This window comes from Zootoca vivipara, chromosome 4 (assembly GCF_965207765.1).
Source record: "Zootoca vivipara chromosome 4, rZooViv2.hap1.1, whole genome shotgun sequence".
In the NCBI taxonomy this organism is placed as follows: domain Eukaryota; kingdom Metazoa; phylum Chordata; class Lepidosauria; order Squamata; family Lacertidae; genus Zootoca; species Zootoca vivipara.
Window position 1 is genome coordinate 90,701,001 of NC_142587.1, and position 143,515 is coordinate 90,844,515.

At 47.0% G+C, this 143,515-nt stretch overlaps 2 protein-coding genes and 1 long non-coding RNA gene across 4 annotated transcripts; 2 read left to right on the forward strand and 1 right to left on the reverse strand.

Annotated features, from left to right (window-relative positions):
* The first annotated feature begins 15,979 nt into the window (after positions 1-15,979).
* CTSC (cathepsin C) lies at positions 15,980-48,523 on the forward strand. Its single transcript, XM_035116035.3, has 7 exons — positions 15,980-16,226; positions 20,026-20,171; positions 26,827-26,990; positions 28,961-29,116; positions 31,912-32,027; positions 44,773-44,904; positions 46,690-48,523. Exons 1-7 carry the CDS (start codon positions 16,049-16,051, stop codon positions 47,190-47,192), a joined length of 1,395 nt encoding a protein of 464 aa, XP_034971926.2. The 5' UTR covers positions 15,980-16,048; the 3' UTR covers positions 47,193-48,523.
* On the reverse strand, positions 33,932-35,877 carry LOC148686043 (uncharacterized). Its single transcript, XR_015949734.1, has 2 exons — positions 35,751-35,877; positions 33,932-33,992 (listed from the first exon to the last, which is right to left on the reverse strand). It is a non-coding gene; the product is annotated as an uncharacterized LOC148686043 (long non-coding RNA).
* Positions 48,524-75,545: 27,022 nt separating the features above from the next.
* On the forward strand, positions 75,546-105,529 carry RAB38 (RAB38, member RAS oncogene family). 2 transcript variants are annotated; one of them, XM_035116112.3, is made up of 3 exons: positions 75,546-75,893; positions 89,078-89,358; positions 105,221-105,529. In XM_035116112.3, the coding sequence occupies exons 1-3, from the start codon at positions 75,686-75,688 to the stop codon at positions 105,371-105,373; spliced, it is 642 nt and encodes a 213-aa protein (XP_034972003.1). In that variant the 5' UTR covers positions 75,546-75,685; the 3' UTR covers positions 105,374-105,529. The 2 variants fall into 2 exon arrangements, with proteins under 2 accessions (XP_034972003.1, XP_088524547.1); XM_088668421.1 differs by lacking the exon at positions 105,221-105,529 and adding an exon at positions 104,143-104,202 and having other exon boundaries at positions 75,565-75,893.
* The last annotated feature ends 37,986 nt before the right edge of the window (positions 105,530-143,515 follow it).

The following is a 143,515-nucleotide window of genomic DNA, read 5'->3' on the forward strand; positions in this document are numbered from 1 at the left end:
GCACTGCTTACAGGTTCCTTCACCTTAATAGTGCTGGGTTGCTGAGACAAATCCCATTTTTTCTTAACCGGACTACGAGGAGTTGGTTGTATCCAGTGCTTTTTTTCTTAAAAAATGTTTAGGGGTACTCTCCTTTTCCTACTCATATTGAAATACTGCCCCTCAATGAGGCCCTTGGCCCTCAATGAGGCCAAACTTATAGTCACAAAATGTTTAGGGGCATGCGTACCCCTGCGTACCCCCAGGGGGAAAAAAGCCCTGGTTGTATCTGCTCCCAACTCATTGTTGTTCCTTTGATTTCATTTCATCCGTATTTGGTATCTGACGTGGTGTAAGCTACCTTCTGAGGGCGCTTACCCGGAAAGGCAGCTGAAAAGCTACTTGAAGAAATGAATAATAATATAAAAAAACTCAAGGAACTTCTGCGCTGAGGTACTCTTTGCAGCCCTTTGCGGCTTACTAATCAAAGAATGTTGTGTTCCTGTTGCTGTTGTTGTCAAGTTCAACGCCGTTTCCCTAAAACTGCAGTCCAACAATCAGTGCTGATTAGCCATCTCAGCAGAGCATCCGTTATGTACAATGGACAGGAATTAACAGCTTGTGCATTCCTGTTGCTTAAACCCAGTAGGGAGGAAGGAGGGGGCAAGGAAGAATAGTGACAATTACCAAATCAGCATTGCCGTGAGCCTGCGGAACAGGAGAGCAGCCAACTCTGGCCTCTGCCATCCACCACGGGGACTAAGGGTCACCAAATGGTTGCAACATCATGTGCCTCTAGTCTGGATATAGGCCTGTCAGTCTCCCTATTTGGTAATGGCTAGCTTTATGACAGGGGGACCCACGTGGCGCTGTGGGCTAAACCACTGAGCCTAGGGCTTGCTGATCAGAAGGTCGGCGGTTCGAATCCCTGTGACGGGGTGAGCTCCCTTTGCTTGGTCCCAGCTCCTGCCAACCTAGCAGTTCGAAAGCACATCAAAATGCAAGTAGATAAATAGGAACCGCTATAGCGGGAAGGTAAACGGCGTTTCCATGTGCTGCTCTGGTTTGCCAGAAGCGGCTTTGTCATGCTGGCCACATGACCTGGAAGCTATACGCCGGCTCCCTCGGCCAATAATGCAAGATGAGCGCGCAACCCCAGAGTCGGTCACGACTGGACCTAATGGTCAGGGGTCCCTTTACCTTTACCTTTTAGCTTTATGACATCGGGGAGGGGGGTTACGATAGTTCTGCTGTATGCCCCCTGACATTTTTCCAAATAAAAATGGGAATACTTGCTGTATTTCAGGCACGCAGTGTTAACTTATCATGATGATGGCCTGGGCAAGAAAGCGAGAACATGTTTTTACACTGACATAACCAAATTCAGAAACACTGGCCATCTGAATTGAAAGATGGAATCACAGAATTATAGAGTTGGAAGGGACCCCAAGAGTCATCTAGTTCAACCCCCTGCAATGCAGGAATCACAGCTAAAGAATCTCAGACAGATGGCCATCCAACCTCTGTTTAAAATCTCCAAGGAAGCAGAGCCCATCACCTTCTGAGGCTGTCCGTTCCACTGTTGAATAGCTCAGGAAGTTCCCCCTAATGCTTAGTCAGAAATTCCTTTCTTGAAATACAAATCCATTGGTTCGGGTCCAACCTTCTGGAGCAGTACCAAACATGGTTGAAGACACCCATGATATCATCTCTCGGTCTTCTCTTCTCCAGGCTAAATGTGGTCCATCTAGCTCAGTATTGTCCACACGGACTGGCATCAGCTCTCCGGGGTTTCAAGCAAGAGTCTCTCCCAACATTACCCAGAAAAGCTGGAGAATCAACTTGCGACCTTCTGCGTGAAAGACAGGTGTTCTTATGTTCGGTACATTGCTCTGCTGGGTCCCCATGTCCACCAGCTCCTTCCAGTCACCGAAGTTGCTTTTTCAGTTCACGCCCCGCATTTCCTCATTGCAGTACTAGCAGTTTCTGCCTCCCCCTCCTTATCCTGAACCTAAAAACTCATTTTCTCCAATTATCTCCTGGAGACCGCCTTTGATTGAACGCCCCCGTTGAGATTTGCTCTGCAACGAGGACGGAGGGAAGTTTTGTACAAAGCAAATTGAGAGGTTTTGAGAAATAATAATGTTTTGGACTCCCACCCCCACCCCCGTTCTCCCCATCCCCTTGCAAAACGTACAATGAAGGTCGGAAAAAAGCCATCGAAATTAATCTGGCTCTTAGCTAGCTTGCCGCTGCATAGCAATAATGAAAAGATCCATAGCTCGCCATGTGACCACCCACACATGCAGAAAATACTCACTTAATAGAACTATGTCCCGGCTGACTGCTGAGCATTAATGTCAACTTCTTTCAGGCCGGTGACTTCTGAGAGGGTTCCTAAGGAGCGGTGGGCGTTGTGGGGCTAAATTGCAGTTCCGTTCCTCTTGCCAACCATTCCCTCTGCAGCCGGCAAGTTCTGCCTCAAAACCCACCAGGGCCTCCTTTTGCCCAGTGGTTCTTGGCAGCTGAAAATTCGTGCAGATGTCGAATGCCAACTCCTCCCTCGTGTGCGTGGGAAAGACGAGGATGGCAAAAAGTAGAGCTGGAAAGAGAACAGGTATTTCTGGAGGAGGTTGTGAGCATCTTGCAGTCCAGGAAACCCAATGTAGCCTCATACATGGCAGTCTAGGGCCAGCCCTACCATGAGGCAGAGCGAGTCAGTTGCCTCAAAATGGAAACAGCAGCATCTGCCCCCTGATAGATTGCAAAATCAATCAATCAAAAAGATAAAAGAGGAGGGATGTGTCAAACCTGTGGCTGTCGACAAATCATGGATGGGGAGCTGCTTTCAGTTTGGTGGGTCACAAATTATCGAAGCCTGTTCCAACAACTGGGAAACACAGGCCTGCGAGCGCTCCAGTTGGAGAACAGCCTTTACCAAAAAGAGTCACGGGCTTTGAAACAAAATTAAAAAATTCTTTCTAGTAGCACCTTAGAGACCAACTAAGTTTGTCATTGGTATGAGCTTTCGTGTGCATGCACACTTCTTCAGATACACTGAAACAGAAGTCACCAGACCCTTATGTATAGTCAGAGGGTGGGGAGGGGTATTACTAGGAAGGGTGGTGGGAATGGGTGATTGGCTGATAGGTGTGGTGGTAAACCTGTTGATGACCGTTAATGACTGATTGGTCTTACAGGAAAAAGCAAGGGGTGAGATGGCTAAAAATAGCTTTATCATGTATAATGAGATAAGAATCCAATGTCTCTATTCAGACCAGGTCTCTCCATGGTTTTAAGTTTGGTAATAAGTTGCAATTCAGCAACTTCTCTGTCCAGTCTATTTCTGAAATTCTTTTGTAGTAAGACAGCTACCTTGAGATCTTGTATAGAATGTCCTGGGAGATGGAAGTGTTCTCCTACTGATTTCTCTGTCTTCTGGTTCCTGATGTCAGATTTATGTCCATTTATCCTTTGGCATAGGGTTTGGCCTGTTTGTCCAATACAGAGAGCTGAGGGGCACTGTTGGCATTTGATGGCATACACCATGTTAGAAGATGAACAATTAAATAGTCCTGAGATGGTATGTTTGATGTTCTTGGGGCCAGTAATGGTGTTGTCCGGGTGTATGTGGCAGCAAAGTTGGCTTCTGGGTTTATTGCAGGCTCTGGTACCAGTGTCCATGTTGAGTCTGGTGGTTGTATTATTGTGGGTGAGGAGTTGTTTAAGATTGGGTGGCTGTCTGTAGGCAATAAAAGGTCTTCCTCTCAGAGCTTGAGAAAGAGAGCTGTCATTGTCTAGGAGAGGCTGTAGATCTCTGGTGATGCATTGTACTATTTTAATTTGGGAGCTGTATGTGATTACTAAATAATGTGATTATTTTCTTTTTTGGGTCTGTTTTGCTGAAAGTTCTCTCTGGGCATCAGTCTGGCTCTGTTGATCTGTTGTTTAACTTCATCAGGCGGATATTTTAGTTCTAAAAAGGTTTGCTGTAGATCTCTTAGGTGAGAGTCTCTGTAGAGCTGGAACAGATGTGGCTGTAATGTAGGGCCTGGCTATATACAATGGATTGTTTGGTATGTTTGGGATAGTAGCTAGAAGCATGTAGATATGTTGGACGCTCGAACTCAGGTTGAAAGGGAGAAATGCACTAAGAGGAAAGCACGCAAACCCTCACCATGATCAACTCTGATCTACACACATAAAACAAATTCACGCACAGGTGTCTTCCAAAAACCCACCCCAAAGCAAAAAATTGTGAAACACTGGCCTGCAAGTGCTCCAACTGGAGAATATCCTTTAAGGTGTCATGGGTTTTGAAGACACTCGAACTCAGGATGAAAGGGAGAAATGCACTAAGAGGAAGACACACTTGGCAAACCCTCACCATGATCAACTCCTATGTTGATCAACCTATGTCCCCACTGTGGAAGGACGTGTGGATCCAGAATTGGCCCCTACAGTCACTTACGGACCCACTGTTAAAACTGTGTTTATGAAAGACAATCTTACTCGGCTATGAGTGATTGCCGAAGAAGCCTGTTCCAGAAACAGATGCTGTCAATCACTGGATGCCAGATGTTCAAGATAGGTGAATGCAAACCTCCACCCTCAACCTCTCACACCTGATTGGTTTGGAAATGCCACCCACCGCATTCCAGGGGGGAGGTGACGTTTGTGGTTCCTCGTGCTCTGGCCCTGATCCCCACTGCTCGGCTTTGCATGCTTCTCAGCTGTTGCAGGGAATCCCCCTGCAGCCTCAGAGTTGTGGGGAGGATTCCCAACAAAAGGGACCGTTCAGACCGACCAATCGGTGGCAGTGGCATGAAGGTGTTGCCTTGCTGGCTGGCTGGGCAATGACTGCTGCCTGGCCAGCCGCCAACAATGCCTTAAAAGGCCGACCGCGTAGAATCTTAGGACCATCTTCCATCCCTCACATCTGATTGGTTTGGAAAGCTTAGCCCTTCACACACGGAGAGAGTTCATAGCAAAGGTGAGATTAAAACCAAGGACTAAGTGGTTCATAGCTTTTAGCCACTACATTACAACAGCTCTTTCATGTCAACTTTGAATGCTATTTGCATCTGCATGGAATTCCTTGCCAGATCAGCTGCTTGCAAGTGTCTGGGGAATGCGGATAGAACCTCTGACACATCCTAGTTGTGTGAAATACATTTTCAGCGGTTTGTGTTGTAGTTTTTTCCTAAAATTCCTACTGACCCAGTACCGTATACCTGAAAATCCAGACATTTAACAACTTTCTCTTTCTCACACACACATTGCCTAATTTAGCTGTGTTTCTCCTAATTACTATAATTGCTTCACTGTGGGATTTGCAAGAAATGACAACCTCTGATACCACCTAATTGCACCTGTTACATCAATTCATTAATTGCCCACAATTGCAGGCTCCTCTTATTCTACTGAAGGAAATTCTATTGCAGCTATTTAACCCCCACCCACCCCGCCCCAGTCGAGCTCATTCCGAAATTATCGTCAGCATAGTAGAATTTTAAAATTTGACAATTCAAAACCCAAAGCGACAGACTGTTTTTCACACATACTAACAGAGAGAGAGAGAGCGGTCTCCTTTGACCTTTGAGGGTGGGTGAGGGTTATAGGTTTGTTTCCTTTGCTTTGTGTTTTTATTGTGCATTTGGTCTTTTTATCTTTTATTTTTATGCTGTGAAGTGCCCTGAGATCTACAGATGAGGGGTGGTACACAAATTTAATAAATCAATAAATCATTTGTTACGGCGGAAACATCCTCAGTTATCCACGCTCTGCTTACATCCAGACAAGACGGCTGTAACATCAACAAGATTTACAGGCGATCCTGAAATCACTGTTCTCTCCACAGTTGCATTTCATTAAAGTAACACATGGTTTTGAGAATTGTCTATATGATTTACCAGCTGATTTAGGAAAGCATTCTTGGCGGAGGCGTAGCTAGCTGCTCCCGGCACCTGGGGGCGGGGCCTTGGGGGTGGGGCAAGCATCCCAGAGGGGTGGGGCGAGTGTCCCAGGGGGGTGCCACCCGCAGCGAGCATCCAAGGGGGCGAGACACCCGGGAGGGCAGAGCAAGCCGCCCATGGTGGCCTGCTTCCTGGAGGGGGGAAGGGAGTCGCGCAACTTTACCAGCAGCCTTCCTCCCTTCCCTTTTCCTTTTGACAGCTCGGGGGAGGCTCCCCCCGCAGGAAGCAACCCGGGAGCAGCGGGCAATGGCAGGCCACCCGCCCATGACTCCCAAGCCTCCCCTGAGCTATCAAAATGAAGGGGGAAGGGAGGGAAGGCCGGCACCAAAGTGGCACAGTTCGCCCCTTCCCCTGAAGGCTCAGGGTAGGCTTGGGAGTCGTGGGCGGGTGGCACGCCGAATGTCACCCCCCCTCAGCAATGACACCCAGGGCGGTCCACCCCCACTGCCCCCCTTCCTCTGCCCCTGATTCTTGGCTCTGCGTTTTCAGACTATGCCCTTAAGAGTATTTAGAGGGCCGCTACAGGAAAATTGAGACTGCCTTTAAAGACAGCTCAGAAAATTCAACTGATACACAGAACACAGATGCTATGATGAACTTGGCCTCAGGGCGACTGTCATTAAGCTGAGCTTGGACCAACATTAATTGCACGAAATCACCTTGGCTTTCATGCTTGGGTGTTAAATATTTTCTTGTTTTTGTTGTTGTTTAGTCGTTTAGTCGTGTCCGACTCTTCGTGACCCCATGGACCATAGCACGCCAGGCACTCCTGTCTTGCACTGCCTCCCGCAGTTTGGTCAAACTCATGTTCGTAGCTTCGAGAACACTGTCCAACCATCTTGTCCTCTGTCGTCCCCTTCTCCTAGTGCCCTCAATCTTTCCCAACATCAGGGTCTTTTCCAAGGATTCTTCTCTTCTCATGAGGTGGCCAAAGTATTGCTGTAGTATCCCACCTTTTCACCTCCAAGGAGCTTAAAGTAGTCCACTTGTTCCCTGCCCATCTCATTTAATCCCCAGAACAACCCTGAGAGGCAGCGACTGGCCCAAGATTACTCAGAGAGCTTCAGGTGGCTAAGTGAGAATTTGAACCCAGAGGTGTGGTGGTAACGATGGGAACTTATTTCATATGTGGTGGACTTGTGAAACCATTAAGAAATTTTGGAATAAAATTCATGATGAGATACAAAAAATTCTAGGGAAAAACATTCCAAAAAAACCAGAGATTTTCCTATTAAGTATAACATTTCAAAAAGATATACCATCACAAACAAAAGAAATTTTATTATATGCTCTAGCAGCGGCTCGTCTGGTTATTGCCAAAAACTGGAAAGAAAGAGAGGCCCCAAAAATCATAGATTGGCAGGAAAAGCTACAGGAAATGGCCGAAATGGCACAGCTAACAAATAGTTTGAGAGGGAAAGATAAGGAAGAATTTGTTAAAAGATGGGATAGATACAAGAAATATGTTAGAAAATATACTGAAGATAAAATTAAAATGATAGCGTTTGAGTGAAAGGGTAAGGAGATTTATTGAATTTGTAGAAACTTAAAGAAATAGAATGTGAAAACATATTGAAAGTAGAAATAGTACTGATTGTATATACATTCGATAATGGAAGAACAAAAACTAAGCCGTCGGTGGTAACAGGAAGCCCAGAGTGTTTTCTTTTTTCCTGTTTTTTTATTATTATCATTTCATTTTTTTATTTTTATTCATTTTTTATTTTTAACTTTTTTTCTTTTTTTCTGTTTTTTCGGGTTTTTTTTTTTTTTCCTTTAGACAATTGATTACAAATGTTCTGTGAGGAATAACTGTTATTAAGAGCTTAACCTTTCTTTGTTAAGCTCCCAGATATGTTTTATTTTATTCCTTAATCTTATTTGTTATATGGAAAATGTATATAATATTGTTCTTGAAGTGGAAAAATAAATAAATATTATTCTAAAAAAAAAGAGAATTTGAACCCTGGTCTCCTTGTGCAGTGGGGGAGCTTAATGCTCTGGCACCAGGGGGGCAGAGAGCAGGTAGGGGGGCTGGTGTGCATCCTGGGGGCGTGGCACACTGCCCACAAGGACATGGCGCCCAGCATGGGCAGGGGGGCAGCTGCCGGGGGCAGTGTGCTCCCCCCCCACACTCCTCTTCCTCCGCCAGTGGGTCCAACACTCTAGCCTCTATGCTTCTATGTGGATCAGGGGTCAGCAAACTTTTTCAGAAGGGGGCCAGTCCACTGTTCCTCAGACCTTGTGGGGGCCCGGAATATATTTTGGAGGGGGGGAAATGAATGAATTATTATGCCCCACAAATAACCCAGAGGTGCATTTTAAATAAAAGCACACATTCTACTCATGTAAAAACACCAGGCAGGCCCCACAAATAACCCAGAGATGCATTTTAGATAAAAGGACACATTCTACTCATGTAAAAACACCACTGATTCCTGGACCGTCCACGGGCCGGATTTAGAAGGTGATTGTGCTGGATCCGGCCCCCAGGCCTTAGTTTGCCTACCCATGCTCTAGCCCAGGCATCCTCAAACTGCGGCCCTCCAGATGTTTTGGCCTACAACTCCCATGATCCCTAGCTAAAAGGACTAGTGGTCAGGGAAGATGGGAATCGTGGTCCAAAACATCTGGAGGGCCAAAGTTTGAGGATGCCTGCTCTAGCCACTATAACACACAACATCTAAGTTTTCTCTCTTTTTGCAGAGCAATGATGTTTTTGTAGAATATAAATAAGCAAAGTGGGGCCAGGAAGATGTCTAGGGTACCCCCTTTTTTATATAGCTCTGATCAGAATATTGCTGCAATCCTGCATTTCTTTGCCTGTGAGCATTCCCCACTGAATGGAACTCAATGAGGCTGACTTCTGAGCAGGCAGGCATAGATAGGACTGCACACAGGATGAAAAGCAATCAGGTTACTTGTGGTGATTAAAAAGACAGGCGAGTAGAGGAAAATACGAAAAATGACAGTGTTGTTCCTCCTCCCCCCCCTTTCCCAGCCTTTCGAATCTGATTGCAAAATGGTATGTTAGGCCTGACAAGATTTAAGATAAATAATTGACAAGTGCTTGATGTATTTAAAACGGTATCATTTCTCTAAAGCTCAGCTGACAAGATTGTGGCAAGTGGGTAAAAAAGGGAAGGATAAAATAGGAAACGGAATAATAGTAGTTTTGCACCCTAATGAAAGGAATGGATCAGCAAACTGAAAACTTAATTTAGGGGGAGGGACACCATGTCATGGAGTTGCTGTTTTGCTTAGGACCATCTAAGCAAACAGCAGATTGCAGAATCTTAGAGTTGGAAGGGACCCAAGGGTCATCTAGTCCAACCCCCTGCAATGCAGGAATCTCAGCTAAAGCATCCGTGACAGATGCCTACCCGACCTCTGCTTAAAAGCTCCAAGGAAGGAGAGTCCGCCACCTATTGTGGGAGGTGCTCTTGCTGTCAGAAGGTTTTGCCAGATATTTAGTCGGAATCTCCTTCGCTGTAACTTGAATCCATTGGTTCGAGTCCTACCCTCCAGAGCAGGAGAAAACAAGCTTGTTCCCTCTTCCATCTGACAGCCCTTGAGATATTTGAAGGTGGCTATCATATCTCCTCTCAGTCTCCTCTTTTCCAGGCTGAACATACCCAGCTCCTTCAAGAGCTCCCTTGCTCATAAAAGCATACCAAAAAAAAAATCTAAATGTGATATGCTATAACAGAAAGGGTAAGTTAGATGAAAGATCAGGGACCCATTTGCCCTAAACATTTAAAGCATCATCATAGCATGATGCTTTTGAGCATATTACACCAATCCTAGTCCGGCTGCACTGGCTACCAATTACAGTAGTTTCCAGGCCCAATTCAAGGTGCTGCTTTTAACCTTAAAAGCCTTAAACGGCTCAGGACCGCAATACCTCAAGGACCACTCTTTCCATATGAACCTACCCAGACCCTGAGATCATTTTCTGAGGACTTCCTTCATGTGCCTCCTCCTCGAGAGGTTCGGAGGGCAGCAGCATGAGAACGGGGCCTTCTCTGCAGTGGTTCCCAGTCTGTGGAATGCTCTTCCCAGGGAGTCTTGCCTGGCGCCTTCATTATACACCTTTAGGCGTCAGGCAAAAACGTTCCTTTTTAACCAGGCCTTTGGTTGATCTGTTTGACATCCTATACCAGGCATCCTCAAACTTCGGCCCTCCAGATGTTTTGGACTACAATTCCCATCACCCCCGACCACTGGTCCTGTTAGCTAGGGATCATGGGAGTTGTAGGCCAAAAATCTGAAGGGCCCCAGTTTGGGGATGCCTGTATACCCTTATAAAATGTGGTTCTTCTCTCTCTCTCTCTCTCTCTCTCTCTCTCTCTCTCTCTCTCTCTGTGTGTGTGTGTGTGTGTGTGTGTTATTGGGTTGTTGTTTTTATGATGATTATATGTGTTGTGATCTTTTCTGTGAACTGCCCTGAGCCCTCTGGGTATAGGACGGTATATAAACTCAAATAATAATAATAATAATAATAATAATAATAATAATAAATATAGCACTTTAAACAGTAGTGGTTCCCCCCCCCCAAAGTATCGTGGGATCTGTTAAAGGTGCAGAAAGATGTCTGAAAGCCCTGTTTTCCCTCACAGAGCTACAATGCCCAGAGTGCTTTATCAACCAATCCCTCTTCACAGGAAACCAGTGTCATAGCTACAAGGGGGGTGCTAGCTGGTGTTTTTGCCCAGAGGGGCGTCATCAAAGCTCCCAGCCTCTGTATGTGTGTACGCAATTGCACATTGGGGACTGCCAAACTGGGTCTTTGACCTGGGTGAAATAAAGCCTGGTATTAACCCTGCAGGGAACTATGGGAATTGTAGTTCTGTTCTGTGAGTGGAATATGGGTTTCCCAACAACTCTTAGCACCCTTAATGAACTACAGGTCCCGGCCTTCCATATCTTCCTGTCGTTTCTGTTGTTCCTCGATGCGCTTGTTCTTTTCTTTGGAGTGCAGAATACATCACTTTCCTATGAAGTCAATGTAAGATTCCAGGGAATCCTACAGTGCAAAACTACAGGAAAACAGCATGCCCGTTATTCCATTGAGCCATGGAAGTTGGGGTCAATCACTGTCTCCCGGGAGGGCAGGTTCCATAATTTAACTATGCACTGTGTTTTGTTTTGGGGTGGGGGTGGGGAGAAGTTGGTAACTTGTGCAGGCCTGCTAGAAAAGGCACTGTCCCACCCCCTTTTAATCAGAAAGGTGAATGTGCAATTGCCACCTGCTTCAATATTAGTCCTCACCATCTGCAAGCTTGTTTCTTTTCACGTTGTTGCCTGTCGGAACACCTGTACAGCAAAGCTACTGAAAGGCTCTGTTCTCCTCCTCAGCTCCTCCGCATAAAAGCATAGTTGAGCTCCAAGCAGTTTCCAGGGTAATGGGATTTTGCACGTCAGTTTTAATTACTTTTTTTTAATTATTAAAAAAAAAGAGTTGGTTGTTTGCTTGTCTGGCTGTTTTTGCTCTAGCTGGAAATCTGAAATTTCCAATCAGCATTCAGCGCTCACATTATCATTTTGCAGCCCTCAGCAATCAGCAAATTTACAAGTAAGAACTCTGGTTCCCACTGAAGTCGTGTCAAATGGATGCATTGAGGGAGAAAGAGAGAGAGAAAGAAATTCATTAGCGATGCAGACAAGGTACAGAGGGAAGGGATGAGACTGGGCTACTGAGGGGAGTTGATCAAGGATGCAAGAACTTAAATCAGGTCCAAATGTGTATGTTGGGGGCCACCTTGAATGCAGTGCAAGAGTGAGAAACCTGGATCAGACCACTAGTCTATCTAGCTCAGAACTGTCTACACCAGGAATCCCCAAACTGTGGCCCTCCAGATGTTTTGGCCTACAACTCCCATGATCCCTAGCTAAGAGGACCAGTAATCAGGGATGATGGAAATTGTAGTCCAAAACAACTGGAGGGCCGAAGTTTGGGGATGCCTGGTCTACACTGACTGTCAGTGGCTCTTCCAGGTTTCAGGCAGGGAATCTCTTCCAACCATACCTGGAGATGTCAGGCATTGAACCTGGGATTTTCTGCACGCAAATGAATGTTCTGCTACAGAGCTAAAGCCCATGGCAAGTGGTGATGGGTGTATACTCTTATGCAGAGTCATTTTGGACTCACAGCTGTCCGTTGAGGCGCAGGTCAATTCTGTGTCCAGGGCAGCTGTTTACCAGCTCCATCTGGTACACAGGCTGAGACCCTACCTGCCCACGGACTGTCTCTCCAGAGTGGTGCATGCTCTAGTTATCTCCCGCTCCACACAGGGCTTTCAGCCAACTCCCGTAATCTGCATCCCTATCATGGAACTGGGCAGAGAGGATTATTTGAGGGGATGATCAACAAGTCTTCAGATGACACAAAACTGGAAAGGGTAGCGAATGCTGCAGAAGGAAAAAAATCTGGGATTCAAGATAGCCTTAAAAGATTGGAGAACTGGGCCCAAGCTAACAAAATAGATTTCAATAGGGACAAAGGTAATGTTTAGTACTTAGGCAGGAAGAACCGGATGCACCAAAATAAGATGGGGGGAGGGGGGACACCTGGCTTGCCAACAGGACATGTGAAAAGGATACTGGAGTAGACCACAAGCGTAACATGAATTAACATGTGATGCAGCAGCTAAAAAAAGCTCGTGCTATTTTAGGCTGCATCAACAGTAGTGTCCAGATCAAGGGAAGTAATAGCAACACTATATTCTGCCTTGTCCAGACCCCACCTGGAATAGTGTGTCCAGTACTGGGGGCCACAATTTAAGGAGGATATTGACAAGCTGGAATGTGTGCAAAGGAGGGCAACCAAAATGATCACAGGTCTGGAATCCAAATCTTATGAGGAACGCTTGAAGGAGTTGGATATGTTTAGCCTACGTAAGAGGAGACCGAGAGGAGATATGATGGTCACATGGGCGTAGCCAGGATTTTTGTTAGGGGGGGCAGGATTTTGGGGAGGGTAAAATTTGTTTGCTATATATTTTTATTGATTTAGCAGGGGCAGCTGCCCCTCCCTGCCTCCCCCTTGGCTACACCCATGGATGGTCATCTTCAAATATCTAAAAGGAAGATGGAACATGGAGGATGCATCAAGCTTGTCTTCTCCTGTTCCAGAGGCTAGAACCCAAACCAATGGATTCGAGTTACAAGAAAGGAGATTCCTGACTAAACATCAGGAAGAACTTTCTGACAATAAGAGCTGTTTGACACTGGAATGGTCTCCCTCGAGAGGCTGTGGACTCTCCTTCCTTGGAGGTTTTTAAGGCTAAGCAGAGGTTGGATGGCTATCTGTGTTGGAAATGTTGATTGATATTCCTGCATTGCAGGGAGTTGGACTAGTGAGCCTTGGCGTCCCTTTCAACTCTACAGTTCTATGATTCTATATTGCTCACTCAACACGTTGTCTGATTTATTCTTTTCTTTTTCATTTTTAACATTTCTTCCAAAATCAGTGAGGTCTTGGGAGGTGGCAAAAGAATCTGCAGATGAGACTCCAGAGAAGCGGACACGGAGCAATGGATTCAAACGACAAGAAAGAAGATTCCACCTAAACATTAGGAAGAACTTCCTGACAGTAAGAGCTGTTCGGCAGTGGAATTTGCTGCCAAGGAGTGTGGTGGAGTCTCCTTCTTTGGAGGTCTTTAAGCAGAGGCTTGACAGGCATATGTCAAGAATGCTTTGATGGTGTTTCCTGCTCGGCAGGGGGTTGGACTGGATGGCCCTCGTGGTCTCTTCCAACTCTATGATTCTATGAGTAACCTGGAGTAGGAGTTAGCCTATCAAGTGCTTTAGCCCTGTGTGCACTGGTAATTTCAATCCTTGGTTGCTGCACCACGCTATATGTGTGGCTTGAACTGGGTCTGGTCACATCAGTTCCAGAATCCAGCCTCAAATACTCTTCCTCGTGATGCAAAGTGCACACACAGTTCCATTCGAAACGAATCAATAAGCGTTATGAGCAGAATAGTTCCCGAGTCAGCTCCTTCACATTAAATGCTGATAAAACCAAGGACATGCTTAAGCAGGAACAAATGGCAGCAGTTCTCCGTTATTGGCACAATGGCAACACACACGCATTTTGTAGGTTTTTCCAAGCATGTCTTTCACTGTATGCTCCTTCACAAGTGAGTTACTTAAAGAACACCTTGGATATCAGGCATTGCATAACACAAACCTATGATGGTGCCACTGTAGTGAGTGGGAAACTAAATGAAGTGAAGGCATAAGGCTTCAACCACAGGCTGAGCTTAGTTACTATTGATGTAAGAGTATAGATGTTGTTCGAAACTGCTCTGGTTATCTTTAACAACTGTACCTGTTCTTACGTGTATCCATATTTCAACTGAATTTTTTCTTCCTTCTTCTTCTTCTTCGCCAAGCCTTTATTAGGCATTACAAGTACAGGCCATCATAAAACATCCATATATAAAATTTTAAAATATATACAAATAAGCAGCCATGTAAATATACATAACTGCAAACACAGACAAGAAATAGGATGACTGAATTAAAAAGCCACTCACTGGGTGTGTCAGATCGCATTGCATTTTAGCTATTACCGGTATGTCAAAACTTCCTGTAATTTTACTGCTTCTGAATATAATAAGTAATGAATTCAATCCTTTAAAATGTGTTGAGGCTTGTGGCATTCTAAACCAAAGAGATTTTGGCTTTGTGTTTCGCCACTAAAAGTGGGGTGAAGTTTTTTTTGTTTGTTTTCGCAAAAATCAGATACTGTAGTAGTGGCGTGGCTCTTGCATCTCGAGTGGGGCTTGATCCATGTGTCTTTGGTTGTTTCCTTAACCACACTTACCTGAGAGTATTCCCCCTTGAATTCAATAGGACATCTGAGCAGACAATGGCTCCTAAAGTTTGACCAAGTTAAAAATGTGCTGTGAACTCCTGGTGAATGTAGGGGGCTGAAAAGCCCCAGATCCCCAAATACACTAACCAAAAAGGAAAGCAGCAGGAGAGCAAAGAGAATGGAGGAGGAGGAGGCACTCACTGCAAGGGCTTGGAGTTGGACCAAATGCCCTTCGTGGTCCCTTCCAACGGGGCAATGCTATCTAAATCAGTGTTTCTCAACCTTTTTGGGGCCAAGGCACACTTGTTCCATGAAAAAAATCACGAGGCACACCACCATTAAAAAAGTTAAAAAATTTAACTCTGTGCCGCCCTATATTGACTATATTATTATGACTGTAAGAAACACTTGCCAATTGCTGTGTTGGTTGCAATCTCCTGTAATAAGGCTTCACAAGCCGCTGATTTCTCTGCCAGCACAATCCTTTGCTCAGCAAGTTTCAGGTTGAGCTCATCCAGCCAGCTTCTTTAAGTTTGTCTAAAACCACCCTCCCGTGGTGGTGGCTGTTGAGAGCTGTGCTCGCCCCGCGTCGTGACCCGGCCAGCTTCCTTTCCGGCAGGTCAGTGTTGTGTATTGGCGGCCGCCAGGCACGTGACAATGCAAATTGCCCTTCTCGTCGCCGCACGTCGCGGCACACCAGCCAGCGTCTCGCGGCACACTACGTAGTGTGCCGCGGAACAGCGGTTGAGAAACGCTGATCTAAATCAAGCACTACTAGGAGTGGTTTCATTTTTGTTTTCCTACTTATTTCTTACCAATTAAAAATTCGGTGTGGCGCAAGCAAATACCTGACCCGGAGGGGGGGGGGAGTTCTGAGAACACGAGACTCTTAATCTCAGGCTCGAGTGCCCACGTGAAGCAAATGATTCCTGCATTGCATGGGGGTTGGGCTAGATGACCCTCCTGGTCCCTTCCCAATTTTACGTGGAGCCAAGCCTTCTGCGCGGCCAACGCTGAGCAAGGTGGAATAAATGGCTCTGCGTTTAGGAGGCCGTTTTCTGCGCTCGGCTGCTGAGCCGGAGAGGAGGAAGCGGCTGGCCCCCTTTCACACGTGACGCCCGGGGGGCGGACCTAGCAGGGCCCCGCCGTTCCGGGGACAGATTTAAGCCCAGCGGGGAAGGGGGCGGCCGCTTCTTTTTTTTCCCATTGCTCCCCTCGGCGATACCCCGCGCGCGCTCCTCCTCCGTGCCAAGAACCTCGGGGCGCAACTATGGCACATTTGGCGCGGCGCCTGGCTTTCCTCCTCCTCTTCTTCCTCGTCCAGCTGCAGCCGAGCTGGGCCGACACGCCGGCCAACTGCACCTTCGAGGACCTAGTGGGCACCTGGGTTTTCCAGGTGGGCAGGGGGCACGGATCCCCGAGCCGGCGCATAAACTGCTCCGAAGTGGGTAAGTGACAGCGCGCAGGGCAGGGCGCTCCCCTCTCCAACTTCCTCTGCCTCCAGGAGCGATCCCCGTTTCTTGTTCCCGTTACTGCCCTCCATTCTGACCTCTTTTTCTTCCCCCGATAAAACAACGCCAACAAATGGGAAGGCAAGTTTGGAAAACATCCGGCGAATCAGCCCAGCGGCGCGGTTTGGGAGATTTCGTTTCGTTGACTTCGGAAGTAAATCTCACTGTATTCCTGGAGGGTTTAGTTCCTACCTAGGAAATCTGCTAGGATCGTTTTCAGGAAACCCCCTCCTTCCTTCCTTGTTGGAGGCAAAGCTGAACTTTGCATTCGGTTTTTAAACTCTGCTCGGTACGGGTTATTTCATTTTATTTTATTTCGCAAGTTCAGAGCGGAGAAAGGGGTCTGGATTTCACAGCGGCAGAAAGTAGAACGCAATGCAAATAAAATGGAATAGAAAGCAAAAGTAAGCAAGTTTTAGAAGGGTCATAGATTGAACAATTGTTCAAACGCCCCTAAAAAAAAACATTGGGGCTTTTCTAAAACTGGACATTTCTCTCCCTCCCACAACCTTGGACAGCCAGGTGTCTCTGGGAAGCTCGCTATTGGGGCTGAAAACAGGTGGTTGTGGTTGTCCCCATGTCTGGTATTTAGAGATATACTGCTGCTCTGTATGGAGGCTCCATCTTGGCCTCAAGCTTAACAAGTTAGCATATCTCTTTAACTCAGTTGCAGTGTAATCAACTAGTATGAGCTAGTTATCTCTGCATATCACATGTGACCCAGCTCTTCACACATGGAAAACCTCCAGTTCTGTTAATGAGTCACATCTTCTACCGCAGAAGCAAAACAGTCTTTGCTGTTGTTTTTATCTAAACCCTCTTGAGCAAGAGGTCGTTGGTGGACCCTCCCATCCTTGTTTCTTCTCCAGACATGGAGGGAAGGGAGGAGAATCGTAGGAAATGTAGAGTTGGAAAGGGACCACGAGGGTTATCTAGACCGACCCCTGCAATGCAGGAATCTTTTGCTCAAAGTGACCCTTCAACAAACTCTCTGGGAGCATGTATCTTCCATGCTGGGAAAATGGACACTTTTTGTCTGTGTTGAAGTTACTTCCCTTTCCCAGTCTGTCTTATGGTCTACTGTTGGGGTTGGGCTATCCAGCCCTAGCATACTAACAACTCATTTTTTAGCAGGGTCTCTCTGTGTGCACTGGGCAGAGAATGTATCCTGCCCACCTGATAGCTCAGTCAGCAGAGGATCTCATAGAATCATAGAGTTGGAAGGGACCCTGACGATCATCTAGTCCAACCCCCTGCAATGCAGGATTATGGCAGCTGTCTCTAATAATAATAACAATAATAACAACAACAACAACAACAACAACAATAATAATAATTTATTATTTATACCCCGCCCATCTGGCTGGGTTTCCCCAGCCACTCTGGATGGCTTCCAACAGAAATATTAAGATACACTAATTTCTTAAAGATTAAAAGCTTCCCTAAACAGGGCTGCCTTATGGGGATCGAACCTGCAACCTTGCCGTTGCCAGCACCACAGGATGAGACTCTTAATCTCAGGGTCATGGGTTTGAATCGCCCCACATTGGGCAAAAAAATATATCCTGCATTGCAGGGGGTTAGAGTTGTTAACAGAGAAATCTGAGGGCTCCCTTGGACAAAAAACAAGGGCACCAGCCAGGAATACCAGAGCAAAACAGCAGCCAGTAGGCTTGGCCTTTATTGAAGATTGTCACAACAGGACTCCCACCTGCCACCAGGTGAAACAAGATGGAAGCTCCGTACAAAAGAGAACTCAAATTTTTATTAGCTGCTAATCCCCATGTTACACCCTCCCCCAAACTACATCACTAATACATCATGGTTACATCATGAAAGGGGAGGTCTGGTGGCAGTAATTGAACATCCTAGACCCTGCCCCATGCCTCCCCTTGCCCTCCACCAAACATCCATCAAGTGTAACAAAAGGGATATTTACATTTCCCTGTTTCCCAGCCAAGCTAATCACACCCTTTATCTGGGTTTGTTATTTCTGGAATGGCTACCTTGGGGCAGGAAGAAGCAGAGTGCGCTACGGAGCAGGTTGCCCTGGGCGCAACATCGGGGCGTCTCCGTGATGGAGGCCGCGCCGCGGCAGCCATCGTCGGTGGAGGTTGGGGAGCAGCTGGGGGTGCTGCCCCCGCCAGAGTGCTGCTTGGGGTGCCCCGCTCCCCCATCTGCCTTGCTACACGCCTGCTGCAATTTGGGTCAAATTTGGTTTTATTGGGAGTGCTTGTCTTAATAACACCAGTGGTGATTGGAGAACATGGTTCACCCCTCTCAGGATGTTGGCCACTTCGTCTGAAATGCAAAGGAGGAAGTACAGATGGAAAATGGTCAAAAGGGGAATGGGGATTTGCTGAAGGGAACTGTGCTTTTTCTTTATTTATTTTTTACATCAGTACTTCTCTACATTAGTCATGGTCACAAGTTCATAAAGTTTATGCCTGAAAGAGAGAACAATGCAGTTTCCTCCTGACCCTCACATGATTGCAGACAGCATTTTAAAAAAATTAGGTTTTATGTCTTACAACTTTAAGCAGCAGAAATGGAAATATTTATTGGGCCTGAATTCTACATTTTTTAATTATATGTTATAAAGAAAATACTGACATACCGCAATCTCATTAAAAAAAAATCAAAAAATCAAGGTGGTGTGCACAACAATTTATATATGCGCAAAGACATGTTGGAAATTAAAATCACAAATTCCCAGCCAACAATTAGATGCCTGCTGCATCTATATTGGAAGAGCATGAAACTGGATGATGCAATAATCATGTCCAAAGTCCTGAATCGCTTTTCTTTTTTTAAAAAAAAAAATTGGTTTGCTTCACACAGCCGTTTGAATATATTTATTTTCTTAAATTTATACATGACTTTTCTTCCATCATGGAACTGAATGCCATTTGATCAGTTCTGCTGCGGCAGGCCCACTCCTTCAGGAACCTTTTTTAGCGTGGTATAAATGCCCCCAATCAGTCAGTCAATCCCATCCAGGTATTGGCCAGACCCAGAGCTGCTTATCTTGGATGCTCTCGCATGGATGCTTTAGCTGAGATTCCTGCTTTGCAGGGGGGGTTGGGCTAGATGACCCTTGGGTCCCTTCCAACACTTCTATGATCTTTAGCAAAATAGATGCATTATGGGCCTTCAGGCTATGCCTTGAGAATGTATGCATCTAAGCCCATTCATAAAGGTGAGCATGTCAGACCAGAGCAAAGGACATGGATTCAAATCCCTGCCCTGGCTTTGAACCTCATGGGATCCAGACCTAATAATCCTCACAGGGTGGTTGTATGAATAAAATGAGGGTGGAGTTTGGATCTATCTGTGTTGTCCTGAATGATTTGGAGGAAGATCAGCCAATAAATGTGATGTTTATTTCTTTCGTAAAATTTATTCACGGCTTGATTTCCTATTTTAAACTTCAAAGTGGTTTACAAAGCATTGATGGAAATAAAGATTGTTACCACCTCTAGCAGTTTGCTTGGTTCCTATGCTGGGCACAGAGAAAGGACATGACTGTTCATCCCTCTTCTGGTACCCCTGTTCACTAACCTTGCCTACAGTGCCTGGTCCCTTGTGCCTACCGGGCCAGTGTATAATTGCAGGGCTCTGTTACCATTGCATTTGTGCATTGGCCAGCTTGCTTCTTCAGCCTGGTTCCACCCCCCCCCCCAAAAAATTTTTTTTAAAAAAATTGGTGAAAATTATCTTTGCTGCTTCTCTCCAGGGGCTGTGGAGAAAAAAGTTGTCGTTAACCTTCAGAAACTTGATGTTGCTCAGGACGATCAAGGGAACTTTGGCTTCTTCACAATAATTTACAACCAAGGCTTCGAGGTTGTGCTGAACAACTACAAGTGGTTTGCATTTTTTAAGGTAATGTAGCTTCCAAATAATAATAATAATAATCTCTTCACCATTTTCCTCCAGAATATGTTGGAATTAAAAGGCTCTTCCAAACTTGGAAATTCTTGTTGGCAAAATAATTTGGAAGGAGTATAATCGGTTCTTCTGTTTCTGGGGTACTCAAGAGTACGCAATATCAGCAACTTTTTCTAGAAGAAAAGCACTGAGTATAATATATGATGTCTCCATAAGGTAAAACATAAATGCCCCCTGGACGGTTCGGTCCAGTCAAAGGCGATCATGGGGTGCAGCGCTCATCTCGCTTTTCAGGCCAAGGAAGCCGGCGTTTATCCACAGACAGCTTTCTGGGTCATGTGGCCAGCATGACTAAACTGCTTCTGGCGCACGGAACACTGTGTTGGAAACCAGAGCGCACAGAAATGCTGTTTGCCTTCCCGTCACAGCGGTACCTATTTATCTACTTGCACTGGTGTGCTTTCGAACTCCTAGATAGGCAGGAGCAGAGACAGAGCAATGGGAGCTCAACCCGTCACACGGATTCAAACCACTGACCTTCCGTTCGGCAAGCCCAAGAGGCTCGGTGGTTTAGACCATGGTGCCACCCGCATCTCTTTACAGCCTATTTGAAGAGAGAGCAGAGGAGCAGTTCTGGATTGGACAAAGCTCTCCCATTGAACACATGCTTAGATTCTGAAACACTCATATTTTTCACTAAGCTTTGTTGGTCTGTCTTTGGAAGCCAAGAAAGCTGGCAATTGGCTGCAGACATTCAACTCTGTCGAAATGCCTGTTCACTCCTTGCTATTTCATAGAATCATAGATTTGGAAGAGACCACAAGGGACATCCAGTCCAACCCCTTGCCAAGCAGGAAACACCATCAAAGCATTCTTGACATATGCCTGTCAAGCCTCTGCTTAAAGACCTCCAAAGAAGGAGGCTCCACCACACTCCTTGGTAGCAAATTCCACTGCCGAACAGCTCTTACTGTCAGGAAGTTCTTCCTAATGTTTAGGTGGAATCTTCTTTCTTGAAGTTTGAATCCATTGCTCCGTGTCCGCTTCTCTGGAGCAGCAGAAAACAATCTTTCTCCCTCCTCTATATGCCATCCTTTCATATATTTGAACATGGCTATCATATCACCCCTTAACCTTCTCTTCTCCAGGCTAAACATATGCAGCTCCCTAAGCCGTTCCAGGAGCCGTTCCATTTCCAGGAGCCGTTCCATTTCCAGGAGAACTTTAAAACAGGCTTCTGAGTGAGCAATCCCCTGGTGCAAAGTCTTGTTTACAGGCCTGCCTGTGCCTGCTGCAGAAGCTTTTGGATGGGTCTGGAATTCAATTTCATCAGAATCGCTCACTAACAGTGGGAAAGGTGGTTGCAGGCGTGAAGGTCAAGCTGGTCCAAAACACAGCCTTGACTCTTCCGGGCAAAGGTTGTCATTGCCTCATGATGTCGCAGGACAATGGGCATTTATGAGGAACGGTTGAAGGAGCTGGGTATGTTTAGCCTGGAAAAGAGGAGACTCAGAGGAGATATGATGTTGTTGTTTAGTCGTGTCCGACTCTTCGTGACCCCATGGACCAGAGCACGGCAGGCACTCCTGTCTTGCACTGCCTCCCGCAGTTTGGTCAAACTCATGTTCGTAGCTTCGAGAACACTGTCCAACCATCTCGTCCTCTGTCGTCCCCTTCTCCTAGTGCCCTCAATCTTTCCCAACATCAGGGTCTTTTCCAGGGAGTCTTCTCGTCTCATGAGGTGGCCCAAGTATTGGAGCCTCAGCTTCAGGATCTGTCCTTCCGGTGAGCACTCAGAGCTGATTTCCTTCAGAATGGATAGGTTTGACACACAAATTCGTAAAGAATGGATAGGTTTGATCTTCTTGCAGTCCATGGGACTCTCTAAGAGTCTCCTCTAGCACCATAATTCAAAAGCATCAATTCTTCGGCGATCAGCCTTCTTTATGGTCCAGCTCTCACTTCCATACATCACTACTGGGAAAACCATAGCTTTAACTAGACGGACCTTGGTCGGCAAGGTGATGTCTCTGCTTTTTAAGATGCTGTCTAGGTTTGACTTTGCTTTTTTCCCCAAGAAGCAGGCATCTTTTAATTTTGTGATTGCTGTCACCATCTGCAGTGATCAAGGAGCCCAAGAAAGTAAAATCTCTCACTGCCTCCATTTCTTCCCCTTCTATTTGCCAGGAGGTGATGGGACCAGTGGCCATGATCTTGCTTTTTTTGATGTTGAGCTTCAGACCATATTTTGCGCTCTCCTCTTTCACCTTCATTAAAGGTTCTTTAATTCCTCCTCACTTTCTGCCATCAAGGTTGTGTCATCTGCATATCTGAGGTTGTTGATATTTCTTCCAGCAATCTTAATTCCGGTTTGGGATTCATCCAGTCCAGCCTTTCGCATGATGAATTCTGCATATTGGTTAAATAAGCAGGGAGACAATATACAGCCTTATGATAGCCATCTTCAAATATCTCAAGGGCTGTCACATAGAAGAGGGAACAAGCTTGTTTCCTCTTACTTCAGATGGTAGGACCCAAACCAATGGCTTCAAGTTACCAGAAAGGAGATTCCGACTAAATATTGGGAAGAACTTTCTGACAGTAAGAGCTGTTGAACTCCCATGAGAGGTGGTCGACTCTCCTTCCTTGGAGGTTTTTAAGCAGAGGTTGGAGGCCATCTGTCCTGGATGCTTTAGCTGAGATTCCTGCATTGCAGGGGGTTAGACTAGATGAGCCTTGGGGTCCCTTCCAACTCTGCCATTCTATGCTAAGGGCCGGATCAACGTGGCTGAGAAGCAAGCCACAAATTCTCCTACACCCCTTCTAAACACACACAAACACCAGGTGCCCTTCCTGGCTTTTTCTTTTTTAAGAAGCAGCCACTGCATGACGTTTTCACACTTCAGGTTATCAGGGGGGAAAGGCCGCTTAAAACCGCCAAGGCTCATCGTTTCATGACGCCTGGGACCAGCAGGCAAGGAAAAGAGCCAGCGGCAAAAGAAGAAAGAAGCCGTTGTGTTTTGTGTTATTGCTTTGGAGGTACACGAAGTTTCCGGGATGCCATTCCAAATTCATCAAGATCAACGCCAGGCAGCTCAGCGGAGCTTCGGGGCAAAGGAACTTAGAACGTTTTTGCACCGCAGAGCCTACAGTCAATGCCGGCATTGCGCCGAGGAAGCAAATTTCACCCTTTCTGTAAAGCATAAAAGCAACAGAGTCTAAAGGGCGTCCCTCGTGTCAAGGAAACAAAGCTGCGGGCAAAACTAAAAATGTAGGAAGCATTTGGTGGCGGGGAGGGGTGGGCGTATCTAAACCTGGGCAAATGCATCTTCCCTGAGCAGCAAAACTTGGCTTGCTTCACAGCCAGGTTGATCCAGCCGTTATCACAAAATTGTAGTGTAGTCCAACCCCCTGCAATGTAGGCATCACAGCTATACCCTAGTCCAGAGGGTCGCTGTCCTTTTGGGGCCAGTGGACACATTCGTAAGCAAGAAAATGTTATGGGCAAAACCCCTCTACAGTGGTGCCTCGCTAGACGAAATTAATTCGTTCCACGGGTCAATTCGTGTAACGAATTCTTCGTCTAGCGACTCCTGGTTTCCCATAGGAATGCATTGAAAATTAATCAATGCGTTCCTATGGGCTCCGGGGCACTGGTGGCGGGGAAGGCAGGCAGGCAGGCGCTTGCTCTCATGCCTGCCTGCCTGCCTTCCCCACCGCCTGTCACACGAAGATGGGGGGCGCTGCTTGCCGGGGCTTGTCAACCCCGGCAAACAGCGCCCACCGATCTTCGGATCTGTCCCCCGATGCGCTACAGCTCGGAGAAGCAGGCAGGGAGACGGCAACAGCCCGCAGCTTCCCAGACTGTTGTCATCTCCCTGCCTGCTTCCCCGAGCCGAAGCGCATCGGGGGAGGGAGCCAAATTCCTCCCCTTCTTCCCGCTGCCGCCAAGCCAGTCCCTGAGCCGAAGTGCAGTGCGGGAGGGGGCTTTTCGTCGTTTGCCTCCCCCTTGGGGGAATGCAAACGGTGAAAAGCCCCCGCTGCTGACTGCCTTCGGCTGGGGGACTGGCTGGGCGACAGCGGGAAGAAGGGGAGGAATTTGGCTCCGCTTTCCCACACACACACTGCCCGGAGATCGGACGAGGCTTGAGAAGCCTCATCCCATCCCCGTAGTGTCGGGCGGTGGGGGGGGAAGCGGGATGTCAAGCCCTCTACGATCCCTGCTGTGTGACAGGCGGGATGGGGGGGGAGACAGGAAAGATCCTGCCTTTCCCCCCCACCCCGCCCGACACACAGCGGGGATCGTAGAGGGCAGCCCCCTACGATCCCCCGCTGTGTGTCGGGCGGGTTGGTAGTCCGAAAACTCTGCCCTTCACTGGCAGAGACCAGCGGAACACAAAGGGGAACAAACTGCAGCACAGGAAGAAGGCAAAGGAAGATCAGCTGAGAGGCGGTGACAGCTGTCAGCGCCTATCAGCTGATCTTCCTTTGCCTTCTTCCTGTGCTGCAGCTCATTCCCCTTTGCTAGACGAATGCCCCTAGGTTTTGCAATCAGGTGTTTTTATGACCACATTTCACAAGACAAAGCAGTGGCCATAAAAAACCTCATCGTCTTGCGAGGCAACCTCCGATCGCAAAACCTATTCGTATAGCGGAAAATTCGTCTTACAGGGCATTCGTCTAGCGAGGCGCCACTGTATTTTATTGCTTAGAACAGAATGGAATCAATACTGCTACTTCTCTTAATCTGGACACAAGACCTCTGTTGATGAAGCCTAGAATAGTCTTTATTGCTGCTGTCTCCCATTGTTGAGTCATGTTCAGGTTGTGGTCCAGTAAGACCCCTAGATATTTTTTGCATGTACTACTTCTTTCAAACTTAATTTCCATGGAAAGTTGAACTACAGGGAGGAGATGTTTCTTTAAAGACTTTTCACCCCGCCTTTCCTCCAAGGAGTTTTTTTTATGGCCACCGCTTCGTCTTGCGAAGTGTGGCCATAAAAACCTCCGATTGCAAAACCTAAAGGGGCATTCGTCTAGCAAAGGGGAACGAGCTGCAGCACAGGAAGAAGGCAAAGGAAGATCAGCTGAGAAGCGCTGACAGCTGTCACCGCCTCTCAGCTGATCTTCCTTTGCCTTCTTCCTGCGCTGCGGTTCGTTCCCCTTTGTGTTCCGCTGGTCTCTGCCAGTGAGGGGCAACCGGCAGAGACCAGCGGAACACAAAGGGCTGTAGCGAGGGAAGAAGGGGGGGAGAAGTGGAGGAACTGATCAGTTTCCCCACTACTCCTCCCACCACCACGCCATGGACACCAGGGAGCATCGGACGGGGCTTCGGAGAAGCGCTGCGCCTCTCTGAAGCCCCGTCCAATGTAGGCTTTGTGCCAGGCGGCAGTGGGAGAAGCGGAGGAGCCGCTTCTCCTGCGCCGCCTGGCACACAGCTGCTTGCCTCGGCAGCCGCTGTCTGGGTTCAGGCGGCAGCTGCCGAGGCAAGCCGGCTTTGTGCCGGGCGGCGGCGGGAGAAGCGGCTTCTCTGCTTCTCCCGCAGCAGCCTGGCACACAGCTGCTTCCCTCGGCAGCCGCCGTCTGAAGCCAGGCGGCGGCTGCCGAGGGAAGCGAAACCCCCGCTGCTAACTGCCTTTGGCTGGGGTCTGGTGGCGATAGCGGCAAGAAGGGGTCCTCACAGCGCAAAGCCGGCATGGAGTGCAGTTTCGGAGGCTTCCGAAGCTGCACCCCACACCGGAGAAGGCAGGCGAGAGGCGGCGGCGGGAGAAGCTTCCCCCGCCGAAGCTTCTCGCCGTGTAAAGCCGGCATGGGGTGCAGTTTCAGAGGCTTCCGAAGCTGCACTCCATGTCGGGGGAGTCAGGCAAGGCGGTGGCTGGGAGAAGAGAGCTTCTCCCCCAGCCGCCTCGCACACAGCCGGCATCGGACGGGGCTTCGGAGACCTTCTCCGAAGCCCCGTCGCATGCCGCCACCAGTCCCCCAGAGCCTATAGGAATGCATTGATTAAGTTTCAGTGCATTCCTATGGGAAACTGGGACTCGCTAGACGAAAAATTCATTACACGAATTGACCCGTGGAACGAATTAATTTCGTCTAGCGAGGCACCACTGTACGGTAATTGCCATAATCATCCCCATAGCAAAAAAGAGAAAAAAAGGTACCTGGGCATGACATTGTGGCAACCACAACCTAGGTTTACGGTGCCATTTAGGGATGAGCTTATATACCTGCGTGTCTAACACTGGCCAAAGGTCCCCCGGTTATAAGAACGGGGCCTGAGATAAATTCAGCCAATAATGTATTCTACTGCTTAAGTGTTGTAGCACGGGATAGGTGGGTGTGTCTTAATCCGGAGTCACACCGTTGCCCCATTTGGCTCATAGTACTGTCTATGCCAGAGACGGGTAATATGGATGTCAACAGGCTATAAATCCCACCGACGCAAGTCAGCATATCCCATGGGAGTTGTAGTTCAGCTACATCTGAACAGCGTCATGTTAGCTATTCGTGTCAACACATCTCTCCAGGGTTTCAAATGGGGATCTGTACCGGCCATGCCTGGAAATCAAACCTAGGATCTTTTGCCTGTTGTCAACTACATGTGTTCTGTGCAGAATCTGACCAGCATCCCTTTCTCTTCCCTTCCCAGTATAAAAAGGACGGCTTAAACGTAACCAGTTACTGCCATGAGACCTTACCTGGTTGGGTCCATGATGTGTTGGGCCGGAACTGGGCATGCTTCACGGCGCAAAAGATCTCCCCTTCAGCCTCCGGTGTTCGTGTAAATCAGCTGCCTTTGAAATCCGCTGGAAGGTGAGTGGAAACAAATGCCATTTTGGGGGGGTTAATTGTATGCTCTGATACAGGGTCTGCCATAGAGCCAGACTGAGAGAAGTGAAGCAAGGCCCCCTGAAATGTTTCTATCCCAGATGATCATTCTAACATCTCTTGATGGTGCCTGAGCCTTTTTGTGGTTACCTCCTCCCTCCCCATACATTTTCCTTTTGTGTCTTGTCAAGGCAAGGGCTGTCTTTCAACTGGTCTTGAAAACAAATAAGTACTGAAGGCCAGTTGATTCAAAAGACTGCAGGCTCATCCTGCTGGCTCTCCTTCAGACTGGTAGTGTTTATTTTTGCACTGACATGGGAGAGAGCACTGGTCCTGGTAGCTAGGGATGATGGGAGTTGTAGTCCCAAAACAGCTGGAGGGCTAAGTTTGGCCATCACTGCCTTAGCCTTTTCTTCTCCTGAAGATGTACCCACAAGGCAATGGAGGTTTAGGATCAGTTTTCTTTCTCTCAGATGGGCTACTTTCCCAAGCCGACGAGCCCCACCTGCCCCTTTAAGTCTGAATACTGACTGGGTTTTAAGCATGAATAGCAGAATTCTAGCTCCCTATGATCAGAGTATCCAGTGGTCAGAGATAATGGGAATTGTAGTCCCAAAACAGCTGGAGGGCCAGGCTCTGTTTACTTCTTATATGTTGTGTTTTATTGCATTAAAGGTAAAGGGACCCCTGACCATTAGGTCCAGTCGTGACCGACTCTGGGGTTGCACGCTCATCTCGCATTATTGGCCGAGGGAGCCGGCGTAGAGCTTCCAGGTCATGTGGCCAGCATGACAAAGCCGCTTCTGGCAAACCAGAGCAGCACATGGAAACGCCGTTTACCTTCCCGCTGTAGCGGTTCCTATCTACTTGCATTTTGACGTGCTTTCAAACTGCTAGGTTGGCAGGAGCTGGGACCAAGCAACGGGAGCTCACCCCGTCACAGGGATTCGAACCGCCGACCTTCTGATCAGCAAGCCCTAGGCTCAGTGGTTTAACCACAGCGCCACCTGGGTCCCTAATACAATACAATAAATAAACAATACAATAAATAAAAGCACAATTAAAATCAATGTAAATTGTTAATGAAATAGCTGTGCTGTCTCCCATCTTCAACCAGAAAGCCTCAGACCTGCCAGGGATCACCTGAATGATTTGGAAAAACTTGGCTTGGAGAGTTCTTTGATTAAGTGCTTTATAAATCTTTAAATAAAATTAGCATAAACAAGTTAATTCTTGCTCCTTGTTGCCATTAAAAAGTAGGCTTTGAGGCAACTTTAAATGCCCATCAACTTTAAATGCCCATCTGTAAACACTGTTACTGTTGTTGTTATTGTTGGTGGCATTGTCTTAATCAGGGCCGGATTTGGGTTTGATGAGGCCCTAAGCTACTGAAGGTAATGGGGTCCTTTATATGTCCAGCTGTCCTTTGTCAACAACAAATTGTCGCTGTTTTTTGTGTTGAATATATGCTATATGGTAATTTATGGACCTAATAGGTATCTAAAGCCATTTGCACATGTTGCCATGCAACCCGTCCATGCAGAATGTAGGCACCCTATATATAGAAATGAGCAAAGCAGTGATATTTTAGGGAGCAGGCTAGGAGACAGGGCCCATGACTTACATCATAGGAGCCTACACAACACAAAACACTGTTGCTGTAGGTAGTTTTTCATTTATTTGTTTTTATCTTATATTTTGGAAATGTACATCCAGTAGTTTCTTCCTTTAAATTCTTTTGGGGGGCCCTAAGAGAGTGGGGCCCTAAGCTGTAACTTGTTTAGCTTATACGTAAATTCGGCACTGGTCTTAATAATAAATGGTTTCTTGTCTTGTGGAAGCGTTTCATGAGGGGTTGTGTCTGGCTGTTTTCTTAATAAACTCCTGGGACTTAAGCAGATTCTAGCCTTTGCAAGGTTCCCTCGCCTAAGGCTTCGTTTGTGTCTCAAGTGCAGATCTCTGCAGAAGTTCTACGTGAACAATGTCGACTTCGTAGGAGCAATCAACACAGTTCAGAAATCGTGGAAAGCGGTAGCTTACAAGGAATACGAAGGCCTCACCCTGGAAGATTTGGCTCGGAGAGCGGGCGGGTTAAATCCCAGAATTCCAAGGTAAAGGGGTCGTGACATTCTGACCTAGTCGTCCCCAAGGGACCATAAACCTGTGGCTGGCTTGTGCCGCTTAAAAGGGTTGGTGGTGCTAAACACACCTCTGTTCATCATCCTGTGTGTGTCTGTGGCGTTCACACAGAGCCCCGGTCGTTCCACGGACTATTGACCCTGTGCCACCACGTCTATTGTCTTCCACTGCCACAAACCAGGTTTCCCCGGTAATATATTCAGACTTAGTCAGGTTGTAACGTATTAACAAAGATTCCAGTTTATTGTGAACACAAACAAGTTTTAAATACTTTGAAACACTGTAATCCGATTCACTCTCTCTGTCTCCCCTCTGTGTCTAACTCACTCTGACTCCTATGCCTCCCACCCACAAGAAACCAACCGAACTAACTGTCTCTCTATTTCCAACTGTCTTCCCAACTCAGGGGTCCCCATACTAAGGCCCGGGGGCCGGATGTTGCCTTCTAAATCCGGCCCGCGGATGGGCCGGCAATCGGCATGTTTTTACATGAGTAGAATGCATCTCTGGGTTATTTGTGGGGCATAGGAATCCGTTCATATTTTTTTTTCAAAATATAGTCCGGCCCCCCACAAGGTCTGAGGGACAGTGGACTGGCCCCCTGTTGAAAAAGTTTGCTGACCCCTGGTTCTAAACCTCTCGCTAAGCCTTTTGAAAGCAGGTAGGCTCTGCCTCTGGGCTTTTCTATTGGTCTACCTATTAACCCTTTCTCTCTGCCTGTACAGACATTTCCAAAAGAACGGGCAAACGCCACAGCATCTGTGTGCTCGCATGTATAGAGAGCGAAAAGGAGAGCGTTTTAGAGCTCTGTCTCCAGCTCCTACTGCTTTCCCAAGCAGGGTGCAAAGGCAGTGGTCCTTCCACGGGAAAGCTGTACTACCTTTGAATGAGAATCATTCTTCACACAGCACATAGTTTAAACTACGGGATTCTCTGCCATAAGAGGCAGGGGTGGCTGCGAGCACGGGTGACTTTCTTTTCTTTTTTTAATAATAATAATTTTTATTGATTTTATACAAACAAAACAAACATACAATATAAAACTGTCCCTTAGTTTTCCCTCCACCCACCGGTCCACCTCTGCCACCAGTGGTACCCGTGAGCTTTAAGAATCAAAGGGGTCCTTTGTAAGTTGGGTTTGGCCTCCCCCCTCCCTCCTCCCCCCACATCCCCCCCCTGCCACTGAAAGGACAGGAATGGAGGAGCTCTGAGGATTGGTTTCCCCCAGCTCTTTCATAAACATGCATAAACAAATATAAACATAACAACAATAGGGAAGAGTTTTAACTCCCCAATTCTTATTATCTTAACATTGTAATTGTGACTTCCTCGATACTCTTCCTCCTGGTTTTCCTAACAAACTCTAATTGCTTATGGCGGGTTTTCTATTCCAAATTAAAATCCTTTTCTTATAATATTAACTCAATCCTCCTCCTTTTCCATGCTGCCCTCCCACAGGCCCCCTCCTGCCACAAGAGGAACCTGTAGGGCACAGCATTTCCAAGGTTCCATTAAATCCCCTCCTCACCCCTCTGAGTACCCCCTGCCACTGAGTATCTCAGAGTAAGGAGAGGAGAGTAGGCAGCTTTCTGCCTAAACACCTATCTTAACTTACAAAAATTTGCATCAACCTAAAAATTCTTCCCTAGGCCATTCTTATAACTCCCTCAAGAAAACACAGCTTTTTTTTCTTTCTTTTTTACACTCCATCTCCTCTCCCTAAGTCTTTTCCCCCAATTGGATCAGCATTTCCGTTAACAAGCCAAGATTTCGAAAACCGTCTTTCAAAAGCCAAGACAAAACCTTTTAACTAAAATTTTCACCCCACACCCATTCTTTCCCAAATCCATCTCCAGGCCTTTGCCCCCCCCCCGTCCCTGTCCTTCCCATCCCACAAAAACACCACCCCACATTTTAACCCCTCCAGGATCTTCAATTCCATTGATCTTTAAATTCCTTTGCTTCTCAATTTCTTGCTCTGCTTGTTTTTCTTCCTTTTGAAATCCATGCTTTGCTTCATCCCAAACATATTTGTTATAGTCCAAGTCCTCTTTAATACTTTCATCAAGTTGTTTCTCCTCACACACAGTCTCAGACTCAGCAGTCTCCAAATCCAAATTATCCTCTAAGTCCTGAACTTGGACTTCAACCTCAACTGATGGTAAATTGGGATGTTGCCGTTCCTTGTAAATGTCCTCCCATGTTTGTAGATAGTTCAGCACAGCCTCCTGGAAGGCTCGAGAGTACTTTGTTTTCATACTTCTCTTAACCGCAGACAAACAGGAGGTAGGGAACAAAGGGTGCTGGAAAATTCCTTCCTCAGACGATCGACTCCATTTTGGCTGTTCTTTCCCTTTGTTCTTTAACTCAATCACAAATCCATTCTTAATTCCAATTTAAATAGTTCTACCACGTTTTCAATCAATTTTTACTGTTCACAGCAATGCAATAAATCCACCCGGTCTTTTAACAGTTTGACAGCTTTTGACAGCTGTCAAAGTGCTCTTCCCCTTAATAATGCTGTACCTCAAGGGGTGCCGGACTCGGGAGCTGAGATGGTTCGAAAAGATCTTTTTTTTCGGGTCCACAGTCCCAAATACTTTTTCGTCGTTCGGCTTAGGTTTATTTAAAGCGCCTCCCAGTTTTCCATTAGGAAGAGACCGACTTCTGTATGGACATTGCAGCTCTCGGATGGTGTTCCAATTCTTCCTTTTGTCAAATAATAGGGATTCCAATATGAAGTCTATATGGTTTTATTTCTTTATAGGCCCAAACCTGCTCCTCTGACTGCTGAACTAATGAAACAAGTTTCCAACCTGCCTGAATCTTGGGACTGGAGGAACGTGAACGGTGTTAACTATGTCAGCCCCGTGCGAAACCAGGGTAGGATACGTTCCTTTCATACCTTTGGTTGCTGAAATAATCAACAAGGGGTTCTAGAAAAGTCAAAGACAGAACTTGGATGTGCACACCCTGCAGCCGGTTCTTTTGAGAGAGGTGGGTGCAAATCAGGGACATTGCAACGTGAGGTGCCGTCATCCATCGTGAGAAGAACATTCTGCACGGACACTGAGGTCCAGCACCGAGGGCCTTCTGGCAGTTCCCTCATTGCGAGAAGCCAAGTTGCAGGGAACTAGGTAGAGGGCCTTCTCGGTGGTGGTGCCTGCCCTGTGGAACGCCCTCCCAACAGATGTCAAAGAGGAAAACAACTACCAGACTTTTAGAAGACATCTGAAGGCAGCCCTGTTCAGGGAGGCTTTTAATGTTTAATAGACTACTGTGTTTTATTTTTCTGTTGAAAGCCGCCCAGAGTGGCTGGGGAAACCCAGCCAGATGGGCGGGGTATAAATAATAAATTATTATTATTATAACTAAAGAGCTGAGCCCATTCACATCATAAAGTGTATTAGCCACTTGACTGCTGCATCGCCCAGAAACCCTGCCTCAGCCTTTGCCATGACCATAGATCAGATGAGGGGAACATAAGTGTTTTCTGCTCCCATTTGGGTTTTCGACAGCCTCCAGGTTGAGGCCAGAAGGCTGGAGTTTGCTCTTGTGGGTCCCCCACCCCACCCCCATCCCAGTTTCAGTCTTGGGCAGGCATCCCCAAACCGTGGCCCTCCAGATGTTTTGGCCTACAACTCCCATGATCCCTAGCTAACAGGACCAGTGGTCGGGGAAGATGGGAATTGTAGTCCAAAACATCTGGAGGGCCGAAGTTTCGGGATGCCTGGTCTTGGGTTATGAATTGGCCCGGTCTGACATGCCGGCAGCTTCTGGTTTTCACTCAACTTAATAATTGGATGCTTGGTAACAGTGGAACTGAAACTCATTAACAGATTACTTTCCTAATTGTTTCTGACAGCAAATTATCATTCCGCTTTTAACCAGTGATCCCTTGAATTGTCTTACGCCAGTTTCAAGTCTTATTGTTGATCAAAGTCCTAGTCCTAGGTGTTTTTGTTTTGTTTTTTTGGTGATGATAATTACACCACCGGATAGGTATGTCATAAATCCCTCCCTTCTTCCATCTTGAAGGTGGCTAAATACAGCTGGCTTGAGCCTAATCGCTTCAGCTAAGTGCTCGAAGCAGGCCCAAGAACGTGATAGAAATGAAAACGATGAGGAAAAGCGTTCTGTAGGTTTCTGGGTGTGGACGGGAATTACATCACTTTCCTGGGCAGTGAGAAGTAGTGTTACGTGCCTCTTTGCTACAAGAAACCCAAGACTGTGTGCTGGAAGAATTAACTTTCAGCTTCTTTCTGGAAACCTCGAACTCTGAATTCCCACTGACTCCTTTTTGCTTGCTTTCTCACTTATTTAGAGCAGGGATGGGGAAACTCTGATCCAGGCCTCCCTTCTTGCCTCTCCCACTGCATTTTGGCCAAACCATGTGCAATTGGTCAGTGTGCTTGGCTCTCAACCAGAAGGTTGGTGGTTCGAGTCTGCCCAGGGAAGGCTGTGGGCAGAGTTCCTGCATTGCAGGGGGTTGAACTAGATGACCCACAGAGTCCCTTCAAACTCTACAATTCTACTTGATGTCATATGACATGAGGCATGGGCGGGGGAAGGGGGTGGCTGAGCCAAAAGGACTTTCTGGAGCACTGAATACCTGCTGATCAGTGAGACATGGAAGCGCACTTGTGTCCCAAAGATCAGCTTGCTGTCGGTGCATCAGAAGATGAGTCTTGGGGTTGCATCACTTGTAATCTTTGTGGTGTCAGATGATTGACAGAAGGGCAATCCCACCCACCTGTCCTATTTTTTTCTTTTGTTTTTTACAGTAATATTTATTAGCATTTTCATTTTCAAAAAACACCGTACAGTTTTTACATTCCTTATCATCACCTATGTCCATGGAGTTTTCTTGGCAGGGATACTGGAGTGGCTTGCCAGTTCCTTCTCCAGGTGGATCACGTTTAGTCAAAACTCTCCACTATGACCTGTCCATCTTGGGTGGCCCTGCATGGGATAGCTCATAGCTTCTCTGAGTTATTCAAGCCCCTTCGCCACGACAAGGCATTGATCCATGAAGGGGATCTCGTACACCCCAGGTAGTGTGGTTGCTGACCTTGAGCCAGACATCTTGGAGAGTGAAGTCAAATGGGCCTTAGAAAGCACTGCTAATAACAAAGCCAGTGGAAGTGATGATATTCCAGCTGAACTATTTAAAATTTTAAAAGATGATGCTGTTAAGGTGCTACACCCAATATGCCAGCAAGTTTGGAAAACTCAGCAATGGCCAGAGGATTGGAGAAGATCAGTCTACATCCCAATTCCAAAGAAGGGCAGTGCCAAAGAATGCTCCAACTACCGCACAATTGCGCTCATTTCACACGCTAGCAAGGTTATGCTTAAAATTCTACAAGGCAGGCTTAGGCAGTATGTGGACCGAGAACTCCCAGAAGTGCAAGCTGGATTTCGAAAGGGCAGAGGAACCAGAGACCAAATAGCAAACATGCGCTGGATTATGGAGAAAGCTAGAGAGTTCCAGAAAAACGTCTACTTCTGCTTCATTGACTATGCAAAAGCCTTTGACTGTGTCGACCACAGCAAACTATGGCAAGTTCTTAAAGAAATGGGAGTGCCTGATCACCTCATCTGTCTCCTGAGAAATCTCTATGTGGGACAAGAAGCTACAGTTAGAACTGGATATGGAACAACTGAGTGGTTCAAAATTGGGAAAGGAGTACGACAAGGTTGTATATTGTCTCCCTGCTTATTTAACTTATATGCAGAATTCATCATGCGAAAGGCTGGACTAGATGAATCCCAAGCAGGAATTAAGATTGCCGGAAGAAATATCAACAACCTCAGATATGCAGATGACACAACCTTGATGGCAGAAAGCGAGGAGGAATTAAAGAACCTTTTAATGAGGGTGAAAGAGGAGAGCGCAAAATATGGTCTGAAGCTCAACATCAAAAAAACCAAGATCATGGCCACTGGTCCCATCACCTCCTGGCAAATAGAAGGGGAAGAAATGGAGGCAGTGAGAGATTTTACTTTCTTGGGCTCCTTGATCACTGCAGATGGTGACAGCAGTCACGAAATTAAAAGACGCCTGCTTCTTGGGAGAAAAGCAATGACAAACCTAGACAGCATCTTAAAAAGCAGAGACATCACCTTGCCGACAAAGGTCCGTATAGTTAAAGCTATGGTTTTCCCAGTAGTGATGTATGGAAGTGAGAGCTGGACCATAAAGAAGGCTGATCGCCGAAGAATTGATGCTTTTGAATTATGGTGCTGGAGGAGACTCTTGAGAGTCCCATGGACTGCTAGAAGATCAAACCTATCCATTCTTAAGGAAATCAGCCCTGGGTGCTCCCTGGAAGGACAGATCGTGAAGCTGAGGCTCCAATACTTTGGCCACCTCATGAGAAGAGAAGAATCCTTGGAAAAGACCCTGATGTTGGGAAAGATTGAGGGCACTAGGAGAAGGGGACGACAGAGGACAAGATGGTTGGACAGTGTTCTCGAAGCTACGAACATGAGTTTGACCAAACTACGGGAGGCAGTGCAAGACAGGAGTGCCTGGCGTGCTATGGTCCATGGGGTCACGAAGAGTCGGACACGACTAAACGACTAAACAACAACAATCATCACCTATATTTTGACTCTTTCGAGTCGTCGAGTTCCCCCCAACCCTCCAAACTGACTTTCTAACTTCCACTCATAATTTCATCTGCATTTCCCATTCCCCCTATCTACCTTTCTTTTTACTTTCATATTCCTTATGATTGTAAATAAGCTTCTACTTTTAACTTCTTGTTGTTTAGTCGTTTAGTCGTGTCTGACTCTTCGTGACCCCATGGACCATAGCACGCCAGGCACTCCTGTCTTGCACTGCCTCCCGCAGTTTGGTCAGACTCATGTTGGTGGCTTTGAGAACACTATCCAACCATCTCGTCCTCTGTCGTCCCCTTCTCCTTGTGCCCTCAATCTTTCCCAACATCTTTCCCAAGTATCCTTCTTGAACTGTGGTGCCCAGAACTGGACACAGTACTCCAGGTGAGGTCTGACCAGAGCAGAATACAGTGGTACTATTACTTCCCTTGATCTAGATGCTATTCTCCTATGGATGCAGCCCAGAATTGCATTGGCTTTTTTAGCTGCTGCTTCACATTGTTGACTCATGTCAAGTTTGTGGTTGCAGCCTCTCATTGGCCACAAGATCCCCTCACAGAGGCCAGAGCATGCTTCTTTTCATCCCTGCAATCCCTTCTATGAGCAGAACTTGCAGTCAGAGCCAGACAATACTTGGGAACGGTTGGCTGTGTTGCTTTTGGAAACTGCTTCCCCTAAATGGATATTCAGGCCTGGAGGATCTGCTGACCGTGAAACTGGTTAGAAAGAGAATAGACTTCCTGAACCATCAGTTTCCAAAAGAGTTCTTTCTGCCTTTTAACGAGTCTTTAATGGCTTTTAGTGATTTTTATTTGGCTGCAGAGTGAGTGGCCTCTAATGCAATTTAAACCGGGTTGCGATTTAATTTGTGGGGAACGGCGAAAACCGGTGCTTTTAGAAAATTAACTTAAGGTTGCCGCTGCTAACTCTTGCTGTTGTTGTTGTTTATACTCCTAACTGTCAATATTGCCTAGTTGGTAAATGAATGTGCCACCGTCCTGAATAACTAATTTATCTTGCTGCTAATGAGGAAAAATCCCCTGTTGAAGGTTTGTGTGTTTCTGCAAGATGGGCTCTTGCAACTTGACCTGCATTCACACGGCAGTTCATTTTCCATTTATTTCTGCATTATATTTTACAATGTCAAAGCCGTTGTAAAACTAATGGAATATTGTGTGTGTTTAGTGCTCATTTACGTGTTTGCAGCCCTTTTAACCCAGGAAATTTGCAGCCCTTTTAACCCAGGAAATTTGAGGGTATAACAGCATGCAGTTCTTTCCTGCTATTTTCATGTGGGAATCTTGCTGGAACACAAGTGCACCTATGTGGGAAGGATGAGGGAGTAACGACATTATCCAGTGTTCAATTTTGTGCCACACCACACCCACTGGTGTGCATGAAATTTAGCATGACATGCTTGTATATTGCTAAATCAACTAACCCCTTGTGTTGCGAACTCCAGACTAAAGACAACAGCGGCAACACGTGGACCCATGAAAAATGAGGGCATAAATGTATAATAGAAATATATATATTTTTGTAGTTGAACACTGAGGAAGACCACGTCGAAACAGTGTCATTATCCGGATCAGTGTCTATGATTTGCTATTATTTGCATTGACAGATATCGCTAAGCATTCAAATTATATCACTGGATGAATTTTATTTTGATACTATATGGACTGTACTCTTGAATATCGCTTCGCTGCAACTTATAAAGATATACATTTATGCCCTCATTTTTCATCGGTCCACGTGTTGCCGCTGTTGTCTTTATGATTGTATATCGGGCAGAAAGCCACAGTTCTGTAATGCAGCAGGTAAAAGGTAAAGGTAAAGGGACCCCCGACCATTAGGTCCAGTCGTGACCGACTCTGGGGTTGCGCGCTCATCTCGCATTATTGGCCGACGGAGCCGGCGAATAGCTTCCAGGTCATGTGGCCAGCATGACTAAGCCGCTTCTGGCAAACCAGAGCAGCACATGGAAACGCCGTTTACCTTTCCGCTGTAGCGGTTCCTATTTATCTACTTGCATTTTGACGTGCTTTCGAACTGCTAGGTTGGCAGGAGCTGGGACCAAGCAACGGGAGCTCACCCCGTCACAGGGATTCGAACCGCCGACCTTCTGATCAGCAAGCCCTAGCAAGTGCTACTGAAGGAATTTTTTTATTTAGCATTCCTTGTGTTGCAAAAACAGATAAACTTTAAGCAAAAACAGGCAACACGTGGCTAATAGTGTTCTAACAAAACATATATAACCTGTATTATTTCAATTCTTAAACAGACAACATATGATAGAGATACAAAATAAATCAATATTGCATGAACAAAATGAAGAAGGTAGTCAGTCAATATCACTTGAGGCCAAACAGGCCTTTCAATGGACCCAGTCCTGTAATCATGCCATAATAGAAGCTCCAAGCACAGGAGTTCTTAACAGAGAATATGTAATTGAATCACAGAAAATAAAAGTCTCTCACTGATGCAGGAATAAAATTAGACAATATAGTCCATCAGTACTTGTCACAGTGGCCTAGGTGGGCTACTTCAGAGTAACGACTCCACACAGCTCTGCATTTTATCTTTTTATTGGTGCTGCGTATTTACAGTGCTAAAGGCAGTGCTATTTACAGGGACACATCTTATCCGCTTGAGTCAGAACCACCGAATGGGGTTTGGCGCGTCTTTCTCCAACATAACAACTTGGGGAGACCCAGCCTCTTCCCCCGACGCTTCCTGCGCAATTCTGGAGTTGGGGGAATCGGCCTGCCCCCCTTGCTTCCCCCTTCCTGTCCCACCTTGGGCGGTGGCTCCGCTACCTTGACTGAGCCTCGGACACCACTTCCTGCTTCTCCACTTGAGTCGGAACTCTCCCTGCTTTCCCCTGCGCTTGGCGATGGGCTGGACCTCAAGATGGGAGGGACCTCCCGATATCCCTTGTCCCTCACATCCACCCCCCTCCCAAGCCCTCCCTTTCCCCTCCCGAGGGTTTCCGAGGGTGCCGGGGGCGACTGAAAACCTAAAAAGTCTGTGCTGTCGGAGCCCGTGGGTGTGAACACCTCCCCCCAATCCAGCGAGCTTCCTCCTTCCCCCTGAGAAGACGGAAAGCCCAAAAATTCCATGGCATCAGAGCTGGTGGGAGTAAAAATATGCTGCCAGTCCTCCCCTGCCTTTGACGTGGTGGACCTCGGAGAAACCCAGACCTCGTCCTCAGGATCCTCAAACTCCGCTTCCCACCTCCATGGCAAACTGCTCTCTGCGACCTCTTCTTCCGGCCCCTCCCCCTCTCCATCCCTTTCCATGTGACAGGGCTTGGGGCTGTGGGGGAAGAGGGCGTGGAATTCTTCCACTAAGAATTCCTCCTGTATTTCCGTGGCTGGTACCCATTCATTCTGGGACGGCGGGGCATCCTCCCACGCCATGAGGTACTCCAGGCCCCTCACCCCTCTTCGTGAATCAAGGATGGCCGTGGCTTCATTGAGTTGCTCCCTGCCTCCCCTCTCCCCCCCTCCCTCGGGGGGCTGTTCGCTGCCCTGGAACCGGCTGCTTTCCCTGTACGGCGACAGCAGCGATCTATGAAACACTGGGTGCACCCTCATGTCTCCCGGCAGGTCCAGCCTGAAGGCTACCGGGTTGACCTGTTGCGTGACCGTGAAGGGGCCCAACCTTCTGGGCGCCAACTTTTTGCACCGCCCTCTGGTGGGAAGGCCCTCAGAGGACAACCACACCTTGTCCCCCACCCTGATGACCTCCCCCTGTCGCCTGTGGCGATCTGCCCCCTTCTTGTACGCTTCCTTGGCCCTCTCCAAGTTTTCTCTGAGTTGCTGGTGCACCGTCTCCAGTTACTCTGCCCAATCCTCTGCCTGTGGGCCCTCCTCCTCCTCCTCCCCCTCCCTCTCTGGGAAAGATCTGAGGTCGCGCCCGTAGTTGGCCTTAAAGGGCGACACCCCTGTGGAGACGTGCACTGCATTGTTGTAGGCAAATTCTGCCAGTGGCAGGCGATCCACCCAGTCCGTTTGCCTCTGGCTGACGTAGCATCTCAGGTACTGCTGCAAAATGGCGTTGACCCTCTCCGCCTGTCCATTGGTCTGCGGGTGCCGAGCCGTCGACAAGCTGACCTCCACCTACAGGAGGTTCTTGAGCCGCCGCCAGAACCGGGAAACAAATTGGCGGCCTCGGTCCGAAATAACCCTTAAGGGTAATCCATGCAGTCTGAAGACGTGGTCAACGAACAGTTTGGCCGTCTCTTCTGCAGAGACCGCCCTGGCACACGGTATAAAATGGCACATTTTGGACATGAGGTCCACCACCACCAACACTGCGGTCTTGCCCCTGGAAGAAGGCAGGTCGGTGATGAAGTCCATGGACACTACTTCCCACGGCCTGTGCGGTGTGGCTAAGGGCTCCAGTAACCCAGCTGGTGCTGCTCTGACTACCTTTGCTCGCTGGCAGGTGTCACAGCCCCTTACATAGTCCCGAACATCCTCCCGCACCCCTGGCCACCAGAAGTGTCTCATGACTAAGTGTGTGGTCTTGTCCCTTCCAAAATGACCCGCCGTTGGGTTGTCGTGCATCTGCTTGAGGACCTTACCTCTGAGCTGGGTGGTGGGCAGGTACAAGGCTCCCCTGTAAAAAAGCAACCCCTTGCGTTCTGCAAAGTCTTTTGCTTGCTCCCTCCCCCCTCGCAGATCTCTGAAGATGCGGGTAGCGAACTCATCTGCTGCCGTCAGTGCTGTGAGTTCTGCCTCGCTCACCACTGCTGCTCCGCAGGACCATGCCGACGGGGGAAACACGTGTCGGGGTGCTGGCGGCAACTCCTCCTCCATGTACTCCGGCTTGCGGGAGAGGGCATCCGCCCTGACATTCTGCTCTCCCGGTATGTAGTGGATGGAGAAGTTGAAGTGCGAGAAGAACTCTGCCCACCGTATCTGCCGCTGGTTGAGCACCCTGGCCGTTCTCCAGAACTCCAGGTTCTTGTGGTCCGTGCACACCTGAATGAGGTGCTTGGTGCCCACCAGGAAGTGTCTCCAGTGCCGAAACGCAGAATGGATCGCCAAAAGTTCTTTATCAAACACCGTGTAGTTGCGCTCTGGCTGAGTCAGTTTTCTGGAGAAAAAGGCGCAGGGTCTCCACTCTCTGTTGGCATCCAGTTGCAGCAAAATGGCGCCCACCACTCGGTCCGAAGCATCAGTCTCGACGCGTAGGGGCGCGTCCTGTACCATGTGGAACAGGTTCTGGTCTGAGGCGAACACCCTCTTGAGGCCTTCGAACGCTGCTTGCGCCTCCGGTGTCCACCTGAACTTCTGCTTGCCTCTCAGGCAGTCAGTGATGGGAGCCGTAACGCGAGAGAAGTTCTTGATGAACTTCCTGTAGAAGTTGGCGAAGCCTAGTAGGCGTTGGGCATCTTTGCGCGTCCTGGGGCTGTGCCAGTCCAGGATGGCCTGCACCTTGTCCTTGTCCATCGCTAGCCCCTTGTCTGACAGCTTGTAGCTCAGGAAGTCCACCTCCTTGGTGTGAAACTTGCACTTCTCCAGCTTCACATACAGGTGGTGTTCTTTCAGGCGCTGCAACACCTCCCTGACATCCTTCACATGCTGCACTGGGTCATTGGAGTAAATAAGGATGTCATCTAAAAAGACCAAGCAGTTCTTGAAGAGGAGGGACCCCAGTACGTGATGCATGAAGGCCTGGAAGCATGCTGAGCCCCCTTGCAAACCGAAGGGCATCACCAGATATTCAAAAGAGCCCAGAGGCGTGAACATCGTGGTCTTCCACTCATCGCCTTCCCTGATCCTGATCAAGTTGTACGCCCCCCTCAGGTCGAGCTTGGTGAAGATCTTGCCCCTGCGTGCCGCTGTCAGCAGATCGTCCACTCTGGGCATTGGGAAAGCCACCGGTTCCGTCATGCTGTTCAGGCGCCTAAAGTCCACCACCAGACGGCGCTGTTGCGTGTCTTTCTTGTCCACCCAGAAGACCGGGCTGCCCCCTGCTGCCTTGCTTTCTCTGATGAACCCCCTCTTGAGGTTCTTGTCGATAAACGCCCGCAGATCCTCCAGTTCCTGGTCTAACTTGGAGTACAGCTTGGCTGGGGGTAGCGTGGCCCCTGGCACCAGGTTGATCTGACAGTCAAAGGACCTGTGCGGGGGTAGGTGGTCGGACTCCGCTTCGCTAAAGACCTCCTGCAGGTCCCAATATGGTTTGGGTATCGCCTCTCCCCCCTTGACGTGCATGGTGGCCACCGTGGCTATCGGTGGCCCCTCCCCTGGTTGGCGCTGCATGCAATGTTCCAGACAAAAGTCCGATCCAAACGTGATGCACCTCTGGTGCCAACTGATGGAGGGGTCATGGCGCGCCAGCCAGCTCATGCCCAATACGATGGGGGGGGGGTCTGAGATGGTGGTGACGTTGAATGCCAGTGTCTCTGAGTGCCGTCCCACCGTCATTCTCATGGGGGGGGGGGTCTGATGGGTGATGGCCCCTCCCAGCAACTCCCTGCTGTCAATGGTGGAGACGTGGAGGGGAAAGTCCAGCTGCAGAAGTTGGATCTGGTGCGCTTCTGCAAAGTTTCTTGAAAAAAAATTCGCCGAGGCCCCCGAGTCGATTAAGGCTAAGACCGTCAGGGGGTACCCATTTGGGAGCATTAGCATCACTTCTAGAACCACCCCTGCTCTGGGGGGGGCTGGTGCTGCTCCTCGCTGTGCGGGTGGGTGGGCTGGGGCTGTTGTCTGCCGATTGCGCCTGGCTGCTGCCCTTTGTCTCCTGCAGCCAGGCTGTCTCGTTTCCCTGCTGTGGTGCTGCGTCAGTGAGGGAGGGCACAACCGTTCCCGCCTTTCCTTGCCATTCCCTGCGGTGGGGGCAGTTTCTGACGAGGTGAAGAGGGGAGTTGCAGAGGAAGCAGTTCCCGCCCCTTCCCTCCTTGCGTCTTGGCGCCGCTGGGGTTTGAAAAGCCCCCGCGCGTGCGCTATCAATTTGCATGGGTTCCTGGTCTGCCCCGGCCCCAGGCGTGGCCTGGGATGGCTGTTGGGGGAGTGGCTTCTCCTGCGACCGTGGGAACCAAGGCTGTGTTGTGCGCGTTGTCTGCTTGTCATTCCACCGAGATTCCTGCCTCACCCCCACCGCCAGAGCTGCTTTACTCAACTCATCCATATTGTTGGGCTTCGGACCTCTCGAGAGCTCATCCTTCACATCAGCATGCAATCCCAAATAGAACGCAGCTTCCATCGGAGGCGAGTGAAGCTCCCACCCCAGCTTGTGCACCAGCATGGTGAATTTAGCCCAATATTCGCGAACTGTCATTTTTCCCTGGCGTAAATTATGAAGTTCCTCTTTGGTATGGTCCATATGGCTATCAGACGCATACATTACTTTTAAAGCTTCTAAAAATAGTTTGACATTCTTCATGCAAGGGTTTTTTGCCGCGATTAACGGTCTAAGCCACTCCCTTGCTGCTCCGGTAAGATGTTCCACTATAAACGCTACTCTGTGTGCATCATCAGGGAACTCATCATTGTGCAGCTCAAGGGCATACAATATCTCAATCTCAAAGCCCTGATATTCCCTCGGGTCTCCTTTGAACTTGCTTACTAGGGTCCCCGCTCTCCTTCCCGGCAGTACTTGGAGTTGCCCCCCCCCGCCGCCCTTGTTTTTCTCTGCATCCAACTTGTTTTGGAGCTCCACTGCTAGCGTTCTTAACTGCTGCTCTTTCTCCTGTAGCGATCTCACCTGGTCAAGGAGATTCTGCCTCTCCTCCTGGCTTTTCCACGTTTCCTCTTTGGCCGCTTTTAATTCTCCCTGTGCCTGCACCGCCAGTTGCTGTAGCCCTTGCTGGGCTTGCTCCGCGAGCTGCCGCCATTTCTCCGCTTCTTGCGCGCTCATCCCGGCAATTCCAAAGTAGCCCAAAAAAAGATTCGGAGGTTGCTGTCACAGTGGCCTAGGTGGGCTACTTCAGAGTAACGACTCCACACAGCTCTGCATTTTATCTTTTTATTGGTGCTGCGTATTTACAGTGCTAAAGGCAGTGCTATTTACAGGGACACATCTTATCCGCTTGAGTCAGAACCACCGAATGGGGTTTGGCGCGTCTTTCTCCAACATAACAACTTGGGGAGACCCAGCCTCTTCCCCCGACGCTTCCTGCGCAATTCTGGAGTTGGGGGAATCGGCCTACCCCCCTTGCTTCCCCCTTCCTGTCCCACCTTGGGCGGTGGCTCCGCTACCTTGACTGAGCCTCGGACACCACTTCCTGCTTCTCCACTTGAGTCGGAACTCTCCCTGCTTTCCCCTGCGCTTGGCGATGGGCTGGACCTCAAGATGGGAGGGACCTCCCGATATCCCTTGTCCCTCACAGTACTGAAAGAGGCAAACAAGCCTTTCAGCAGTCACAATCCTGTACCCATGCGATGAGGGATGATCCAGACACGTGGTTCAGTTTTTCTGGATGACAAACTTTCAATAGTAATTCTTCATCAGCATATGAATGGTCCTAACAGGTACCTCAAGTAGCGTAAGATCAGCACTCACTAAGAAGTGTAGAAAGCTGTTCCTTTTCTAAATAAATACAGGGGGGGGGAATAGAAAAAACAAAACGCCAAAACATGTCCACAAACTCTGTAAATGCCTTTTTGCTTCCTTGAATGGAGGATAGAGAGTTGGGGTTGGTTTTTGGTTGTTGGTTTTTTGTAGAACTGGCCTGCTGTGCAGATGTGACTTTTTGGGCTCCACCTTCTTTTTGCCTCTGGCCCCGCTAGCATGTGGCCCCCAGAAGCTTGCCCAAGAGGGAACGTGGCCCTCTGGCTGCAGAAGTTCCCCGCTCCCTGATTGAGGTCCATTGGTCCATTTAGGCTAGGGTGGAGGTGATGGATCCCCTTCATCTCTGGGATGTGTGAGAAATTAAATGATGGTGTCCCGTCCGTTGTCAGCTGAACTGAGTGATATCATTGTGGAGTCCTGGGAATATGAGGTTGAAAGACTTGGCTCTAACTGGCTCTCTCGTTCTCCTCAGCATCCTGCGGCAGTTGCTATGCCTTTGCTTCCATGGGCATGCTTGAATCCAGGATTCGTATCCTCACCAACAATTCGCAGACTCCGATGCTCAGTCCCCAGCAGGTTGTATCCTGCAGCCAGTACTCTCAAGGTAAACGACATGGCAGCACTGTATCCTTTCACTGTAAGCCTAGCAATATTGGCTTTCCCCATTTGTGCTGAAGAACATCTTCCTCACCATCTAACCCAGCAGCAGGCGCTCTGTGGGACTTCTCCCCTCTGTGGCTCAGGGGAAGGGTTGTAGCTCAGCGGTAGAGCAGCTCCCTTGCATGCAGAAAGTTCGATCCCTGGCATCTCCAGGTAGGACTAGGAATGTTGCCTGCTCTAAAACCCTAGAGAGCTGCTGCCAAAAGCCAGCACAGGCATAGAAATGAATTGCATCCATTTCAGCCAGAGGTTTTGGCAGAAGCTGAACTGCAGCAGAATGGAGATAGCACTGATTGTGACGAACCCAGAGTGGGATGGAAACCGCTGCCTCCCTTATATCCCTTAGGATATTTGTGCGTATTTGCAGGATAAGAGATTTGCACACTGTTGGCTTCTAGAAATGAAGGGCATAAACCGGGCAGTGCCCAACTATGGCATGGCAGCTTTGAGTTATTTGGGCAAGGAGCTTGCAGTGGGGTGGGGGGGCAGGAGAATGAGCGATGAGAACAGTGCATGGAAATTGGAGCGAACAGTAAGGCTGGGAGGTATATTGATATATCATCCAAAACCGGTTTGAAGTCCATATCATGATATTGGTTTTGTAATTTTTTACCTAGCAAAGTATTGTAAATCATCATGTGTGTGTGTGCGTGCTATGCAGAAATCTCAATGTGAGGGAAATTGTGAAGCCAACCGATGTCTCTGCATAGTTCCATCCTTACTTCAGACATTGTGATACATCAGTATATTGTGGTGTTTACCGGTAATAATAGTAAGAATAAGAATATTTCATTTATACCCCGCCTATCTGACTGGGTTGCCCAAGCCACTCTGGGCGCCTTCCAAGACATAAAAACATAATAAAACATCAAACATTAACACAGTGGTACCTCGGTTTACAAACACAATTGGTTCCAGAAGTCTGTACTTAAACTGAAGCGTACTTAACCTGAAGCGAACTTTCCCATTGAAAGTAATGGAAAGTGGATTAATCTGTTCCAGACAGGTCCGCAGAGTACTTAAACTGAAAATACTCAAACCGAGGCATACTTAAACCGAGGTATGACTGTAGTAACAATCTGATCCAATATAAAAATCACAATAACTTTAAAATAAACAACTTATATCAATCAAAGCAACATTCAACAGTCCATCAGAATCTAATAGTAAACAGTGAAATTAAACACCAGCAAATAATATTAAATAGTTCAGCCACAATCTATAATCAATAAAAGTAACAGCAAATCACAATGCATAAAATACCACAAAACAGACAAAATCATGTAAAAGGATCAAGTTGAGACACAAAGAAGCGCAACTTATAAAACTATTTTAAGAAAAATATCCCTGAACTCCTCTCTTCCCAGCTGCTGCTGTTGCTGCTGCTGTTTTCAAAGTCATAGTCTGGGAAAGGCTGGGTGGGGCCAGGCAGGTGGAAAAGCCAGTGCTGGATGCAGAACAGAAAGTCTCTCTCTTTAACTGGCGATATACCGCAATGTTGAAAACCAGAGATCGCCCAGCCCTAGCAAACACATATTCTCAAAGCTTGGTTGGCAATGCTCCTGTGTTCCTAAATCTTCCCAAGACTACAGCCCCTTTGGAATGGGAAGGAGGGGACAAGATGAAAAGATGGATAAGTGCTCGTTGCATGAAGGAGACCCCCCCCCCCCCGCCCCTCGACTTCAAATTGTGTGATTAACCATCTGGGTTATTTCCTTGTTTCTTTCAGGCTGCGATGGAGGATTTCCGTACCTCATTGCTGGCAAATACGCTCAGGATTTTGGTGTGGTTGAGGAGGACTGTTTCCCTTACACAGCCAGAGATTCGCCCTGCACTTTTAAGAGCAAATGCTACCACTACTATGCCACCAACTACCACTATGTCGGCGGCTTTTACGGAGGGTGCAATGAAGCGCTGATGGAACTTGAACTTCTTGCACACGGGCCTATGGCTGTTGCCTTTGAAGTGTACAGTGACTTCCTGCATTACCAAGGGGGGATCTACCACCACACGGGCCTGATGGATCCTTTCAACCCTTTCGAGCTGACCAACCATGCGGTCTTGCTCGTCGGCTACGGCAGCGACCCAGCCACCGGCGAGAAGTTCTGGATAGTGAAGAACAGCTGGGGAGAGAGCTGGGGCGAGCGGGGTTATTTCAGGATCCGTAGAGGCACTGACGAATGTGCGATAGAGAGCATCGCCGTGGCCGCCATGCCTATCCCCAAAATGTAGCCCCGGTACTTTTCGCCCAATACCTTCCCAGGAAGCAATGGTGTCCGTCCTCAAAAAAAAAAAAATTAACAAATCACAGTGTGCTTCAAGGCAGTTTGCTTTGGCAGCTTAAGAAAATGAGCTTTAATGAAAAACATTCAGGCGTGGGGAGTTGAAATAGAGCTTGCATCCCTCAAAGGATGCTAAATGAGGGCCATTGCAAGCTGGTGCCTTCCAGATGTTTTGGACTACAATTCCCATCATCCCTGGTCATGGATCATGCCAGCTGGGTGTTGTAGTGCAAAATATCTGGAGGGCACCAGCTTGGGCAAAACTAGACCCAAGAGACCAGGTGGGATTCAAGTAGCTGATCAGTCGCGAAGTTTGATTGGTGGCCTTTGTGAACCACTGTCTCAATTTTGCATTTATCACTAAAACTCAGCAGCCGTTTTGTGTGCTTGGCTGGATAGCAAGGATTGGGAACAATGGTTTAGAGCAGGCTTGCAAACCCATGGTTTGGCATGATGGCGGCGCCCGGGGGATGGGGGAGAACTGCTATTAAAGTGCTCTACCTTTGGAAGCCACTATATCATGAACGAGAAGTGCTGAGCACATGGGAAATGGAAAGCAGACATCCAGAATGATTACTTAGTGGTATGTTTGGAAGATTAAATCATGGTTTGAATGGAGCCTAACTTTTAGCCCCTGGATTGGCCCTCCAGATATTGTTCGACTTCTATCAGCCCTAGCCAGTATGGTCAATGGTCAGAGATTATAGGAATTTAATATCAGGAGAGATTCCCATCTCTCGCTTACCCTTACTTTAACCAAGTTGTTTTGGGTAAAATGGGATGATTCCCTGTATCTCGCCATCGAGGAAAGATAGGATACAAAGAAGAACAAGTCTGAGGTTTACAATCTCCAATAAGTGCAATATGCAATAGCTGAAGACGTTTGACACATTATTTCCCATCATTTTCTCCTCTGAATTGGACAATCTTTCTGTACTTGCCCTCTGCCGGAAATACTTTTTTACCTCTAATTTTATTTTGTGTTTTAAATTACTGTGCCTTACGGGGGAAATGAAGAAATGAGTAAGTAGAAGATGCGATTTGTACTACATTTGCAATATGATTGCACTGTGATTTTTATTCTTTTTTGAAAAAGGGAATCTCTCCATCTGTTCTTTGTATAGCAAAGAAGACGAACCTGGTGCACGACCTCTCCTGAATGTCAGTGTTCACCTGACATTGATTTTTAATGATGCCTTTTTATTCTGCATGTGGCTTGCTTCGTTTTATGGTTCTCAGTTTTGTACGTGATTCTGAAATAAAGGGAAACCCTCCTCCTGTCGCTGTGGCAGTTATTTTGGCCCAAGCTGTCTTGCTACCTCTCACGAATCCTAATGGGAAGTGGAAGAGACCCAAGTCCTCCATCAGGTTTTAGTGAAGTCCACTGCAGGCCCGTGTATACGAGAATGGCCTTGCTAGATCAGACCAGAGTTACATCTAAGACTCTAGCACTCTCCCGCCCCGGCCCTGCTCCCACGGTGGAGTCTACCTCTTTTCGAATCTGAGCGACCTTATATGCAAAAAAGTTTGCAAAACCATTGCAGGAGATCTGGGGGCCTTATCAGGCCCCGGTGGTGCAGGTGGTTCTGTAAAATCACGAACCACCTGAAAGAGTCTCCTGCTGATGTTTTCTGCAGATGCAATAGAGGCAGTGAAGAAAGTTTATTATATTGTATAATCCTTGCATAGGGTGGACCAATGGTCTGATTTGGTTATAAGACAGTTTCATTTGTCCCTAATATGACCGGGCCACTGGTTACGTTTCATAGTATCCTGTACGCTTTTCTGGAAGCTTTCGATAAGCTTTCGATAAGTCCAAAGCTAGTTCGTGGCTATGCAGTTTAAATAACGGATTTGTTGCTTCACATTTGTGTGTTCCTGAGATTATCACATGCCTCCCCAAGCAAGTTGAGAGCCTCAGCGTTCTGGCCACCCTTGGAGAACATATTCAAATGTGCAAATTACAGGATCATCCTTCAAAGTTAACATCAACTCCTGCTACATCGCTTGAATTGGATAATTAGAACATGGCAAACCAGCCTAAAGGATAAACAATAAATTCATGAGCGGCTCTGAAAAGCAAGCGGGGCGGGGTTGCTAAAATAAATCCCTTTCTGCTGCATGAACTACTATAGGGAGGGGGGTTTAAGTAGCTGATTGGGGCAGATCTATCTCTGCAGTCACCACCAGCTTTCCAGAAGCACCAGGGACTTCTAGAGCACAGGGGAAGAGACTGACAGCCACACCGGCTTGTGTGCCTCGATTGCTGGTGGTGATGCCTTTTAAGAGCTGCACCAAAGTGAAAGAGTGGGGCATGGGAGAGAGGGTCAAGAGCAGGGAAGCAGAGTGGTCTTTAGCAGCTGGGAGAGCAGAAGATCTGGGATAGACTTTGCACCATGTCTAGGCCCAATGGTGGGCAACTTGTGGCTTTCCAGATGATGCTGGAATCCAAAACTCATCAGCCCCAGCCAGCATACAGAAGTTTGCTTGTTGACCTTACAGCTCTTGCTAATCTCTTACTACCTTGTTGTACAGCAGGAGGACACAGGTGGCGCTGTGGTCTAAAACCACCGAGCCTCTTGGGCTTGCCGAACGGAAGGCCAGCAGTCCGAATCCGCTCAACGGTGGTGAGCTCCCATTGCTCTGTCCCAGCTTCTGCAAACCTAGCAGCTTGAGAGCATACCAGCGCAAGTAGATAAATAAGTACCGCTGTGGTGGGAAGGTAAATGGCATTTCCGTTTGCTCTGGCACTCATCACAGTCCTCTGTGTGCCAGTAGCAGTTTTAGTGATGCTAGCCACATGGCTCGGAAAGCTGCCTGTGGAAAAACGCTGGCTCCCTTGGCCTGAGCGCCGCACCTTTGACTGGACTTAACCGTCCAGGGGTCCTTTACCTTTACCAATATAGCAAGGGGACTGTATTTTTTGGGGCTTCAGTTATTCTGAAAAACAGCAAACAAAGAAGAAGACATATTAACAGGACAAAATGCCAGTGAACTTTTAGCTTTCTTACCATCTGTTCCCCTGCAATTTACTTGGAAGTAGGAATGGGGGATAAATAGGGACAGGTTAGGCTTTCAATGCAAAATCTCCCTCATTTGCTATCCTACAAAAGCCACACTGCTCCGGATTCTGTGATGCAATTCTCGAACCCAATATTGTGCCACTAAAATGTGAGGCAGTATACATAAAAAGGCATTATATTAGTTGGAAATATACAGAAATGCTTTACATTACGGGAACTTCCTTGCAAGAATGTGTATATCAGGCAAAATCACACACACCCACACCCCAAAAAGTACATATGCATATACTGGTATTAGGAGAAGTTTGCACTCAGATGTTGGTTTTATGAGGGCTTTAAAAGAAATTGCAACCTGGTGCAGAAATGTGGATAACTGGACTGGGAAAATGATAAACTGAAAGAAACTGGAACTGATAAATTTGTCCATCTCTAACTTCCAGGGATTCCACTGTGCTCCTGGGGCCCCCAAGGAAACATGCATTGAATTGCAGTACTGCTTTAGGTAGTTCTAGTTCAGGCATCCCCAAACTTCGCCCCTCCAGATGTTTTGGACTACAATTCCCATCTTCCCCGACCACTGGTCCTGTTAGCTAGGGATCATGGGAGTTGTAGGCCAAAACTTCTGGAGGGCCGTAGTTTGGAGATGCCTGTTCTAGTTGCTATGGTTTCTGCAAGATGATGCAATACAATATGTGTGGGTAGGGAAGTCAAATATTGGCTGGGAAGTTCTGCAAGGGGGTTTCCTGGTTTCTTTTGGAGGGCTGGAAAATAACCCTTGGTTATTTTAACCATCGGAGAGCCAGGAATTCCACTGAGAGTTTTCATCTCCATGTGCGAGAAATAGCTGCCAGTGATCTAAGGACCAAAATTTCCCTTTCGTATGGGAAAAGGGACAATAACATGATAATATTCTGCCAAGACTCTCTTCCAAATCCCTTCAGTAGGGTCAATTGCTTTGATCTGCTGATGAAATTAAGCATCACTCACTCTCTCGCACACAGTCAACTACTCATTCCCCTAGTAGCAGTTTGGGTGTTTTTTTCTGGACTGTAGCTTAACTCTTTGCTCAACTGTCTGCAAAGGTGCAAGTTTCCTGCAAAGGGTTTGGCATGATGTCCATTAGCACAAATAGAAAAGTATGCCCAACAGTGCCACCTGGCGAGGCACGGCCTGTTGAACAAGTTGGGAGAGGCATCTAAGCAGAGCACTATGATACTGTGATTCGACAATCCCCGTCGCAGCAGTCGCTCACAAAAAGAGCGTTCCTATGCAGAAGAAGCTGGCAGAAAGGAAGCCGGGGTAAATTAAGTTGGCATGAAGTTGGATCAGATCCAAACTGCATTGAGCAGCGGGGCTACTTCTGGCTGGTCTGGCCTAAACCTGGCACAAGGGGAAACAAGCTTTTGAAATAGTGTTTAAATTACACCACCCTTTTTTCTGGCTTAATTTATCTTGCCAGATCATATGATCCAGCTTATGTCCCCCTTCTCTGGTCCCACTTCTGCCATGTAGCAGGAAGCCCCAACTGAGCTGGATGAAGGAGTTAATCCAGTATAGCCTAGCTACCCTGGGGACTGCCCAACTCAGGCGGGAGATCTGCTGGATCCTAACCTGCTCATCGCAGTGGGTCTTCCTATAGGATTTCTCCCCAAGAGTCATTGCTAGTTGTAAAATTCTGAACTCTCTATTAGAGCAATGCCTTTATTTGACCAGGCTAGATTAAGTGTGGCAAGCCTTTTTCAGCTCAAGATTTTCAGCTTCAGTGCAAAGGGCCACATTGAAAGGTGTGAGGGACCACATTTGGCCCCCTGGGTTGAGGTTCATCACCCCTGGTCTAGCAGGTGAACAGAAATCGTTGGTGGGAAGGGGGAGATGGAAGCATCTGCAATGTTCATCGGATGCTCACACCTGCTGTTTCATGAGAATCAATGTACAGTAGCTAATCTGACACCCAGCCAAATTTCTTTGTGATTGGAGGGGGGAATATAGCAGGGGAAACTGCAGGTCTAGAATTGATTGTGTGCTATTCTTCCTTCTGAGAAAGGTCCATACAATTTGCAGCCCGGCAAAAGAATTGGAGCCCACCAGATCTGGGAATCACAGTTTGAACCGGGCTTCCAGTTCTGGCTTGAAGACAAGCTGTGTTTTCAGCTAGAAAAATTGCAATAAGCATTTCTGGAAAGTTACCAGAAGGCCTAAATCAATTGGGATCTAATTTTGCATGTTTGAATTATATTTAGTAAATAAATCTAAAACAAAAACAATGCCTAGTTAATTTTACATGCTGGGGGGTGGGAGAGCAGCCCCTCCCATAATATTTGATTGATTATTGTTGTTGTTGTTTAGTCGTGTCCGACTCTTCGTGACCCCATGGACCATAGCACGCCAGGCACTCCTGTCTTGCACTGCCTCCCGCAGTTTGGTCAGACTCATGTTGGTAGCTTCGAGAACACTGTCCAGCCATCTCGTCCTCAGTCGTCCCCTTCTCCTTGTGCCCTCCATCTTTCCCAATATCAGGGTCTTTTCCAGGGAGTCTTCTCTTCTCATGAGGTGGCCAAAGTATTGCAGACTCAGCTTCAGGATCTGTCCTTCCAGTGAGCACTCATGGCTGATTTCCTTCAGAATGGATAGGTTTGATCTTCTTGCAGTCCATGGGACTCTCAAGAGTCTCCTCCAGCACCATAATTCAAAAGCATCAATTCTTCGGCGATCAGTTCCCTGTAACCTGCCTGGTTCCCTGTAACCTCACTTCTCGCAGTGAGGGAACCACCAGAAGGCCCTTGGCACTGGATCTCAGTGTCTGGGCTGAACGATGGGGGTGGAGACGCTCCTTCAGGTAAACAGAAGCAGTCTTCTTGACCACTGGACCCACAATTGGTCTCTTCCCATCAGTCTGCCAGAGCCTTCTTTCACATGCAGGGGAAGTCCCTAACTCACAGAGGGTTTGAGACCCATCAATTACCCTCACCTGGTTTAGCCAGCCAGTCTAAGCCATTCCTGGGATGTGGCCACTGTTGCATGCTGACAGCTTCTAGAAGCCACAGGTGAGAGCTGAGTGTAGGCTGGGACCAAAGGTGGACAAACTGCCCCAGCAGGAGTGTGATGTCCCCCCCCCACCAGAGGTACTACCCCCCCTCCCCCCAACAGGCCACATTGGGGCAGGACACATTAGAGAGGCCACATGGTGGTGGCTTTCTCATGTTGAGAGTAATTACAGATTCCTTTGGCTGTTATAACCTGCTCCCTTCTCCACACCTCCCTCCCTCACTCATAATAAACAGGGACTGAGATATTTCATTTCCAATTGTCATGTCTATGCCTCTCCATTGACCTAAAATTCCCAGGATAGCTCACAGTAATAATAAAAATACACAATATAAATGGCAAGGCAGGATCAATAATGAAATCTGCTTAGCAGTTGAAAGCACCGTGAAATAAAGCAATAGCAGTAGCTGAATGTTTCTAAAAAGCCTGAGAAAATGTAAAAAAGAAAAAAGTTGTCGCAAGACCTGGCACAAAGAAACACATCAGAATGTAGGGTTGCCATGTGTCCTCTTTTTCATGATGAAAGTAGCCATGGAGATCCATGGTTAAAAGTAGAAGTCAGCAAAGGTGTCCTTTTTTTTGCTCTCCAATATATGGCAACCCTACCAGACTCAGTATCATGGAATTGCAGAATTGGAAGGGAGCCCAAGGGCTGCTAGGGATGCAGGTGGCGCTGTGGGTTAAACTACAGAGCCTAGGGCTTGCCGATCAGAAGCTCAGTGGTTCGAATTCCTGCGATGGGGTGAGCTCCCGTTGCTCGGTCCCAGTTCCTGCCAACCTAGCAGTTCGAAAGCATGTCAAAGTGCAAGTAGATAAATAGGTACCACTCCAGCGGGAAGGTAAACAGCGTTTCCGTGTGCTGCTCTGGTTCACCAGAAGCGGCTTTGTCATGCTGGCTACATGACCTGGAAGCTGTATGCCGGCTCCCTCGGCCAATAACGTGAGATGAGCGCCGCAACCCCAGAGCCGGTCACGACTGGACCTAATGGTCAGGGGTACCTTTACAGTGTGCATGCACACGAAAGCTCATACCAAAATAAAAACTTAGTTGGTCTTTAAGGTGCTACTGAAGGAATTTTTTTTATCTTACCCAATGATTGCTATCACTGACAAGTCACATCAGATGCTCCTCGGGAGCAATCCTATAGCAAGATCTGCCAGGATGAGTGGATTGGGATCCAACAGAACTCTGACTGAGCTGGGAAGTGTGTGGTGCAACCAGACTATGGCAGCTAAACTCCCACATCCAAAGCTAAACCAACATATCTCCCTGAGCTGGATCTGAAGCCAATGTAAGCCCTAAAAAAAGGGGGGGGGATGTACAGGGGTGTGATGGAGACAGGACCAGAGATGTGGGAGTCAGTCTGAATCCTAAGCCCATTCAGCTTGATTGTGTGACCCAGCAACCTGACGCAAGTTGAGCCATCCAAAAGGGTAGTATAACTCAAATGCAGATGGGGAGCCACCACTAAAAAGCCCGTTATTGCGTATTGAAACCATTTCCCTATTGAGTAGCAGTCTAAAGCTAGGCATATATTTAAATCACACTTCCACCCCCAAGAATCCGGGGAACTGTAGTTCACAGAACTGCAATTCCCTGCAACCTGAGCAAGTTGCAGTTCCTAGAATTTGGGGGGTAGCAGGATGTGCTTCAAAAGTATGGTGAATATGGAGCCTTAGGCCGGCCATTTTCTGCAGTTCTGCAGATGTGCGTTTTTCTCAACTTGCCTCCATCTTTCAAAATAGATTAACAGCCATAATTAAGTCTTACCCAACTGTGGGGATTGGTACTATTTTGCACTTTTATTTTCCTTACCTGGGACAAAGCACAAGTTCCGATATGGCTCCCGATACCTGCCACAGACACACATGGCACTCAGCTTCCCCAAGGCTAGAGGTGTACGTTTCCTTTGTGTGGCAGTTTCATTTGGCTAAGTCTTCTAAATGCAGCAGCTGCTGCTCCTGCTGCAACAGTTTTTGCAGACAATCAGTTACAATTTCTTGCTCTGTTCCTTGGGGCCCATGCGCAAAGCTTGGGATTTGGATGCTCGTGTTTAAATTTCATGTTCAAATTTCCAGCCAAAGAGTAACAGCAAGGAAGGGCATCCAGTTGTAGAAAGAAAACAATTAACAACAAATTGACTAGAAGGCTAAATCAAACATGTTAAAAATTCGGCAGCGGGAGGGTGAAATGTGAAAAATATGGCACTTGCTTTCCTACAACGTTTTCATTCTTTTGCCTGATCATGCGTGCACGAGCCTTGGGGAAGAAGGCTGATTAAGGATTTGCAAAATGTCTGGCTCTGTAGGCATCAAATGGAGAGAATAATTTGATTCTTTAAAGACAGGGGTGGGAAAAAAAATCAGCCTGAGGGACGCATTCCTTTGGGGGGCAAGGAGCTAGTGCTGGGTGGGGGCAGAGCCATGAGTACAAATGTTACCTTTATCCCCACGTGCCCTCCTTTGTATGATAGGCTAGTTTCTGTTAAAGTATAGTTATTTAATTTACTGAAATTGGGAATGCATAAATGCATTGCTGTGTGTTTAATTCTGGAATGTTCCCCGGTAACTTTTGTGTGATTGGTTAACTTTGATCGCGTCATCTTCTCCATTTTGTTTTGTGTGTGCATGACTTGACTGTGATGACTGCATCTCCATGAACACAGAAGAAGAGACCGAAGACTCAGCCAAAAGGTAAAGTTTTCCCTGACCATTAGGTCCAGTCGCGGACGACTCTGGGGTTGTGGCACTCATCTCGCTCTATAGGCTGAGGGAGCAGGCATTTGTCTGCAGACAGCTTCCAGGTCATGTGGCCAGCATGACTAAGCCGCTTCTGGCGAAACCAGAGCAGCACACAGAAATGGTGTTTACCTTCCTGCCGGAGCGGTACCTATTTATCTACTTGCACTTGACGTGCTTTTGAACTGCTAGGTGGGCAGGAGCAGGGACCAAGCAACGGGAGCTCACCCCATCGTGGGGATTTGAACCGGCAACCTTCTGATTAGCAAGCCCTAGGCTCTGTGGTTTAGACCACAGCACCACCCGCGTCCCCAAGGACTCAGCTAGACAGCTGCAAATAAAACGTTTTAAATGTCTTATAAAGTGCATTATACAAATGTGACACTAGATGGCGTCAGTGAGCTATGCAAAATTAAATGTATTTTTCAAAACGTTTTTTTAAAAGATTTTCACCGTGTATTTTTATATGTGTGTAGATAACTCTAAATGCAAATAGAGGAGAGGAATGTTAATGTTTCTGTGTGAGTGCATGTGACAAAAAGAAGTACAGAAGTTGATGTTCTCCCATAGAAGCAGGAAGAAGTCTGCTGGAAGGAGAAAATGGAAACCTCCCAGAAGGAGCTGCATGGCCTAGCTGAGTGTAAGTACTGGAAAGAGAGAAAAACGCTGTTTGTTTGAATGTTTAAGAAAGAAGCTGTCATATTCAACTGAGGGGGGGGAGTCCATGCTTGGATAAGAATGTCAAAGTAAATACTTTGGACCCAGTAAAAGATTTTGAAGGGTTTGGACATTGTTTAAATTTCAAGAAAAGAATCAGCATTGCACACGACGTTGGCTTCTTAGCTGCAGTTTAGCTACTCTGCTAACAAAATAAATAAAAAATTCCTTCCAGCAGCACCTTAGAGACCAACTAAGTTTCTACACCAGAGCTTTCCAAACTTTGGGCAACACACTTTTTTGTTGTTGTTGTTTAGTCGTTTAGTCGTGTCCGACTCTTCGTGACCCCATGGACCATAGCACGCCAGGCACTCCTGTCTTGCACTGCCTCCCGCAGTTTGGTCAAACTCATGTTCGTAGCTTCGAGAACACTGTCCAACCATCTTGTCCTCTGTCGTCCCCTTCTCCTAGTGCCCTCAATCTTTCCCAACATCAGGGTCTTTTCCAAGAATTCTTCTCTTCTCATGAGGTGGCCAAAGTATTGGAGCCTCAGCTTCACGATCTGTCCTTCCAGTGAGCACTCAGGGCTGATTTCCTTAAGAATGGATAGGTTTGATCTTCTTGCAGTCCATGGGACTCTCAAGAGTCTCCTCCAGCACCATAATTCAAAAGCATCAATTCTTCGGTGATCAGCCTTCTTTATGGTCCAACTCTCACTTCCATACATCACTACTGGGAAAACCATAGCTTTAACTATACGGACTTTTGTCGGCAAGGTGATGTCTCTGCTTTTTAAGATGCTGTCTAGGTTTGTCATTGCTTTTCTCCCAAGAAGCAGGCGTCTTTTAATTTCGTGACTGCTGTCACCATCTGCAGTGACCAAGGAGCCCAAGAAAGTAAAATCTCTCACTGCCTCCATTTCTTCCCCTTCTATTTGCCATGAGGTGATGGGACCAGTGGCCATGATCTTGGTTTTTTTGATGTTGAGCTTCAGACCATATTTTGCGCTCTCCTCTTTCACCCTCATTAAAAGGTTCTTTAATTCCTCCTCGCTTTCTGCCATCAAGGTTGTGTCATCTGCATATCTGAGGTTGTTGATATTTCTTCCAGCAATCTTAATTCCGGCTTGGGATTCATCTAGTCCAGCCTTTCGCATGATGAATTCTGCATATAAGTTAAATAAGCAGGGAGACAATATACAACCTTGTCGTACTCCTTTCCCAATTTTGAACCAATCAGTTGTTCCATATCCAGTTCTAACTGTAGCTTCTTGTCCCACAAAGAGATTTCTCAGGAGACAGATGAGGTGATCAGGCACTCCCATTTCTTTAAGAACTTGCCATAGTTTGCTGTGGTCGACACAGTCAAAGGCTTTTGCATAGTCAGTGAAGCAGAAGTAGACGTTTTTCTGGAACTCTCTAGCTTTCTCCATAATCCAGCGCATGTTTGCTATTTGGTCTCTGGTTCCTCTGCCCTTTCGAAATCCAGCTTGCACTTCTGGGAGTTCTCGGTCCACATACTGCCTAAGCCTGCCTTGTAGAATTTTAAGCATAACCTTGCTAGCGTGTGAAATGAGCGCAATTGTGCGGTAGTTGCAGCATTCTTTGGCACTGCCCTTCTTTGGAATTGGGATGTAGACTGATCTTCTCCAATCCTCTGGCCATTGCTGAGTTTTCCAAACTTGCTGGCATATTGGGTGTAGCACCTTAACAGCATCATCTTTTAAAATTTTAAACAGTTCAGCTGGAATATCATCACTTCCACTGGCCTTGTTATTAGCAATGCTTTCTAAGGCCCATTTGACTTCACTCTCCAAGATGTCTGGCTCAAGGTCAGCAACCACACTACCTGAGGTGTACGAGACCTCCATATCTTTCTGGTATAATTCCTCTGTGTATTCTTGCCACCTCTTCTTGATGTCTTCTGCTTCTGTTAGGTCCTTACCACTTTTGTCCTTGATTATGGTAATCTTTGTACGAAATGTTCCTTTCATATCTCCAATTTTCTTGAACAGATCTCTGGTTTTCCCCATTCTATTGTTTTCCTCTATTTCTTTGCATTGCTCATTTAAGAAGACCCTCTTGTCTCTCCTTGCTGTTTTTTGGAAATCTGCATTCAGTTTCCTGTATCTTTCCCTATCTCCCTTGCATTTTGCTTGCCTCCTCTCCTCCGCTATTTGTAAGGCCTCGTTGGACAGCCATTTTGCTTTCTTGCATTTCCTTTTCCTTGGGATGGTTTTCATTGCTGCCTCCTGTATAATGTTACGAGCCTCCATCCATAGTTCTTCAGGCACTCTGTCCACCAAATCTAAATCCTTAAACCTGTTCCTCACTTCCACTGTGTATTCATAAGGGATTTGATTCAGATTGTATCTTACTGGCCCAGTGGTTTTTCCTACTTTCTTCAGTTTAAGCTGGAATTTTGCTATAAGAAGCTGATGATCTGAGTTACAGTCAGCTCCAGGTCTTGTTTTTGCTGACTGTATGGAGCTTCTCCATCTTTGGCTGCAGAGAATATAATCAATCTGATTTCGATGCTGTCCATTTGGTGATATCCATGTGTAGAGTCGTCTCTTGTGTTGTTGGAATAGAGTGTTTGTGATGACCAGCTTGTTCTCTTGACAGAACTCTATTAGCCTTTGCCCTGCTTCATTTTGAACTCCAAGGCCAAACTTGCCAGTTGTTCCTTTTATCTCTTGATTCCCTACTTTAGCATTCCAGTCCCCTGTAATGAGAAGAACATCCTTCTTTGGTGTCATTTCTAGAAGGTGTTGTAGGTCTTCATAGAATTGGTCAATTTCACTTTCTTCAGCACCGGTAGTTGGTGCATAAACTTGGATTACTGTGATGTTAAAAGGTCTGCCTTGGATTCGTATTGAGATCATTCTGTCATTTTTGAGATTGCATCCCATTACAGCTTTTGCCACTCTTTTGTTGACTATGAGGGCCACTCCATTTCGGCTACAGGATTCTTGCCCACAGTAGTAGATATGATAGTCATCCGAACTGAATTCGCCCATTCCCTTCCATTTTAGTTCACTGATGCCCAGGATGTCGATATTTATTCTTGTCATCTCATTTTTGACCACATCCAGCTTACCTCCACTCATGGTTCTTACATTCCAGGTTCCTATGCAATATTTTTCTTTACAGCATCGGACTTTCCTTTCACTTCCAGGCATATCCGCAACTGAGCGTCCTTTCGGCTTTGGCCCAGCCGCTTCATCAGCTCTGAATCTACTTGTACTTGTCCTCCGCTCTTCCTCAGTAGCATGTTGGACGCCTTCCGACCTGAGGGGCTCATCTTCCAGCGTCATAACTTTTATATGCCTGTTGTCTTTGTCCATGGAGTTTTCTTGGCAGGGATACTGGAGTGGCTTGCCAGTTCCTTCTCCAGGTGGATCACGTTTAGTCAAAACTCTCCACTATGACCTGTCCATCTTGGGTGGCCCTGCATGGCATAGCTCATAGCTTCTCTGAGTTATTCAAGCCCCTTCGCCACGACAAGGCATGCATAATTTCGTGACAGAGCAATTCAGTTTTACTAGCATACTGGAAGTTAAACTAACCCCTTTCCAGCACCAGGACGAGCATGGGGAGTGTTTGCGTGACACACCTACACACTAATATGTTGTGGCACTTTTGGAAAGCTCTGTTCTACACACACAACCCTCCCCACCCGGGCAAGCAAGAGGTACTGGAGTCCAATGGCATATTCTGGTCAGGCAAAGTACACCTGTGACAGGTGTGAAGCAAAGCCAGTGAGGGGCATGGCTGGGGATGGTGTACGTCAGTGTTTCCCAACCTTGTGCCTACAGATGTTTTGGGACTACAACTCCCATCATTCCTGACCACTGGCCTTGCTAGCTAGGGATGATGGGAGTTGTAGTCCCAAAACATCTGGAGGCACAAGGTTGGGAAACACTGGTGTATGTGGTCTGCGGAGAATCTTGAGGGCCAGGCAAAGAAATCTGGATGACTCTAATTGGCCAGTGGGGCTGAGATTGTCCACCCATGTAAACACTTTGTCCATAATCTCATGCGCTACAACATTTCTCCAACAGGGACATCCTATTCTATATCAGAAAGCTTCTACCACATTTGATCTCATTGCACAAATAGACACCGTAGGTACCTAACCTACCTCACAGGACTGTTGTAAAGAAAAAATGTGTGAGGGAAGGGATATTGTATAACACTTTCCACAGATAAATGGAAGAAAGTAAAATTGTAGCTGTAATCTGCCTTGAGTCCCGTCCCCCAAATCAGAGGGAAAGGCAGTTAATAATAATAATAATAATAAACTGCGAGAATGATCTGGAGCATACCAGAAATAAAATCCTATTGAACTCAGTGGGACATAGTTCTGAGTAAAAATGTTTCGGATTGCCGTGTATAGCTGCCCAGCCTTTACCCACTGACCTGGGAGTAAGCGTCATTGACTACAGTGGGGTCTACTTCTGAGTAGACCATGCAAGGCTCCATCTACAATAAAGGAATAAACACTCCCTGTGTTTCCTAAGACTCCCTGTGTTTGCCATAAGAAACAGGACTCCGTTTTTGCACCTTCACGTCCCCCACTTTTAATTGTTCTTCAAGATGTGGAGGGGAGGAAAAAGGAAAATCGGGACATTCTGGGATCAAATCAGAAACCGGGGCACTTGGAGGGTATGTAATCTGTAGGCCGCCACCTTTGAATTGGTTCTTCTGGTTGCTTACAGAAGCAGGACATATAAGAGGCCTTTCAGAATTGTACTTCAGCCAGAAGTCATGTGGGCTGCATTCTAAAATTTCAGAAATCCACTCAGGCATGATTAATGTTGCATAAATGAGGTGGATGATGGACCCCTGGCCTCAAACCCTCACTTACTCATTCTGATAAGGACTTATTGGGCCAGCCAAGCTTTAAAACAAAAATGCAATTATCTTCCAAAGGTCATGATCCAATGTTCTTTGTACATCAACAAAATCTTACAGAAAAGACGTTTTTCGGGGGCTGGGGTTCGCGCTTTTTTCTTGTTTCCTTCTTCTCCGTGCAGGATTGTCTCTGCTAACGGCCGCAAATCTTTGTGTTGAATTATTTATAAAAATTACCGCATGCCTGCTATTTATTACTTCCTTTTAAAAGCCGTCTCTGAATTTCTTGCTGAGCAAACATTACGCAAGAGTCTTCGGACTCGAAGTGAGCGGCGTAAAGATTTGGGCTGGGCTAGGCTGGGTGGAGATTTGACTTCTTCGGTCTACAAAAATTCTCGAGGATATATGTGTATTTATTTGCTTTTCTAATTGATATCCTGTCCTTCGCCCCAAAAAGTACAATTTAAAATAAAATTGAAACATTTTTAAAAAAACAAAATAAAAACAATTTTAAAAATACAGATTTGCAAATGGATTTGTTTCTGGAAAAAAGACAATACAGAAAGAAGAGCTAAACTTATGCTATATTCCACTATATTTCTGGAAGTAGTTTTTGTGTCCTAGGGAAGCTCTAGTGCAATATGGAATTTAACTGTTAGGGAAACGTCGAGAAAACGGAACAAGCTGTCATGTTTATGCAGTCCTCATTGGCTCTGCCTATCATTGGCTCTGGGGCCATCTACTGTTTGTCTTCCAGCCTTTGACCCTACGAGTCTCAATGGGTAATAATAATAATAATAATTTATTTATACCCCGCCCACTTTGGGCAGCTTCCAACAAAAGATTAAAAATACATTACAACATCAGTCATTAAAAACTTCCCTAAATAAGGCTGCCTTCAGATGTCTTCCAAACGTCATATAGTTGTTAAAAAAAAATTGACATCTGATGGGAGGGTGTTCCACAGGGCGGGTGCCGCTACCGAGAAGGCCCTTTGGGAGGGTCTTCCCAGTAGCCCATTGGGAGGATCTTTTTGAGCTAGAAACTGACCAGATGGGAAATAGTTCTGCGAGATGCTGTTCTTCTGCTGATATATCACAATCTGCCCATGGCTGGTTTGGTTATTAAAGGAGGGAAGAAAACCTACAGGGGAAATAACCCTGGAAATCTACATACTAGTGCCACTGGAGGGCACAACCACCATTCTTTCTTGTTTCCTGTAACGGTGGGGAAATGTTTCGAGGAAGCTAGCGGGCTATCGGCAGGCTCCCCACGCAGGTAGCCTTAGTAAGCTTTTGAGGCACCCCAGGTTAAAAATGAGGGCTGGGGAAGGGAAGGAAGTTCCTCAACTGGAAATAAATGAAACAGATTGAACTGCGGGCTGCCACCACAAAGGCCTCCCTCCATACTGTTGCATATAACCATGGTGCATGGATGATGCAGTCAAAGAAAGCACAAACAGGTGAGCATAAACCTCGCAACAGAACAAAGGAGAGACGGTGGCAGACGTATTGTTTAGGCACCTACTTAGGAGAAACACCAATCATGTCAAAGGTGCCGCTGACCCCACTGCCGAATAGCAGCGCAGCTCAATACAATACATAACATTATATTTTGATGTAAGAGTTAATTTTGTGTGCAAGGCGCCATTGAGAATGACAAGCGCCGCTGCTGGCCCAGCGCATCTTTGGTAAATGAGCGCACAAAGTCAAAAGTCCTTTAGTGAAACAGTAGGTATACATTTTGGTAATACCTAGGTGTATATTTATTTTGTTTTTCTTCTTCTTGTTGTTGTTTAGTCGTGTCCGACTCTTCGTGACCCCATGGACCATAACACACCAGGCACTCCTGTCTTCCACTGCCTCCCGCAGTTTGGTCAAACTCATGTTCGTAGCTTGACCACATCCAGCTTACCATTATCCATGGTTCTTACATTCTAGGTTCCTATGCAATATTTTTCTTTACAGCATCGGACTTTCCTTTCGCTTCCAGGCATATCCCCACGTGAAGACGGCCCTGCTGCAGCCTTCTGCGATGTCGCACTGAGCGCCTTCAACAGTGAGGGGGCCGAAGACACCTTCACCCGCTAGAGTTGGCACATCTGGACAGCGCTCTCTGAGGTGTCGCGATTTGAAATCATTTCTTGTTAAATGCAGCACAACAGAGTTCACCTTGCGATGTTAAAAGGGGGGGGGCTGATCTGGAGCAGGAACGAAGAGAGTCATGGATTTGTTGGGAGGCTGTTTCCTCCCTTGCCCACCCTTCGGTCTCTTTCTTCCCTTGTTCAACTTTCGCCCACGGAGAGGGAGAGAAGAAACTGCAAGAAAAGACTCAGCTGGAAGAAACAGCGCGAGATGGTTCGGGTCATTGCAGGACCTGTATCCAGTGGCCCGCTTCTATAGGATACGGTTGAATTGGTTCATGCAGCTTTGTCAACACAATGCTCTTTGCCTCAGTTGCCCCTGTTGCTGCCGCCTCGAATGGCCATTGTCAGATCTCGGAAGAGGTACACATTGGATCCATAGCTGCCAAGTTTTCACTTTTCTCGCGAGGAAGCCTATTCAGCATAAGGGAAAATCCCTGTAAAAAAGGGATAACTTGGCAGCTATGATTGGATCCTTACGGGGCATTATATCATATTTAGCCCAACAAACTGCTATCCCCAAGAGGCCTAATCCTGGGGAGCAGGAAGCGTTTCATGATGTATACGAAGCATTTCTGGTTGCAGCGAAATTGGGAGATCTGTCACTCCTCTGAGGCCTGCCCTGACGCATCGGTGACGTCAAAGCAATTCACGTGTCTCTTTGCTTCGTAGTTCTCCTGCCGCAGATCTCCTCCGATATGGTAGAGGGGCGGCTGGACACAATTCACCTCACACGCGCCAAAGCCAGGCGAATGTATTCAGTTGGGGGACTTCATATTCCATTCTGGGCAAACTTGGGGGGGGGGCACACATGCCCTCCAAGTGTCCCAACCATAGCTGCCAAGTCTCCCGTATTCCCCGGGAAACCCCCATTTTTCCAGCTGCCCCCAGCCGAAAAAACAGATTTTTTTTGTTTGTTTTTCCCTGGTCTATTCTGGCGCGGTGGCCATTTTGGAACTGGGCGGAGCATGCTCAGAAGTGACTTTTGATGCTGCTTTGCCCAGTTCCAAAGTGGCTGCAGCACAACTTCTGGTGTGGCGGCCATTTTAGAACAGGGCAAAGCAGCATCAAAAGTCGCTTCTGAGCATGCTCCGCCCAGTTCCAAAATGGCGGCAGCGCTACTTCTGGTCTGCTACTTCCGGTCCAGTCCCTTATTTCTCAGGCCGGAACTTGGCAGGTATGGTCCCGACTTTCCCGGGACAGTCCCAGAATTACCAAAGCCATCCTAGCTTCTGATTTGATCCCAAAATGTCCCTGTTTCCCCTCTTTGTGCATCCGCAACTAATCTTTCCCCTTTCTAAAATTGATTTTTTGGGGGGTTGTGTGTTTTTGTTGTTGTTGTAAATCTACCAAAGAATAAAATAAAATCAGGATCGAGGGGTTTTCTCAGGACCGTGTGCTGTGTTCCGTTGGTGGTGGCGCTTTGCGGGGGGGGCAAGGGGAACGAATAAAAGTGGGGTGGAGGGTCAAGGAGGGTCAGTTGCTGGGGAGTGAGAAATGTCTCTATTTTGATCTGAGGAATGTTGGAGGGTATAGTCACATGCCAGTGGCAGGCAGTTCCAAAAGCAAAAATGGGCAAAGCAAAGAATGTAGAGTTTGTATCCACAAACAACCGCTGAATTTGTGGTGTGTTTTATTGCCATTTGAAGGAGTCAGATCAGTTTCGCCATATAACATCTCCAAAAGCAGACTGTAATACCTGCAAATCATTAATCAGCTTCCCTCGCCCCAGGGTCTCACACAGATGCTCAGGCAATGAAATAAACATTTCATAGGAAGGAAAGCACCACATTTCTTCTTTCTAATCTCCCCTGCTGTAGAGTTTTAACATCTTTGATTTAGCCTTCGAGCCAACAGTGCTGTGATTGTTTTCTCTCCACAACTGGCTGCCCTTTCTGGCTATTACCGTTTGCTTTGAAATTTTTTAAAAAATGAGCGTTTAAATCCCAAGGTTAGTGCATGTGCCCCGAGGAACGGAGCAAGGAATTGTAACTGATCACCTGCAAAATCCGCAACATCAGCAGCCATGTTTGGGAGACTTAGCCAAATGAAATATCCGTGCAACAGATAAGAAATATGTTGACCTAGTATTCCACGCTCTGTGTGTCTGTCGCAGCTATCAGAATTCTTATTCTTATTGCTGGGGGATGTGATTTCCCTAAACAAGGGTACTCAAACTGCAAAAATGCATCAACGCTGACACTTTCGCAATGCATTCTTATAAATTAGGAACGGGTATCATGTGAAACCTGTAGCAGTATCAGTTCTACAGACTGAAATGCTCCAGTGGGTATTTATGGGGTAAATCGTTATATACTCAGTAACCCCTTGAACTAGACCCCATAGCAAATCAGCAGCCTGGGCAGATCTCTGAGCCCAGGTGTTATATGATGGCAAGGCCTCACTCCTGTCAGCAATCGTGCTGCAGCATTCTTAGGGTTGCCAGACTCAATAGAGGACAGGACTTCTGTGCCTTTAATTGCCCTGCTCTCTTTTGAGTCTGGAAGCCTTAAAGAGAAAGCAGCAGACCCTTTGCTTGGAAATTAAACAAAGGGTCTGCTGGTTTCTCTTTAAGGCTTCCAGACTCAAAAGAGAGCAGGGAAATTAAAGGCGCAGAAGTCCTGTCCTCTATTGAGTCTGGCAACCCTAAGCATTCTACACTCACTGCAGATTCTGGATCAAGTGCAAGGGATGCCCCACATTGCAGTAATCCAGCCCTGAAGTAACCAATGCATGAAATACTGTGGCCAAGCTTTCCTGGGCCAAAAATGGTTTAATAAAGATGATAACGGCAGGTTTGGGTGTTAACCAACTGAGCCACACAGTGAGACCTCTGGCTAACTCAGGCTTCTTCAACCTCAGCCCTCCAGGTGTTTTTGGCCTACAACTCCCATGATCCCTACCTAGCAGGACCAGTGGTCAGGGATGATGGGAATTGTAGTCTCAAAACATCTGGAGGGCCGAGGTTGAGGAAGCCTGGCCTAACCTAATGAAGCCATCCAAGGAATATCCTAATTTAGGAAAATCCGACCCTCAGCCTCTGCTGGTTTGTGGCTATACCCATTCCTGAGGAATAAGCCTCAGGAATAAACCCTGAGGAAAATTCCATACCTGCTGCCTTGTGGGACATCTTTGGGAGAAGGAAAGGAAAGGAGTAAACCCTACACAATTCCAGAGTGAAGTCCCTTTGTTGTTTAGTTGTTTAGTCGTGTCCGACTCTTCGTGACCCCATGGACCATAGCACGCCAGGCACTCCTGTCTTGCACTGCCTTAGAAAGTTGAAAAGCCTCTTGTATGCCTCCTTCCAGCAACTCTTGCAGCCAGGGCCAGTGCGTCAATTAAGGTGAACTAGGCCATTGCCTAGAGCACTGAAATTGAGGGGGCGCGCTAGCCAGCCTGCCCCCTCACCGCCGCCCGGTGCCAGCTGCAGCCTTATCTGCCGCTCGCTTCTGAGGCGCCACCATCCCGCCATGGGTCTCCTCCAGGGGCGTCTTAGCCATAGAGGCTGGCGGCGCGGTGAACCACAGCGCCAAGTTCTGGAGGACGCCACGGAAGAAGCGGAGGCTGGACGCAGCGCCTCCCTTCAGCTTGGCGCCCTCATCCGCCTCCGCCATGCTGCGCTGCGCTCGAAGGGCTGCCTCTTGCCTTTCCCATCTCCCCCACGGCGAAGGCGCCCTCAGGGCACGGCAGTGGGAGCCACCGAAGCGCACCACAACGCGCGCACTTCCTTCGCGAGACCCTCGCAGCGTGCGAGGGCTGCCAGGAGGGTGAGGTCCAGAGCTGCTCCCTCTTCCTTGCAGCCAGGAGCCCGTGCGGCGGGCCAAGGCGCAAAGCACTCCTCTAGATCTCCAATTCCCGCCACGCCGGCTTGGCTCCAGGGATCGTGCCGGCAGGGGGCCCGCCTCGGGATCTCCAAACTTGGAAGGGGCGATGGGCTCTCTCCAGTGGCCAGGCGCAGCCCGTCCCGCGAGGAGGACCCACCCCGGTGGAGGCGAGAAACCGCGCTCGCGGTTGCCCTTGGGGCGCCTTCTGGCGTGAAGCCTCTTTGGCTGCGCGCCATGAAGGTCGAGTTTCGGCCATCGTGTTTCAATGAGTCTTCTCGTTCCTGCTGCTAGGTAAGCGCTCTCTGCCGCTAGGGTTAGGCGCCGATCCTCGTCGAGTTCGCTTGGACTTTGCAGTAACGAACGTGTTCGCGCTTGAGTAAGCCTGGTTGAAGCTGGGAATTGTAGAGTTGGAAGGGGTCACGAGGGTCATCCCCCTATAATGAAGGAATCTCTTTGCTCAAGTGGGACTCGAACCCACGACCCTGAGATTAAGACTGTACTGACTGAGATACCCTAGCAGTCGAAGGGTATGCATATACGATCGGGCTATAATGGAATTTTATGCAGGCAGCTCAGTAAGTTTTACTTCTGAGTAAACATGCATAGGATGGGGCAGGATTTGATCTCGGGCACGGTGCAAGTTGACTCGCAAGTAAGTCTCACCGAGCTGAGGCTCAGGCCCAAGCAGCTGTGCTATAAACCTGCTGGCTTACTCTAAGGCACGGGTGTCAGAGACAAGGCCCGGGGGCCTAATCCGGCCCGCCAGACCTCGTGCTGTGGCCCGCCGCTCGCCGCTGGGCGGCCGCTCGCCCGCGCGGTCACATGGGCGGCCTGGGCGCCGCTTCCGGAGGAAAGGGTGGGACACAAAGTTGAATCCGAGGCCCCATTGTCTAGTGGCGCTGCTAATCTGCTGTTAGCAAGCGCGCCCGGCTCTGAGCCGGCTCTGAGCCTTGCTCTGAGGCAGCGGGAGGTGAGTGCCATGAGGAAGCCGCTCGGAGTGCGGGGCGGCGGCGGCACTAAGGGAAGGGCAGAGAGAGGAACTGGAACTGTTTGCCTCAAGAAGGAAGCGGCAAAGGGTGGGCGAGGTCCTCTCGGTTGGCTTTGGGGCTCACGACAGAGAAGGCACAGCCTCTCACCCCCTTTATTTGTCCCGTGGCAGAGCTCGGCGCTGCCAACTTGTGCAGGGACAATGCTCAGGAAGCCCCATGTCCTCAGGACAAGCAAGCACGTGCAGGAGGAGGGCGACTTCCGAGTAATTTCTGTGAAGTGCCTGTGCAGTTGATCGGGCGTGCCTGCCGTTCGCTTTCCCCGCTGGCTAACAGTTCCCTCCCTCCCTCCCTCTCGCTAGCTAGTTCCCTCTCACCCCCTCCCTCCCTCCCTCCCTCCCTCCCTCCCTCCCTCTCTCTCTCTCTCTCTCTCTATTTCCCTCTCAGCCCCTCCTCTCCCCTGCACCTTTGAAGGGTCACCTTTGCAAGGAAACACTTGCCCCACCACCCCAGCCCCTAACAGGACCCCCAAGGCTCCTGCTTCAGCTCTTCAGCCCCCCAAGGAGCCCTTCAGCCCCTACCTGGCTGGGAGCCCAGGGAGGCGATCCAGAGCGCCACAGGCAGGCTCTAGGTGTCAGCTGGCCAGAGAGGACATGCCATGTCTGTTCCCAAAGATGAGGCACAGAGGACCCTGCCAGATCCTGGGACAGTCCATCTCCCTCAGTGCAGCCAACACTGGTTGGCAGCAACAGCTCTCCAGCTTTCAGCCCTGCCTGGAGTTGCTGCCAGGGAAAAGCTGCCAGGATTCCTGCATTGCAGGGGGTTGGGTTAGATGACCGATGCAGCTGTGTGTGTGTGTGTGCGTGTGCGTGTGTGTGCACCTTGTGGGTCTTTCATCCCCTGCAAGAGAAAGCCCTCCCCATCAAGCCAAAGGGCAACCCTTTTGCTGGGGGCACCTGCTGGAGCTCTGAAACCTGCTGTCCAAATACATCCCCTCTCTCCAAGCCTCCCTCTTGAGCAGCCACAGACAGACCCCCGTGAAGAGGAGCCTCCTTCCATGGCTGCCCCAACCCAACCTCTTCCCCAACCCCAGACGCTGAGCTTTCATTTTTTTAAAAAGGTCTCTAGTCCTCCCAGAGAACTTTGGAACTCCCTGCCTAGGGAAGCTAGATGGGCTCCCTCCCTGCTGGCAGATGGGAACTGACTGTGTTTTGAGGAAAGGGCTAGCGCTGTGGTATTTTTATTGTTGCTATTATCTGTATTTCTAATAGATCTTTTCAATACATAAATACATAAATTGTACAATAATTGTACATTTGAATATCTACTTGCCATTATTCTGACTATATTTCTGCTTTCAGAGCTAGTTATTACTTACATTATTACAAAAAACAGTAATAATTGAATGCAGTGACAATAATTTATGATAATAAAGAGTGGACACATAGTCCTACAGATACAGCCGGCCCTTTGAGGGTGACCAAACTGCTGATGCGGCCCCCAATGAATTTGAGTTTGACACCCCTGCTCTAAGGAGTAAGTCGCATTGAAACAAAGAGGGGTTTAGGGAACCTGAGCTGAGTCTGACTGTTGGCTTGCAGTTCTAAACGCGTTTGCTAGGCAATAAGCCCCTCCTCACTTGATGTGGCTCACTCCAAAGTAAGGCAGCAAGCCAGTGCACACGTCTTTGTGACGAAATCCCCATTTAAAGCAGTGGGGCTTGCTTCAGATTAAAAGTGCTTTAAGCTCCGACTGCACCATCTAGAAACAGGCAAGATGCGTTCAGTGTCCCTCGTGGGGGATTTGGAAAACTGCCTACAGGAACTTTATACATTTGTGATGAGCTTTGCGCACTCTCGCGGAAAGGTTGTGATGATGTGATGGCTCTAGGATTCTAAGAGAGCGATCCTATGCAGCAGAAGTTGACGGAAAGCAGTGTTAAGTGCTAACCCACAAGTCACGTTCTTGCGCGAGTATAGTCAGATGCAGCTATCTGTGGGGAGAAGGAAGAAAAATAATAGTAGCGCCATGGTGAAGTGCTACAGTATAACCCATGCCCTACTCTTAAACCTGAATGATGAATAGAAATCACATTAAGAAAGGTATGTGCAAAAACATGCAAAACAAATATTTATTGTTCCTTCATTGAGAGGGTTGTGCAGGGCTTCGGTAGCCAAGCCTTCCTCCTCTCCCCTAGAAAAACATAACATAACCATAACCAGTGACTACTAATCTGCTCATTATGCATTGGAAATGACCTTCTAAGATCCTTCACCATTGCTTTTTCACTCTCTCTCTCTCCACCCCTCCCCCAAAAAACCCCTATGGGGTGTTGGGGCCTGGGGTGGTGGTCTGTATATGCTCAGAGGCACACCTTCCCTGCATGCAATTCCAGTTACAGAGCTATGAAAAGAGAAAAGGGAGCTGCATGTGGGGGGGGGAGTGTGGCCTGCACTGCAGGGCTCCTGTGAGGCCCCTATCGCCACCCCACCTCTCAAGTTACCAAGCTGCCTTAGGGACAAAATGAGAGTGGACTACACCATACGGCTGTTGTAAACTCTTCTCAGCCACGATCCTCCTCCAAACCACAATAGAGCATAATAATACAAGTGATCTACACAACAGGGTTGTCTATGTAACTCCCTCAGGCTGCCCACTGTGCAGTATAGAGAGCAGACTACATGGCAGGGCTGTTGTAGTCTACTAGTAGTCTGTCACCCTCTGCACCTTAAAAAAAAAGTTGAATAAAAAATACAAAGTAAAAGGCAAATTAGGAAGAAGGGTAGGGTTTGATTTGATTTAATATTTGTATTTCGCTCGTCCAAAAACAAATGTTGAGCTCAAAGTGTTTCAAAATAATCATAAACAGCATTATTGCAATCTCTAACATAAACGACAGCAGCATATAAATAAAAATAGGACAAACGATGACAAATTCAATAAAGTCAATGCAATAAAGTCACAATAATGTCCTCCCTTTGGTGCTGCCTTTTTTGTTTGCATTGCACACAATAAACAGCGTCTGTGCTGATGACAAATTTGTTTATGCACAGCGGGTACAATATCAAGTTACATAAAGGTGAGTCCAATTGGTCCAGGCAAAGGATTGCAGCCTTAAGGGGGGGAGGGGGAGAGCTTGAAATGGAAACATTAAAGTGACTTAAATTTCAGCATCACATTTAACATTTTTCAAAGTGATTTCGGTGCTAAAACTGTGTTCTGTTTGAGAAAATAAATCAGAAATTGTTTTATGACTTGGTTTCACAATTTTTTAAAAAATAAATTAACAATTTCAAATTCTGTGCTTTTCATTCTTCCTATAATACATCTGTGTTTGAAATATGATTGGCCGGGGTGGGGGTGGGGGTGCCAGAAGGTGATCTCGCCTAGGGCGCAAAAAACCCTAGCACCGGTCCTGCTTGCAGCCAAGCTGGTGCCAAACGTCTTGCTCTGTTTTCCTTTGGACCACATCAGTGAGGCTGGGGGGGGGGGGGGTTATTGTCGTCTGGGCAGCCCAGGACCTCCATCCACACTGTCCTGGATTGCACCCCGAGGAGGTGCACTCCATTGTCTCTTGAGACAGATAGATGCCAACAACAACACCGACAACATATCATTTTTGCCCAAAGGTGGAAAGAAGAATGCGCCCCAAAATAAAGAGCAAAAGTTACTTGAGAGTGCACAAATGGTGAAACCTACTGGAAGATTAAGAAATTGAGAAGATAGAACAAACACGTGCAGATGGTGATATTAAAATTTTGAGTGCAAGAGATTAATTATATCTAGGTTTTAATGTTGAAGATGCAGGGAAAAGAAGATACAACTTATGTAGCCGCAGAAAGGGGAGAAGGGAAGTCAATAGTACACTTAAATGCATTAAAAGATTATCTGATATGTTCTGTAAAATGAGAAAAACTGAAAATAAAATTTATTTTTAAAAAATAGACTCATAGGGTTGGAAGGGACCCTGAGGATCATCTAGTCCAACGCCCTGCAATGCAGGAATATGAAGATGTCCCCTATGGGGATCGAACCGGCAACCTTGGCCTTATCAGCACCACACTGAGAATTCGACAAAGCTGAATTGTATGCATCCCCACCCACAGGCTGCGTACACACCATGCGTTTAAAACTCGTGGTTCCAATGAATCCTGGGAACTGTAGTTTACCCTCACATCAAGACAATTCTCAGCACACTTAACAAACTACAGTTCCCACCATTCTTTGGGGAAAGTCAAGTGCTTTAGAAGTATGGGGTGTGTGTGCAGCCACAGTCTTCAAATCCACTGGGAAGTCTGAAGAAGAGCCACATTCATGTGTGAGGGTTACAACAGAAGCCTAAGGCTGGCTTGAACTAAAGCGAATGAGAGGCTGGCCACATCAATCCATGAAAAGGCATAGGACAAGGGAACCCATTATGTGCAAAGTCCATTTATTGTATAACTAAATAAGTCCCAGTGCTTTTTCAAAACTCACCAGGTTTGTGTGTGTGTGTGTGTTCCCCTTCTCCAGAAAATGAACTATGAAACAGGATAGAATTAAACCGCTCTAGTCCAACATAATCCTCTTTCCATGCAAAGACAGGCCACCCCAAGTTGGTAAAACAACAAAAACCACAACAACAACAACCACAGACTTCTAACTGACTTGCTTTGTGCTTTGATGGTTTTATTTGCTTGCTTGCTTGCTTTTTGTTTTAAGAATAATTTTAAAAATCAGTGAAATGATTAATAAAAATATAACTCCCAGGGCAGGACATAGATCTTTCCAGCCCCAACTCCCGAAGTAAACTAATTGCCTCTTGGGATTGTGCAAGAGACCTGTTGTATATTTATTTATGCAAATTCTTTGTCTCTCAGCCAATCAGTAAAGTGTGTATTTAGTGAGTCAAGAACCATCACGCTACAAGCAGGCATGTTTGATGACTCAACAGTCCTTTCACACCCGGAATGTTTTGATTGAAATAAGATGAAGCCTAACCCAAACGGATTGATTAAATCTATCTTGCTGCAGAGAGATAATGCACTTGTTTGGTTTGTTTCAGGTTGCTGAGTTGCGTAGAGCTTAGTAAGTGCCATGTGTAAAGGGGTCTTGAGTGACAACACACATACACACCCCGGCCTTGCTTGTATGTACTGTATATATGGCAGAATCAAATGTAGGCTCAATGAGACTTTCTCATTTGCTAGAAAACTAGCACTTGGTTGTGTGTTTATTACAACTACTATTACTAACGTTTGCAACAATATTCACTACAAAAGAAAATGCCTCTTTGTTGCCAGAAGAGAAAGAGAGATCTTCCGTATCACAGATCTTCCAAATGTGCAAAAACTAAACAGTAAAACAGATTTATTCCGCACGCCTAACAGAAGATACAATCGTTAGCCATTAAAAAGAGAGCCAGTTCACTAGTATATATTTCTACTGGGTACTAAGCTTTACCTAATGCTGAGAACTTTACTTTAGAATCTTCGATAAGCAGGTTCGTTTCATTAATAAAATTAACTTCCATTGTTTACAGAGCCATTTATATTTCGAAAAACTTGATTGCATGCTGGTGAGGGGCGCTGGGCGGGGGAAGCCTTGCTAAGAGGTTCCATGCCAATACTTGCCATTTTTCAGGAACGAAAAAGGTACGTTGTTGGATTTAACAGCAATTGAATATTTACCATGTAAGGAATACAGCTTCGGCTAAATTGCTATGTCCTCAACTGTGTGTAATGAAACAGAGCGTGGTACGAATATGAGGCCAGCAGCTTCTAAATATGTCCTCCTGTAAAAAGAGAGCCACAACTGAATTTTCAAGTAAATCTCCATTATGAGTTTGTTCGTATCTCCCCACCTAATCAACCTTGCAGGGGGGTTGTGAGAGGTTGTCTCCCCTTAGCAGTGTGATCCCCTGGGTGCCCTATTTGCAAGGAAACTCAATGGTACATCACCTGATTTGCCTGCAGAAGGTTCACAGAGCTACAATTCCCAGAGTGGCTTAACCACTTCACAATAAACCTCTTCACAATAAACCACAAAGGATGTACAAAGCTGCAGACTTTTTAATTTTAGAGAAGAGGTGTCATGATATATAAATGTAACATTAGGCACGGCATGGAAAAAGTGGATAGAGAAGAGTTTTTCATCCAATGAAAGTGAATCTTGAAAGATTCAGGGCAGATAAGAGTAGGCCCTTCATGCAGCACTTGGTTAAAACAATGGAACTCACTGCCACATGATTGGCAGTGATGGCCACTAGCCTAAAAGAGAATTAGACAAATTAAGGGAGGAGAAGGCTATCCGTGACATAGGAGCCAACTCCTAGGGGCTGAGATCCCTTTGCCCCCCCCATAAAATATTTGAGCACACACACATCCCAGTTGATAGGTATTGCCATGCAAATGGCGTGCATGGACAGCATCATGTGATCAAGTACGCAAGGCGAGGCTTATCTGCCCCCTCCCAAAAATATATTTTATTCAAGTTGGCTTAGCACCCCTGATGGCAGGCAGCAAATGCTTCTGAACAGCAGTTTCTGGAAACCAGAAGAAGAAGAGTTTGGATTTAATATCCCGCTTTATCACTACCCGAAGGAGCTAACATTCTCCTTTCCCTTCCTCCCCCACAACAAACACTCTGTGAGGTGAGTGGGGCTGAGAGAGCGGAGAAGCGAACCTGGTTCCCCAGATTACAAGTCTACCACACTGGCTCAGCTCCTGTTTGGAGGCTTCCCAGAAGAGGCATCTGGTCAACCCCGGTGAGCCCAGCTGGACGAGATCGAGATGGGCCATTGGGCTGATCCAGCAGGGATCGTCTCAGGTCTTTAAGGCAGTTTTCCGAGGCTGCTGCGTCTGATCCGCACGAAGCACACACAAAAAAAGTCGCGCCAAACTTTGCTAACTAAAACTTCTCGCAGCGGTTCCCTCGGTTGGGGATCCTTTGAAGCCAGCCATCTCTTGCGACGGACGACCTTGGGCCGCTCTTTCGCTCGCTTGCCAAGGGGTGTCTCCCCACCCACCTCCACTCCCCGCCCGCCCGCCTTTGGGCCCTCCCCCTCGGCCTGCCTTCTCCTTCTCCCTGGCGCGCTGGCGATCAGATCCTGGGACCGGCGCGCCAGGCAGCTCGCTGGGCAGCGCCGCGGCCGCGCCGTCGGAGGAGGAGGAGGCGGCGGCGAGGAGGGCGATGCAGAAGCCGGCCGGCCAGAAGGAGCGCCTCTACAAGCTGCTGGTCATCGGCGACCTGGGCGTGGGCAAGACCAGCATCATCAAGCGCTACGTCCACCAGAACTTCTCGCCGCACTACCGCGCCACCATCGGCGTGGACTTTGCGCTCAAGGTGCTCAGCTGGGACCCGGAGACGGTGGTGCGGCTGCAGCTGTGGGACATCGCGGGTGAGTGCCGGAGTGGGGTGGGGGAGGTGATGGGGGGGTGAGGAGCAAAGGTAGGTCCCCCTACTGACCCCCTACTGAGTGGGTGCTCCAGGCACGGGGTGTGGCATCCGATTCAGGAGTAGAGATGGAGCTCTCTACTGACCCAGGAGGGGGTGGCGAGGCCAGTACTTCCTTGCCTTCAGGGCCGGGCGTGGAATTGCGTGGAGTGATAATACGGTAGTAGACCCGCTCAGAAGCCGTTTTCTAAACTCTCTGGTTGGAGCCTGCTAAGCCCTCCTCAGAGGAGACCCATTGGGATCAATGTGCATGGCTCTACTTAAGTGCGTTGGGTCTCCGTGGGCTTTCTCCGAGGAGCCCAGCCAAAGACATGGCATGTTTGCTCTGTGATCCTGTTGCCCTCAAGGAAGTAATAATAAAATTATTAGTACAGTATGAAGTATGAAGTATGCTGCAGGGTTTGTCGGCTGGAAGCATTTTCCAACCCCCGTTCAGGAGCTGTGTTCCAAACTTATCGGCGTGATCCAGCTCGATTGAATGGGTAGTCCCACAGAGTTGAGTGTGACTCACTTCACTGTGTCAGGATTTCAGCCTTCTGCACTTTCACCTCTTGTTTATTTCAGTTAAGAAGCTGAGTTTAGACAGTTTACTCGGTTATAAGGCCCATGAGTTCCATGCACGTAGCATTGCTTGTCTTAAAACACTTTCAAGTTCAGCACATTGAAATCAGTGGGATTTAATTTGGCTGGATTGCCCCATTAATTAATTAATTAATTAATTAATTGATAGAATCTAGCAAGAGTTAAGCATTTTTAAGCCCCTGCTGGTTTTCATTGGAGAGATTTAATGTGTGTAACTCCCTGCTCGGAATCCACGAGACTTTAAAAGTGCCTTAACTGTGGGCAGTTCTATGAGACTCACTTTTGAAATATTTATTCAATAGTTATTACAAGAGCAAAACAAAACAACAAACCCTCAAACCATTATGGGTTTTTGCTTAACCTTTACTGGCATACGTTTAAACAATAAAGGCATACAAAGTCATCCAAATACATTAAGAATCCAAACACATAAAATATATATAAAAGGCTCGGTAGCCACCGCTGAATATATCAGACAACATTAGATTTAGCTTTAAAAATCTCGGCTAAGTATCCCAAAACAATATTGGTAGTTTCGGGAGTATCATCCCTCAACAAATATTGGGTTATAGATTCTTTATGTAACTGTTTAAATCACACACCCCCATCCAGTTTATGATAAATCAAATTTCCATTGATTTCAGTAGAAATCCAGATATCTAGATATCTCTAAGGTAAGGCCAATTGAGTTAAGTGGGACTTACTCCCAGATAAGTGTGTGTAACATTGCATCATCTCTTCCTTTGAAATTAGGAATGCTGAATCTTGGTTGGATCTTGCCTTTAGAATGCAAACTCTTTGATGCAAAGACCTTCCTTTTGCACCCATTATTCTAACTGTATGTCACAGTAAACAATAGTTAACAGATTACCGTGACTGCAGAGATCGCTCCCACTTTATTTCTCCCCTAGTGCAAGTAGGAGCACAAACCCTAGTTTAGTGGGATTGTGGATTGCTTTACTCCAAAGCATGGTCTCTTCCAGGCAACCTGATTTGCTTGCGGAGAGGTCCAAAAGCAACTTTTTGCTGAGCATTCACTCTCAATTTGTTTTTGGGAAAGTTAGATGACGTTACGTCAGGCAAATGTATTTTCCTGTCACTTTCCTTATCTCAAAAATCTTGGTTTTTTGGGAAGCGGGTTTGTTGCACAAGAGCTCCAAACCAACTTTAATCGTGCAACCTGAGTTTGCCTGTATCTGACTGAATCCTACCTGAAAATAACAACAGTTTGGAAGTTCCCTACAACGGGTAAGCCAGGAACAAACCTCAGCTTCACCAAGACTCCTGAGTTAGATGTAACCTAAACCATAGTTTGTTGCTTGTGCTAGGGGAGGAGCATTTGCAATTAACAATTTCCTATGGTTTTACTGTTTTACTGTGGCACACAAAAACAGCCTCTGTCAAGCATGATGCGCATTCTGTAAGAAGCAATGATAACAAGGAAACTGGTCTGCCTCCCAAGACAAACGGAAGCCAACCAACCAACCAACCATGGATCCAACATCTGGGGCTTCCACCGGAGGGAGAGAATAGACCATTTGAGATGGTTTCTACCTCCTATCCTGCTCCAAAGATGTCTCCGTAGGGATCTGCAGGAGCAAGTGGTGAATATCACTCCCCACTCTCCACCCACAGGAACATCCACAGTTAGTGGAGACCCTCTCTGGGCAACTCTGGATGCAACCCATTTATGTTTCTTAGATGCACGGCTAAGAAATGTCAGGTGTGCCCTTGAAAGTACAATTGACAAATGAGGACGAATCTGTGTTTGCAGCACTTCGTGTGGCTGCAGTCCTCAACTGCTGCTCTAGACTAGAGAGTGAGCCCCGCTGAATTCAGTTATTGGTTCTGTCTAGGCTTGCACAGCCAGGAGGCACATTTCAAAGAATGCTGAGCTTCTGCCCAGCCACCTACCCGTTCGATAGAGCTGAGGCGTAGGCTCTCTGCATGATCAGAATCTTTACAAAAGTCACATGCTTTTTAGCTGCCGCCCGCATTTTGCTCCAACCACATCCCTAGCAACCAAGGAAAAAGCACGAGCTAATGAACATTTTTATTGCAATAAAATAGCCATCAGATAAATAGATTCTTTAGCGATCATCATGTTCTAGGCCAAATCGCTGCAGTACATTGTAGAAGAAAATTAAAAACCAGTTGCCTTTGGCCCTTAAATACAGGAGTGGTTCATTTCTGCCTCCTGAACTGGCTCTGCTGCAGCTTACCTGGATGGCAGGATGGTGCTGAGGTTGCAATGGAGGGAAGTACTGGAGTGGCTCTTTGGGAAAGCCCTGAACTCACCCCTGCGCCATCCAGGGATGCTGCAGCAGCACCTGTGTTAAGAATCAGCTCCACAGCCCTGCCATACCTGCCACTCCCACTTACATAGGAAACTTCAAGCATAAAGTGTATCACAGTGGTACCTTGGTTCTCGAGCTTTATCCATTCCGGGAGTCCGTTCGACTCCTGAAACCGTTTGACAACCAAGGCACGGCTTCCATTTGTCTGCAGGAGCTTCCTGCACTCAAGCAGAAGCTGCGTCGGATGTTCGGCTTTCTAAAAATGTTTGCAAATCGGAACACTTACTTCCATCGGCGTTTGGGAGCCGATTTGTTCGGGAGCCAAGCCATTCGAGAACCAAGGTACCACTGTACTTTGTCGTTTCTGGTTTATTTCTGGTGTGTTGACTTTACTTTCCACTCCGGAAGTGTTGCCCTGTTCATGCATTCTACAGAATTCTTATGCTTAATTTCTTGTTTTAGGCCACTGATGCACAAGACTTCAGGGTCCGCATCACATATCACAATATATTGTAGTGCTTTGGCCTATTACAGAATTGTCATTGAAATATTTGTTTATCCTATAGCTGTTGTTTTTAAAACAATTTTTTTTCAAAAATGTGGTTTTCCCTTTTTGCTGTAAGGATTCTCTTTCTCTCCCAACAGCACCCCTGGTCATTCCTTCAGTACCATGCCAAGATAAATATGTTTTAGAGGCATGCATTAACTGCCTCTACAAAAACAACGACAACCTATAATCCAGTATTCCTCAGACGAGGGTTTTGCAAAAATAAAAAAAAATGTAGCTACAGCTTTAATTTCTTTAAACTCTACTCTTACTGATTTCCCCTGCCCCGTCTCTCCCTAGAATTACATAAAACGAGACCAGGGAAATAAAATTCCTAACGTTCTTTTGGAATTAAAGGATTTTAGGTGCTTGTGCTGTGCGTTTGGCAGGGCCGATATTAACAATAATTATGCAATGGTGCCTTTTGCACCTCATCCCTTTGACATTGCACACACAAACTTGGCTTGTTAAACTGCCTCTATACCTCTAGAATCCTGCACTAGCGCTAAGTCTTTAGCATTCTTCTTACATTGCACTGGCGGCTACCACGGAACTCCTTCCCATGTCACTGGGTTCCTGGGTTCCTGGCTACATAGGAGGAGTTCGCCTAGTTGCCTGTTCCTATACCACTGTTGTCCCGCCCACGGAAATTACTCACGTGGGGAGGAGCCACACTGCCGACTGTTCTAGCGGAGGCTGGTATGCAGGAAGGTGGGGAGACCAACAGTAGGCAGAGCCAAAGCCAGTGTCTCATTTTCCCATGCCTTCTTTGGATTCCTCCCGACCATCTGGGGCTCCTCCCTTGCAACCAGGTGGAAAGAAAGAGCCCCATTGCACTGTCAGCTCCCATGCCACCAGCATAACATAAAATGGGTGTCTTATCTCTGCATGCAAAAGTGCAGGATAGTAGCTTATATTTGCACTTGGTTATGGTGTTTGGAAATTGTAACTTGTAAGAAGAGCCTGCCATGGCCCATCTAGTCCAGCATCCTGTTCTTGTAGAAGCCAACCAGATGCCCGTGAGGACCTGAGCGCAAACTTACTTTCCCCTCCCCTCCTGTGGTTTCCAGCAAGTGGTATTCAGAAGCGATACTACCTCCACCCATGGAGGCAGAACATAGTCATCATGGCTACTACCAACAATTGACAGGCTTACTCTCCACGAGTTTGTCTTAAAACCATCTAAGTTGGTGGAGATCACTTGTCTCCTGTGGAAGCAAGTTCCCTAGTTTAGCTGTGTGCTGCATGAAGTATTTTCCTTCATTTGAACCTTCCAACATTCAGCTTCATATGTCCATGTCAATGATGATGATGATGACAGTGGTTATTTATTCATTTCCATGCCACTCTGGGTGGCTCCCAACAGAATATTAAAAACTGATGCTAAAACATCAAACCTTAAACACTTCCCTAAACAGAGCTGCTTTCAGATGTCTTCTAAAATTCAGATAGTTGTTTATTTCCTTGACATCTCGTGGGAGGGCGTTTCACAGGGCGGGCGCCACTACCGAGAAGGCCCTCTGCCTGGTTCCCTTTAACCTCATTTCTCGCAGGGAGGGAACCTCCAGAAGGCCCTCGGAGCTGGTCCTCAGTGGGGCTGAACAATGGGGGTGGAGACGCTCCTTCAGGTATACTGGGCCAAGGCCGTTTAGGGCTTTAAAGGTCAGCACCAACACTTTGAACTGTGCTCGGAAACGTACTGGGAGTTCTACTGTTAGCATGATTACTATTATTGGGGGAAATTGTAGCAAATGTTAATAACCCAAATGCATTAGAATGGCAGTGCTATTAAAATGCTCTCTTTTATAAGTTGGATAATATCTAAAGAGATAGAAGCATAGGAAGCTGCCTTACACTGAATCAGACCATTCTATCCAGCTCAATTTGATCCACTGACCTACAGCAGCTCAGAGGGTTGAAAATGCAGCCTTTTGAATCAAAACAGATGCTCTACCGCTGAGCTAAGGCCCTTTCCCCATGATTTTACAATCCTTCCAATTTGTGCAAGGAAGACTTTTACAACAAATCATGTGCTGGAAGATCATATGATGTAGCTTTCAGGCAGATCGCTAAAGATTTGGAAGTAATTATCAAAAATGCTCAGGATTTTAATGAGCTGCACAACCTTTGAATTATGCCACAAGGCAGAAAGAATTACTGTATTTGTAAGAGCAGAATTTTGCTAAACTAGGGGTGGGCAACGTTTTTGGCCACATGCAGAGGTGAGTGGTTGTTGGAGATTGACACTCATGTGTGTGTGTGTGTGCGCACATGCACAAATGCACAAACCTTCCCTTCTCTCTCTTCCTCTCATGCACAAACCACATGATTTGTGGAAATCATACTTTGTTATTACATCAGAGCTGGCCAACCACAGCTTACTGTTTCTGATATAATAACAAACTATGTTTTCCCACAAAAACAGAAGTAAAGCAGAATATAGAAAACAAGAAGGGACAGAGATGTGAAGTTAGAGCACACATACACAAGTCTTCTTTGCGTAACACTTAATGGACTTCACATTAGAGGTGAGCTATGTTTGAACATGGAACACCGTGGCTGGTTTTCTAAAGTATGGTAAGCACAGACCATGGTTTGATGTGCTATCTGAATTGACTTGAGTCACTGTCGCACACCAAGATCTCATTTAGTATTATTCTGCTGGTTTGCATGTGGTTCTAAACTAAACCATGGTTAGCGTGGTTCTAAACCATGGTTAGCACCATGTCTTTGAACCTCATCAAAGTATCAGACTTACACATTCCTCTGTCCTCATCCAAGCTGTGTGGGACAATGACCTCTGCTGAGCTTACTTGCAGTTACAAAGGATGCTGGCTGTGAATACAGGTTAAAATCAAGCAATGGTTAGTTGCTTAACAAGCCAACTTCAAACCATGGGTTATGAAGCTGGCTAGTTTAAGTAGCCATTGTTTCTTGCAAACCAAGATTAATCATTCTCAAAAAATGCTTAAAAGTAAACTTGCCAGAGTCTGTCCTAGTTGGCTTTCTAATAAGGCTTTCTAATGCTTGTTTACAAAATGCTGAACCTGTTCATTAAATTCTTGGCTACGATCTGATTCAGATACAATATATACATTACTTTTGTAGGGCTATAAGCTTTAATCAGTACAAACATTATATTTAGTTAATTGGCCAGTCAGCTAAATAATTGGTTAGGTCAGACAATCCAATTTTTGGTCATTTTTTGGGGTGGTTGATACGGGAAGTTGAGGTTAATTTGGTTCTGCTGTAATAGAAAACAGAAAAGAGAATATCAAAGATGTCCTTTGCATCTAAGGGGTCGCTTTTGTTAATTAAATTGCAGCTTATCTTAATCTTCCATTGATATCTCAAAAGGCAACTCTATTAAGATTCCAGTACTATGGAAATGAATTTACATTGAATTGATCCAGTACCGTGTTTCCCCTTTTTTAAGACACCGTCTTATAACATTTTTTCATCAAAAAAACACACGGTGTCTTATTTTCAGGGGATGTCTTAATTTTTTAATTATGTTTTTATGGTACCTTAAGGCCTCCTTGGCCGGGCCGGGCCGAGGGCTCGGGGTGCTGCTGGGTGCTCTGCATGGTGCTGCTGGGCGCTCTGCGCAGCAGCAGCAGGTTCCAGGCACCGAGGTGACAGGTCGCTGGCTCTTTGCTCTGCCCAGCGCTGCCGGGCGCTCGGCGCTGCGGAGCGCTCCGCCCTGCAGCCGCCGATTCCAGCGGCGGGGCGGCAGGTCTCCTTGGCCGGGCCAGGAAGAGGCCAGGCCGCTGGCTCGGCGCTCCGCCCGCTGCAAGACGCTCCGAGCGCTCGGCGCTGCAGAGCGCTCCGCCCTGCAGAGCGCTCCGCCCTGCAGCCGCCGATTCCAATGGCGGGGTGGCAGGTCTCCTCGGCCGGGCCAGGAAGAGGCCAGGCCGCTGGCTCGGCGCTCCGCCAGCTGCAGGGCGCTCCGCGCACTCGGCGCTGCGGAGCGCTCCGCGCACTCGGCGCTGCGGAGCGCTCCGCTCTGCAGCCGCCGATTCTGACGGCGGGGCGGCAGACCACCTCGGCTGGGGCAGGAAGAGGCCAGGCTGTTGGCTCGGCGCTCCGCCCGCTGCAGGACGCTCCGAGCGCTCGGCGCTGCGGAGCGCTCCGCCCTGCAGCCGCCGATTCCAGCGGCGGGGCGGCAGGTCTCCTTGGCCGGGCCAGGAAGAGGCCAGGCCGCTGGCTCGGCGCTCCGCCCGCTGCAGGACGCTCCGAGCGCTCGGCGCTGCGGAGCGCTCCGCCCTGCAGCCGCCGATTCCAATGGCGGGGCGGCAGGTCTCCTCGGCCGGGCCAGGAAGAGGCCAGGCCGCTGGCTCGGCGCTCCGCGCACTCGGCGCTGCGGAGCGCTCCGCTCTGCAGCCGCCGATTCTGACGGCGGGGCGGCAGACCACCTCGGCTGGGGCAGGAAGAGGCCAGGCTGTTGGCTCGGCGCTCCGCCCGCTGCAAGGCTCTCCCAGCGCTCGGCGCTGCGGAGCGCTCCGCCCTGCAGCCGCCGATTCCGGCGGCGGGGCTGCAGGCCTCCTCAGCTGGGCAAAAAAAGAGAAAGAGGCTAGGCCGCTGGCTCGGTGCTCCGGTCTGCAGCCGCGGCAGGCCGATCCTATGCGGAGCGAACCTTTATCTGCCCGCGCTTCAGCATGCGGGACCCGGGAGACGCTGCAGCGGGGAGAAACTAACTAAAACAACAACAGGGGGACGAAGAGCGTGCGGGGTGGCAGCAGTAGCGGAGGTGGCGATAGCGAGGCTGGCCACCCTCAGGAGCTCTATCCAGGGCCGTCTTAGGTATGGCTTATTTTCGGGGTGTGGCTTATATTTCTCAAATGCTTGAAAATCCTGCTACGTCTTATATTATGACTACGTCTTAAAAAGGGGGAAACACGGTAGTTGATTAATTGGTTAAAAGACCATGGGGAAGAGATTTTCAACTGCAATCACACGGGATGTGGGGTGGGTATTAACAGTTTAGCCATCCCACTAGCTCAGGTTGAGTGAGAATACTTAGTATTAGCATGCACAGTCTAAATATTAGTGTGTATGTTAATGACAAGTCTCTCTCTTTCTCATATTCGTCTTCTAAGCGTTTTAATCTCTGTGCCTCACATGGAAGCCAGCCTCTGTAATGAATGGATGGGTTCATTTTCCATGCCTGCCAGTTTCCCCTTCAAAAACAGAAGCCTTTGGGAACCCAGAGATACTCTTCAAGGGCTTAGAAAGGCTGTAAGGAAAATATGAGTATTACTATGCATTAGTGTGGAGAGCAATAGAGTGCACCTTTTCTGGAGCGCAAACAGTGATTGCATGCAAAAGTGAGATAGTCATGGTCGCAGTCCCCCGACAGGACCCTCTTTTTGTAAAACGGGGAGGGGTTTTCTTCCTTACCTCTCGCAACTGGGAATGATGTGCTGTGGTTCGTGAACAATGCCCTCAGTTCACAGGTTATCTGTTTTGTTTTATTTATTCGGGCACTTAAACTCTGCCTTTTCAAAGCAAAAAAGTAAAGTCTCTGCAAAGCATCTCACAGTATTAAGTGGGAATAAAATGCAATTTTTAAACAGTAAAAAATTAATATGGCAAAAACCATGCAGTAGGGTACCGGGTAGTAGGAATGGGACGCGGGTAGCGCTGTATCACTGAGCTTCTTGGGATTGTCGATCGGAAGGTCAGAGGTTCGAATCCCCATGACGGGGTGAGCTCCCATTACTCTGTCCCAGCTCCTTTCAACCTAGCAGTTTGAAAGCATGCCAGTGCAAGTAGATAAATAGGCAGGAAGATAAATGGCATTTCCATGTGCTCTGTTTTCCGTCACAGCGTTCCGTGCACCAGAAGCAGTTTAGTCATGCTGGCCACATGACCCAGAAAGCTGTCTGTGGACAAACTCCGGCTCCCTCGGCCTGAAAGCGAGATGAGCGCCGCAACCCCATAGTCGCCTTTGACTGGACTTAACCATCCAGGGGTCCTTTACCTCTTTACCTTAGGGTAGTAATATATTTAAAGCATTCTTGTGCCATTCTAACAGACATGGCTTCCCTCCGAGATTCTTGGCAGCTGTAGTTTCCTAAGGGCGAACTAGAGCTCTGTGAGGGGCAGCACCCTTAACAAACTACAGCTTCTGGGATTCTTTGGGGGAAGACTAACATGCTTGATAACAAACTACGGTAGGTGAGAGTGTTTTAAATCTATGGCCCCATTACCTTCAGTGGAACTACCCTGAATATGCGTATTGCCTAGTAATAGCCCCTGAAAATAAGTCTCTGAATCTCCTTGGCACATACAAGAAGTGCAAAACAACCGCATTTCATGTCAAGGGGCTTACTCTGGAAGATTTTCCCTGGTTTTGTTAGTGGAAGGATGGAACTATTTTGATCCTCCGTTACAGGCACCCAAAATCTCTTGAGATTGCCATGCCCTCACTCTCAAGGGGCTGAGCTAGCTGTGACAGGAGGAAACCTATGTGAAGAATCAGTTCAATTCATTCATCAGTTTGTTGCAGAGTGCGAGGGGTGGAGAAGTGAAGGATAAGAGAATCATAGAATTGTAGAGTTGGAAGGGACCCCAAGGGTCATCTAGTCCAACCCCCTGCAATGCAGGAATCTCAACTAAAGCATCCATGATGGATGGCCATCCAACCTCTGCTTAAAAACCTCCAGTGTAGGAGAGTCCAACACCTCCTGAGGGAGTCTGTTCCATCAGAAAGTTCTTCCTGATGTTGAGCCAGAATTTCCTTTCTTGAAACTTGAAGTCATTGGTTCAGGTCCTACCCTCTGGAGCAGGAGAAAACAAGCTTGCTCCATCTTCCATGTGCCACCCTTAGGAAGATAAATTGTAAGGCTTCACTGAAAGTTCACATGGTCTTTATTTCAACTGTTCAAAGGGCATAGGGGGCAAATCAAAGATGCCTCTGAAAAGGGCAGAGGGGAACATGATGATGGTGGGGTATTGGGCTTCATGAACTAAACGAGATATCTCCTTTTCGACTCACAGATGTTTAAAAATCCCATGCTCACTCACAGTAGACCAGGGCTGTTTGTGGGCAGACTTGCAGCCCAGAAGCACTTTCCGGATTGACCACATGGCACCATGTAGAGGCCTATCCACTCTGTTCTTTCCCCTTCCATATAAAAGAGGCGGGGCGGGGAGTCCACTTTTAAGGGGAATGAAATTTTTGAAGAAAAAATTGGGGTGAGGTTCAGCACAGAGCTAGTATATAGAGTCTTCACCCATTTCCTTTTGCAATTCCTCTCTTTCTTTCTTTCTTTCTTTCTTTCTTTCTTTCTTTCTTTCTTTCTTTCTTTCTTTCCCTCTCTCTCTCTCTCTCTCTCTCTCTCTCTCTCTCTCTCTCTGTGTGTGTGTGTGTGTGTGTGTGTGTCTGTCTGTCTAGCAGACCTCTGACCTCTTGGGCCCAAAGGGAAATGCTAGATTTATTTGAACTTTTTCACTTCTAAGCATCCTGCGGCTCCCTTCATTTCCCTGCAGAGGTCTTGCAAAATTCACTGCGAGAAATTCTCTTGCCGTAAGCTACAGCTCTGAAAATTAATTGAATTTTTTTAGGAGGAGGTATGCTGGCATACAAGAAAATCTTCTCAGGGGGGGGGGGATGGTTGAACAACACATGATGTAGCCACTCATCTGATCAGGCTGTGGAGAAAGATCATAAGGCGTCTTATGCAGGAAATGGTCCAAAAGAGTTGTGTGCATTTTTCTGTGTGTGCGTGACCTTCACTCCCCCCCCCCAAAGATCATGCTTCGAGTTTAGCGTCATCAATGGATAGCAGTGTTAAATAAGAGAGAAAGAATCAAAGGCAGAAGTCCACTTTTGGATTTTCTGAATCATGTGAACGAATTTGTACCCTCTTTTTTAAAAAAAGAAAGAAATGTTAGCCTATTGAACAATAGCTCAGTGTTGCAAACCTGTGATATTGTCTGTGTAATAAATGGGCTAGCTCGTGGCTGTGTGCTTTTGGCCATTGTGCATTTGGAAGAAGAGGAAGAAACACATGATGTGTGGGGGGGGGAGCAGAGGAATTGGGGTGGTGGATCTGGACTCTGAAAGTTGCTACCTTCCAACCCATCTTCCTCGGAAGAGCTCAGGCTGGTCTGCTGCTTGGCTTCAGGGATGGAAGCAGGAGTTTTCAAGCTGTGTTCCAATGGAATCTTGGGGCTCTTTGGGAGATTTCTTGAAAAGGGTACCCGTAATGGCAAATGAGCCTCTTTCTCAGAGCGAGAAAACGTTTCAGAATCTGGAGAACAGACTTCAGAACTTTTCTGTACTGAATCTGTGCCCTAATGTTGACATTTACCTTCGTCTTGACCAAGATCACATACCATGGCTGGGTATGTGAGCAGGAGATGAGCCTTTGCTTTCAGTATATGAAAGCAACTGCTCTCAGGGGAGGATGCTTGTAAGTGGAGCGGACTGCAAATAAGCAGCTCAGCCTCATCTCAGGAGCTGCATCACAGCACATACCCAGTCCAATACCAGGTATTATTATTTTTGTCTGTTTCCATAATAAAAAGCATCGGTTAATTTTCTCAGTGTCTCAATGCATCTAAGCAGTGCTTCTCCAAGCTACTCTGTTGACAGGCTTGCTTGCATTCTTTTTTAAAAAGGGGCGGGCGGGTGGATCAACCAACAGAATTGATTTTCAGATGAGTTTTGCCAAGTAATAGCTTTTCGAACGATCTGTTGTAGAGTGAATATCTGTTCACAGCATGATCTGCTTGGGCGAGCTAACCTGGCCTATTTTCTGTATATTGGATAAGGCCATCTGTATTTTTGTTGGGCTTCTTCAATGCTTTCTCTCTCCTCTCCCATCACATCTCCCATATTCCTGCCGCCAATATTCCATTACTAAATCATGACAGTGGAGTGACCAAAATCCCATCTCCAGGACTCAGGCTCTATAATAGAGCGGTTTAACAACCAATATCTTTTCCCAGGGAACTCTGGGAATTTTAGCTCTGTGCTGAAAATAGGGGGTCTCCGAACCACCCTCAGCACCCTTGACAAACCGCAGTCCAAGATTCTTTCGGAGAAGACCTGACTATTTAAAGTGGTATGATACTGATTTTAATGTATATATACCGCAAATGAGGTTCATGTCTGAATAGGCTTGCCTGAACAAAAAAGGTTTTCGGCGAGTGATGGAAAAAGCACCGTCCTGTCAATAGGCACCAGCTTACAAGGGCAATTTGGGAGTGGTGATGTTTGTGGGCATCACACTTCCCTCCTTAAGACAGACAGAAGCTTCCTGGGCTTTGGGAAGGAAGCACCAAGGAACATTTAGGTGACCAGCCTAGCCTTCCTAATCCACTGAATACCCACCACTGTTGCCAGTTCCACAGGTCGAAGGACTCAAATACTTAGCATCCCTGGTTATCAGCTGTCCTGGGCCATTTCCTTATTTCAGTGTAGGATTTTTGCAATTACAGCATCTCTGATGAATTATCAACCAGCTTCCTTTTAAATACATCCAGTGAGCTCAGCACCTCCCAAAGCAGTCTGGCCAGATGAGCCCCGGGTGACATTCATCCAGGCAATGCTTATATTCTCAGGGAGAACAAATTCTCAGGCACCCAGCCTGAATCCAGAAAACAAGCTAATCAAAAGATTTCCCCCATCTGTTCAGTATTGATCTTCCTTTGTGTGCATTCATTTAACGGTGTGTGCTTTTGTCGTTCTAGGTCAGGAAAGGTTTGGGAACATGACGCGAGTCTATTACCGAGAAGCTATGGGAGCGTTTATCGTCTTCGATGTGACGAGGCCGGCGACCTTTGAAGCGGTCACCAAATGGAAGGAGGATTTGGACACTAAGCTGAGTCTCCCCAATGGCAAACCGGTGCCGGCAGTTCTCTTGGCAAACAAATGCGACCAGGGCAAAGAGCTGCTGGTGAACAACGGCATCAAGATGGAGCAGTTCTGCAAAGAGAATGGCTTCGTGGGATGGTTCGAAACCTCAGCAAAGGTAACTTGTCCTTGCAATGTTTAAGGGGTCTGTGCATGTGGTAACATTGAAGTCAGGGTAGCAAAATCGCACCTAAGAAGCTCAAATCATATACCGTGTTTCCCCCTTTTTAATACGTAGTCAGAAAGTAAGCCATGGCAGGGTTTTTAACCATTTGAGAGCTATAAGACATACCCCGAAAATAAGCCATACTTCCGCACCAGCTAGCAGGACCCAGCATGCCGGCCGCGACAGGAGGAGGAAGCCTGCTGGGTCGGGTCAGTGCCCGGAAGCGGCGGTGGCTGCTTTAGTGCCAATAAAGCGCGCAGCAGTGCCGCACGGAGCACCAGCCAGCAGGACCCAGCGCCTGCAATGCTGGCCGCGGCAGGAGGAGGAAGCCTGCGGGGTTGGGTCGGTGCCCGGAAGCGGTGGCGGCTGCAGCGCTGGCAAAGCGTGAAGCAGCGCCGCACGGAGCACCAAGGGCACGAGCGGCAGGAGGAAAGAGAGAGAGGCTCGTTACTTGTGGCACTTTAAGAGAAGCAGCCAGAACCGATCTTCACATTCCGAGCCTCCCTTTTGCGCGTGCGGGCATGTTAAAGCCCCGATCAGTTCACTCCCCACTTCTTCCTCGCCATCCCTCCCTTTCACGCGTTGCCTTGACCCCGCAGCCCCCCTCCCTGGCCATCTTCCCCTAAGTGCAGCGCTGCTTTGTGAGCGCTGCAGCCGCACGCTCTCTGTGTGTGCGCGCGTCTCTTTCTCTCCCCGTGCGTCTCTCTCTCTGTGTGTGTTTGTGTGCGTCTCTTTCTTTCTCTCCCCGTGCATCCGTCTGTGTGTGTGTGTGTGTGCGCGCGCGTCTCTTTCTCTCTCTCCCCCGTGCGTCTCTCTGTGTGTGTGTGTGCGCGCGCGTCTCTTTCTTTCTCTCCCTGTGCGTCCGTCTCTCTCTGTGTGTGTGTGCGCGCGCGTCTCTTTCTCTCTCTCCCCCGTGCGTCTCTCTCTCTGTGTGCGCGCGTCTCTTTCTCTCCCTGTGCGTCCGTCTCTCTCTCTGTGTGTGTGTGCGCGCGCGTCTCTCTCTCTCTCCCCCGTGCGTCTCTCTGTGTGTGTGTTTGTGCGCGTCTCTTTCTTTCTCTCCCCGTGCGTCCATCTCTCTGTGTGTGTGTGTGCGCGCGTCTCTTTCTCTCTCTCCCCCGTGCGTCTCTGTGTGTGTGTGCGCGCGCGCGTCTCTTTCTTTCTCTCCCTGTGCGTGTCTCTCTCTCAGTGTGTGTGTGTGTGTGTGTTTGCGCGCGCGCGTCTCCCCCCCCCCACAGAGAAAAGGTTCCGCTTCGGCTCGTCATTCAGCCGCGCGCGCGCCAGGGGCATGGGCCCAAGCCTCGTCCCCCTCGCGCTTCCCTCACAAGCATCTCGGAGCGGGACGGGTCACGGCCTCCCTCCTCATTCCTCGGCCGGCGTGAGAGAGCCCGGGGAGCAGCCTCTATACCTCCACGCGCACACACACCCGGCCGCCTCCAAAGCCATGGAAGCAGGAGGAGAAGCACCAGAAGCTGCTGAGGGAGATGAGCAGCCTCCCGCCCAACCGCAAGTGCTTCGACTGTAACCAACGCGGTCCTACCTACACCGACATGACGGTGGGCAGCTTCGTGTGTACCTCCTGCTCCGGCATCCTACAAGGTTTAAATCCACCTCACAAAGTCCCCGCCCCTGTGTGCACATCTGTCTCCGAGGCAGGTGGCCATCCAGCCTCTGCTTAAAAGCCTCCATAGAAGGAAAGCCTTTGACTCAGGATGGGTAGGAGGGGAAAGGGAAAAAATAGAAGAGGCAGAAAATGGAAAAGACCATAACAGAGTGGCAGAGCACCCTGTGCTCTGTATGCAGAAGGATCCCAGGTTTAACCCCCAGGTACCCCCAAGTTTGAAATCCTGGAGAGCTGCTGCCAGCCTGGTTGACAGTAAAACCTGGATAGCACAGTAGGCTAGAGTGTGGTGTTTATAATGTGCGCGGAAGAGAGCACCGAGTGTCCTGAGCCAGTGGGACCCAGTTGTACCAGCACTTTAAAAAAAAAAAAAGACACCCCCTGAAAATAAGCCACCGTGTGTTTTTTTGAGGAAAAAAAGTTATAAGACGGTGTCTTAAAAAAGGGGAAACACGGTATATGACCGACACCCTTCTTTGGAAATTAAAATATTTACAGTCACATGCTTATCCAAGCATGGGCTTGCAGTCTCTTCTTCTAACTTCCAAACAACTGTATTTTCCTCTCTTTCCAGAGCTCAGCACTTTCAGCCTTCTGTATCTCAGTTAGACCCAGCCTTGCAGCTCCCATGAGAGATTTCCACTTTCATCTTCTCTCTTTGCTCTCTTTCTTCCAAGCGAAGAAGAAGCACTCTCACACTCTATTCAACTTAGCAGTTTTCACAGTGGATTCTAAAACACAGTCACCTTGCCTCGCCTAAAATGGAGTCTCTCCTTCGCTAGATACCTCCCATGTGACCAACGTTAGCCAATCCCACGAGAACTACTAGAGAACTCTCTGGAATTCACCTACCAACCAATCAAATTTAAACACATGCATATATAAGCATTTACAATTTATGTGAAATAAATTACTATATTGTAACAGCTTCTGCTACTCAGCTGTGCAATCCAGTCTACTATGGTAGTGATGGGGTCCCTTCCCACAAGTCACAGTGATTCTCAGGGGCTGTATGCATAATATATATATGGAAATCAAGTGCATGGCACATGGAGCCCAATAGGCGACTTGTTCCATACCCAAAGCCACCATTTTATAAGTGGCTCCACCATCCCCAAGCAACATTTTGCAGCTGACTCCAGTTGTTGGAGCTCAAGAGTTCTAGTAAAAAGCAAGTGGACTTGAAAACTTGAAGTGCTCATACCTGCTTTTTGTGGAAATGTTCAGGATGGCAGGAGAGGATATATTGTTTATTAATATCCTTCCTAACTTGCGCTAGCAGGTTCCTTTATGCAGCAGAGCTCCATTCCCCTTTCTTACATGCACAGCAGATAGCTGGTTGCAGGATCGTGTAAGCCTCTCACTATTATACAATTCAGTCTGTCTCAGACTGAATTGTATGTTCCTGGTAAGTTCCCTTGAATCCCTCTTAAAAGAATAAAGACACGATGATCTTATTCAAAGTCAATAAAAGATGTTTACTCACATCAGTTCACAGTTGGATTCCTGAAGGCAGACTTAGTTACTAATATGTACATGTGGATCTGCCCCATATGGAGGAATAATGCCAGTGCTTCTGAGAGCTAGCAGAGCAGTCCTAGCTAAAAGCTGGTCAAACAATGAAGGAAGTCAAAAAGAGAGGGGTTTACTGCGTGACTCGTCCTTTTGTTACCTAGACAGGTTAGGTCAAGCCCACCTTCTATCACATGCAAAAGAAGGATGCTCCAGCCAGGAGGAAGAGGAAGTTTCAACTGTCTGGACCAAACATTCCCTCGCATGTCTTCTCTAGCATTTCAAGAAATGTTGTACTTGACTGCCTCTCATGGATCCCATCCCACACTTTTAGCCATACTCTGTATACATGCAATGCAGGATCAGGGGAAAGACCCAACCAGAGGCTTATGGGAAGCTCTCGGACAATAGCAATCTCCCCTCTTGCATTCCCTATGCTGCCTCCAATATGGCAGGTACTATTACACAGACATCATCACTCGAAGCTACTTGCAGTTAGTATTTCCTTTTTACTCCTTTGGATACACAACAGCAAGAGCAAGGAACATAGTGACTTTCAGTAATGGCTTTCCTGAATGCATGAAGATCCGTTTGCTGAGAACTGAAAATGTATCACAAATGGAGCCAAATTAGTTAGTAAGTTCAGTAGGAGAGAGTGTGTGCGCGTAGAAGTGCCTCCAGACTCAACCAGAGTAAGCTTGCAAATTAACTACATCCATCTTTATTTTTATTTTAAATTCTAATTATTTCAAGCTCTTAAATAACTCTATCAGGCCTCCAGTGTGCTTTGGCTCACGGCAAAGTGAAACCACCCACTACGGAGTTGAGAAAAATCAAGTTTTCATTTATTTTATGGAGGAAAGGTCCCCCCCCCCATAATTTAGCCTCTCCAACACAGACAACAGCTGTTCCACTTAGGCAGCAGATTTAAGACATACCATTGCAGGGGGCTGGACTAGATGCCCCTTGGGTTGCTCCCAACTCTTAAGATTCTATGATTCTACCAAAGGAAGTGCTTGGTCACAGGATGGAGACATTTCTCTCACATAATTTGTTGTCACGAGGTCTAGCGGTGGTGCCTCCAAGAATAAACGGCTTTTCTTTATAGAACTCATAAAAATATAACATGTGGAATTCTTTTGCAAAAAAAAAAATTGTTGGCTGCTGCTGACTTTTCAGAAAGGATCTGGCATCTTTGGGGGAAACAAATTTATCAATGGCTAGCAGCTATGGCTGCTGAGAATTGACCACCGAATATCAATGGCATTGACTTCATTCATTTGAAGCCTGGATTTTGACTGGGGCTTTTGGCTGCACATGCAGCCCCCATTACATCAATGAGCAAACAAAGTAGTTTCATTGACCATCATTTCCTGTTTCCTCTGAACCTGGTTGCTATTGTTTCCAGCTTCAGAAGAAGCCAGAATAATAAAACATATATTAGTATGCCAAAGGAAAGGCTATAAGTCAATGTTGTACCTTGTGTTGCTTTGAAGTTGGCTTAATATTCTGGCTTGTTCAAAAGCTGTTGACCATAGTTTCCTAGTTTGGGCAAACTATACTTTCAGGAACTATAACTAGTGGAAGACTTCTTGCATTGTTTCTCAGCTCTCACAAAGCGAGAGGTGCAGGAACTGCATGCAGTATCAAAAGCTTGCTCATCTCTCAACTGCAATGACTACTGCAATGTGCTCTACGTGGGGCTACCTTTGAAAGTGATCCGGAAACTACAACTAATCCAGAATGCGGCAGCTAGACTGGTGACTGGGAGTGGCCACCGAGACCATATAGCACCAGTCCTGAAAGACCTACATTGGCTTCCAGTACGTTTCCGAGCACAATTCAAAGTGTTGGTGCTGACCTTTAAAGCCCTAAACGGCCTCGGTCCAGTATACCTGAAGTCTCCACCCCCATCGTTCTGCCCAGACACTGAGGTCCAGCTCCGAGTGCCTTCTGGGGGTTCCCTCGCTACGAGAAGCCAAGTTACAGGGAACCAGGCAGAGGGCCTTCTTGGTAGTGGCACCCGCCCTGTGGAATGCCCTTCCATCAGATGTCAAGGAAATAAACAACTATCTGACTTTTAGAAGACATCTGAAGGCAGCTCTGTTTAGGGAAATGTTTAATGTTTGATGTTTTATTATGTTTTTAATATTCTCTTGGGAGCCACCCAGAGTGGCTGGGGAGACCCAGCCCAGGGGCGTAGGAAGATAGGGGCGGTCAGGGCGGTACGCCCTGAGTGACGCGATCCCAGGGGTGCCACCGCCGCTGCCCGCCCTGCCCCCAAAAGGCGCGCCCCACCCCTGCACACGGCGCGCCGGGCCCCCAAAACGCGTGCCGCGCCCCACCCCCAGAACGTGCACCACGTCACTGGGGGCAGCGCGCCTGCTCTCCGCCCCCGGTGATGGAGCATGAAGCTCCGCCGCTGATCTGGCCAGATGAGCGGGATATAAATAATAATATATTATTAATTTATTATTACTACTACTACTACTACTAAAGGTAAAGGTAAAGGGACCCCTGACCATTAGGTCCAGTCGTGACCGACTCTGGGGTTGCGCGCTCATCTCGTATTATTGGCCGAGGGAGCTGGCGTACAGCTTCCAGGTCATGTGGCCAGCATGACAAAGCCGCTTCTGGCAAACCAGAGCAGCACATGGAAACGCCGTTTACCTTCCCACTATAGCGGTTCCTATTTATCTACTTGCATTTTGACGTGCTTTCGAACTGCTAGGTTGGCAGGAGATGGGACCAAGCAACGGGAGCTCACCCTGTCGCAGAGATTCGAACCGCTGACCTTCTGATCAGCAAGCCCTAGGCTCAGTGGTTTAACCCACAGCGCCACCTGGGTCCCTATTATTACTACTACTACTTATTAAACAGATATATGCTTCTCTCAACTGGTCCATTGGGTTGGATCTGAAGCTTCCTCCACACTAGGAATCTGTCAGAGAGAGGCTCTTACCATCACAGCTTGCTTGTGAGTTTTCCTTGGCATGTTTGATTCTTTCAAATCACCTTGGTTGAAGCCTGTGGTGCAAAAATTAGCTCAATAGGTCTGTCACCCTCTTACCTGTGAACTGTGGGATCCAAAGGGTGTCACATTAATTGCTGAACAGGGGCTTCAGGATATCGATTTCCAAGGGCATCAAGGAATTGCCCCTTATTCGCTGGTACCGTGCCCCATCTGTAAAGATGGAAAGCCATACTTGGGAAAGTTAACTATCCCTAAATGTTGAGGTTGAGTCTATCTTTCATGTTCCCCCCCCTTTTTTTTACTATGGTTTTTTTATCAAGAGACTAGGAAAGACCTACTATATCCCATTAATTCCTTCCTGGCTTCTCTTTTGAGTGTCTTATGATCAGTCTGCTTCAAGGCTCCAGTATGTCAAGCACAGATCGCAAAGTTTTTGAATGTGGCTGTTTTGTTGGAGCTTTTTGATCGCCGTACTCACAGAGAGACTCACACTGTTTAGTGTTGTTATAACTCTGCATTTTATTTGAGCTGCATTAATGTGCATTTCTCTTTATGTTATTTATTGCTAATTGTTATGTTATCGTGGTCCGTGGAATGCAAATAAATAAAGTTAGTTAGTTCAGAGAAGTGGTGGCCTGGTTTCTCCATTCCTAAAGCTGATGTTGGCTCTTTGAGCGAAATAAAACAGGCACTTTTACTGTTCCAATCTTATTTCCCTCCCCTGTGACTGACATGGGCGAGGAAGGGGGCAGGGAGAAAGGATTCAACACCCCCCCCCAAAGCATGGCTCTACATGGCTTTAATAAGCAAAATGAAAACAGGGGGATCCTAGTCAAGGATATCCTGCACAGCGTCTTCATCAGCCTAAAAGAAGCAGAAACGTTTTTTTCTTGCATAATTAGCTCTCTGGAGATTTAGGGGAATCTGCTTGCAGTTGCTATAGATTTTGGAAGAAACACCACATCTTGGCAGGGAGAGCTCAGACATAAATTTGTAAGCTTAACCTTAGCTGTTGTGTAGCAGGCCCTGAAATAAGCTGAGTCTAAAACATGAGCTGTTCTAGTAATTATTGCTAACGTCTCGCACATGGCACACAGCCAATGCCATGCTCTGCCTTGATTTGTTTCTCCGTTTTTGTTGCCGTTCGTGCAACAACAAAAAAGGGCTGCAGATCAGTAGTAACTCATCAGCTTTGCATGCGAAAGGTCCCCGGTTCAATCCCTAACAGCATCTCTAGGTGGGGCTGGGAGAGGCTCCCTGTCGAAAATACTTGAGAGCCGCTGCCTGTCAGTGTAGACAATACTGAGCTAGATGGACCAATGTAAAAGGCAGATTCCTATACAGTATTCCTCCTTGAGGTTGTAGGTTGCTATCTTGCTATATAATAAAAATGTAAGGCTGTGAGAGTGCAGCACCCTCTGGAGGATATTCTGTGCTGCATCACATTCCTGGATTTGCATGAAATCGGGGTGCAGGAGGAGATCGAAAGGGAAGAGCAGGTTTTAAAATGGCAGTTTTGAACAACAGCAAAAGTTTGGAAAATGCAGGGATGGCGGAACTCAGAGGAACCATGAGGATATGTGAGGGGGATGAAGAAACTGTGAGGGGGATGTGGGTTGCTTGAGGGAGCTGTTGAGGATATGTGAGTCTGAATGCGGGGTAAAGGGCAGGATGGAGAGCTGGCAGGGTTGTGACACAAGGACGGGTGGGAGCCCCTCGTGTATACAGGTGTGTATGTGTGAGAGAAAGATTTGGGTGTTATGCAGGTACTATCTTAGTTTTCTACCTTGCCCCATCCCTAGAGGCAGGGGTGGATAGGAACCATTTTTAAAAAAGAAGAACACAGGAATGTCGGCAAGATAAAATAGCCACTTAATATATATATGGGTGAAATCTGCCTTTTTGTTTCATTTATTTAAAAATGTTTTATTGGAGATGCATGAGCCTTGCACACCCTGAAATGACCTTGATCCACTGTGTGTTTTCTAAGCAAGTGTGCCCCAAATACTCAACAAACACTTTCTCCCTGCAGCCCCCATTCCCTAAATCTACTCTGAGAGTTGGGACCCTCCGTATCAGCTTTAGGTGGTAGGGGCTGCAGTCGGGGGGGGGCATCCTATTGGTTTAAGCAGGAGTCTGTTTGTAAAGTTCTGGGTGTCCCCCAGCGAGTACAGTGCCCTCCGTCGGTAGAGCATGCAGCTTAATCTCGGGGCCGTGGGTTCGAGATCCACATTGGGCAAAAGATTCCTGCATGCAGGGGGTTGGACTAGATGACCCTCATGGTCCTTTCTACTTCTCCAATTCTATGATTCTATGAACAGGCAAAGTAGTATCTTCAGGGGTGTGTGTGAGAGAGATGCAGAATAGAAGTGTTGTAAGCACTCAAGATTTGAGCCAGCCTTGGTGAACCGGATGATAGCCAGCTGTTTGGGGCTACAACTCCCGCCAGTGCTGTCCGGGGTCGATGGGAATGGTAGTCCAAGACAGATGGAGGACACCAGGGTGACACAGACTGATCTATGCCTATGTTCAGCTGTGAGATTTTGGAGGGCATGCACTGAGCTTCATCTCTGAGAAGGAAATGGACCTGAATCCTGGTCTCCCCACTCCAAATCCAGCATGTTTGCCACTGCACTGCACTATTCCCCCCGCATGAGCATTTCCACTTTGCTCTGCTGCTATTTTCTAAAGAAGCCGTTATAAGATAGCCAGAACTATCGCATAGAGATAAGTATTAGGTTGGTACTCAGGAAACAGTGGGTTTCCTTTGCAGTTCTGCTTCACTTCCGTCTTGACGCGTGGAAGCTGCTTCATGAGAACATGAGGAGAGTCTTCCGGTTCGAACCAATGCCCCATTTACTCCAGCAGTTTGTTCTCCCAGTGGCCAACCAGAAGCCTATGGAAAGCCCTCAAACAGGGTCTGAGCACCAGTGGGCAAGAGGGCTATAAGCAGAGCCTGAAAACACTTCGTAAAATTCATTGCAAATATACTAGCAGAAAACCAGCTGAATGCATCTCAGCTAATGAAAGCTTCTGTTTGTTTTGGCCAGTGTGCTCCTAGGGCAGGCATCCCCAAAACTTCGGCCCTCCAGATGTTTTGGACTACAATTCCCATCATCCCTGACCACTGGCACTCCTAGCTAGGGATCATGGGAGTTGTGGGCCAAAACATCTGGAGGGCCGCAGTTTGGGGATGCCTGTCTTAGGGTCTTACACTGGGCCCAGAGCCATCGGAGGTATACTCTTCCGACAACGGTCTGTTCCCCAGGGCCGGATTTAGGTTTGATGAGGCCCTAAGCTACTGAAGGTAATGGGGACCTTTATATGTCCAGCTGTCCTTTGTCAACAACAAATTGTCACTGTTTTTTGTGTTGAACATATGGTGTATGGTAATTTATGGGCCTAATAGGTATATAAAGCCATTTGCACATAACATAATATGTATTTTATCAAAGTAATTGATATAGAAATGAGCAAACCAGTGATATTTTAGGGAGCAGGCTAGCAGTCAGGGCCCATTACTTACATCATAGGAGCCTACACAACACTGTTGCTGTATGTAGGTTTTCTTTTAATTTTTTTTATCTTATATTTTGGAAATGTACATCCAGGGTGTTTTTTTCCTTTAATTTTTTTTTGGGGGGCCCCCAAGAGAGTGGGGCCCTAAGCTATAGCTTGTTTAGCTTATACGTAAATCCGGCACTGTCTGTTATGTCCCTGCTAGGCCAAGGCCTAGTGACCATGGCAACCGTTTATCTACCCTTCACCTCATTTCAGAATCCAGAGGTCCAGACTGAGAAACATCTCTGTCCTTCCCATTGCAACAGGATACAGGCTGTTTATGAGTCGCAGTTCTTCTGAACTAAAGATTTATATCATTTTCCTAGCTCTGAAAGCCCCTTCTTCAGCATCATTGGATAGGGATGGGTAAATCTGTCAATGTTGGTTTCTCTTTTTTTTTTCATTTTCCCCCAATCTTAACTTCTATTTAAAAAAATGTTTTTATTGGTTTTACATAAATTTATACATTTTAACTTTAACCATTTCAAAACATTAAAATAAAAGGGTCCTTTCGAATCTTTGGACCTCCTCCCTTCCCTCCATGGGTTCTATTTCCAAAAAATATATAATCTTTTTTTCTTTTTCTGCATCTTTTACCTTTATCTATCAGTTATATATTAATAGTTTCCAAAGTTCATTTCATATTACAAGTTTCATTGTATCCCTGCCAATGATTTTAATTGTTTTCAGTGGTCTTTTTAAGTATGATTCACACACACACACACACACACACACACACACACACACACACACCAGTCTTTTAAAAATACTTGATCTTCCTGGTTTCTGATCTGGTTTTCCCTCAATCTTAAATTCAGTTTCCTCACATTTCTGCATCAATTTGCAATTTTTTAAGTTCTCATGAAAATTGATCATCATTTTAGTGTGAATTTCTCCTAATGTTCACATTATTTTCAAAGCAGTTTCCCCTACTACAAGGTTATATCTATACTGTACATGCATTTTTATGCACACACAAAAACGTGCATTTTTCTACACACCGCTTGAGTGGAGATCTGTGTTGCAAAATTCGGGGAAGTACAAATTTTGAAAGATGTTTGTGTTTCAGTTCGTGCATTGTTTTGGAGAGTGAAAATTATGTAGGTTCTCCTTTAAATGCAATCTGAATTGAATTTCTTTCCCTTCCCCATTTCCAGAAACCTCACCCTCACCCCCCCCCCAAAAAATAAAAGCAGTCCAATCAGATTTCTCTTCTGCTGGAGCAATCCCAGATAAGCTTCCAGTGAACCCCAAGAATTCCCTACAGTTTGCATTGCTCTGCGTCAGGGCAACATGAAGGCCTTAGCATAATTTCAAGTGGGTGTGCAGAGAAAATGCAGAGGAAAAACTACTGCTGGCTTCAACTCTGCTCCATAGCTGCCAAGTTTTCCCTTTTCTTGCGAGGAAGCCTATTCAGCATAAGGGAAAATCCCTGTAAAAAAGGGATAACTTGGCAGCTATGCTCTGCTCATGTGCAGCCCCTGACAGATTTACCTTCCTCCAAGAGAGTCTGTCCTTGACCGGGGGGCGGGGCGGGCGGTGTTCCTCACCCTCTGCTTTTCCATTGTATAGATGTCAGTAGTTGGAGCTACCAAGGGCAGGACTGCCAATGTAAATAGTCGCTGCGATTAAGTGATAGGATGTTGGCCTTCTGAACTGGCCTTTGACAGAACACACCCAAGAGAGGGGGACAAGTCTCTGCAAAGTGTTGTCGTCCCCCGCACGCGTTTCCTTGGTGCCCGTTGAACAGAAGGCAAAGACCTGGGGCAATCTCTGTTAACGGAGGGTGGGAATTAAAAGTGTTTATTTGTTCGCTGCATTTGCATCCAAACCCTTCAGACAGAACGCTTCCAAGGTTCCAGCTGACACAGCAGCAATCGATAAAACAATCAGCGTCACAGAATGCAATAAAACTCAAGTTACAGTATGAATCTTAATGAAAATGAGGGCAATGAAAATGATCCATTCGAGACAGGGAGGTTTTTTAATCGGTGGGGGCATCCTTAACCAAAAATATTAACTGTGTAGGTACCAGGTAAGTCTTTTTTGTTGGGGGGGGGAGAGCATTCAGCAATCACCAGTGTCAGCCAACACACTATATTTAATGAATTAACCCTTTATTGAATTAACCCTTAAGTTACAAACTGAATGATCTCTGCTGTTGCACTTCCAGTATACAGTTTCCCCTGGGTTTCAAAGGACACACAATTCCACCTTACCATAAACTGCTTGACTGTGTAAATTCTAGACACAGCTTTACATCCCTAGACCATAAGAATCATCAAAACCATTTCATTTGGAAGTGAGAAACAGCCCATGAAAACTAAAACTAATAAAGGCACATTATGTCAGCAAAGAAAGCAAGGCACCCAGATGTAACAGGATTTATTTCGGGTATTAGAACTGAAAGCTCTAGGCATTAATGTTGTGTGTTTGCTTTACAGCTGGATGAAAGATGCAAAAATAATATTGGTGACGAATTCTGAACCGCAGCCTGAAATTGCTTGAAGGCCTATTCAGTAAAGTGTCGTATTTTCTCTTCAGGTTAATGTTACAATGCTCAATAACGATAAACCTGGAAATTTTGAACATTGTGGTGTGTGTCCTAGTAACAGAACAGAAATCCCAAAATTGTGTGCCCAAATGTGCCATGGGTGACAAAAAGTATACGCCGGCTCCCTCGGCCAGTAATGCGAGATGAGCGTGCAACCCCAGAGTCGGTCACGACTGGACCTAATGGTCAGGGGTCCCTTTACCTTTACTAGGTTTTCTAGGGACCCAGGTGGCGCTGTGGTTAAACCACTGAGCCTAGGGCTTGCTGATCAGAAGGTCGGCGGTTCGAATCCCTGTGACGGGGTGAGCTCCCGTTGCTTGGTCCCAGCTCCTGCCAACCTAGCAGTTCGAAAGCACGTCAAAATGCAAGTAGATAAATAGGAACCGCTACAGTGGGAAGGTAAACAGCGTTTCCATGTGCTGCTCTGGTTTGCCAGAAGCAGCTTTGTCATGCTGGCCACATGACCTGGAAGCTATACGCCGGCTCCCTCGGCCAATAATGCGAGATGAGCGTGCAACCCCAGAGTCGGTCACAACTGGACCTAATGGTCAGGGGTCCCTTTACCTTTACCTTATGCTTTTCTGCAGAATTTGTATTCCGTTTCCAAAAATGCATGATAAATGGATATGGTACAGTGGAACCTTGGTTGTTGAACGTAATCCGTTCCAGAAGACCGTTCGACTTCTGAAACGTTCAACAACCGAGGAGCAATGGGCGGTCGGCAATTTCGATGGAGAAACATGCCTCGGAAGCCATTCGACTTCCAAGGCATGTTCAAAAACAGAAGCATTCACTTTTGGTTTTCGGCGTCCGGGTTCCGAATCATTCGGCTTCTGAGGCGCTTGAAAAATTTGTACCAGTCAAATTGGGTAGTGCTCGGGTTTTCTATTTATGGGTCATATTACTTTCACATGGTCCTCCAAATAATGTGTGGGCTTTCCATCTGGTTGCCTACTGTGAGAAAAGGATACTAGGCTAGATGGGGCTTTGGTCTGACCTACCTGAGTTCTTCCTAGGTTCTTAAGTGTGAGCTTCTGAATAGGGTTGACTATGTTGTATGGTCCTGCAGTGACCGGGGTGGGGGGCGTCTCCTGAAATGAGGCTGAGGAATCTTGCACCAGTGATGCTTCACGTGTTTAAGGTTCCTCCACCCAGTTTTCAGAGAGCGAAGGAGAGATCAGTTGCTCATGTTGCCTTCAGCTCAAAGCATTCCACGACACCTTGACAATCACTTATGGCCAACCAAAGGAATTTGCAGGTCTGTTCAGAATGTCGTATGATAGACTCAAGTCCTTTGGAGGTTGAAAATCATTGGTGCCGGCTCTCCATCCGTCGCCACTGTGTAAGCTGTTAAATTTCACAGTGAGGTGCAAGCGATGAAGAGCTAATATCTGGCTGGGTCCACCACACAGAAGCATCTCTGAATGCAGCCATGGAATTAATTACCCTAGAATAACTATTATAGACTCATAGAATTGTAGAGTTCTCGGCCTCGGTCCAGTATACCTGAAGGAGCATCTCCACCCCCATCGTTCTGACTGGACACTGAGATACAGCGCTGAGGGCCTTCCGGCGGTTCTCTCATTACGAGAAGCCAAGTTACAGGGAACCAGGCAGAAGGCCTCCTCGGTAGTGGCACCCGCCGTGTGGAACGCCCTCCCATCAGATGTCAAAGAGAAAAACCAGACTACCAGACTTTTAGAAGACATCTAAAGGCAGCCCTGTTTAGGGAAATTTTTAAAGTTTGACGTTTTAGCCTGTTGGAAGCCGCCCAGAGTGGCTGGGGAAACCCAGCCAGATGGGCAGAGTGTTAATTAATTCATATTAATTAATATTACGGTATTATTATAGAGTTGGACGGGACTCCAAGGGTATTCTAGTCCAACCTCCTGAGGTGCAGTAAACATTTGCCCAACGAGGAGCTCGAACCCACAACCAAAGAGCTTCATGCTCTACTGACTGAGCTATCCCAGATGGGTGGGAGATTTGCTTCTATTCGCTGAGCAGCCCCAACTTGGATTGGGCACATTTAGAAAGGGGTGTCCACATTTTCTCCAGCTTTCCTGGTGGTAAGGAATTTCATGGATCCATTCTGAAAGCAGAGCCCATACTGTCCAACCCTTTCAGATTAAAAACCGGAACGTGCATCTTCCGGGATGCGCTTCTGGGCGAGTCACATGACCCGCACCATGATCTTGCCCCCCCAAAAAACGCTTTTTCGGTGTGTGGTCTTGCATGACACCCCAAAATGCACTTTTTTGGGGGGACGTGCAAGATCATGGCCTTAAATAAAGCATTTTTCTTGGGTTTGAGAGCGAGAGTGTACACTCAAAATGGCTGCTGTGATCTTGCATGAAAAAATGGGATGCCCCATTTCCCCCCAGCTGCTGGGTGGGTGTGAGGCGCCTGTTCAGGATTCTTAAATCCAACCCAGAGTTCATTTGTTTGCTTCAGCTGCCTTTGCTATTCAGACTCCAGTCAGTTCCACTTTCCTTATTTTGTATGTTTGCATTTCAGATATTTATACCTTGCCTGTCATGCTAAACCCTCACAAGGACAGACAAGCAATGCATCAGGTATATAACAGAATTAAAAACAGGCCAATAAATGTCAGAACAACTAAAAACAGCAGCAGCAAAAACATTAGTCCCAGCGTGAAAGCCACAAAATCCGATGAGGTAGTACGCAAAGTTTGACATCACCAATAAAGGGGGCCTACACACTTCCTGGGAGACGGCTAGTGAGACAACAGTCTGATGATTACGGTGGGCCAGAGGACAGGACCTTGGAGGCCAATCAAAGACTTGGGAAGCTTTGCATGTCTGTGGTGGCGCTGTGGGTTAAACTACAGAGCCTAGGGCTTGCTGATCAAAAGGTCGGCGGTTCGAATCCCTGCAACGGGGTGAGCTCCCGTTGCTCGGTCCCAGCTCCTGCCACCTAGCAGTTTGAAAGCACATCAAAGTGCAAGTACATAAATAGGGACCGCTCCGGCGGGAAGGTAAACGGCGTTTCCGTGCGCTGCTCTGGTTCGCCAGGAGCAGCTTTGTCATGCTGGCCACATGACCCAGAAGCTGTCTGCGGACAAACGCTGGCTCCCCCAGCCTATAGAGCGAGATGAGCGTCGCAACCCCAGAGTCGGACACGACTGGACCTGATGGTCCTTTACCTTTACCTTTTAGTGTTATTGATTTCATTATTGTGTGTATGTTTGTGTTTTTATATCATTAACTGCCCTGTGGTCTTCAGATGAAAGGTGGTATAGGAATTTAATAATAGGTGGTGGCCCTTAAAATAACAAGGTCCCAAACTGTTCAAGCCTTAACTCTTCAAGCCAGCACTTCCAGCTGGATCCATAAATACGCACTCAAGGCTACTGGCAGAAAATTGGTGAAATTGGTGATGGGAAGGTCCCTCAAAGAGCATCCAGTCCAACCTCCTGGGTAGATCAGTAGCAGAGCAGCTGCCTTGTGAGCAGAAGACCCCCTGGTTCAATCCTGAAATCATATCCAGCTGCTGCCAGTCAGTGTGGGCAATACTGAACTGGGTGGATCCGAGGTCTAACTTGTGCTTCTTCTTCTTTTTCCTTCACCTGCAGGAAAACATAAACATCGACGAAGCTTCCAGGTGCTTGGTGAAACACATCATTGCTAGCGAGAGCGACCCAATGCAGCCCGTTGAACCCGATGTTGTCAAACCGCACTTGAATTCCTCCAAGCTCGTCAGCTGCTCAGCTTGCTATAAGTCCTAAGTAACTTCCAAGCTGTTTGTGGACACTGGAACTGAGCAAATAACTCACAAGAGAAAAGCGTCTCCACGGCATGTAGCCCAGCCTTTGCTACTCCAGAACACGAAGCCAAGATCATGCGGTTGAAAAATATATATATATCAAAGTTGTTGTTTTAAATTCTTTGGATGGTTTGCATTGTAGGGTCCTCCACAAATGTTTGATATTCACAGTCTGGGCTATTTCTCTGAATCATCACCGCTCAGCCAAGGTGCTCTCTTTAAGAAGGCTGAGATATTACATTCATTGCTTTTTTTGTGAATACCTGCTTGAGGGAGACTTTAAAATTTGCTTTCTGGGGATACATCACAGTTACAAGCATACCCACAGAAAGCAAAATTATTTTTTAAAAGAGTTGAATATTCATGGCTATTTTGCAAAAATATATGATGGAGTTAAATGCAATATTTCTTCTAGGGATTTTTAGGGGTGGGGGTGGGGGATATATATATATATACTGCTCTGCATCTCTGCAGCCCAGTGACATGAGCTCTAGATTTTGGCAGTATTTCCTACTGCTTAGATGAGTCATTTGGGAATCAGAAGTCTGCCTTGGGGACAAGCAGATGTTTTCATTACTGTTCTGAGGGTTGGCTCTGCTGCACATCCCACTCTGCCTGCCTCCTGGTTTAACCAAGAGATTGACTAAAATGAAATTGCAAGTGTGTCTTTTGCTGCAGTTTTTCATTCGTGCCCTTTCCCCCTTTCAGGTTTCTTTGGGGCACAAAAATAAACCTTAGGAATGTACAATCCCTCTTGCATCAAACCAGACACCAGCCTTTCTTCTCTCCAAGTGGACAACCAGATAACTCAGGGAATCTCGCAAGCAGAATATGAGGGACGCTTGTCCTTCTCCTGCTACTATTCCCCATGGCTGGCATCTAGAGCTATGCTGTCCCGAATCCTGGTACCATGCAGCCAACATAACTAGCAGCCACGGGCAGCTTTGTTCTCCGTGAATATATATGCACTCATGCATATTGGTAATCTATCAAGTGAGGGGGAAACCCCTAGAGTTGGGTCCACAACTCTAGTCATTCCTAGACTCAGGAGCAGAGCAAAGTGGGTGCATTGGGGGCGGAGCACCCCAGGTGTCATCTCCTGGGGGGTGACATTTGGCGCGGCGGCCGCCGGCAACTCCCGCCTGCCCCAAGCCGTCGTGGGAAGGACGGTAGCTGCACTCCTTTGCCGGCGTCCTCCCCCCCCCTTTCCCCTTCGTTTCGACAGACTCGCTGAAGGGAGGCATGGAAGCAGGGAGGGAGAGGACGGAAAGGAGGCAGGCAAGCTAACTAGCAGAGGAAACCCCCCCCCCAAAAAAATTCAACAACTTTGGCCAATCCTTCCCATAAAAAAGCTCAACAACTCCCGGCAATGACAATGGGTAGACCACAGCCAGTCTTTTTATACTGTGAGTAGATTGTAGTGTCTTGGGAGTCCAACTAGATTTCAATGAGGGGAGGTGACAATAAATTTTTCGCAGCGGGTACCACCTGATCTCACTACGCCATTGCCTAGACTTAGGGTTGCCAGACTCAATAGAGGACAGGACTTCTGTGCCTTTAATTGCCCTGCTCTCTTTTGAGTCTGGAACCCTTAAAGAGAAACCAGCAGACCCTTTGTTTAATTTCCAAGCAAAGGGCCTGCTGGTTTCTCTTTAAGGTTTCCAGACTCAAAAGAGAGCAGGGCAATTAAAAGCACAGAAGTCCTGTCCTCTATTGAGTCTGGCAACCCTACCTAGACTTAAGTGCCATTGATTTCACTGGATCTACTCAGAGCATCACAAAGTCTGGATCCAACTCTGTAGGTTCAAAAATCTGAAAAAGTCCTGACTTTTTGAAGAAAAATCGGAACATGGCAGATCACTTGTACAAGAGTGCCATTCCTCCAACAAAATTGGGTCATTTGTCGCCTCCCTGAATCTGAAAAGAAATGTTGCCAAACTCACATTGAGCCTTTCACAGCTGTTGCAGAGGTTTATAGTATGGCATGCCTGTGCTTGCTCACAGGTGCCCGAAACTTATTACACAATGGTGTGAAAAGCTACACCTTCTACACAACCATTAGAGGATTGCGAGTTCTACTGTCTTCTTGCTTGTATGCAGCCCAAAACCAGATGGACAAGTCCAGCATTAAAGAACCTTTAGCTCTCCAGATGTGGCTGGCTTATGTATCCATTAGCTCTGACCATTGGGGCTGATGGGACTTGGGAGTCCCAAGAATATCTAGAGCAGGTGCAGGGAATATGTGCCCCTCCAAATGTTGCTGAACTGCGACTCCCAACACAACCAGCCAGCATAACCAATGGTCAGGGATGGGGAGAGTTGTAGTTCAACAACAGCTGGAGGGCTACAGATTCGCTGCCCCTGATTTAGAGGGTCACAGGTCCTTTTCCATGGACTAAACAGCCTATAAAGCACTCTCCAACTTTTAGGATCCTCTGGTTTTGTTTTTGGAGTTTCAGCCCCGCTGATTTTAGCAGAATTTACTCCCAAGCCAGGGTGCCTATCAGCTGGGTAGCTCAGTTGGTTGCAACATGGTGCTGATAGCACCAAGGTTGCAGGTTTGATCCCCGTAAGAGAAAGCTGCATGTTCCTGCATTGCAGTGGGTTGGACTAGATGATCCTCAGGGTCCCTTCCAACTCTGATTCTGTGATCAGTTGCCTGGATGAATTCCATTTAAAATTGCAGACTTAATGTAGTACATCTCGACTGACTTTTCGCCTGGGGGGGGGGGGAAAGCATCCTTCTGGATTCTCATGGCACTCTAGGCTTCAGCTGTCACTACCTTCCTGAGAGTAAGCCTCATTGGACTCCATGAGAACTTCTGAGTAGACACACATGCTGCAAAACTAGTCGCAGGCACTGCAGATCTATGTAAATGGCCACTTGGAAGTAAGCTGCATTGAGTTTAATGGGAATTATTCCCAGGAAAGTGTATAGCAGGGACAAGGCACCTTATGTGGTTTGACTCCAACTCCCACAATATCCCTGACCGGGATATAATGTTGGCTGAGGCTGATGGGAGTTGGAGTCCATCTGCACGCAAGGAGCCGCAGGTTCCCCATCCCTGCTGGGTGGCATTGCAACCTTAAAGTTAACCAGGGATGATCACACTTGGCTACCTCAACAAGGGCATGCAGAAATCCAGGTGTTTTATTCCCCCCCCCTTAAAATGTGCTACACATTTTAAGAACAAGAGTGATGTATACGGTGAGATTTCAACAGAAGAGCTGTACTGCTAGTAGAACGTGATCACAAGCCTCAAGACGCTGTTCTTGAAATGAAACGCTCCACTTTCTACATAGGGAAAACTTTTTGTTCCAAAGAAATAAAGAATCCATCCCCCGATTGTGGTGCTTCTTGTTTGCAAAGCCAGGTGGATATACAGGGCTCAAGAAATGTATGTATAGCGAGAATAGGGACCTGACCATTGGACATGCTAGCTGGGGTTGCAGGGAATTTGAGTCCGACAACATTGGGATGGGCCACAGGTATTTGTATCCATCTTCCCCAATGTTTCTTTGATTAAAAGAGGGGAGTGTGAGATTTGCACACACAAAACCCCTCCGCTCGAACCCTTCACTCCGAAATGGACCTAGATACTCTGGGGATATATACTCTGGACCTAGATGGACCTAGATACTCTGGGGATAGCTCTATCCTGAAGAAGGTTAATGTAGGAATGCTAAGGATAGTAGGAAAGTATATATTGTAAGTATATATCCTTCCTTCCTTCCTTATAAGTATTATCCTTCCTTCACTAACACTAGTGAGTGGTGTGGAAGAGCAGATTCCCCTCAATATAGCAGGAGGCTAGTTTGCAGATTCGCTTGAATCTCTTTAGTTAAGTAATCCAATCTGGCTTGCCCAGATGGATTATTCCTGGTGTCCCCTTTTATCCCTCTTAAAAGAACAACGACAAAAGAGTTTACTCACATTTCAGTTCACGATTTGATCCCTGAAAGGCAGGCTTTACTTGGTAGTTACATGACGTATGTGGGTTCATCTCACATAGAGATTGAGCTCATGTGCTGCTGGCTGAGAGCCAGCAGACAGCAAAATTACATTAAGAGAACAAAATGGCTGCAGGAGACCAGTGTGCAGCAGCAAGAGAGCAGCAAACGAGAAAGATCAAGAGATGGCTATGCGACTTGGCTCTTTTAAGGAGTCAGCCAGGGCCACGCCCATCTTCCCGGTCACCATGCAGGGGTTAGGTGCTCCAGACCAGTGGAACAGGAAGTTACACTGACTGGAGAAACATCCCTCCTGCCTGTGCCCACTCTAGGAAAATAAGGGATGTTGCATTTGACTGTTCCAGTGGATTACATCCCACAGGTAACTCTAGCAATGTGCATGGATAATATTTTAACAAGGCATACTCTCTTCACCAAGACTCCCCCCCCCCCCGAAAAAGGAACAAAGGTTTATCATAAACGCAACTGTCCCTGATATAAAAGGATATCTGGAGTTTAGGGTCCCGTCCCCCCGTTGGCAATCTGATTTGCATGTTATTAGAAAAAATCTCCGTGATTCGGGCAGAAGGGGCTCCTGTTGGAACCCTGGAGAGACACTGCCATGGTGAGATAGACAATACTGAGCTAGACTGACCAGTTTCCCGATTCCTTACAATGCAGCTTCCTATGTATGTCCCCACTCATAGGTTGCTGGAAAAGAAAATGATTAAGAACAAAATCTTGCAGATTTTGACATGGCATGCAAGTAAGGTTACGGTACCAACAGGCCAACATTGGGGGGGGGGTGACACATTCTAGTCTGCTCTTGTGCCTTTAGCAGTGTTTTTATATATGTAGAACTCAGCAACAGTGGCGTAGCAAGGGGGGCGATGGGGGCGTTCCACCCCGGGTGCCACCCTGTTGCATGAGATTTTTCAACTGTTCTTGTATGTTCTTTCAATGCTGATTTCATATCTGAAGTCGGTTTTGTTCTGTAAGCTCTAGTATTTTTGCAATTCATGTTTTTCAATTTTTACCAGAGCCAGAGTCGTGGGGGGGGGTAGGTACCACCTGGGCTTGCTACGCCTCTGATCAGCAATTGATCACTAAACTGAGCTAAACTTCCAACATCTGTCACAAGCAGAGTCGATCGATGATGATGATGATGATGATGAGTGTATACTGCCCTTCATCCACAAATCTCAGGGCGCTTCACAACATAAAATTACAATATAAAAACCACAGAATACGTAGTAAAAATAAAAGCAACAAGCCACCAATAATCCACCCTCCCACAACACATTCAAAAGGGCATCAGATGTCAATCAGCTAAAGGCCTGGTTGAAGACAAACGTCTTCACCTGGTAGCTAAAGGTGTATAATGAAGGCACCAGGTGAACCTCCCTGGGGAGAGCATTCTGCAAACAGGGAGCCCCTACAGAAAAGGCCCTTTCTCGTGTTGCCACCTTCCAGACCTCTTGTGGAAGAGGTACATGAAGAAGGGTCTCAGAGGATGAGCTCAGGGTCCAGGTGGGTATTGTGGTAGTGCACAGGACTTATTTCGGTCCATTCATTTCAAAGGGTGAAGTAAAATTTAGTGGGCTACAACCCAATGCTTCCAGCTTAGCGGGCTCGGGAATGTAGGAGCAAGTGGTTCACAGCAACTAGAATTCAGAGACATTGCCTCTGACAGTGGAGGTAGAACATAGTCATTTGTGGCTGTGCTCCCTGGGGCTGGCGGGAGTTGGAAGTCCAATAGCATTTCGAAAGAACAGAAGAAGAGTCTGCGGGATCAAGCCAATGGCCCATCTAATCCAACACCCTGTCCTCGCAGTGACCAACCAGATGTCTGCAGGGAAACCAGTAAGCAGGATTCAAGCACAAGAGCACTCTTTCCCCCTGTGGCTTCCAGGAATCAGTGTTCAGAAGCATTGCTGCCCCCGAGCATGGAGGCAGAGCTTAGCCATTGAAACTAGCAGTCACTGATAGCCCTCTCTCCTCCATGAATTTGTCTAACCCCCTTTTAAAGCCATCCTGGTTGGTGGCCATCACCCCTTCCTGTGGAAGTGAGTTCCATAGTTTAACAATGTGCCATGTGAGGGCCAGAGGTTCTCCCTCCTTGGTGTAGACCAGGTACGTCCAACAGGTAGATCATGATCTACTGTTAGATCACTGGATGTCTGTGGTAGATCACTGGCTCCCCCCAAAGAAGCTCAACAACTTTGGCTCCCCTAAAAAACAGGGCCTTCCTTCCTAAAAAAAAGCTCAATTATTTTGACCTGAACCCAAGAAAACAGGGCTTCTCTTCCTAAAGAAAGCTCAACAACTTTGACCTGAACCCCTAAAAAGGGGGTAGATCACTGCCAGTTTTGGGAGTTGGCCACCCTTGGTGTAGACCAAACTGCCAGTTTTTAACTCTGTGAGTAGATCGCAGTCTCTTGGGAGTTGGCCACCCTTGGTGTAGACCAAATTGAGATGGATGGATCAGGGATCTGGTTTGCTATGAGGTCGCTTCCTATGCCCCAAATCTGAACTTCCTCCACCTTCAAGTCTTTTCTCATCTCAAAGCATTGCAAGACCAGGAGCAATGCTGCCTAGACAGGTAGACTGCATGCGGTTGCATCACTGTAAGACCATGCAGGGTACGTTCCTTGTATTGCCGTACATGAAAAGATTGCTGCAAACAGCTGTAATTTGAACCCCCCCCCCTTGGAGACATGTAGAAATTGGAAGCCTTCGAGATGTTATTTTATCTTTCTTTCACTGTGATGGATTGTAGCACTGCTTGGTTGCAGCTGTTGTGTGTGGTTTGCTTGCTTGCTTTCCTCACTTTAACAGCCTTGCCGGTTTTCATACAGCTTAAGTGATCGCAAATTGGAAGTGAGCTAGCCATAAAGCGAATGCACAAAAGGCACCTGGGTAGTTAGTTAGCAGCCTTTGTGTTGCGAGATCATCTGGAGATCCCTGAATGAATGCTCCATAATTCAGAATTAAGGCTTTTTGCAGCATGATCGTGAACTTTCCAAATGAAGATTGAATTGCTTCTGTGAAGTATGAACGTGGCTGGGAAGGTCTCCGCTATCATTCTTCCATACTTTTATGTCATATCTTAGATATCTAGCTACTCTATATATGTGCTATTATGAGTTTGAGTCTTCCCATGTTCATGTTTGTGGGATATGATCCATGGGAAGCAGTCAAGTACAATATTCCAGCTAAAGAAGACATGTGGGGGATTGTTTGATCCAGCCAGTCGAAACTTCCTCTTCCTCCTGTCTGGAGCATCCTTTCTTTGCATGTGACTAAATGTGGGTGTGCCCTTACCTGTCCAGGTAACAAAAGGATGAGTGACGCAGCACATCTCCCTCTTTTTGACTTCCTTCTTTATTTGACCAGCTTTTAGCTAGGACTGCTCTACTAGCTCTCAGCTAGCAGAAGCATTGGGGTTATTCCCCCATATGGGGTAGATCCACATATACATATTTGTAACTTAGTCTGCCTTCAGGAATCCAACTGTGAACTGATGTGAGTAAACTTCTTTTATTGACTTTGAATAAGATTGACTTTTATTGACTTTGAATAAGATTGTTGTGTCTTTATTCTTTTAAGAGGGATTAAAGGGAATTTATCAGGAATGTACAGACTGAATTGTATAATAGTGAGAGGCTTACACGAACCTGCAACCAGCTATCTGCTGTGCATGTAAGAAAGGGGAATGGAACTCTGCTACATAAAGGAACTTGCTAACACAAGTTAGGAAGGATATTAATAAACAATATATCCTCTCCTGCCACCCTGAACATTCCCACAATGCTGTTGCAGCAAAAACTACCACCCACATACACAAGTGAAGGACTGAGTCACTGGCAAATTCTGGGTTAGCCAGAGAAAGAGTGTATTAGACACTTACTGAAAACCTACCTTTTGGGGAGATGTTATGAGGAACGCTTGAGGGAGTTGAGCATGTTTAGCCTGGAGAAAAGGAGACAGAGAGGAGGGATGATAGCCATCTTCAAATATCTCAAGGGCTGTCACATGTGGAAGGGCTGACTCTGACTAAACATTAGGAAGAACATTCTGACAGTAAGAGCTGTTTGACAGAGGATCAGACTGCCTCAAAAGTGATGGACGTTCCTTCATTGCATGTTTTCAACAGAGGTTGGATAACCGTCCGTGAAGGATTCTTTAGCTGTGATTTCTGCTTTGCAGGGAGTTGGGGAAGAAGAAGAAGAAGAAGAAGAAGAAGAAGAAGAAGAAGAAGAAGAAGAAGAAGAAGAAGAAGAAGAAGAAGAAGAAGAAGAAGAAGAAGAAGAAGAAGAAGAAGAAGACTGCCCTCCGCAGTCAAAACCGGGCTCAGGGTGGCTGACACCAGTAAAACTACAATAAGACGTAAAAGAAAAAAACAATTAATTAAAATACGGGTTAAAATACAGTTTAAATTTTAAATAGCAACCTCATTTTAAAGTAGCCCAAATCAAAACCATAAGGGAAGAAAACACAGGGGTCAGGCTGAGTCCAGCCCAAAGGCCAGGCGGAACAGCTCCGTCTTGCAGGCCCTGTGGAAAGATGTCAAATCCCGCAGGGCCCTGGTCTCCTGTGAGAGAGCATTCCACTAAGTCGGGGTCAGTGCTGAAAAGGCCCTGGCCCTGGTTGAGACCAATATGACCACCTTCTGGCTCAGGACAGGGCCGGCCCTAAGGCAAGGCTGGGTGGCAAAATGCGCCAAGGGGCACCGCGCTGCTGCGCCTACCAGGCAGCCTTTCCCCGCATGCCGGCTTGAGTTGCGATGCCCCACCGGCAGCGCCACCCTCGCCCACCTCTTCTCAGACTGCAGGCGCCGTTGTGGGGAAGCCGGCCGCGAGCCTCCCATCGGCGCGGCAGCCAGGGCTCCCTGGACGGCAGCGTCGTGCAGCCGTTTCGGCAGAGCAGGCGGAGGCGGAGCACAGCTAGCAGCGTCCCCGTCCGTCAAGCCGCCCCCTCCAATGGCCTGCCGTGCCTGGCACTGCTGGGGGAGCACGAGTCCGGTGTTGCCGCTGTCGGTCCTGCCGACAGCAGAAGGCACGGCATGGCAGCATCGGGGGGGGGGGGGAGCGGCGCCTCTGGAAAATGGAGTCTCCATCCCTCGGGAGGGAAATGTGAGGGTGGGGTGGGGGGCGCCTGAGGGATCCCTGCACCATGGCGCCCAATAATGTTAAGACGGTCCCATAGGTACGAGGGTCCCAAGCCGCATGGGGCTTTAAAGGTCAAAACCAGCACCTTAAATCTGGTCCTATACTCCACCGGGAGCCAGTGCAGCTGGTAAAGCTGGTAAAGAAGAAGAACCTGCTTTTCTCCAGATATTAATAATAATAAATCTGAGGGAGCCAGGTGGTGCTGTGGGTTAAACCACTGAGCCTAGGGCTTGCTGATCAGAAGGTCGGCGGTTCGAATCCCTGTGACGGGGTGAGCTCCCGTTGCTTGGTCCCAGCTCCTGCCAACCTAGCAGTTCGAAAGCATGTCAAAATGCAAGTAGATAAATAGGAACCGCTACAGTGGGAAGGTAAACGGCGTTTCCATGTGCTGCTCTGGTTTGCCAGAAGCGGCTTTGTCATGCTGGCCACATGACCTCCCTCAGCCAATAATGCGAGATGAGCGCGCAACCCCAGAGTCGGTCACGCCTGGACCTAATGGTCAGGGGTCCCTTTACCTTTACCTTTACCTTTACCTTTAAATAGGTGTTCACAGACCTTCCTAGTATCTCTATTTTCCAGGGACACCCCCGGATTTACAGAAGGTGTCCCAGTTTCTGATTTGATCCTGGAATGTCCCACTTTCCCTTAAGACGACCCTATCTTCATCTGAAAAAAATGTTGGGGGGTTTGGTAGGGCGTCCCTATTTTCATCAGAGAAATGTTGGAGGGTGTGGTGTTCTGAGGCATTGCAGGCGAAGGCATCCACACCCCTTCTCCATAGCTGCCAAGTTTTCCCTTTTCTCGCGAGGAAGCCTATTCAGCATAAGGGAAAATCCCTGTAAAAAAGGGATAACTTGGCAGCTATGCTTCTCTGATATCAACAATTTTACACAAATACAGCTTGATGCAATTGGGAAAAATGGCCTCCTTGCATTTTAAGCTACTCATGTGAACACGCCTTTAGTGTGTGTTGGGGGGGGGGGGAGATGCTATTCATTGTTCAGTTTCAGGCAGCAAAATGTCTTGGGTCAGCCCTGACCCTGGGGCACAAGGCCAAACCATGTGGAAGGCATTGATTCTATCAGCACCTCAGAGCAACCGATTTGTTCTTGGGCCAACCCTTTAAAAAAATTATTTAAAAAATAATTCTAATTTAACTACAGGCCAGAAATTATGAAGCCATTCTAGCTGTAGCTCGACTGTCAAAAGATTTCCACTTAGCAGCAACCAATATCTCCACCCCACTAGTGTGACATATTACCAATTAACGGAATATTAAATCTATCTATGCGTTCATTCGTTTATCCTAACAACTAACAGAATTGACTCTGGTTGCAGAGGGAACTCCTGTCAAGCCGCACACATTTTATATGCCCAAAAACATTTATCAAAAGGTTTTGATTTTAGAACAATCCCCACCATATGCCAGTAATCTACTTTATCCCTCCTTCATCTCCAGAGCTGCTTAGGTGATACATCAGTTTAACTTGCCTGGCAGCAAGTACTACTAGGATAATGGACGGTAATTATTTCCTCTAATAGTTCTGTAAGCTGCAGTGGCCAGAATCACTGGGAAGATAAATTTCCACTGATTACTAATTAATTGTAAGGGATCTGTGATCCTCCAGATATTACTGGACTACAACTCCCATCATCCCTGACCATCCGCCATGCTGGCTGGGACTAATGAGAACTGGATTCCACAAGCAGCTAGCGAGCCAACAGGATTTTCCCAATGTTGCCATCTACTGATTTTCCATCAGTTGACCCAAGTCTAATAAAAAATTATATACTTTTGGCCATAAAACAAATGGTTTCCCCCAAAGACTATGGGATAATCTCCATTTTTCTGCTTACCGACTGTGGCAATCACACAGGGTCCCTGGGCATTTTACCAGGCACTATTTGGTAATCACTCCCTCAGCCACCGCCATTAACCATTCTCGTCCCGGGCTTAAGCGGAGGCGAGTCTGGTCTCGCCCGGCATTTCCAATTTTTCGCGATCAATACTCTCGCAGCTGCTGTGGCATAACTTATACAACATCTATCTTCTACCTTGATATCATCTGGTAGGGAAGCTTTTAATATTTAACAGACTATTGCATTTTAATATTTTGTTGGAAGCTGCCCAGAGTGGCTGGGGAAACCCAGCCAGATGGGTGGGGTATAAATAATATATTATATTATTTATTTATTTATTTATTATTAATTCAAACACTGGTTGTAAGTAAGAAGTCTGGAAGGCACGGAGGAAATCAAGCCCAAAGTTGGAGGAGCAGTGCCTCATTTGCCCTAAGGGACTAGCTTCCCCTGTTAAACCAGGAATCTCCTGCGTGCTTAAAGAAGATATAAGACATCATCACACAGCCAAGGGTCATAGAAAGACAGTCCTCCTTAAATAAACAATTACAACCAGGGAAAGATGCATATGTCGGGCAGGCAGGCTGTCAGCCAGAGTCTTGTTGGTTGGGGGGGATTTTATTTATTTATTTTAGGAGGGAATGGTGCAGCAGCGAGAGAAGGAAGGAGCAGGGCTTGGCAGAGGATGAAAGGGAACCTGATTTGGAAGAAAAGAACGGCGTCAATTTAAAGCGTGGAAGAAAGATTGCACTGCAGAATCATAAGGGAAATGGAGAGACTGCCAGAGCGCTTGCCAAGCACGGCATAAAGACATATAACTGTACAATAGGAGAAGCAAATTACTGCAGATAAGTGGTATTTATGAGACGACAAACTGGTAGCATGATCCAAATTCCATTCAAGTAATGGGCTTTTCAGAGAACGCATCCTGAAAACCATGAATGCATTTTCAAGGACAAACCAACAGCACTGAAAGTTATGCATCTGGGGAGAGGGGTGTGTGTGTGTGTGAACAGCCCTCAACATGCTTCCTTGGAAATAGACATGGGTAGTCTGGATTTTACTGACTGCCCAAACTGAACCCAAAGAGTATTGGGTAATGAACCCCAATATTTCCCCAACAACATTTACTCGTTGTCTCTAAAGAAGTACATGCTCGCAGCAGGAACTCTATAACTGAGGGTCCTGTTTAACAGGAAAATAAAGTTGTGACCTTTTATGCCAGTTCTTATCTCTCCATTCTTTGCTCTGTCATGCGAGGGAAACAATAAGTAAATAGGACATAACTAATGGCTTGAGAATTCTGCTGTTTTACATTCTACCATTTTAGGATTTTGCCACTTATTTATCTGTTGTTGTTGTTGTTGTTGTTGTTGTTGTTGTTGTTGTTGTTGTTTTATTATATCCCACCTTTTCTGCAAGGAGTTCAAGGTGGGGGGACATGGTTCGGCCCCCATTTTATCCTCACAACAACCCTGCGAGGTAGGTTAGGTAAAGAGACACTGAATGGCTCAAGGTCACCCTGTAAGCTTTCTGGCTGAGTAGGGATTTGAACCTGGTTTCCCAGGTCCTAGGCTGATGCTCTTAACCACTATCCCACATTCCAGCCTCCCCACCTCCACCCACTGCATGCACAGCAAGGGCCTCAGCAACCAAATCTGAGGTACAATGTTAAAGAGTATTTCTAAATGCATTGCATTAAATATTTATAAAACTATTTACCTAGGCAAGAGAGGGAGTGATGGAGATTGACAGGATAATCCTGAGAAATTGAACTTTATCCTTAAAGGGTATATTGACTACATTCTCTTCACAAACCTTTTGTACCACAAGTAGGCAGTTTATGACTGTATCATAGGATGTATTCATCTGCGTCTGACAGTCAGATGAAATCCTCTTCCCCAGATCCCATGCAGAACACTCTGCTATGGATCCTGATACTGCCGACCATCAAATAATTGACATTGGCTGTGTGAAAGTCAGTATCAATATTTGATTTGTCTGTTTATGGTATTCAGTATTTGGCTCTGTGGTTATTTGTTTCATTTATTTGTGCCTGGATTTCCTATGAATAAAATATATTCAAGGAGGCGAGCAAAATAAATAGTAACATGGTTATTAAAACGACAACCCATAAAAAATGTTTAAAAAATAATGACAGCAGTGGTAGAACCCGTCGCTAAATGCCTCGTTATCCAATTAGTGGCATGCATGAGTGAAATTGACAGTGAAATTGGGAGAAAAAGTCTTAATAGTCCATCTGTACAAAAACATTGAAACCTACCATCTAAAAGTAAGAAAGCTGCAAGGATCTCACACTGCAAAATAAAAAGATGTCAAATACAGTGGTACCTCGGTTTATGAACACAATTGGTTCCGGAAGTCTGTTCATAAACTGAAGCGTTCATAAACTGAAGCGAAATTTCCCATTGAAAGTAATGGAAAGTGGATTAATCCGTTCCAGATGGTCCGCGGGGTACTTAAACTGAAGCGTTCATAAACTGAAGCGAACTTTCCCATTGAAAGTAATGGAAAGTGGATTAATCCGTTCCAGATGGGTCCGCGGAGTACTTAAACTGAAGCGTTCATAAACTGAAGCATGGGTGTAATTGGTTCCGGAAGTCTGTTCATAAACTGAAGCGTTCATAAACTGAAGCGAACTTTCCCATTGAAAGTAATGGAAAATGAATTAATCCGTTCCAGATGGGTCTGCGGCGTTCATAAACTGAAAATTCATAAACCGAGGTGTTCATAAACCGAGGTTCCACTGTATTACCTCAGATTGTTGGTTCATCTGACTCCCTATTGTCCACAATGGCACACCTCTCAACCATCCCAATTTGAGTGGGGCATCCCAGAATTCTAGAAGCTATCCTGGCTTCTGATTGGATACTGGAATGTCCTATCTTTTTGCTCTGGTGTGAGTCAGCTGTCTTGTGCCAGAGTGCCAGATCAAAAGACATTCTCTCTCTCTCTCTCTCTCTCTTGCTCTTTTGGTATTGCATTCTCGGGCGAGGCAACTAGCTCCCAAATGAGCTCGGGACCAAAACACGAGCATCCTGATTTCGATCAGTGGGCTGTTGAAGGGTAGGCTGTCTGGTGACAGCTCTCCAGAGTTTCAGCTAAGAGACATTCCGAGTCCCACCAGGAAGTACCAGGGATCTCTGTTGTACCCAACAGATGGGCTGTTAGTTAGATCAATAAGGGTTCATCCTATATTCTGGTTGCTTCACCTCAGAAAGGATATGGTAACAGGGGAGTAGGAAGAGGGGTGTGGGGGTGAGGTCCGCATCCCTGAGAGGGTGACAAAATGGCACACTATGGGGGGCGGCACTTACCGCAGGGCCTGGCCTGCAGCACACCTGAGCCATGCTTCTCTCCTGGAAGTGACGCAGTGGCTCGGGGCCCCACGCTGCCCAAAACGGCAGTGTGGGGCTTGCATCCGCCAGGCAGACTCCGCCGGCAGCTCGCTGCAGTGCCCCCCTGGGCGGATTGCCCCCACCCCTGCCGCTCTGGGTGCCGGAGCAGCTAGCTATGCCCCTGTATGGTAGAATTGGATACAGTTCGAGAAAAGGCGGGTCAGGAGATGGAATGTCCATAAGCTTTAATTAGCTTGTGTTTAAGTAAACAAAGTTACCGGTCCAGTCGCGCTTCCGGACGTAAATCTTCCTTTTCAGCAGAGCGTTTTAGCACAACGGCAAAGGGTAAGGATTAGTCAGCAAGAGTTGTAAATGCAGGAACTCTGGAGCACGTTGCAAACTCAAAAGGCTTTATTTAGAAAACATATAGCCTGGAGATAAGGCAGACATCCTTCATCTCTGGCCAAGTAAAAACTTAAACAAAACTGTGTCTCAGTGCACAAACTTGAGGCATGACTCCTACACACAGCAACCAAGACTAAGAGAAAACACTACTGAGAGAGAGAGCACATGCAAGGCAGGAACTGACTATACAGGCTGTCTTACATTCCCGGATGTTTAATGATGCTCAGCTGCTCAGTGTTCAGAGCGATTAGTATAACTTAACCCTTTAATACCAACATGGAAGGAAGAAACAATCCCAACCAGAGGAGAATGGCAAACCAAGTTGATGGACCATGCTGCAATTACAAATTAACTGGGAAGCTCAGAAATCAAGAGGACAAGAACTTTAAAAAAAAGAATGAGAAAAGTTTGTTATCTATTTACAAGACCATTGTAAGCAGGTTAAAACATTAGGAGTATTTTAACCACACTTGGAAAGTAACGGAAAGTATGGATAATCTGGAAGGGCAAAAATTTGGACAAGTATTGATTGATATGCAGTTGTAGATATTATCATTAGGACCCATGGAAGGAATGGGGGGGGGGAGTCAGGAAATCCAGAGCAATCTCGATATTTGGATCTTGAATTATTGTTTGTTGTATGTTTAAAATTTTAAAAAATCAAATTATAAAATTATAGAAAAAGAAAAAGAAAAGGTGAGTCAGAGGTGAAATGACGGAAGTTTTTAAAATTATGCATGCCATGGAGAAAGTAGGTAGAGAAAAGCTTTCCTCCCTCTCTCATGATACTAGAACTTGGGGACATCCAATGAAGCACTAATAAATACAAATGTTTCTTCACACAGCACATAGTTAAACAAAAATGGAACTTGATCCCATAATGGCTTCGAAAGATGATGAGAGAAATTAATAGAATTGCAGAGCTGGAAGGGAAGCTGAGGATCATCTCGCCCAACTCGCTGCCATGCGGGAACATGCCGCTGTCCCATACAGGGATCGAACCTGCAACCTTGGCATTATCAGCACCATGCTCTAACCAACTGAGCTATCCAGGCGGAGGCTATCAACAACTACTAAGCATGGTGGCTGTGCTCCAGCTCCACTGTCAGAGGCAGTATACTTCTCAATACCAGTTGCTGGAAACTGCAGGAGAAGAGAGTGCTGTTGCAGTCATGTCCTGCTTGTTGCTTCCCTAAAGGGATATGCCTGGTCATTGTGAGAACAGGATGTTGGACTAGATCAGGGCACAGACAAACTCGACCCTCCAGATGTTTTGGGACTACAAATCCCTTGATCCCTAGCTAACAGAACCAGTGGTCAGGGATGGTGGGAACTGTAGTCCGAAAACATCTGGAGGGCCGAGTTTGCCTGTGCCTGGACTAGATGAGTCATTGGCCTGATCCAGCAGGCTCTTTTTTATGTTCTTATGAAGGAAGATGCAAGAAGAATTGAATGTGGCATTTCCCTTAAAGATGGAGATATTGAAATGACAGGTGACAGCTAACACATTGAGAACTCAAGTTCTACATTTCTAGTTTTTTTAAAAAAACAAAAACACAAGCCATCACAACCACAGCATTCCTTTAAAGGAAAGGATGCGGACACAGAAGATGGGAAATCCTCTGCAATGAATAAACTGAAGTGAGACCTCTGGAAAATTGCCCTTTCAGGGTGGTTTTTTTTTGGGGGGGGGGGCTATTTTGAAGAACGCCAACAGATAATGAAGGAGAGGAAGCCACCCATCACGCTTTGAGCAAGGAAAACTTGGGGAAGTAATTAGTGCAGCGAATGCTCTAATGAGAAGCCTTGTAAAAGGGTTCCCTCTAGGTTGCTGGCTGTGATGGCGCTGCGGAATTAAAGCCATTATGTTTCAAACGCAACTTGTTAAACCACTTAACGCTATCAGCAGTTTTGTGTTTGTCTGTGCACAAAACAGTGCCAAGACACTCTTGCAAACATCGCTCTCACCTTATTCAGCGAAGAATCCATTAAATTTTTACAACAGGTGAGACAGTAGGGTCACCCAAGTGTAGAAATCTATTGCTGTGCAGAATCTCTTGCTCCTTTCTCACCGGAGGATACACAGAGCTGTTGTAGTGGTTGAAAAAGCTCATTTGGTGACCGGTTTAATTTGGTTCTCAAGATACCACTTCCTTAAGAGGTTTCCTCTCACAGTAGCCCATTTTGAAGAAGCAATGGGGAGTATCCAGTTAAGGATTTCCACTTAAAACAATAGAATTTAACTTCCCCCTCCATTGTCCCCCCCACACACACACCCTGCAACCAACCCTACCCAAATCTGGTCTGGAGGGTTGCGTGGAAAACCCAGAACAGATTTAGGGAGTACACAGTGGGAGGGGTTTTTTGTGTTTTTTTGCTGGGCAGGCAAAAATCCTTACATTGATGGTAAAGTAAAAAGGTAAAGGACCCCTGGGTGGTTAAGTCCAGTCAAAGGCTATTATGGGGTATGGTGCTCATCTTAGTTTTCAGGCTGAGCAAACTGGTGTTTGTCTGCAGCTTTCCAGGTCATGTGGCTAGCATGACTAAACTGCTTCTGGTGCAATGGAACACCATGACGGAAACCAGCAGTACCAATTTATCTACTTGCCCTGGTATGTCTTTGAACTGATAGGTTGGCAGGAGCTGGGACAGAGCAACGGGAGCTCACTCCTTTGCGCAGATTCGAACTGCCGGCTTTCCGATTGGCAAGCCCAAGAGGCTCACTGGTTTGAACCACAGCACCACCTGCTTCCAGCTGGTATGTGTTGGTTCATGCTACATTTGATACATCCCAATGACCCTGTGATCTTGTCTACATATGGAGCGCTTGTTGTCAGCCGTGGAGTTTAAAAAAATGCACATAAAAATATTCGGTTTTTTAATTACGGTTATTATTTGTGGTATTTTACTTAAATCTGATCCTAGATGTACAAAGGAACATAGGAAACTGCCTTATATTGAGTCAGATCAATGGTCCACCTAACTCCATATTGCATACACTTTGGCAGGGAAGTGGCTCTTCAAGGTTTCAGAAAGGCCCAACCTGGAGATGCTGGGAATTGAACCTGGGACCTGTCAGGTCTGTAATGCTTTGCAGGACTGGGGCCTGCCTCAGCTTGTGCTGGAGAAGCAAGGAGTGGCCACTCAGGTGAGGCCACTTGATACTCACTGCACCTGGTGGCAGGAGCTGGGAGGGATAAAAGCTCAGCATTTCCCTTCAGCTCTTTGCCACAGCAACACTATCCCTGCCTGGTTGCCTCTGGCCTCTTGCTCCTTGAACCCTTGCCTTGCCGACGCCTTGATCCTTGCTCCTTGGACCCTTGCCTTGCCGATGTCTTGCTCCTTGGACCCTTGCCTTGCCGACGCCTTGATCCTCGACCCTTGGACCTTCGCTTTGCTGACGCCTTGCTCCTCGACCCTTGGACCTTCGCCTTGCCGACGCCTTGCTCCTTGACTCCCAGACCTTTGCCTCTGCCTTGCTCCTGCGACTGCCTGCTGCTGGACCCTCAGCCCTGCACCTGTTCCTGCTTCTATACCACCATCTTGCCTCTGGTCCTGACGTCCTCAGCTAGGGCTTCAACCGCCCGCCGACCGGACTATGACAGGACCTTTGACATGCAAGGTAGATGCTCTACCACTGAGCTACAGCCCATCACCTCCCAGTATCTCCCAGCAGGATGGCAGACCCTCTGCTCTTGGTGAGGGCACTTCTTTGTGAGCGCAAGAAGAGGGCTGTAGGGTAACCAACCCCATAAAACTGGCAAACTTGAGTCTAATTAATGCATGAAGGGGTTAAAGCCATAGAGAAAACTGTCCTGTCAGGCTTAGCTCATGCCACTTCCCCTCACCTTGAGAGGTAATGGGCCACCAAGCCTTTTGTTTTCTCAGTCTATATGCGAATTCAGTGAGTAAGGAGCTCTGAGCTGTTCCAGCTCAGCCACATGGCTTGAGGATCCCTTGAGTTGAGGGTTCCCTGTTGCTTGCATGCTCTTGTATCTTCTCCCTCTTGCAGCCGAATGGGGAAAGCATTTTTGTTATTCTGTCTAGATCTGCTCTCCATTTGTAACTCACTGTGATGTTTTGTTTCGATTTTTTAAAATTAAAAAGAAAAGCTGTATCACATTGGAAGAATGATTTCTAAAGAAATTAATATTTGTTTTGGTGGCTGAAGCTTTAGCGGAACTGATTGTCTGAAGGCGATTAACATGTGGTTCTAATTTGACGAAGGATTTCCCAGAGGGCTAGTATGCTAAAACAAATCAGATGTGTTGCATTGATTAATGCAGCTGTTTTGTCAATATAACTCAACCATTTGTCAATTAAATCAAATAATTGGGCCAACTGACGTAGTTACCAGATGTACAGAGAGCCCAGAGAACAATGGAGGAGAGGCTGGGGGGGGGGAAGCAGTGGTGTGATAGGATGGGACAATGGGAGTGCCTTTTCCTGGTGCAACCTGGACAGGTGTGCAATATGCTATAATTTGTTTATATTCTGCCTTTCATCGAGCAAAGCCCCCCAAGGTGTATCACACAGGGTTATATCAGATACCAAAATCCAAACAGTACAATAAAATACAACTTAGAAAAAGTGTGACAAAGCAATAAATTAAGGCAAAAAAACCCAAAACCAATGCCAAAAGAGAACAGGTGTCAGGCAGCAGAGGAACCAACCCCCACGGCAGGTTGCCAGAAATAGACAAGACAATGGAAAGTTCTTACCAACTGCGTTTTATTCAATATTCACAGAGAGAATTATAAATACAGCTTTTCAGAATAATGGCGATGCTCCAAGTAAATCTCCCCTCCCCTTTCCCCCCACTTCCTCATTTGTTATCTCTTCTATGGGTGGCACTGAAGGCCCTTTGCTTCTGAGACCTCTGCTCTCCTACTTTTAAAGCTCGCTGGGTTCTGGGAGATGGTGTCAGGAGTCAGACTCTGGGGCATGTAGTGCTTTGCAGGACTGGGGCCTGCCTCAGCTTGTGCTGGAGAAGCAAGGAGTGGCCACTCAGGTGAAGACCTCAGCTTGTGCTGGAGAGGCAAGGAGTGGTCACGCAGGTGAGGCCACTTGATACCTCACTGCACCTGGTGGCAGGAGCTGGGAGGGATAAAAGCTCAGCATTTCCCTTCAGCTCTTTGCCACAGCAACGCTATCCCTGCCTGGTTGCCTCTGGCCTCTTGCTCCTTGGACCCTTGCCCTGCCGACGCCTTGATCCTTGACCCTTGGACCCTTGCCTTGCCGACGCCTTGCTCCTTGGACCCTCGCCTTGCCGGCGCCTTGATCCTTGACCCTTGGACCTTTGCCTTGCCGACGCCTTGATCCTTGACTCCCAGACCTTCACCACTGCCTTGCTCCTTGACCCTGCGACTGCCTGCTATTGGACCCTCAGCCCTGCACCTGTTCCTGCTTCTACACCTCCATCTTGCCTCTGGTCCTGACGCCCCCAGCCAGGGCTTCAACCGCCTGCCGACTGGACCATGACAGATGGAGGGTCTAGAATGCTTTCTAGTTGTAACATGTCAGCCAGCTGCTCTGGCTCTGCCTCTTCCTCCTCTCCCATTACTTCCCAACTTCTCCCCTCATCTTCCTCTGAGCTGTGCTCTCCCTAATCCACCTGTTGTAATTCTGAACTGTCTTCTTCTTCTCTGGAAGCGTCAGGCTGGGGAGGCGGTCTCCACCATTCCTCCTCTGCCCAGTCCCTGACAACAGGGGTACTCCCACAGGTGCTTGCTGCCCCCTGAGGGTCTACCCAAAGGCCACTGCTCCACAGGCGGGCAGAGGAAACACTCACTATTGATGGACGTGACAGCGTCTGCACTGCAGCATTGTCATTATGGGCATGAATAGGATCCGATAGGATTAAATCAGGGGGCACCCTGATTTTGGCACGTTTTGATGTTTTTAGAAAGCACGGGTAGGCACCCATCACAAAATGGCTGTTGTGGGGCATGGCAAATCAGAAAAGGGCTGTTGTGGGGAGAGACTTATTGGTGTTCCCACCCACCCCCACCCCTAGTCAGCCTCATGCTTGCTGTGGGAAGCTGGTTGTGTCTTGCTGGTCCCGATTGTGGTGACCACACAGTATTGATGACACACTCACTTTCCACACATAATGGTCCTCTTCCTGTCTAATAACAAGAAGGAGCATTCTCCTGTAGCAGAAAAAAAATATGTAAGGTGTTATTTTTCCAGAAAAAGAGGTGCTGGAATTCACCATGAATGCCTCCCTTGTTCTCTTAGAATGGCAATGCCAAGTTCCGGCTGGAAAAAAAAAAAGCCCTGGCTAGCCACACAATCGTCATTCTCTCTCACACACAAACCCTTCATGTACGGACCACAAACACACATGCTTCTATCAAACAAACAAACAAACATTTCCATACCTCTTACATACATACATTTCACTGAGTTCTCTCAGTGGGTGTACTCTGAGTATCACTTAATACCTCTCAGGACCTTAAAAAAAGATAAATTCTTCCTGGTGCATTGGGTCACCTTTTGAGTCAGGTTGAAATCCTATGCATATTTACATGGGAATAAGCCTCACCGACAGCAGGGGGACTCAGGCCTTACTACAGGCATCTTCAGCATTTTCAAACCCAGGATCCCATTTTAACACAAGCAAGTATTTGGGGATGAATTTCACAATCTTTTGCCACATATTTGCATGGGGGGTGATACTCTTGCTGCAACTCACCTTGAATACCCTCCAACATCCCACAAAGGGAAAGTGGGATGTACATCTTTCGGGGCAACGTGAGTCGTGTGACTTGTCCAAGAGCACACCCCCTCCCAAAAAAACCATTTATCTTATGGGACTGCACTCTCACAGGAGCCAAAATCCCAGGATCCAATCAGGTCGTGACCTGCTAGAAAGCCCTGAGCCACCAGTTGAAGACCAGTGCCCTAGAAAACAATAAGTTTTCACTGTTAATCCAGCCCGTTAATTGGGGGAACAATTGCAGCCTTAGTAATTCAATGTGTTTACAAAATGGTAGGTGAAAACTCAGATATCCATTTGCATCGAGGAGCATCAAGAGGCTTCACTGACCTGAATGAAGCTTCCTTCTGAGTTGACAGATATAGAATGGTGCAGTTAGCAAGGGCAAATTCCTTGTGGCAGAACTCAAAACTGAAAGCCTGACATTTGCTTTGGGTGAGGCAGTGCCGGATTTACGTACAGTGGTACCTCGGTTTACAAACACAATTGGTACTTAACCTGAAGCGAACTTTCCCATTGAAAGTAACGGAAAGTGGATTAATCCGTTCCAGGCGGTCTGTGGAGTACTTAACCTGAAACGTACTTAACCTGAAGCGACCTTTCCCATTGAAAGTAATGGAAAGTGGATTAATCCGTTCCAGACGGGTCCGCGGAGTACTTAAACTGAAAATACTCAAACCGAGGCGTACTTAAACCGAGGTATGACTGTATAAGCTAAACAAGCTATAGCCTAGGGCCCCACTCTCTTGGGGGGCCCAAAAAAAATTAAAGAAAAAAAATATGGATGTACATTTCCAAAATATAGGATAAAAAACAAAATAAAAGCTACATACAGCAACAGTGTTTTGTGTTGTGTGGGCTCCTATGATGTAAGTCATGGCCCCCACCTGCTAGCCTGCTCCCTAAAATATCTCTGGTTTGCTCATTTCTATATATAGGGTGCCTACATTCTGCATGAACGGGTTAGATACCTATTAGGTCCATACCATATAGCATATCTCTTCAACACAAAAAACCATGACCATTTGTTGTTGACAAAGGACAGCTGGACATATAAAGGGCCCTATTACCTCCAGTAGCTTAGGGCCTCATCAAACCTAAATCTGGCCCTGGGTGGAGGGGGTGAAATGGCTGCCCCAAAGAAGGGCTTTTCTGGGACAAGAGTGCATGATATTGCAACACCTAAAATGGCCACTGAGATCTTGTGAGAAAAAAATATGATCTCCCGTTTCTTCCAGGACACTTGGAAGATAAGCCCTTTCATTTTATTTTATTTTTAAAAAGGCACATGGCATTATGCATGCCTGCTTTTCCACCTCTGAACAACAACATTCGTTTCACTCCTAATTACAGAAGATTTGAAGACTGGGGACAGGAGAGATGGTTTAGGGACCCCCACAGTCATTTATTTGCCTCCATTTTGTCCTAGTGAATGCCACCCTGCATCAATTGCCATTCAGTCTGCTCCGAATTCGATCCCACTGGGAGCAAGCCTTGCCCAAGGCTAACCTGAAGAACTTTGCACAAAGCTCCAGCAAATTATGATTTGGACCCTTGGCAGAAATCTTCCGCTAAAAATAGGCGCTGCCTATTAAGCAAACACCTACAGCCTGAAAACAACCTGCTAATAAAAAGCCAGCATGATGCCAGTGGCTGAAAAGAATGAGCTGCAAATGTGAGGTGGTAACAAACAGAACTTCACCCACCCCTGAACTTCAGGGGGGGCGTTAGTGCTTCTCAAATGCAGCAGTATTCTGAACATCACCGGGTCGTGGATCGCTGTAGCTGACAGCTGACAGCTTCGGAAGAGATGCACCAGTACGCAGACAAATGAACAGGGACTCAAAGGGGCCTAGCTTAGTGGTAGAGCTCTGCACGCAGAAGGACCCAGGGCTGGAAAAGAGGCTCTTCTCTGAAACTCTGGAGAGCCACTGCCGGTTAGTGTAGAGAATACTGAGGTAGGTGGACCCAGTGGTCTGACTCAGTATAAGGCAGATTCCTCTGTTCCAGGAGGTCTCTTTGGCGGGGAGGAGAGGACACTCTTGGGCCAGATGCCATTTAAAAGTATAAAATGAATGATGAAAGTCATGCACAGTGTTGTGAGTTTGGAGATGGGGTTAGGCTGCATGCCTGAGACCCTCCTAATTCCTGGGATCCAGTGAGGAATTGTGGCGATTCGCCCTGAGTCAGGACCCAGCGTGTAAGGGGTTAAGCTGGGGACAGTTTAGAACCCTCAGGGGCGGGCTCAGCCAAGGGATAAAAACCCCTCCCGAGCGGCAGTTGGAGTTCAGTTGGAGTTGGAGGTTAGTTAGAGTTGGAGTTGGAGTTCAGTGAGCTAGTGAAGTCAAAGTTGGTTGGGTAGTCAGAGACAGAGAGCTAGGTGTAGTATTGGAGGGTAGGAGCATACAGACAGGATAGCAGTGTGATATAAAACTAGTTGTGTTGTATACCTTAGAAGGTATAGGACGGTATAGGCAACGTTTTAAGTTCATGTACAATATTATCAATCCAGTAACCGCACACATATGTACCAATAAATAAACTAAACTTGTTGTTTTAATTCATATCCTGGTCTGTGTCATCTGAGAAGGGAAATAGCAAGTATCCAGCTGGCAGCCTGAGAGGAGCTGCAGCCTGGGATACAACATGTCATTGGTGCAGCACCAATCGATGTTGAAAACATCCAGTGGTGCTGTACAGGTCCAGGCAGGACCGTGACAGGAATCAATTGCTGAAATAGCCAGACAATTTTCCTGGTCATAGCCTCTAAGCAGTGGCGTAGCGTGGGTTGCCAGCGCCCGGGGCTGCACAGAGGTAGGAGGGAGGGAAATGGACAGAGTAAACATGCACATTCAATTGCCTAGTGGCATCTGTGTCACCCAGGAGATCACAATCACAAAAATAAGAAGTGTGGTTCCGTTGTCTGGAGAAGTCGCTTCCTGGTTCATATGGAGTTGGTGTATTCAATGCAGCGTGGCAATGGAAGCACACAGCTGTATTGAGACAGCACCAATTTTGCACCCCCTAACAATTTTGCGCCCAGGGCAACTGCCCCTGTGGCTCCCCCCAGGCTACAACACTGTCCCTAAGCATGGCTTGTTAAGGTAACAAAGGAAGTGGCTCTGTCCAACATTGGATTTAGAGTGGTGTGCGTGGTTCCCCTGGAATCTCGCACCACTCGGAGATTGGGGTGACCTAAAAGAATACCATTGCTTTTCTTGGGAGAAAAGCAATGACAAACCTAGACAGCATCTTAAAAAGCAGAGACATCACCTTGCCGACAAAGGTCCATATAGTTAAAGCTATGGTTTTCCCAGTAGTGATGTATGGAAGTGAGAGCTGGACCATAAAGAAGGCTGATTGCCAAAGAATTGATGCTTTTGAATTATGGTACTGGAGGAGACTCTTGAGAGTCCCATGGACTGCAAGAAGATCAAGAAGATCAAACCTATCCATTCTGAAGGAAATCAGCCCTGAGCGCTCACTGGAAGGACAGATCGTGAAGCTGAGGCTCCAATACTTTGGCCACCTCATGAGAAGAGAAGAATCCCTGGAAAAGACCCTGATGTTGGGAAAGATTGAGGGCACTAGGAGAAGGGGACGACAGAGGATGAGGTGGTTGGACAGTGTTCTCAAAGCTACGAACATGAGTTTGACCAAACTGCGGGAGGCAGTGCAAGACAGGAGTGCCTGGCGTGCTATGGTCCATGGGGTAACGAAGAGTCAGACACGACTAAACAACTAAACAACAACAACAAAAGAATATATATAGTTTAATTATGGACATTTTTTAAATGCTTTAATGGGATTGCTTTATTGTATATTTTAAATATTATGGATATCGTAGTTTATTTTATACTTGTAAACTGCTTAGAAGCCATTTTGGCGTGTAAGCAGTAAATAAATTTAATAATAATAATAATAATAATAATAATAATAATAATAATAATGTATCTCATGCACACATCATTTGTGTTCAAGTTCAAGGATTCAAGCCAGGTATTGTGATTCATGCCTTATCCATCCCTTCTCACGCGGTCTTCCATAACATCTTCTTTTTACATATTAACACCCCAATCTTACCCATTTTGACTCAGAAAGAAATTCCACACAGGCCGTGCACCACACGCCATTCCTTGAAAGCGTGTTTAAGGTGCATGGCTTCCCCAAAGAATCCTGGGAACTGTACTTTATCCCTCCCCAAGCTACAATTCCCTGCAACCTTAACAAACCACAGTTCCCAGGATTCTTTGGGAGAGGTCATGTGTTTGGAATGTGCTTGGAATGCATGGCATGTGCAAAGCCACAAAAACGTTCTCCCCAGTAAGCATGCAACCTGATTCCTTCTGCATGTTTATTTGGAGGTCAGTCCCACTGTACTAAGTTGGTCGAAGGCCTTAGTCGGGTCAATAAACGCCATATACAGGGGTTGGTTTTGCTCTCTCCATTTTTCTTGAAGCTGTTGAGCAGTGAAAATCATGTCCACTGTCCCCCCTAAGGTCTAAAACCATTTTTGGGATTCAGGAAGGGTAGCCTCAGATAATGTTAAGAGACGGTTTGCTAAGATCCTTGAAATAATTTTGCTGGCCACAGCTAATTAAAAAAATGCTCCAGTTGGAAAACAGTCTTTACCAAAGGTGTCATAGGATTTGAAGACGCTCGAACTCAGGACGAAAGGGAGAAATGTGCTAAGAGGAAGGCACGCTTGGCAAACCCTCACCTTGATCAACTCCCTCCCAGAAACCTATGTCCCCATTGTGGAAGGACGTGTGGCTCTAGAATTGGCCTCCACACAGTCACTTACAGACTCACTGTTAAAACCATGTTTACGGAAGACAATCTTACTCGGCTACGAATGATCGCTAAAGAAGAAGAAGACTAAGCTGGTCTTTCTCAGGGGTAAGTATGCATAATTTGCAGCCTTCCAAGTATATCACTATTGCTTGAGACTAGGGAGCCTTTCAGTGTGTCTGTCCCTCGATAGATTCTTTTCTAGTGAGTGAGTATTTAGACTTCTCCTTTAACTTAATTTCAACCATAAAGCAGATCTCTGGTGCTCAGTTTTGGCAGGAGCCATGTGTCTAATAAAGCCCTAGGCATCTGGGGATTTCAAAGGCAAATCTGTCACACATGCAACAATGGCTTATCCCTATCCATCGCAGGTATGTGCATTTATATTCTTTGCTAATGAACTCCACTTGTGACCAGCCCGCATGGCTTCTGTCCTACGGCAATGCTAGATAAGCAATTGCTCTGTCCTTACAATCTATCGGTGCCTGTTGCTGGAACTCGAGAGACACAGGAAACTGGGGAAGTGAGTCACACATTCGGCATCTCCTTTCTTAGAACACAGATGAAGGCGTTCCTCAAAATAGCTTTAACAGAAGTACTGCATCCCTCAAAGGCAGCTTTCCCAAAAGAGGAGCTAAAAATTGGAAATAGTTCCAAACGGTAATTGACAGGGCCGGCTGCAGCATTGAGGCAGTGGCAGACCTATATGGTTGTGGTCACAGTGTTACAAACAATGCAAACATCTGGGTTTAGCTAGCCTTTTAAAACCTCGTCATGCCCCAGAATGATGCTCAGCCAAGGGCATTGTGGGAAATTCAGCCAGTGGTTAGATCTAGCTGCATGATGCCAGGGGAGAAAAAATTCAGGGCTCCAGGGGATTAATCAATAATAGACCATGCTGAAGAGTGACAGAAGAAGAAGAAGAAGAAGAAGAAGAAGAAGAAGAAGAAGAAGAAGAAGAAGAAGAAGAAGAAGAAGAAGAAGAAGAAGAAGAAGGAGGAGGAGGAGGAGGAGGAGGAGGAGGAGGAGGAGGAGGAGGAGGAGTCTGTTAGCATTCCTGTGTCAAATTCAAGCCAAATCCACAGGTGCAGTCCTTATCTGCTAGCAAAACACAGAACAGAATTCATTCTTTTTCAGTCATTCCAACTGGGGGAAAGCCACTGTGAATTATTAATATTTGCAGCAGAATTTCTCTCCCTGGTCAGGTCCCTTGCATAGAAAAATACATTTTCATCCCAAGAATTAAGCTTCAGAGCTTTACTTGCAGAAACCTGATTCAAACATTTTTTAAAAAATGATGCATTGATACATTTATCTGCTAAAACATATCCTGGTCCCAATATAAGGCTCAAGGACATATATTTGCATAAAATCAGCTTTATTCAGCTAAAAATCAAAATGGACTCTGTCCTCCTCTGTTTCCAGCTTGCTTGTAACTTGGGCACCACTTGGGGAGATCTGTGTTTGCTTGCCAAAAAACAACAACAACCCCAAACTCGTGACTCTTGAGTGGTGTGGGCTACTTCATTAACGTAAGTAAACCCTCTGAAATTCATTCCAGAGACCCATGACTCAGTCCTTAAAACTAGCCCAGCTTTGCAATGGAGAAACACAAGCCTTCGTACATTTTTCACAGTAACTTAAAATACAGTGCAATCACACGCCATTTTATGTAATGTTAAATAACGTCAACAGCCATGACTGAGTCAAAATAAAAATAAAAAATCCTTCCAGTAGCACCTTAGAGGCCAACTAAGTTTGTCATAGGTATGAGCTTTCATGTACATGCACACTTCTTCAGATACACTGAAACAGAAGTCACCAGACCCTTATGCTGTGGTATCACAGCATCTTAAATGTATGTTGTGAATGTGATGCCTCAGAAAAGGATTATCGCAGTGGAACAGGGCAGTAATGGGTCTCCCTTTAAAGATGGTCCAGAAACTGCCAGTGGTGTAAAATGCAGCCACGTGGAAGACTGAGCAGGGGGAGATATAATCCAACAACATCTGGAATGCCACAGGGTTCCCCCACCCCTGCAGTAAAGAATATTAGCAGCCCATGGCTTCTGCGAATCTTGACTGTGAATGCTTCTAATATCCCCTAACAGCTGCCTCCTATTAGCGAGTGCAACACCCGCTGTATCACTGTGGCAAACCTGCTTCATCCATTTGCTTTGGCTAAGCAAAGAGAGAGCCCACAAGCCACACGGGGTGCCAATGGCGACAGCTGCATCAGCTATAAGGAGAAAAGTGCAGTCGAAAGCCCTCCCTCCATTTGCTAACTCCCAGCTTCAATCATCATTACCCCAACATAAGTGGCTCGTTGAAGCTCTCTTGCAAAAGGGGGGGGGGGTAAAGGGGAGGACTAAGCTATTCAGCTCTTTAAGCTGGCGTGGTCGGAGAGCATATGGTTTTGTAGAGCAAAGCATTAACTGAACAAAGAGAATTTCGTCTTTGATATATTTAAACTTGAATGCAAAGCAATGCTGAAACAAGGCCTCTCTCCATCCTCCCCCCTCCCCCCTCCCTCCCTCTCTCTCACACATACAGTGCAAATCCTCTCCAGATTCTATTGCTGGCTTTTGTAAGGCGAATTTATTATTTATTTGTGGATTTACATTTTTTAAAATCTAGCTTTTCGGTAGGGATTGAGGAGAAAATGGAGCTTGTTGGCGTTCTGATGAGAAAGGACCTAGTTTGTGCTCCTTGTACCGACATGTGAATCCAAACACATCTATCCTAAGGAAATAGGCTACCACATTTCGGTCTCTCTTTAGTCCGGAGAAAAGGTTGGCATGAGAGACACGGCATTAGAACTCGCCCACATCCGTTGATGATGAAGGTTGGGAGATTCAGGATAGACGAGAGGAAGAATGTCTTCACACAGCACTTAACAAAACTATGAAATTAGCTCACACTAATGGGGGCATCAACTTGGATGCCCTTAAAAGAGAACATCCATAGGCTGGATAGGATGGGCTATCAATGGCTACTAACCCTGACAGATGTCTTCCATCTCCACTGTCGGAGGTACGGTAGTATGCTTCTGAAAAACAGTTGCTAGAAACCGCTGGAGGGGACAGCGCTGTTGAGCTCAGTTCCAACATAGACAACATTGTGCTGTCCAGATGTTGTTAAACTACAACTCCTCTCATTCCTGACCATTATCCATGCTGGTTGGTGCTGATGGGAGCTGGGGACCAACAGGATCTGGTAAGTACCAAGCTGGCTCCCCCTGTTTTGGTGCTGGCACTACAACCTTCCAACAGCTTGACCCCAAAGGCTTCCTCCTCCGTTGTTTCCTGAGACAGATGCTGAACGAGTGTATGCAGTGCAAAGAAGACCTGAATGGGGCAATTGCTGCATTTTTCTGCTTTAACCAAAGAGCCTTTATCCTCTTTCCATTTAGCTTAAAGGTAAAGGGACCCCTGACCATTAGGTCCAGTCGTGCCCGACTCTGGGGTTGCGGCGCTCATCTTGCATTATTGGCTGAGGGAGCCGGCGTACAGCTTCCAGGTCATGTGGCCAGCAGGACAAAGCCGCTTCTGGCGAACCAGAGCAGCACACAGAAATGCTGTTTACCTTCCCGCCGGAGAGATACCTATTTATCTACGTGCACTTTGACATGCTTTCAAACTGCTAGGTTGGCAGGAGCAGGGACCGAACAATGGGAGCTCACCCCGTCACGGGGATTCAAACCGGCAACCTTCTGATCGGCAAGCCCTAGGCTCTGTGGTTTAACCCACAGCGCCATCTGCATGCATTTAGCTTAGTGGTCCTTAAAAGTCTCCGACAACAGGCCCACAATGACACAAATTTGTACTTTTGGAAGGAATAATTTTAAAAGGGCAGGATGGGCAAGAGATTTGCAAAAAACAAGGTCTTGGGTGCTTGTGCTGCAGGGTGCTGAGGCTCTTTGAAGCCCCTCAACCTTTTTTTTCCTGAGGGGATCCTCCCCATTGTTGTGGCCAAACACAGAGCTGTGTGTGGAGCCACGTCAGGACGTCCCATGACATCACGTGCGGGACAACAGGATGTCCCTCAATGTAATCTGGAAGATGGGGCCTCTGCTTGGGTGCCCTGGACCTTCCCCTAACAACACCCCTGCAGTGGTGAACAGGCTATTGCAAAAGCAGGAGGCCCCTCTCCAAAAAAGCACTCCTTAGGATGAGAGCATGGGTGTTTCAATCCATAAGCCTGATTTTTCCCTCTTGTAGATGTGACATGTTGGCGAGGGCTGCAGATCAGTGGTGTGGCAGTGGGAGGCTTCCTCGCTCCTGGATATCTCGCCATGCAGCTGTTCTTGAAATCCAGGGAGCCCTGGGGGGAGACTTAGGCATTCATAGCATGCGCTCGGCTGCTGCGCTCAAGGCTTTCCCCCTGGACCAGGCTCTGTCTCCTGGCCTAGCCAATGAGTATGAGATATGTCAGCTCACCCTCACTGCCATCCAGACCGTTCTCACCCCGTGTGTGTGTGTGCGTGTGCGCGTGCGCCACTTGCCGGCCCTATGTCATTAAAAAAATATGGAGAACAATGAAAGGTCTTGCTCCTGTCTGATTAAAGGCGTATGTATTGCACGCCGTGCCACATGAGTGGGCCTGATCAGCATTTGCAGCTCGCTGTTGTCAAGGATGGCGGATCGTGCTGTGCTGTGCTGAGCTCCTGACACTTGCAGGAGCCACCAGCAGCCCATGTGCTGGGTAGCTGTCATGTCTCATTAACATCAGATCCAGTCACCGCTGAGTCGACGCCAAAGCCAGCAGACCTTCACAAAAGCTTCCTTCTTAGGTTAGGGGGGGAAGAAAAAAGGGCTCCCACAGTCCTTGGTCAAATACATATCACACTACACAGTTGGGCCGATGAGCACTTACTGCTCCCAACCCTAACCCTACGGAAAACCATCTAATTAGATTTTAATTTGATTTTGACCTGTTTTTAGGAGGTAATTTAATTATTGTTTGATTTTATACCAATGTTATATATCTGATGTTGGCCGCCCTGAGCCCGACTTTGGCCGGGGAGGGCAGAATATAAATAAAAGTTTGTTTGTTTGTTTATGATAAAAAAATAAAATATATAAAAAAATTGTCCAGTAGCACCTTATAGACCAACTACCAGTAAGTTTGTTTTAGTATAAGCTTCCGTGTGCATGTGCACTTCTTCAGATACACTGAAGCAGAAGTCATCAGACCCTTATATATAGTGGGAGGGTGGGGTGGGGTATTTCTCAGAAGGGTAGGAGGAGATGGGTGATTGGCTCAATGGTAAACCTGTTGACCATACCCATACCCATTGAGCCAATCACCAATCTCATACTACCCTTCTGAGAAATACCCCAGCCCACCCTCCCACTATATATAAGGGTCTGGTGACTTCTGCTTCAGTGTATCTGAAGAAGTGTGCATGCACACGAAAGCTTATACCAAGAACAAACTTAGTTGGTCTATAAGGTGCTACTGGACAATTATTTTTTAAAAAAAAAAAAAATTCAACTGCGTCAAACCAACACGGCTACCTACCTGAAACTACACTGTGAGTTTTGCTTACTGGGTTAACTCAGAGTGCTAGGTTTTGACCTATAAGGCAATATACAGCTCAGGATCCCTGCTACATCAAGGACTTCCTCTCTCTCCATGTGAAGCAGCCCAGACCCTGCTTCCTTAAGAAATGCCTTTCTTGAGCTGTTTGCAAGTGATGCCCATTGCAGTCTTGTATGGCCACTACTACAACAAGGTCCCGTACACAAACAGACTTTGCATTTGCGGTCAAGCTCAGGCTGAAGACGTCATTCATTATCTGTTTGCCTGTCCCTTATATAGAGACCCAAGAGATCACTCTTCTGAAACCTTTGCACACAAGCAAGCCAGAACACCTCACCAGAAATGGTCTGGTTTCTTTTGGGTGACAATAATAGCTTCATAACACACTGGGGGGGGGTCAGGAAAAAGAAGTTGGATAAAATCACTATAAATTGTTTAGAGGTTGAAATCAAGCTGGATTTGAGTTTGTTGGTGTCTCTGGCAACCTCTCCCTTACATCATGGATGTTGGCCCATTCTATGGAGGGAGGATCTGTATTGTCTTATTGGTACTGTTGTTGCAGATTTGGCTAGAAAAAATGGATTATTTTATATTCTTTGATTGAGAAACAGTGGGACACAGTTATCTCTGTGTTACTCTGCACAACAAAGAGTGCACTGCATCCTGCAAGCTAGAAACCTCTAAAGCAGGCATGTCAAACATGCAGCCCTCCAGATATTTTGGCCTACAACTCCCATGATCCCTAGCTAGCAGGACCAGTGGTTGGGGAAGATGGGAATTGTAGTCCAAAACATCTGGGGGGCCGCATGTTTGACATGCCTGCTCTAAAGAGTCAGACTCCTCCAAAGAATAATTTAGTCCTGGGGATGTGCAGTCACCATAGCTGCCAGGTTTTCCCTTTTCTCGCGAGGAAGCCTATTCAGCATAAGGGAAAATCCCTTAAAATAAGGGATAACTTGGCAGCTATGGCAGTCACCCCCCTGATCAAAATGCTTGGGGAGATCTCGAAATGAAGAATGAACTCAAGGAAACACCCAAAAGAAGGAAATGTCACAGTTGTGGGTGACTTGGAGTAACCTCACATAGCCTGGCTACTTTAAATGATGGAGAGGTTGGGTCAAAGGGTATATAAGGCTTCAGTAAAAGGCAGTTAAAGGTAAAGGGGCCCCTGACCATCAGGTCCAGTCGTGTCCAACTCTGGGGTTGCGGCGCTCATCTCGCTCTATAGGCCGAGGGAGCTGGTGTTTGTCTGCAGACAGCTTCCGGGTCATGTGACCAGCATGACCAAGCTGCTCCTGGCGAACCAGAGCAGCGCACAGAAACGCCGTTTACCTTCCCGCCGGAGCGGTCCCTATTTATCTACTTGCACTTTGATGTGCTTTCGAACTGCTAGGGCAGGGGCTGGGACCGAGCAACGGGAGCTCACCCCGTTGCAGGGATTCGAACCGCTGACCTTCTGATCAGCAAGCCCTAGGCTCTGTGGTTTAACCCACAGCGCCACCTGGGTCCCTATGCTTGGATAGGTAGCAGTAGCAAATTTGTGAACTGCCACCCACACGTATGTCTCATGGCAATTTACAGACATCCTTAAGATGTAAAGAGGTCTGAGCTCTAACAAGCCTCTCTTGAGTTGCCATACCAATAATTTAGGAACTTTCACTCATTTCAGTGTGAATTGAACCATTATATTTAATACTGTATACCAGCTGCTGCAAGCCACAGGAGGAGACAGTACTCTTCTGCTTGTGTCCTGCTTGTGGGTTTTGGCCTCTGAGGGAACAGGATGCTGAACTAGACGGGCCATTGGCCTGATCCAGCAAACTCTTATGTTCTCGAATTCTCTACCACCAGTGAGCCATGGACCCTCCCAACAACGTTTCAGAACAGCCATTGGGAAATGCGCCAGAGTTCCCATCTTAGAGTTGTTTCAGGCTTCTCAAGAGGAAAAAGCTCCGCTTTCCATAATCACACGATCTCTTCTGTTTGAACTGCCAAGTGTCTAGCATGGCAGTTTTCGTTCCTAAGGTTCTCAGGGGCCGATTGTGGCAATCCTCCTGTTTAAATTACCTGAAATTTTCACAGTATGCTGGAGAGCATAGTGGGGAGGTGAGGCAGAAACCGAAACGCTGTCACATTTTTGCAAGAGCATGCGATGGATCCCTTGGGCAGAGAGCATGTGGCACCTCTGGAAGATAAGATTCAAAGAAGCGGCGCAGCACTGCCTTTATGCTCAAGCTGTACAAATCTGCCCAGTTCCAATAATGCAGGATGTATCTTGGGGGAGGGGGGTTGACATATAGACGTTTTAATGCATCCTGCATGATTTACCCAAAGGAAAGAGATATGGGATTCAGGGGCTGTTTCAAGGAAAGGCTTTTGATACAGCTGCGAAACGCAAGCAGGAATAAGCGAGGTGGCAGCACATGAAAGCCCTATATCATGTTTGAGTAGGAAAATAGAGTGATGAAAACCAACAGGTTTGGTTTATGGCACATCCTTCATCTCTAACATGAGAAGGGATGAAGTTTTCAAATGTCCCTGAAAGTCACTTTTGGGGGGGGGAGTGGAGGTGGGGGGAAAGGAAGGCAGTCCAGGCAAGTGAATAAATATTTATTCCAGGTCCAAAGTGTTTCAAAATAATTGCCAGGTCAACTCTAGAGAGCTGCTGCCAGTCAGTGCAGACAATATTGCACCGTTTCTGCAATCTATTAAGGTCATCTTGGATCCCGATTCTGTTTTCTGTGGCATTAGCTACCCCTCCTCGTTTGGTGTCATCTGCAGATTGGATGAGCATCTCCTCACTTTCTTCATCCAAGTCATTCATAAAGACGTTGAGCAACAATGGACCCAGGACAGAACCCACTTGTCACGTTGTTCCAGGATGATGAGGACCCATCTTTGGGTCTGGTCAGTCAACCAGCTACAAATTCACCTAACAGTTACCTCGTCCAGCCCCCATTTTAACAGCTTCTCTGCAAGAAGAACATGGGGGACTTTATCAAAAGCTTGCTGAAATCAAGATAACACTCTTTCCATGGCATTCCTTTGCAGAGGCTGTTGTAAGGATGACTGAGATGATGGGAATTGTAGTCCAAAACATCTGGAGGGCCGAAGGTTGCCTATGCCTGAGCTAGGCATTGGAAGTGTGGATTTCTAAGCTACTTAATTATGTACAAAACAGAACAAAGGAAATCATTACTCCGCTCTCCTTCTTCATCTCCAAGAGAGCAGACAAGCAAAAGTACAACATAATGGAACAGTGTAACTGAACTTCCCTTCTCATGACTCCAACAGTATGGAATGTCAACAGAGGCATGTGATAAAACAACCACACATCCTGCAACAGGAGGAATGAAATCCCAACACTCCCAACTCTACAATTCTATGAGTAAGGAGAGGCATGATAGAGGTATGCAGCATTGCACATTGCATGGGGAAAGTGGGCAGAGGAGTTCTTCTCCATCTTCTCACGATGCTAGATTTCTCCGGGAAGGGAGTTTGGCTGGGAAATGTAGCTCTGTCAGGGGAACAGCGGTCTCCTAAGAAGTCTCAGCACCCTTAGCAAACTACAGTTCCCAGGATTATTGGAGTGCGGGAAGGCACGACTGGTAATGGAGGATCACGGTGCTTTAAATGTACAGTGTGGCCCCAGACACCTGTCGTGCCTGGATTTATACAAGTCACGGTATTTTGTAAAACTAGAGGAGGAAGGAAGGAAGGATGCAAGGGATCTGAAAAGGGAAGGCAGCTGTGAGCAGAAGAGCCAAGGGCTGGCTGCGGGGGCGTAGAACAAAAGGAGAGACCCATCAAGCCCTCTCTTTTGGAGCGGCTTCACTTAATTACTTTAAAACTCTGCCAAGGAGGTCATCTCCAGCACACCTCCTGATGACAGCCAGGGAATAATTCTGTTCTCACCTTCTGGTTTCAAATCACTCCCCAGAACAGCAGCAGTTCCAATGAAGTCACTCTGTCAGGGAAGCTTTCAAATTTGAACTCTTTTTCTCTCCAGAATTGTTCTGCCTTAGGTCTCCAAGGAAACGGGGTGTCTATGTATAGTGAGATTATACTGTTTTTCCCTGCTCTTAACTTCTCTTCCGCCTCCCTCCTTGTAGCTCCTCAGTGCTCTCCTTCAACTTGCGAAAGCTGGGTCAGAGCTCTCAAAAGCCCTCAAGAGCTATGGATAGGGGTATTGGGGGTGAGGGGGTCTGGGTTCAAACCCAGGTTCAAACTTAAAGCTGGCAGGTCACCTTAAGCCTGTATCTCTCAGCCTAATTCAGAGCATATTCACACCCTGCATCTAAAGCATTATGGCACCATTTTAAACAGTCAGGGCTTCCCCCAAAGAATTCTGGGAGCTGTAGTTTGTTAAGGGTGCTGTGAGTTCTTAGGAGACCCCTATTCTAACAGAGCTGCAATTCTCAGAGTGGCTCAAGAATCAATCCCCCTTCATTGTATGCTGATTCCATCAATGGTGTTTCTGAAAAATTTTACACATCACCTGGGAAGACAGGCAAACTAATGCCAATGTACTGGAATAAGCTAAGATCATGAGTATCAAAGCAATGATTCTTCAACATCAACTTCATTGGACTGGTCTTGTGATAATCAGGATGCCTGATTATCATCTTCCAAAGCAACTACTCTATTCCCAACTTTAAAATGAAAACCGTAATGCTGGTGGTCAACAAAAGAGGTTTAAAGACTCTCTCAAGGCAAATCTAAAAAAATGTTGTATAAACCCAAACTGGGTGTTTATATACCGGTATAAACTGGGAAACACCGGCCGGCAAGCGCTCCAGTTGGAGAACAGCCTTTACCATAGCTGCCAAGTTTTCCCTTTTCTCGCGAGGAAGCCTATTCAGCATAAGGGAAAATCCCTTAAAAAAAGGGATAACTTGGCAGCTATGGCCTTTACCAAAGGCGTCATGGGCTTTGAAGTTGCTTGAACTCAGGACGAAAGGGAGAAACACGTTAAGAGGAAGACACGCTTGGCAAATCCACACCGTGATCAACTCCCACCCGGAAACCAATGTCCCAACTATGGAAGGACATGTGGATCCAGAATTGGCCTCGACAGTCACTTACGGACTCACTGTTAAGACAGTGTTCATGGAAGACAATCTTACTCAGCTACAAGTGATCGCCAAAGAGGAGGAGGAGGGGGGGAGAAGAGGAAGAAGAAGAGGAAGAAGAAGAGGAAGAAGAAGAGGAAGAAGAAGAGGAAGAAGAGGAAGAAGAGGAAGAAGAGGAAGAAGAAGAAGAAGAAGAAGAAGAAGAAGAAGAAGAAGAAGAAGAAGAAGAAGAAGAAGAAGAAGAAGAAGAAGAAGAGCTTTTATATGTTTATATGCATGGGGTGAATGTAGCTTATTTTACCACAGTAAGTTGAAGAAGGGAAGTGTGGTGTTCATACAGAACCCCTGATCATTTCATGGACTATTGACCTGTGCACCACTGCTTTATTCTTCCGCTGCCACCAATTTTGTGGAAAAAACCCAGGGTTCCTCGGTGAAGTATTGGGTCTCAGTTAGTTAGAGTTAACAATAAAGATTAAAGTTTATTTCAAACACTGACAAATTTTAAAATATATTTGAAACGCTGTCACTCTATTCCCTCTCAGTCTTGTCCCTGTCTCTAACTCATTCTGACTCCTCTATCTCCCCCCCCCCCAAAAAAAGAACCAACCGAACTGTCTGAGCCTGAAAATCAGGTAGGCTCCACCTCCGGGCTTTCTTATTGGTCAACATTTTGACCCCTTCCCTCCCCCAATACAAACGTATTCCCAAAGAATGGGCAAACCCCACAGGAAGAAAGAGTAATTTCCAGTCAGGGGGCTAATTTAATACCACTGTATTCTGCTCTGGTCAGACCTCACCTGGAGTACTGTGTCCAGTTCTGGGCACCACAGTTCAAGAAGGATACTGACAAGCTGGAACGTGTCCAGAAGAGGGCAACCAAAATGGTCAAAGGCCTGGAAACGATGCCTTATGAGGAACAGCTTAGGGAGCTGGGTATGTTTAGCCTGGAGAAGAAAAGGTTAAGGGGTGATATGATAGCCATGTTCAAATATATAAAAGGATGTCATATAGAGGAGGGAGAAAGATTGTTTTCTGCTGCTCCAGAGAAACAGACACGGAGCAATGGATTCAAGCTACAAGAAAGAAGATTCCACCTAAACATTAGGAAGAACTTCCTGACAGTAAGAGCTGTTCGGCAGTGGAATTTGCTACCAAGGAGTGTGGTGGAGTCTCCTTCTTTGGAGGTCTTTAAGCAGAGGCTTGACAGGCATATGTCAAGAATGCTTAG

Coding starts and splice junctions, on each gene's coding strand:
- CTSC (XM_035116035.3), top strand. CDS start 16,049: ATGGCACATTTGGCGCGGCGCCTGGCTTTCCTCCTCCTCTTCTTCCTC. Junction 20,172..26,826: donor AGTGGTTTGCATTTTTTAAG/GTAATGTAGCTT, acceptor TTCCCTTCCCAG/TATAAAAAGGACGGCTTAAA. Junction 29,117..31,911: donor TTAAATCCCAGAATTCCAAG/GTAAAGGGGTCG, acceptor ATTTCTTTATAG/GCCCAAACCTGCTCCTCTGA.
- RAB38 (XM_035116112.3), top strand. CDS start 75,686: ATGCAGAAGCCGGCCGGCCAGAAGGAGCGCCTCTACAAGCTGCTGGTC. Junction 75,894..89,077: donor GCAGCTGTGGGACATCGCGG/GTGAGTGCCGGA, acceptor TTGTCGTTCTAG/GTCAGGAAAGGTTTGGGAAC. Junction 89,359..105,220: donor GGTTCGAAACCTCAGCAAAG/GTAACTTGTCCT, acceptor CTTCACCTGCAG/GAAAACATAAACATCGACGA.